Source organism: Magnolia sinica, chromosome 7 (assembly GCF_029962835.1).
Source record: "Magnolia sinica isolate HGM2019 chromosome 7, MsV1, whole genome shotgun sequence".
Lineage (NCBI taxonomy): Eukaryota > Viridiplantae > Streptophyta > Magnoliopsida > Magnoliales > Magnoliaceae > Magnolia > Magnolia sinica.
This window is the reverse complement of record NC_080579.1, coordinates 6,617,914-6,731,966: the sequence shown is the minus strand read 5'-3', so window position 1 is coordinate 6,731,966 and position 114,053 is coordinate 6,617,914. Positions and strand designations below refer to the sequence as shown.

General features: G+C 40.8%; 5 protein-coding genes, 1 long non-coding RNA gene and 1 other non-coding gene across 7 annotated transcripts; 1 reads left to right on the top strand and 6 right to left on the bottom strand.

The window, feature by feature from the left end:
- Nucleotides 1–4,085: 4,085 nt before the first annotated feature.
- Nucleotides 4,086–95,644, bottom strand: LOC131251960 (putative disease resistance RPP13-like protein 1). The gene is made up of 3 exons (XM_058252939.1): nt 95,513–95,644; nt 62,792–64,022; nt 4,086–4,978 (listed from the first exon to the last, which is right to left on the bottom strand). Exons 2-3 carry the CDS (start codon nt 63,492–63,494, stop codon nt 4,086–4,088), a joined length of 1,596 nt encoding a protein of 531 aa, XP_058108922.1. The 5' UTR covers nt 63,495–64,022; nt 95,513–95,644.
- On the top strand, nt 26,521–27,695 carry LOC131250960 (uncharacterized). Its single transcript, XR_009173517.1, has 2 exons — nt 26,521–26,812; nt 27,277–27,695. It is a non-coding gene; the product is annotated as an uncharacterized LOC131250960 (long non-coding RNA).
- On the bottom strand, nt 29,602–48,014 carry LOC131250958 (putative disease resistance protein RGA3). Its single transcript, XM_058251389.1, has 2 exons — nt 47,865–48,014; nt 29,602–33,014 (listed from the first exon to the last, which is right to left on the bottom strand). The coding sequence occupies exons 1-2, from the start codon at nt 47,922–47,924 to the stop codon at nt 30,465–30,467; spliced, it is 2,610 nt and encodes an 869-aa protein (XP_058107372.1). The 5' UTR covers nt 47,925–48,014; the 3' UTR covers nt 29,602–30,464.
- Nucleotides 44,877–47,865, bottom strand: LOC131250959 (putative disease resistance RPP13-like protein 1). The gene is made up of 2 exons (XM_058251390.1): nt 47,616–47,865; nt 44,877–46,866 (listed from the first exon to the last, which is right to left on the bottom strand). The coding sequence occupies exons 1-2, from the start codon at nt 47,690–47,692 to the stop codon at nt 45,309–45,311; spliced, it is 1,635 nt and encodes a 544-aa protein (XP_058107373.1). The 5' UTR covers nt 47,693–47,865; the 3' UTR covers nt 44,877–45,308.
- Nucleotides 67,676–67,782, bottom strand: LOC131252429 (small nucleolar RNA R71). The gene has a single exon (XR_009174450.1). It is a non-coding gene; the product is annotated as a small nucleolar RNA R71 (small nucleolar RNA).
- On the bottom strand, nt 87,300–88,493 carry LOC131251957 (putative disease resistance protein RGA3). Its single transcript, XM_058252938.1, has one exon. The coding sequence runs from the start codon at nt 88,491–88,493 to the stop codon at nt 87,300–87,302; it is 1,194 nt and encodes a 397-aa protein (XP_058108921.1).
- Nucleotides 93,374–96,115, bottom strand: LOC131251956 (putative disease resistance protein RGA3). The gene has a single exon (XM_058252937.1). It carries the CDS (start codon nt 95,981–95,983, stop codon nt 93,374–93,376), a length of 2,610 nt encoding a protein of 869 aa, XP_058108920.1. The 5' UTR covers nt 95,984–96,115.
- Between the last annotated feature and the right edge of the window lie 17,938 nt (nt 96,116–114,053).

The window sequence follows — 114,053 nt, the reverse complement described above, 5'->3', positions numbered from 1 at the left end:
GATCTAAAAGTTAGGTACATCCAAGTTCAAGTGGACCACGCAACATAAAATAATGGGATTTAATGCATATTATTAAAAACTTCATCGGTGCCCGATAAAAAATTATCAAGCTGATATTTGTGCTTATTTTCTTGTGCGTCAAGATGTACCATGGAAACAATTCAAAGGCAGGCATTTTCCTCTCTTCCCATTGTGTCGCTTACTTGAGGTTTTTTTTTTTTTTTTTTTTTTTTAAGGTCTTTCAATTTTGGTTCATGCACTAAAATGAGCTGGGAAGATGGATGGATGGTATAGATAAAACACTTACATCATGGTGACCCCACAGTAACCAGTGCTACGTGGTGTTGGGTCACCATCTAATGGGCTTCCACTTTTTGGTCAATGCAAGCAAATTGCTTCCTGCCCAGCCTAGGCCTTAATCCGTCCAGGCAAGGCTTTGTGGCCCATAGTGATATCTCATTTTCATACACTACATTCATTCATTTTTAAAGATCTTTTTAAGATATTAACTCAAAAATGAGGAAGATCCAATGCTCAAGTGGACCACACGGCAGGTATTGAATTTCCACCATTAAAAACATCATAAGAATTATAGAAGTTTTGGATCAGACAAATATTTGTCTTTTCCCTTCATCCATGATTATGTGGACTTATGAACAGGTTAGATGGTAAATAAATATCATGGTAGCCCCTCGGAATGTTTCAACCATGGGTATCATTATCAACACTGCTTCCAGTAATTTGGTCCACTTGAACTTGTATCTATCAAATTTCTTGCTTATAACATAAATTGATGTGGGAAAAATAGATACACAGCACGGATCATATTCATATATCATGGTGGGTTCCATGGAGCCTATGCTTGGACAGTAATCCATCCATGCAGGGCAGGACGCAATCCGCTTCCGAAAGACATCAGACACATCGAATCTCTTTATTCACGCGGCAGTAAAAAACTACTTCACTCATTCACCTCAGGGCGCATCACTGTATAAGCTCCGACGCGGATTGCCATCTACCCCATAACGTAAGGGAAGCGGATTGGCTGGTGTACAACTGGTGTAGGAACGTTTTGTGCCAAGACCAACGTCAAAAGAGATCAAAGTTATATGGGCTCCACAATGATGTATTTATTATATCCACACCGTTCATCCATTATTTGAGATCATTTTAGAGTATTATTCAAAAACCGAATCATATCCAAAGATCAACTGGACCACACCACAATAGCTACAGAGCTAATGCTTTTCACCGTTAAAAATTTCATAGGGCCCATCATAACGTTTATTTTCCATCCAATCTCTTCATAAAGTTACAAAGACCTAGATGAAGAGGAAAAAAAAATTCATATCGATCCAAAACTCCTATGAACCCCAAAAGGGTTTCAATAGTAGACGTTCAATCCCTCACTACTTTTTTCAGTGCGGTCTACTTAATTGTTATATGTGTCTTATTTTTGGTCTCAAGCTTTATAACGATCTTGTAAATTGTACGGATGATTTGGATATAACACATACCTCATTATGGGACAGATAAAACTTGCTGACATCAATGCTCGGGCTATATAGCTGGCGTGGTGTACACCAGCCAATCCGCTTCCGAACGCAGGAGAAGTGACAAGCAGGAATGTGATCATCACATACTCATTTAATGCAATATTGCATCAGTGATGACATGGTCTAATCACGAATTTACTTGCTTGTGATCTGAATTGGAGAAGTGAAATTCACTTCTTTTATCCATTTTGCATAACGTAGATCCAAAACTTAGGGGGTCATGGAAGATTGTGTTCAGATTGTTGCTCTTTGTTTTTGGCAATTTGAGCTCGACTCGACTCAACTCGGCTCAACTCGGATTGAGTTTTAAATACATCTATAAAGGCTTTTAAAAAAATCATTTTTCACCCGACCCTAACCCAAAGCGTCCAGCTCCCAAATCGCCCGACCCTAACCTATTTCTCCCTCCCTTTCACCCAAATTGGTCATCTGTTCGCTCAATACTCTCGCCGTTCTCCACTGCCCAGCGAATATCCTCCTTCTAGCGTTTGTCCGTACGACCTCTTCTCCCAAAGTGAGTCTTCTCCTCCCATCTCTTTATTTTTTTTACGACGAGTAGCATCCGTCTGAGTAGCAAAACCCATCCGACCAACAACCATTGGTCGGGTGGCTCTGGTTTAGTCGGACAAACCTCTGGTCGACCGGAAATCTCAACTCGAACTCGGCTCGAACTGGACCGAGCGACGGGCCGAGCCAAGCATGAGCTACTATTCCAAGCTCGAAGGTCGAGCCTAGCCGAGCACGAGCTGCGACTCAAGCTATCCGAGTCAAGCACGAGCTGAGCAAAGCTCAGCTCGACTCGACTCATGTACACCTCTAATCGTTGGCTACTCCCGAGCCACCAACCAATGTGGCAAGTTAGTTTCATAAGCATTATTATAAAAGTAACTTATGGGTTAATATCTACTTATCTTTATAAGTAATTTGTTTTAGCTTTTTAATTTTTTACTTCTCTACTTCTTTTTTGGTCCATGTTAAAGGACTTTCTCAAATGGCCCACATCGAAGGAGGCCTCACATGGTCAACTTTTCACATTGAACATAGGGCTCACATGGTGGAAGGTCCACATAAAAGGTGGGCCCCATGTGATGAATGACCCTATATTAATGTGGGCCCACGTGGTCTAATCTAAGGTCAGCCCATAATGATAAAAAGCCCACATCCAAAGTGGACGGGTATGATGGACAACCCACTTCAAAGGTATGGCCTATATGATGGACGGTCCACATCAAAGATGGTCTCCACATGATTGGCGGTGGACATTGAAGCTGGGTCCGACATGATGGATGGCCTATATTGAGGTGGCCACACATGATGGACGGTCCATATCAAAGGTCGGCTCCTAATGACAAATGATCCACATCCAAGGTGAGCCCTACGGAATGGGGAACCCAAATTGAAGGTGGGGCCCACACGATGGACAAATAATAATGTTGGTCCCACATAATGGATGATCCACATCAAGGTAGGCCCCACATGATGGAAAGTCAACATCAAAGGTCGGCCCTAATGATGAGTGACCCTTATCCAAGGCGGGACCTGCATGATGGATTGCCCACGTTAGAGGTGAGGCCCACATGATGGATAGTCCACATCAAAGGTAGGCTCCACATGATGGGTGGTGGATATTGAAGATGGGCCCCACATGATGGACAATAACATTAATGGTGGCCTCCATGGACGACCAACATTTTGGTGGGCCCTGCACAATGAAGGGTGCACATTAAAGTTTGGGGCATAATGATGCGTGGCCCACATCTAAGGTGGGCCTCACATGATGGACGGCCCAAATCACAAGTAAGGCCCACATAATGAATGGTCCATATCAAAGGTTGGCCATACAAGCCTCACATGATGGATGGTAGATGTGAGGGGTAGCAAACTTATTTGAGAAATAATTACTCGTGAAATAGAAAACCAAACATTCTTTTCAACATTTTGATTGGTACGTTATTTACGAAATATATTCATGGGCTGAATAAGTAGAAACAACATTATCTATTCATCGCTTATCCAAAGTAACTTACCATCCAAACGCCCCCAGAGGGTCTAAATATAGCTATGTGTATGTGAAGGCTTTCAAGGAGGCTTTTCCACATAAATATCAAACCGAAAAGGGGCACAGGTGTGTGATATCAGAGCCACTAACAAGAAAGTCGTTGCTGAGTTGACGGTATGTATTAAAAATCAAGTAGATGCTGGGAAACCAGTGTTGGCATAGTGTAGAACATGTATGTATAGCTGTACATGCATGCCTTTCTATGCTAGGGATAAATACATGACAAATACATTTATTTATTGTGAGATCTACGTATCTCTAAAGAGGTCCCACTTTGTCCATATATTTTTCTCGATCTTAAAGAAATACAATACAATACAATTTCCATTACATGTGAAAAGAAAAATATAAACAACACAGCTAATTATTTTTAAAAAAAAAAAAATTAAAAAACATTAAAATAAAAAAAAAAATAAATCAAGTGGCCCCACAGCGCTCATAAAATCATCACAGGTGGTGGTCTCCAGATCTTACCACACATCGAGATCAGAGATATGTGCAATCTTGTGCCTGTCATCTCCTCCCTCTTTGTACCGCTCCTTCAAGAGTGGACAACCGTGGACCCACAATTTACGGAGCATGGGTAGATTCCAGAGAGGTGGTAGCTCTTCGCATTCGGTGCAATTAGACAGTTCCACTCTGATTAGATTGGAGAAAGAAGGATCCCCCATCCAATCGGAAAACTTGGAACCTCTGTAACCCTCTATCACCAATACTTTCAAGTTTGTATGGGGTCGGAGACCTTGAAGCACCACCTCTGCTCTCCTCTGCTCTTCATCTCCCACTACCTCTCCATATGAATAATATAAGGAGAGAGTATGAAGGTGCATCTTCTCATTCAATTCTGCCTGCATGGCTTCCTCCTGACTTGACGCCTTCTGCAATTGGTATATATCAAGACGTCCCCGAAGGAGGTTAAGGTGTTTCAGTTCTCCTAACTCACATCCATCGTTCCCACCCACAATGAAATCTGTTAACGTCTGAAGAGAAGTTAGTCTCCCTATCCCTTTGGGTAAGTACTCCAGCATGACCGTGCCCTCGAGTTCTAGATGTCTGAGGCTAATCAATTTTCTCATTTCTCTAGGCAGTCTTTTTAGGAAACAACAGTAATTGAGTACCAAGCTCTGTAAATTTATGCAATCAATCAACTCCTCAGATGACTCCTCTATCATTGAGTCAGACAAATCGAGATATCTCAATTGCTTCAACTGTCCAACAGTGCGAGGTAATCTCGAAATCTTAGCTCCACTCATCTCCAATGCCCTAAGGCATCGCAAATGATGAAATAATTTGTGGAGGACCCTGCAGCTTCTTACTTTTTCCTTTTCCGACATTTCTGATGAAGAATCAATTGAGCCTGACTCTGGGAGCAATGTTCGCAACTTGTGGGCGTTATAAAAGGTGGATGGACTTGAAGTCAGTTCAAATGAATCTGAATCACTGAAAGTAAAAGAAGAATGGCGGACCTTGTTTAGGTTAAAAATGGCCCCTTGTGTCATCTTCATAATCGAACAGTCATTTCCTGCAACAAATTGTGCTAGGTCATGAACTAAATCATGCATCTTGACACTGAATATATTGCCATCATCATCCATTCTTGCATCTTGGAGTAACGAGCGTTTTAATAAATCATCAAAATACACCCCACCAATTTCCTCCATATCTTTGCTTGTGTCGGAGCCAATGAAGCCTTGTGCCACCCATAACTGAACTATTTTATCCTTCTCTATCTCCCAATCTTTGGGGAAAATAGAGCAATATGCGAAGCACTGCTTCAGAGCAGGAGGCAAGTCGTAGTAGCTGAGTAACAAAGCTGGTAAAATTCTTTCCTTGACATCAGCCAAATTCCAAGCTAATTTCCATGTTTCACTTTTCAAGACAAGCTCCCACTGACTTCTTGTACTTTTCAACTGCATGGCACTCCCTATTGTATTTAGGGCGAGTGGTACACCTCCACATTTTTTTACGATTTCCCGTCCGATCTCTTCTAATTCCGAACGCTCTCTTGCACTTCGATGCTTAAGAGCTTTACTGCTGAATAATAACCAACATTTGTCATCAGATAGGACATCCAATTTGTGCATGTGGATGTTTCCCATCGCCTTTGCAACCTTTTCACTACGAGTGGTTATGATGATTCGACTCCCAACTGCACCAGCTTGGAATGGAAGTCTCAGTTCATCCCACTTCACTATCTTCACTCCAAATGTCATCAAGCACAAGCAAGAATCGCTTTAAATGCAAGATTTCACGTAGATGACTTTGCATCGTTTCCAAGCCTTCAAGATTGCAAGGAGACCCTGTTGCAGATTCTATCATTAATTTCGTAATCTGCTTCACATCAAAATTTTCTGATACGCAGACCCACATTTTCACAGGGAAACGCTCCTCCTTGAGTTTATCATCGTCGTAGACGAGCTTAGCGAGGGATGTCTTGCCCAAACCCCCCATTCCAACGATAGAAATGACAAAGGGCACCTCAGTTACCTCCTGACTACTTCCACTCAGCAGCAAGTCTAGGATTTTATTTTTATCATCTTCTCTACCTACAATCGACAGCCTGTCAACTAGGGAGCTTGTTTCTCGTTTTCTATTTTCATTCTGCCTCACCTGAGTATCCATTCTCACCCTCTCTCCAACACTTATACTAAGACCTAACTGGTTCATGTCTTTGGCGATATCATCTAATCTACCCCTTCCCTCCCTTATCCTACTTCCAATTCTATGCCGTAACATGATATGATTAAAGCAAGTAACAGGGGAGAGGAAGCTTCTTACATTGTTCTTGCTGAAACAGGACACATCACCTTCATCGGCTGCTTGTGATCTGAGAGCTTCCGACGTCGTCCACTCATTTATTATGTCGTCCACATCATAGGCCACATCTTTGATCTTCTCCAACCAAATCGTCACTGCTTTGTTCTTCTTCAATTGCTGAGACTCAGCATCTTCAAGCATAGGTTGAATTAACTCGAATGCACTGGAAAGCTTTTTAATATCGTTGGTGATAAGAGCAGGAACTTGGGGTGGATCAGGAGCTACGCGCGTAACAGCACAGTAGGTGTAATTACCCCTATCATAGGGCCCACCTTTATAATCTATGCCGTCCATCTGTTCCTCCAGCCCATTGTAGGTAGGGGCAATGGGAAGACGAGCACTAACGCTCCTCGAGTTCCAAGTTGTAAGAACGGTTCAAAGGAAATCAAAGTTACATGGCCTCACAATGATGTATTTATTATATCTACACAGGTTCATTTATTTTTAGAAATCATTTTAGACCATTATCCAAAAAATAATCCATACCATGAATAACAACGTAGAATGATTTCTATCGTACGTTTATTTTTCATCCAATCTGTTTATAAGGCTGCAAAGACTTGAAGTAAGAGGAAAAATAAATTTTAGATTAATCCAAAACTTCTATCACCCCCAAAAAAGGCTTCAATGGTATATATTCAATCCCCCACTGCTTTTTGTAGTGTGGTCCACTTGATAGTTAGATCTGTCTTATTTTTCAGCTCAAGCCTTAATACTAGCACACCAAATGGATGAACCATTTGGATATAATACATACTTCATGATCAGACCCACAAAGTTTGCTGACGTCAATACAGCAATATAGCCGGTGTTAGGTACGCTAGCCAATCTGCTTGCCCCGAGGTAAGCGCTGCTGTCTTCGAGCTCCCGAGTTGTACGAATGGTTTCCAAGGTGATCAAAGCTACATGGGCTCCACACTAGGTGGGCCCAAAACAACTCCCGAGACACTTGATGCGACACCGCAGAAATGGTGTTTGTCACGTCTGCTTCTCTCTCCGGACGCGGATTTCCTGATAAATGCTGTTGCAGAAGTCCTGCATGCGGAACTAACGTAGGGCTTACATGATGTTTCTATAAATCCACTAGTAAGGGGGCGTTTGGCACGTGGTATTAGATGGGAGCAGGTGGGATGGAATTGCATCAGGTCCGGTGCCAATTCAACTCAATGTTTGGGAAGAATGGAAAAGCGTGGAATTAGATTTGATGGAATTGCATTGGGTCAGTGCCAATTCCACTCAAGTGTGGGCTATATCCACACTGTTCACCCATTTTTCAAGATCATTTTAGAGCATGGACCAAAAAATCAGGTAAACCTAAAGCTCAAGTGGACCCCACCATAGAAAGTAGCGGGGATTAAATACCTATCGTTGAAAACTTCTTTGGGGCCACATAAGTTTTGGATCTGCCTCATTTTTAGGTCCATGTAATAAAATGAGGTTACAAAACAGTTGAACAATTTGCACATAACACATATATGCTATTCTTAATAGTTTCAAATGATGGTGGGCATATGCATTCAATGTGCCACCGTATTACAAACATAGCGTGGAATTAAGCTTATCCCATGGCAACAGGGGACCATTCCTGTCATACGTGATAATTATGTTTTTTAAATCCCATCCCACCTAATCCTTCCCAATGCCATGCGCCAAACACCCCCTAAGTTCATCATGTTTTTTTTGAGCTTATTCTAGACAAGAGGCTAAAATAAGTTGGATCTTAGACTCAAGTGGGCCTCCGTGAAGAAAAAGGTGGGTAGGGAAATTCTTACGGTTGAAACTTTCCCAGGGTCAACTGTGATACTTACATGCCATCCATACCCTTCATAACGTCATGATTCATATTGGGAAGAACTGTAAAAAAGAAAAAAAAAATTATAATAATAATAAATACCATCCTAATTTAAAACTTTTGTGGCCCCATGAATATTTCAATTGTGGACGTTCAATTCTCTCCTTTTCGGCCCACTTGAGTCTTAGATCCCGATCAATTTTGATCTCTTATTCAAAAATGAGCTCACAAAACAGATGGACGTGGTGAATTTATCAAAACATCATGGTGGGCCCTACATATGTTCCCAGCACAGGAACTTCATGCGAAAGCCTTTGGCAGGAAATCCGCATCCTTCTCTCTTAATTGCAAAGATCACTTTTCCAACCATGAATTGCCACCACCGACTTCCATGGTGTCAGGACTAGAGAGCCACGAATTGCCACCACGACCTCCATGGTGTCGGGACTATGTGCATACATTCATGCATGCATTTCACTTACTATGCTTCCTTCCATTTTGCTAGCTCATTTTAAGTCATGAGTGATGCAGAGAAAGACGTGAGGTCGAGCACCGTCTTCCTCAAGAGGATAACTATTTCGAATCCACGGAACTTCTCTGGACTCCTCACAGAGACTTCTCAAATCCACGAGGAAAGAAAGCAGAAAATAGAAATAAATTCTAATAAATTCGAAATTGATTAATGAAATGAATAAAAACGAGTTCACAACCCTTTAAATAGGGGTACCAACCAATGGGAAAGAAATCAGAATCAAATTACAACTAAAACTCCTAGAATTCGCGACTTACTATAAATAGTAAACTTACTATTTATAGACGGTTGTGATGTCTACTAGTGCGCAAGGTTTTCGGCCAAAAATAGTAAGTGTCCTATTTGGCTTCACCAAACCGTTCTCCTAATTATTCTAAGCTCTTTTCATGTTGGGCGCAACTCCTAAAGTGTAACACCTCGTGTTTTCAGGACCCGAGTATATAACTCGTTTCCCAAAAACTCGAGTGTTAACTTTAAAGGATGGTCAAATTCACTTATATTTTTTTCTCTCCTTATCAGAGTCAACAGATGAGCGTAGAATGGACAAGTAAGCTAAAAGGGAAGTTTAAATTTTCATTTAGAATGTACAAGTGGTTGCCCATAATGACTTATACAAACCAATGTCCTCATTCTTACAAATACAAAATTGACATAATATTACATGTGAAATAAGGTAAACTGCAACAATCTTGAACTGTTAAATCATATAGCAACCCTTAGCAAATAGAATCATGCACCCTTGTCAACCACATAGCCTGCTCCTCACCAATATACGGGGCCATCTGCACTACCTGTACGGTTGTATATTTGATGGATGAGTGGCCAACTCAGTGTGAGTTTCCCTCAAGATTACACACCGCCGCATTAGGTAAGAAATAGTATAAAACATCCAGACAACCAAAACGGAGTAAATGCAATCTTATTAGGTGCATGGATGCATGAATGCAATCATCGACCCGAGTAAATCATCCGGACGGTCGGTGCCCCAGGAAAACATCCAGACAGGCAATGGGGTCATCACCCAAAGATGCAACTGGTCACCAGCGCAACACGCAACGTAATCGTATGGGCATGAGTGATCCAAGTCATCATCGTAAATCGATCGGCTGGTCATTAGCGCAACTCGCAGCGTAATCGCATGGGCATAATGATCCAAGCCATCGTAGTATGCCATGCATGTATGATTAGCCAAGTCATTATTAGTCCATTTACAACCAGCCAATTTAGATAAGCTCAAAGGTCACTACGGGGAGCATATGGCCCAGCGTAGGCCGACAGCTCGGGCATAGTGTCCCATTACCACCATCCCCGGCTCATGAGGCTACCATCTTGGGATGTTTAATGGAAACCCGTCGACTAGTGGCCAATCATATTACAATATATGGGGCTTACCATCGTATGGTTACACAGTATAAAGCATCGAACCCATATAGGAAAAATATCAAAACAAAGCCACATAGGGCGATATCAAACAAGCCACATAGGGCAATTATCAAAATAGGCCTCATAGGGCGAGTGTCAAAACCATGCGATAAAAGACCATCCTTGAAAACCATTTGGACACAATAACCCTGGATGGTAGGCCCACATCAATGATCCATTTAGACCACTACTCAATAACCACTAAGTCGAAGGTTCATTTTAATCACAACCAGTTGGGTTACATCCCAAGTATGGGTGTACATTTATAGGTGGGGGTTTCCCACTAATGTACCAGTTTAAAGTCCATAAGCAATACACGAATAATTCACAAGCATGAACAAATATACAGGATGAACATTAAGCAGGCAATATAGCAATTCAATTTCCACCAGCTAATACATGTGATTATAAGAGAGAGATATCAATTATAATTTTTAATAAAAACTATAACTTAGGCTAATGAGAAGATGGAAAGCTCAAGGGGAAGAATCATCACCTTAAACTTTGAATCGCCACCAGTGTTACTAGAGAGTGCGTGTGTCCTTAGAATCACACCCTATCATGAATCATAAAGTTATACAGTTAGGTCCAAGTTTACACACTATTTAGGTTTAGGGTTTAAACCTAGGGATATTGAGTTATCTATCTTAGGGTTTTAATGTGGAGTTTAGGGTTTTGTCTTAGGGTTTAGTTCTGGGTTTAGATTATAGAATTGAACTCTATTTTGGGTGTCCATTAGTGGTATTATCAAAGAGAGTAACAAATGAACATGATTAATTAAATGAATTGGTTATAAATTTAGGAATATCAATAATGGTTACTATTATATTGAATTACCTAACAATGTCCCACTACGAATAATAATATTAGTAATTCCCAAAACAATTATTAATATTAACAATATCCATAATATTAGCTAACATGACACAAATAATTATTTTAATGAAAATGATTAGTGTGTTCTAACATTAATAACAATATTTTAAGAACGACAAGATATTAATGATAATTTTTATATGTGCTAACTAATATCCGTATGGGTAACTTACTAATTGTTAATCATACCTATCTTTAATAATCCTAAAAATGACATTAATAACAAAAATGATTATTTAAATTAGAACAGAAAATGTGGGCTCACCCAGTCGACTCAGTTCAAGCCGAGTTGACTCGGACTCTCCCTTCACTAGCTTTTCTTCTCCTCCTCCTTCTTCCTTCCTTTCTCTTTTCTTTCCCTTCTTCCTTCTCTTTCTCTTTTCTTTCTCTTCCCTTCTCCCTTACTTGCAACATCCAACAAGGACTGAGCTCGACCCACGGCCAGCCTCAATCCGACTGAGTCGACCCAGCCGGTTGCTGACTCGACGGTGAACCTGGCAGCGTTGCACTAATGCACGCCCACACCCTCATTCTCTCCTCTCTCTCGTTGCCTTCTCTTCATTCTTCTACTTTCTTTGAAGTCCAGCAACACCACTGGACTCGACCCAGTCCAACTCGGACCGAAACAGGCCCGGTAACTCAGAACCCGACCAGCTAATCCGGCTCGGTTCAAGCAGGTGCAGCAACGCACCACTCTCTCTCTCTCTCACCTTCTATTTCCTTCTTCTCCTCTTCTCGTTTTTTTTTTCTTCAATGCTGGAATATCCAGCAACGCCTGGAACAGACCCGAGCCTGAGTTGAGCTCAAGTCGGCTAGGCTGAGCTGGTGTAGCAGCACCCCACATTCTCTCTCTCGCTACTCCCTCTTTCTCTGTCTCTTTTCCTTCTTCTTTCATTTCCTTTCTTCTACTTCTTTTCTGTTTCTCAGGCCAGACGCAACTCCGACCCGTCCAGAATTCCTCATACGTCGGAGTGACTCGGTGAGGCGCTACTTGAACGAGGAAGAAGCTCCGCCGTTAATGGCAGATTCTCTCCCTCATCTTCTTCCTTTAATCCGACAATATGGGGTGGTTCGCATGGACCCTAGGGAGCTTACAGGAGAGTTCTTTCGAAGCTTTAGGATTGTTTGGGTGGTGGGTTCGGGAGGAGAAGAAAATGGCTATTTCCTTGGTTGCGGCTGCGAAAATGGAGGAGTGCCCTATCCCTCGATCCTTGCGCCATTTTATGCATCCCCTAACCCTTCCTAGACCATTGGATCAAAAGCAAACGGTCCGGATCTTCTCTGGCCGAAACCACCTTTGAATACCATGGGTTGGAAAAACCGGTCGTGGTTTTCCTTGCTGAGGTGGAAGCCGAGTTTGGACGGTTGAGATGTCCTCAAATGGACGACCGAGATCATTTGAAGACCCTTCACACGGATCGCCAAGCTGGCGGCAGCAGGGGCAGTTTCCATTTTTGGAAATAATGTGCTTCCAGGCCCTGTTTGTGCCGGTTCCTGTGTGCATGTGGGTGCACGCCATCAGGTGAAACCACCCAGGGTTTTGTCAGGGCTGAGGGACACACCCGATGGACGGTCCCGATCATGAATATGGATTCCCTCTGGTGGGCCACCGATCATCACAAACGGACTCCCGTCCGTCCGCTGTCTCAAACCGAAGAGAGAGAGAGAGAGAGAGAGAGAGAGAGAGAGAGAGAGAGAGAGAGAGAGAGAGAACCTCTCTCTTTTGGAAATTGCGGGTCAGACCCGCTTTGACCGGGCTGCCCAAATTAGTGCACTGCGAGTGCTCTTGCACTGTGTACATGTGCAAGGAAAATGTGGGGTCCACCAATGGATTTGATGAAATCCACACCGTCCATTTGGTTCTAAGGGTCCAGTTAGGTCCATATACCAAACATGGGGCAGATCCAAGGTCCTGGTGGGGCCCACCACTTGATCTATAGTCCTAATGGTGGATTCCCGTTAATATAATGGACGGATCATCCCGAAAATGAATGTCAACGGTTAAAAGAGTCCTAGAGACTACTTAAGCTAGAATTTAGTGGTTGTTTCATGAATCATATGGCCTAATACACACTTATAGCATGAGCTATTTATTGTCAATGCTTTTAATATCATTAATATTATTATTGTTATTATTATTATTATTATTATTATTATTATTATTATTATTATTATTATATTTTTTTTAAAGTTATTTATTATCGATTGTGATTTCGACTATCAATGGTTAAAATATCTTAAGGGATCACTTATGTGTCTAAGCACACCATCATGCGCTTCTTATTCAAATAATATATAAACTTTAATATTAATATATTATCATATATGTGCTATGAATCACATATTTATTAGTATATAATTCACAATATATAATATTAATATATATTTAATCAAAATCATCTTTGTATTCCTCAATATTGTTAAGTCATATAAAATATTATTAAAATATCTAATAAATTTAGTACTCATATTCATAGAAGATATTTAGTACTACATCAATATTTATAATTCATTCATTATTATAATATTATTTTTCGTAATATTTTGTATACGGTAGTTATATACATACGATTTTAACGTGAGACTTTAAATATTTATGAAATATATAAATAACATTTCATAATACATGTATTTAGGTTGTATTTTTTTTTTTTTTTTGTATTTATATTAAATTAAATTAAATGGTAACACCCGAGTACTGGAAAGTACGGGGTGTTACATAAAGCCCGACGGATGAAGAGTTATAATCAAACTAAAACTTACTATTTATAGTAAAAACGAAATTAAAGCAAAGAAACGACCATCGATCCAGGGGTTTTTTGTGATTCCGGGCTGCGCAACCCGGCGTTGGTTGGCTAAAGTAGCTCGTTCTACCCCAAAATCATATATTTTATGTCAGATAACTCATTCCAGATTGCGAGATACACCCAATCTAAGGTCCGATGGTGCGGATCGCTTCTGTCGTTGACTGGGCCTTTTCTGATCCATCTTGGCCATGAAACTGTCCGCGACCCGCTCTACATCAATGAGTCAAAAATTGAATAATATCCAAATTTCAAATGAATCATACTGGAGTAGACAACGAGCATAGTGAAGTATGTATTCATGAGTCCTTACTCATGACTTAGTGGTGGACTTATAAGAATTAGAGTGTATGCATTAAAAATAAAAATAGTATATTTGAAATCTTTCACTGAATTATAATAAAGTTAAACTAGGCTAAGCTAAGATAAGAAAATATAAATATAAAGCAGATAGATATATTTAGCATAGTACCTCGAGTTATTCGATTGCTTCTTTTATAGCTTATTGATACGACGAAACTCTTGCTAAATTTCCTTGTTGATTTTAGATGATTCAAGACTATGCCATATTTGGTTTGTATTGGAAAGAAATGACTCCAGTCAAATCAAAAACTAATGGCTTCTCAAATCCTCTTCTCGTGGAGGATTCTTTGCGAAGATCATCATGACCTACTAAATTTGGTCATCAAACCCGTCAAAATTCCTTTGATAAAGACAACCAAACCAAGATCGAGGTCTTGCCAAAGGAATCAGGAACCGATCTTTAACCTCAAATCGATCATTGCCACTCACTTAGTTGCCCACCTCCTCCACTTCTATTCGAGGTGTTGGACAGTCGGAATCAAACCACCTCCTGCATTTTCATCATTCATTGTAAGATTGTTTGAAGTATTGAATGAATTTGGCACTAGAATGGGCCTAACTAGAATTTTAATTTAATTCTCTCATTCAATTAATCCTAATTAAACCACGACTTGATATCAGATCATCCAGTTTATGTGTTTCTCTATCCTAATTTGCATAATAATCGTGCCCACATGGCATCCTCTGATCCGTCTCTCTAAGAGCAAGTGTATGGCTCATGCTTCTGTGTTAATAATAGAATACGTAATGTTGAATGAAGGTCAAAACAAAAATAGGTATTTTTGCTAGTATTGGTCCCGTAGTGTCAACACGTGGCAATCTTTTTAATGGTCCATGTCGGAGTGCAAAAAATACATATAAACACCATGATAAACCCAATGGATTCTTTATTAGCCCATATAAGAATCAACGAACACTAATAGATGTACCCAACATCACTCACTTTCAATATCTTCTACGTGGTCTCATAAAGTGAGTCAAAACCACATGATCAAGATCCAAGACCCTCGCATGTTTTCAGGTCTAAGAATTGATCAAGTAATGTGCGTAGTCAAGTTCTTAATTTCATGATTAGAGTCTAGGCTAATATGCCTTAAATTGTTGACTTGAACTTCAATCCACTAATGGAAGTGTCGAAGAGGCCATGCTAAGATTCCATATCTATGACAAACTCACACTCACTTTATGTACAGTAAAGGCAAAAAGGCGCAACTGACACCAAGTCAATTTTCGATAGTGATGGCATTCCATCCTAACTCAAGTCAGTGCATTCACACAAGATGATCGTACATCTCTAAGATCAATATCCACAAATGTGTCTTTAGCATTTGTCTCAGTCATGACTTATGTGGATATTGAGATCCATGGAACACAACTTTCGCCGATCAGTAATAGCCATGTCCAATTTTTAGTTTCTCAGGATCAAAAGATGTATCGTGTATTCCTCACATAATCTAAAGAATAATATAACATTAAATATGTCTAAGGCATATGACATAAGGACCCATAATAATTAAAATCAACTATTGAGATAGGCCAAATCCCATCCGCATGATAATAGATTGGAACACATGTTGCTTTTCGAAGGCACAACTCCAACAATTTTATCAACAACATTCGTATGTTTTTCATCTCATGCCTAAAGTTGAAGCACATCAAAGCTCAAGTGGACTACACAATAGAAAAAAGAAAAAAATGAAAATGATGACTTTCACGTTGAAACTTTCTTAAGGTTCATAATAATGTTTATTTGTCATCTAACCTGTTAATAAGGTGCCACAAACTTAGATGAAGGGAAAACACAAATATGCTTGATCCAAAACTTTGTTACTCCTAAGAAGATCTCAACAATAGGTGTTCATGTGTGGTCCACTAGAATTTTATATATACATCAATTTTATTCTCATGCCTTAAAATGAGTTGAAAATGGATTGACAACGTGGATGAAACACAAATGTTACGGTAGGAGTGAATTTTTTTTTCTCACCACGGTGAAGGGTGGGATTAGTAGGGCTAAAAGTCAAGTAGGTTTGACTCGACTGACCTGCGACTGACTCGACGTTGGGTTGGGCTCAGGCAGGATGTATTGGGTTTGGTCTCGAGCATAGGCTATATAAACACTAAACTGATAAAACTTAGGTAGGGCTTGGGTTGAAGTGTTGGGTTGCTCGACCCAACCCGAACCCGGTCGATATATAAGTTATAAATTATAATTGAGTATGGATCACCTATGTTGAAAGCACATGAAATTCCAGTGTTGAGTCTTATTGGTCCACACCATTTCCAATGACCTAAGCTAACAAGATATGCCGAATTTCTCTCTCAAATAAATTGTGCTACACAATATGACTTTTAAAGGAGTAGTTGTCCTATATTTTAACTTGTTTGTTTAGAAAAACTAAAGTTATTTACACTAAATAACTACAAATATAATTAATAAAATTATAGGTAAAAAAATAAAACCTATATTGAAATATGATAGACTAATTTAATAATAAAAATATTAGCATGACCAACCTGAGTGAGCCTGCTTTGGTTATTTTTGGGTTTAGAATTCCCAAAAGTTGAGGTGTGTTGGACTAGAGTTGAGGTATAGGAACCTCAAGTTAGGGTTGAGCACTAACCCGGCCTAATCCGACTTTTAGCCTAGGGATTAGCTGAGAATGGGTAACAGCATAGAGGGTGAGTCCCTAATGTGGTGCCCACGAGATGTGTTGTATATCCATGCCATCTATCTTTTTTTCTAAGTAGAGATACAAATATCAGATAAACGACATTGTCTATTAAAAACTTTTCGTGGGCCATAGACTTTTTTCAGATCAGTTTTATATTTATGTTTTCCCTTCATCCAGGCCATGTGATCTTATCAACAGGTTGGATGGCTAATAAAAGTAACGGTACACCTTAGTAAGTTTTTAACGGTGGCATTCAATGACTTCTGTTTCCTCTAGTGTGGTCCACTTGGGTTTTTTATCTACTTTACTTTTGGGCATATGCACTGGAATGATCTAGCAAAACTGATGTACGGCGTGGATATACAACGCATGTATCGTGGTGGGCCCACGGTCAGGGCTCACCGGCTAATCTATCACCCCGTACTCACCTAATCCGCGCCCCAAACTGCCGACTTTGCTTGTGTGCCTGCGAAGACGGTGACGTTCCTCGAGCTCCTAGTTGTACGAACAGTTCAAAGGATATCAAAATTACATGGCCACATATGATTTATTATCATATCCACGTTCATTCATTTGGCGAGATAATTTTAGATGATAATAGAAAAAATTAATAATATCCAAAGCTCATCTGGACCACACCACAGGTAATAGTGGTATAATAATTTTCACTGTTAAAACACTAGCCGGACTTACTCGTAAGGTTTATTTTCCATCCAATCTCTCCATAATGTCCCCTAGACCTGGATGGATGAAGAGGAAAAACAAATATCATATTGATTCAAAACTTCTGTGACTCCAAAAAGATTTCACCGGTAGACGTTCAATCCTCTCCAAATGGTTGGACGGTTTGGAAATAATACATGCCTCTTGATGAGACCCACGGAACTTAACGACGTCAACCAGCCAACCCGGTCGGTGGTGTGTGGTACACCAGCATATCTGCTTCCGCGGTGAGTGGTACACCAGCAAATTCGCTTCCCACCTAATCGTCCCGCAAGTTAAAACGGGGGCCGCTTCGTGGATACAGGTCCTTGGATCCCTGGTTGTAGGGTCCACCATGAAGTATGTTACTTACATCCATGCCGCACATGCATTTTGAAAGCTTATTTTATGACATGATCCAGAAAATGAAGCAGATCCAAATCTTTTATGGATTACACTGGTGATTTAAATGTTTATTTGCCATTCAACCCGTAGATAAGGTCAAAAACACCTGGACGAAGGGACCACGTAAATAGTAGCTTCATCCATAACTTTGATGGCGCACAGGAAGTTTTTAATGGTCAATCACTACTGTTTCAGGTGGTGTGGTCCACCTGAGATTTTTATCTGCTTCATTTTTTGCTGTATGATCTAAAATGAGATGTCAAAACGGATGGACAGCACGGATGTAAGATGCATGTATCAAGGTGGGGCTCGAAGTCAGCGATCCACCTGCCTTTATAGATCCGGAGATCCACCGAAGTACCGAACCCAAGGCCGGTTTAAACAAGGAGCGGTTTAGGTGCGGCACTTACCGCACGCCCGCATTGTTATATATAATCTACATCCGCTCTGTCTGTCCGTTTTTCCAGGACATTCTACGAATTATACGGAAAATAGAGTATTTCAAAATCTCGAGTGGGCCATACTAAAAAGAAAATAGTGTTGATTATACGCCTCATCGTTAAAAACTTTCTAAGAGTCTATCGTAATGTTTCTCAGATTTTTATTCTCCATCCAACCTCTTCATATAAGGTCGCAGAAATCCAGACGAAGGGAGCATAAAATATCAGAAGGGAGCATAATATATCAGCCAAACCCAAATTTTTTGTGGCTCATAAGAAGTTTTTAATAGTCAGTCACCGATGCTTTGTTAGTATTGCCCACCTGAGATTTGGATTTACTTCATCTGAGAAAATAAATAAACGAAGTGGATTTAAAATACATATATCAAGGTGGTCCCACAGTAAGTTACGCACCATCTTGGCTGAGGCCGGAGCCGCGCCTAATCCGCTCCTGATGAAACGGACGCGGATTTCCTGCCAATGCCTTCCTCTGCAGGGGAAACGGACTGGCTACTCCCCAGTCACCCTCTAATGGTTGGTGGTCGATGCTTTGTTGGCCTATTATGATTTAAGTGTTTCATCCATGCTGTTCATCTAATTTTTCAGATCGTTTTATAGTAGGAGAACAAAAATGAGATATATCCCAATCTCACGTGGACCACATTACAAAAAACAGTGTTGAATGAGTGTCAACCATTAAAAATCTTTTGGGAACCATAAAAGTTTTGGATCAAGCTGATCTTGTTTTTTTCCCTTCATCTGGGCCTGTATGACCTAATCAACCCATTGGATGTCAAATAAATAGTACATTAGGCCTTAGGATGATTTTAATGGTGGATATCCAATCACTATTGTTTTCCCGTGGTATGGTTCACTTGAGATTTATATCCTTACAATTTTTGGTATAAAACCTGAAATAATCTGAAAAAAATAGATGAACGGAATAAATGAGATACATACATCACGGTGGGGCCATAGAGCACCGACCAGCCACCGGGATGGTGTCAGGGGCAGTAGCCAATCCGTCTCCCTCCGCAAGGATGTTGTACGGGGCCTACCTTGATCTTGGTTAGAAATCCACCCAGTTTGTTCGTTCTGAGATATCATTTTATTAAATTATATAAAAATTTAATTGGATGTAAAGTTTAAGTATGTCACACGAGAGGAGAATTTGGAAGAAATAATACCTACGGTTGAAACTTTTCTAGGCTTCACCTTGAGGTTTATATGTCATCCAAACCTTTAATAAGACCATTTCCGTTGCCAAGGGTTGAAACACACAGAAGCCCGATACAAAACTTTTATCGCCGTACGAATATTTCAAATGTGCTCATTGAATTCCCACTGCCTCCTCTTGTGTGGTCCACTTGAGTTTTGGATCCATCAAATATTTGGTAGAATGTCTTATAATGATGTATTAGAACGGATGAAAAGGGTGGATTTCTAGAAACATAACGGTGGATCCCACCCTGCGCACTAACTGCGTGTAAAAGCCTCTGCACGAAAACCGTGTCCCGTTAAAAATGAAGCGGATTGGCTGATGTACCCCACCCCACCAACTTAGCTGAGGTGGGTAGGTGTCGTGCGAAGACGACCGCGGGCGCTCCTCGAGCTCCGAATTGTACGAACGATTCAAAGCAGATCAAAGTTATATAGGCTTAGTAATGATATATTTATTATATCCACAATATCCACACCGTTCATCCATTCAGGGAGATCAATTTAGGTCTTTGTCCAAAAAATTATTCATATCCAAAGTCAAAGTTGACCAAACAATAGATAAAAGGGGGGACACCAATTCTCACCGTTAAAACGTTTAAAGGGCCCACCATAACGTTTATTTAAAATCCAATCTATATATAAGGTCACGTAGGCTTGGATGAAGATGAAAAACAAATATCATACTGATCCAAAATTTCTGTGACCGTAAAATGGTTTCAAATGGTAAACTTTCAATGTCCCACTGATTTTTACACCGCGGCTCACTTGATTTTTTATTCATACCTTATGATGGGACCCACAGAGTGAATGGACGGTTTGATATAATTCATACCTTATAATGGAGCCCACAGAGTTTGGTGGTGTCGACACATTAGCCAGTTCGGTCCTGTGCAGTACACCAAGCACATCACCAAGCCAGCTGATGCGGGCGCCTGTGCGAAGACGACAGCTCCTCAATATCCGAGTTGTACGAACCGTGGCCACGTGTCGTGAGAAGACGAGTGGCTCCTCGAGCGCCGAGTTGTAGTAACCGTAGCCATGTGTCGACGACCGGCTCCTCGAGCTCCGAGTTGTACGAACGATTCAAAGGAAATCAGAGTTACGTGGCTCATAAGGATGTATTTATCATATCCACACGGTTCATCCATTTGGAGGGGATCATATCTTTCTTAAAAAAAAACAAATCATTTCCAAGTCTCAAGTGGACCACACCACCAATGGTACTAGAACGATGATTCTTGCCATTAAAACATTTGTAGGCCAACCTAACATCCGAACGTTTGTAAAGGTTATAAAGTCACCCTCGAAAGGATTTCAATGATATACGTTCAATCCTCCACAACATTTTACGGTGTGGTCCACTTTATTTTTGAATCCATCTTATTTTTCCCAAAAACATTTACCATAAGATCGCTAAGTGAGCTGACAGTTTGGATATAACTAATACCTCATGATGGACCTACAAAAATGGATAACCCCAGCACGAAAGCGGATTGGCTGGTATGCCACGCATCAACTATATAGCTGTGTATTGGCCTAAGCAAGTTCCGTGGGTCTCATCACGAGGCGTGTGTTATATTCACAATGTTTATCAAATTTAAGAGCTCATGTTAAGGCTTGAGAAGAAAAATAAGAGATATGTATAACGATAAAGTGGTCCACGCTGAAAAAAGCAGTGGAGATTTAACGTTTACCATTGAAACCTTTCCAGTGTTAGAGAAGTTTCGGATAATATGAAATTTGCTTTCCCTCGCTGTGTTTTCCAACTTTGATCAGGTCTCGGTGACCTTCTGAAAAGATGGATAGGAAATAAACGTTATGTAGCCCTGCAAAGTTTTTAACGGTGAAAATTATTATCCCTGCTGCTATTTGTAGTGTGGTCAAGTTAATCTTTGAATATGATTATTTTTAGATAATGCTCTAAAATGATCCCTAAAAAAGTACAAACGGTGTGGATATAAGAAATACATCATCGTGGGGCCATGTAAGTTTGATCTCTTTGGTACCGTTCGTACAACTCGGAGCTCGAGGAGCGTCTCCACCAGCGATAGTTAGTGTGTGGTACACGGTACACCAGCCAATCCCCTTCCCCTCAACACATCAGCCAGGTCGAAGGTCGGGTCGGTGGTGTTTGGTACACCAGCCAATCCGCTTCCCTTAAAACAGGCCCGAACGGATCCCTCATAGCTTACTATCCCAGCGATCAAATCTCACCACGTCTCCCCACCACCGCTGAGGTTGATGAGCTCCCCACCACCTAATCCGCTTCCCTCTTCTCTCTCTCTCTCTCTCTCTCTCTCTCTCTCTCTCTCTCTCTCTCCCTCTGCTTCCAGAGAAGGCCAGAGTATCAGAGCGCCTTGCCGGAGCCCGGACCGTCCAAGCCATGTCACCGCAACCCAGCGGCGAATCAGCCGCATTGCAACGGACCTCCAACCACGCCTCAACGGCCATTGATCGAAAAAGCTAGGGTTTTCTATTCCGGAAGGTGTTTTTCTAAATCATCTTATTAAATAAGCATGGATTGGGGTTTAGGGTTTTAATTTCCTTTATATGCTAAAAAAAACAAAAGTTTTCTTTTCTTGAAGCTATAAGCTATTTTTTCTTTTAAATCTTGCTGAGTATTCTCGGACTAGGGATTTGGGTTTTAATTTTCCTTTATGTACTAAAAAAAATAAGGTTTTCTTTTTTTGAAGCTGGAATGGTTTTAGGCCTGGCTTTTGAAATAGTGGCGTGTTCTGGAATGGGGTTTGGGCTATTGAAAATTTGGATCCTACTCAGCTTGGGGATATACCATTGCTAGCCTTGGATGATGAAAATCAATGATTCTGGCCCACTGCTAGTGTAGAACTTGACTGTCTAGGGGTCATTTGGATGACTGTTAGTGTTTTTAAGTGGTAAATGATTTACAGGTGTAAATCACTTTTTTACAGTGTGTCCTGTTTGGCTGTAAGCTGTAAGCTGTAAATGATTCTAAGTGTTTGGATAACCTGTAAATTGTTCAAGTCCTGTAAATAGAGAGCCATTATAGCCACTAGACTGTAAATGGAGAGAGCCATTAAATGAAATCGCAGCTTTTTGCCTGTAAAAATCAAATGGGGCTGAAAGCTGTAAATGATTTACAAGCATTTTCCAGCATCCAAACATAGACTGTAAAGCAGAAAGCAGGAAGTTCCTGCGCAAGGATGCTGGGTGGGGCCCACGGAGATGTTTGTGGCAAATTCATCCCGTCCATCCGTTTTGCGAGCTCATTTTTGGACCTGTGACCAAAACTTAAATGGATCCAAAACTCAAATCAGCCACACGAGAGGAAACAGTGGGGATTCAGTGAGCACCGTTGAAACAGTTTTATGGCCGTAAAAGTCTCGTATAAGGCCAAATATTTTATGCTTTCACTTAATCCCAGTGGGAATGACCTTATAAACGGTTTGGATGGCATATAAACATCAAGATGGAGCCCAGAAAGGTTTCAACGGTAGGCACTTCTTTCCCCAATTTTCCCTCTTATGTGATCCAGTTGAATTTTGGATCGACCATTTTCGTCGTATGTACTAAAATGATCTAGCAAAATGGATGAATGGGATGGATTTTTCACTAATATCTCGATGGCCCTACCCAGCATCTTGCACACGAACTCCCCATGAAAGGCTTTCGCAGGAAATCCGCGTCCTTGTAAACCATTAACCTGTAAGTCATTTAGGGCGTGTTTGGATGGGTAGCGTTCGTTGGAGTAGCCCGTATTAAGTTGGATTGGGTACTCGAATCCCACAGCGTCCGAGCAGTTGTTTGTTTGGACGGGTGGTGGATTTGCGGCTGGATGAAAATCCACTGGATTGTGAGGGATTTGGACGCTGGATTGTGGTGGGTTTTTGGGCATACGGTGCAATCCTGTATGATTGGATGCTGAATAGGGGTTTTTTTGGAAACCATGATGTATGTGTTTCATCCTTTCCGTTCATCCATTTTTACAGATCATTTTATGGCTTGATCCAAAAAATGAGAGGTATACGCATTTCAGTTGGACCACACCACGTGAAAACAATATTGATTGGACATCCATCATTCAAATCCTCGTAAGGCCCACTGTACTGTTTTTTTGACATCCAATAGGTTGATTAGGTCGTACAGCCCCAGATGAAGGGAAAAAACAAAAGTGACCTTGATCCAAAACTTTTATGGGCCCAAATTGTTTTTTCAAGGTCGACGCTCATTCAATAATGTTTCCTGTAATGTGGTCCATTTAAGATTGGGATATAACTTATTTTTGTTGTTTTATGATCTGTTAAATTAGATGGACGGCATGGATGAGACACATACATTGTGGTGGGTCCCACGGAGCACCGACCACCAGCCCATCCAAACACAATCACTGGATAGCCATCCGCTCCTCCAAACACGCCATACCTGGCCGCTGGATACAGCAATCCAGTGGGGATTGCTTGTAATCCACTGACACTGTCTTGAAAGGCATGCAATCCACCCTGATACTACCAATTCCATCCAGTGTGCCTGTCCATTGGACGGGCCCATCCCATGGATTAGATTGTATTAGGGTGGATGGCAGGTAATGATGGCTGCGTCAGTGCATTGCAGGCAATCCCATGGGATCCCTATATCCAGGGAACCGAGTATGTTTGGCCCGCCTGGCCAATCTGGGCACTACGCCCGGGCAATCCCTTCCAATCCGTCCACCCAAACACAGGCAAAATAGATGGGATTAGGAGGGGTTGGGTAGATTTCAAGGTAATGATGGTAATGTCAGTGGATTGCTGGCAATCCCAGTGGATTACTCTAATTCAGGCATAAGTTCAACGTGCCTGTTTGGCATGCCCAGCCAATCCCAGGATTGCTCCTTCCAATCCCTTCCAATACAATCTAATCCCATCCAGTCTGCCCGGCCAAACAGGCACGTTGAACTTCTGCATGGATTGGAGCAAGCCCGTGGGATCGCCAGCAATCCACTGACATCATCATCATTACCTTGAAATCTACCCAATCCCTCCTAATCCCGTCTATTTCGCCTGGGACATGTTTGGGTGGACGGATTGGAAGGGATTGGCCAGGTGAGCCAAACATACTTGGTGGTAGATTCCCTGGATATAGTAATCCACTGACGCAGCCATCATTACCTGCCATCCACCCTAATACAATCTAATCCCATAGGATGGGCCTGTCCAAACACGCCCTTACAGTTTGCCCCATGTACAGGTATCCAAACGACCCTAACTAATCAAGCTGAACACAAAAGTCCATGGCTGTTTGTGTATTAATATAAACCTCCTAACATGGTCTAACTAAAGAGGGTCTGTGCTAGTTGTGCACGCCGGTCTGCAGTTGTCAAATGCAGACCGTAGATGCCCCCACACATGCTAGGATTGATCATGTGTGCAAGATCCAGACTGTTCATCAGATGGTCCCCATAGCTACCGTGCTAATAAGGTTCTGCGCACACGTAAGTTGAATGCCGATTGCCAGTTATTGTCATTTATGAATGAGGCCCACCTGATTAGCAAACCAACCTTCTTTCTCTTCTGGGATAAAGCACATCCAGATTTAGAATAGATATGCCATGTTGGCATGTGTAAGGGCATTTGATTTGACAACGCAAATGTGCATCCGCAAGTGGCATCCTACCTTATAAATGAGAATTGGTGCACCTGTGCACCAAATACATGGCGTGAAGATTAACAACAATGCAACGGTGGGGATGAACTGATGAGATGGCCACAATTGTGAAAGGAGAGATCGACTCGGGGTGGTAGAGCCAGATCCAGCTTTTAGGTTTTTAAAAATAGTAAGGGCCCATTCCACCAAAGGGGTTTTCATGCCTACAAAGGGCCCCTTCTCCAAAAGGGTTTTTTCATGCCTACATTGCAAATATCACTTCAACTATGTTAGATTTTTACTGTTCAAAAAAAATAAAAAAAGGATGAGATTTTTTTCTTTCTTTCTTTCCTTTTGGTGAAATGGTTTCGAGGATTGATGTTTTCTTGGGGCAACTTTCATGATAAAGATGCTTATTAGATTATTTTTTTTGATGATGTTAGCAACAAGTGGATGACTTATAGTGTGTATCGGTTGTGATTCTATAATATGTAATCTTTATTATTGAATAGGCCAAATAGCGGTGTAGATTCCCATTTAGTAATCCATCTACTGTTTAAGAATTTACATAGAATAATACATATTGTTCAATCTTTATAACAAACTCGTGTGACTCAAATAAAAGCATTTTATAAGCCAATTTTGTTCAAGTTATTGAATTAAATATGATTGTTCCATATGGATTCTTAAATTGTCCAAATTTTGGATAATTTGGTACTATATCATGTATATAGGATGTTCTTCACACTATTTACATGTGGTTTGAGATTTGACACACTACCCATTATATTCTCCAAATATATGGTTCTTTACTAATTGAATGCCTTTTCCGTGAATAATGGATTACGTGGAAGGCAACAAATTAGTAGAGAATTGTTTATATATTTGGAGAATCATGGGAAGATGTTACTAAATTCTCAATTCACATGTATTGTGTGAGAACAATATATGATATGTTACTAAATGGGATAAAAAGTGAAACTAAGTCCAAACAAACATTAGATGAATAATCCCCACATGTATATTATATATTCTCAAGGTTTATGGAATGATTTCAATAAAGTAAGTCTTCCATCTTAGCCTTTCATATGGTCCAGTTAGAACCATTGAGACGGATCATCCTTGATAAGTCACCTTCCATAATTTAGAACCGATCCCACTCCGCTCAACCAACCTGAACGCTCTGATACCACTTTGTTGGTGGCCGTTGCACAAAACCTTAGGATCTAGTCTCCTAAATACACCAGAATGGCTAAGATTTTCTGAAGGGAATGCTTTTGCAGCATCGCCATCCATGATGGGGTTACCAATGAACTGTCTGGATCAAACATGGGGCTTACCTGTAATGGGCCGAGCATTGTAGAATACCTCTCTATTTTGGAATCTTTATCTATCATTTGCGGGAGTAGCACATTTTCCCATATTTGCAGATTGTCAATTCAGTTGTGATGAACCATGTCACCATTGAAGATGGGTGTTTGGTCCAGGGTTCTGTTGTTTGCAGTAATGTGCATCTACAAGACCATGTGGTTCTGAAGGACTGTCAGGTAATCTTTCTTGAGCTCTCTCGCTCACCTTTCTTGCTAAGATCCTTGGCTAATTGTATGGGGCTATGGGCTGCATATCAGCATTGACATGATATATTTCACAATATCAGTATTGGCTACTCCTAGGGTTTGTTTGGATGCACTATTGAATGGAATTGCAATTATTTGTCTAAAAAGTGGAAACAATCAAATTATGATATCCATCTTGAGAGTGCTGACTCCAAAATTGCGATTTTGTTACTTTCAAGTTGGACATGAAGGAAAATAAAGCTCAAACCGAGTGCTATTTTCTCGTTGAACATCACTACCATTTGTCATCTTCTCTTTTGCTTGAACTGTGTTCTGTTTTTCACTTTACTTGTGCATCCAAATGCAGACCTATCTGCCGGTGACCAAATAGAATGGTTAGGATTTCTCTTCTAGAAAGGTTCTTGTTGTTGTCTTATGCCCTTTTTTCTTTCCAGGTGGGAGCGGGTTTCGTAGTCACTGCCGGAAGCGACCATAATTCAGAGTCCTTAGCAAGAAAGGAGAAGTCCTCAACTCAGTAAATTATTTCTTTGGTTTGTAGGCTTCTTTCTCTAATGGCATTAAGCCTTTGAAAATGTTGAAAAAGAAGATGAAAAAAAAAATCATCTTTAGATCTTTACCTACTCAGCAATTGCTTGCTTCTGTCATAGATTTCGTGGGCTAGACATCTTTTCATTTATTGCTTGAAAAGCGACTCTTAAATTTTGGTAGGTATGGAAACAGGTTGGAAAGTTTGAAGAAGCCACATTCTTTTTAAGTAGGGGATTGTATCTGTTACTCTGGATTATGTTCACATATTGTTGATTGTAAGACCTTGATTTTCTTTAATCATATTATTGTAGTTGAGTTCTTGTTGTGTACAACCGGTTCATGTGGAATTCATGTGCAATCCAGCTCACTTGCCAACGTGTCATGTTTAGGTCTGGATTACTGCGATCCTAGCCATCAATCTTGGTGTGCCATGTGGTCCCACATTGATTATCCCCCTTTATTTAGTTTCTTAAGTGTGTTAGCAGGACACTGATGAAAAGGCAATGTTTTCCCATCAGGAACATTTTTTCGGGACGGTCCATCCACTGTCCTGCCCATCAGATCATTATAATCATTGCACACATTCACCATTAGGCACTAAATGTGAAATTTCTCTGTATCCCTGACTATCCGGCAGATGTGTCACATGGTAAGAAGTCAAAGCTGTGCAAAAGGTGTGCCCCACTGTGATTGATTATGTACAGTAAAAATCAGGCTGATCTACATGATAGACGAGCCACATCCGTACTTGGTTTTTGAACAGTCATCCACCCACCAAAGGACCCCAAAAATTGGATGGTTTAAATCATCTGTCCAAATAGCCTCGGACCTTTTCTTCTTCTTCTTCTTCTTTCCTTTAAAAAAAAAAAAACAGATACAGAGCTACAGTACTGCTATGGATTGTCGATGTTACAGTGATTGTGTCAATTTCATTGTGCTATCCTTGTGGTTGATCAAGGTGTGGAACACTTGGAATGTGGGATAAAATGGTATTGAATTACATCGAGTGGAATTAACATCATTATTACATAACGGTTATATGTCTGGAATTGATAGGGATATCAATGGGCAGGTTGGCCTGTTGGGCTTCCGGGCCTGGCCTGCCTTGGGCCGAGCTTGGGTTGGATGTCAGGCCCGAGGGCCTGGCCCGGGCCTAAGAGTCGATTCCGTTTAAACAACTGGCAAGCCCGGAAGCCCGACTGGGCCCGTCTCTCTCTCTCTCTCTCTCTCTCTCTCTCTCTCTCTCTCTCTCTCTCAGCAGCAGCAGCAGCTGCAGAGACCAAAAATGAAAAGGATCCAAATCGAATTGAAGGGCCACAAGTGTTTTGTATCAATATAAGATTTTTGTGCTTTCAGTTCATCGATGAGGGAGTGACTCTATGAATGGTTTTGTGCTTTCCATTCATCCAAGTGGGATTGACTTAATAAATGGCTTGAATAGCAGATAAACATCAAGGTGGACCTGGGAAGATTTCAAAGGTAGGCATTTCTTCCCTCACTTTTCCTCTCCAGAGGCTCACTTGAGGTTTGGATCCTTCTCATTTTTTACTAGGTACATTTCTCTTCATCATCACAGTGGGCCCACGTAGCTTCTGAGAGTGAATCCGGGCCATCAACCTGCTAGGACCAGATTCCTCGGATGTGCACTGTGAACTGAGCAAACTCTGTGGGCTCCATGGTGATTTTTATGTGTATTATCCACCCCGTCCATACATTTTAACAGATCTTTTTAGAGCCTTAGCCCAAAATTGGATCATACCCAAAGCTCAGCTGGGCTGCATCACAGGAAACAGTAGGCATAATGACAACCACAGTTGAAACCTTCCCAAGGCCTGTAGTGATATTTATTTGTCATCCAACCTTTTCATAAGGTCACACAGACATGAATGAAGGGAAAACACAAATATCAGCTTGATGTGAAACTTCTGTGGCCCCCAAGAAGTTTTCAATGGTACAAGTTCAAATCACACTGTTTCTTGTGGTGTGGTCCACTTGATCTTTGGATATCTTTCAAGTACGTTCCCTCCATCCAAGCTGTGCTTAAAGATGCTGAAACTAGGCGAGTGAAGAACAAATCGGTGAAGATCTGGTTGGAAAAGCTCAATGACGTGGCCTACAACGTAGATGAGATACTAGATGAGTGGACAATGGAAGCTCTCAGATCACAAGCATCCGATGAAGGTGAACGTACTTGAAAGGATTTCCTACATGTCCGGAGAGGTCCCACCTCTTTTATGTATTTTTCTCGTACTTAATGAAACAGAACACAATACAGTTTCCATGATATGATCTCTCATGAATGACATGATATCAGAAAACTAGGAACAAGTCTTCATTGATTGATATATTATTACATCCATTACACATGAAAATGAAAATAAAAACATGACAGCTAATTCATAAAAAAAAAAGAAAAAGAAAGAAAATAAAAAACCAAATACACAAGCACACAGCTCAATAATTAAGAGAAAATGAAGAAAGAGATTCATGTGGTGCCATTAAATGCCCCCACCAAAACAAATTCATGGAGCGCCACCCGATGCTCACGACACTGGATGCGGATTAGGTGGTGTCGATCGCCACCTCCAGCAGTGGCACAGTGATGTGTTGGGCACTGTCAGGCCCACCTGATGTTTTTGTTTTGTATCCAAGCCATTCATCTGTTTTGCCAGATCATTCAGGCATGAACCAAAAAATGAATCAGATCTGAAGCTCAAGTGGACCACACCATAGGAAACAGTGGTGATTGAGCACCCACCATTAAAAACTTCTTGGGGCCCACAAAAGTTAGGATCAAGATAATGTTTGTATTTTTCCAAAATCCAGGATTGGGTGACCTTTTCAACATGTTGGCATGGATAGAAAATAAACATTACAGTAAGCCCTAGGAATGTTTTAACATTGGGTGTCATTATCCCCACTGTTTCTTGAAGTCTAGTCCACTTGAGCTTTGGATCTGCTTAATTTTTTCGCTCATGTCCTAAAATGAGCTAGAAAAATGGATGGATGCATGGACATAAAACAAATACATCAAGGTGGTCCCCACATCATCAACACATCATCACACCACCTAATCTGGTCCCACATCAGTCAGTTAAAAAATGCGGACAGAAGGGATATGGGCAATCCTGGGCCTGTCTTCTCCTCCCTCTTTGTACTTCTCTGCCAAGAGCGGACACCCAAACATTCCTAAATCTTGGAGCATAGGTAGATTCCACAGAGCCGGTAGCTGTTCGCACTCACTGCAATCATACAGTAGAATCCTGATTAGATTAGAAGAGGGATCCCCCATCCACTCAGGAAACTTGGAACCTCTGTAACTCCATATCTTCAACTCTTTCAAGTTTGTATGAGGCCGGAGTCCTTCGAGCACTCCCTCTGTTCTCCTCTTCTCTTCATCTCCCACTTCCTCTCCGTATGTGGGGTAGTTGAAGTATAAGGAGAGAGTATGAAGGTGCCTTTTCTTATACAATTCTGCTTCCCTAGCTTCCTCCTGGCTTGACACATTTTGCAATTGGGTTATATCAAGGCTTCCCTGAAGGAGGTTAAGGTGTTTCAATTCTCCTAAATCACATCCATCCACACCATGGTTGCCACCCACAATGAATTTTGTTAATGTTTGAAGAGTACTTAGTCTCCCTATCCCTTTGGGTAAGTAGCTTAGATTGTTGATCCTCTCAAGTTCTAGATGTCTGAGGCTAATCATTTTTCTCATTTCTCTAGGCAGTTTTCTTAGCCATTCACAGGCATTGAGTATCAAGGTCTGTAAATTTACGCAATTAATTAACCCAGCAGAGATCTCTTCGATATTTGAGTAAGACAAATCGAGATATCTCAAATGCTTCAACTGTCCTACTGTTCGAGGCAATTTCACAATCTTGGCTCCGGTCATGTCTAACGCCCTAAGGCATTGCAAATGATGAAATAATTTGTGGAGACAAATTGAGATTCTTACTTGTTTCATTAGCGACATTTCCAATTTAGGAGGAAAAACTCTTGATCCATGGGAGACTAGCAATGTTCGCAACTTGTCGGCCTTATGAAAGGTGGATGAACTTGAAGTTACTTCAAACATAGATGAACTGAAGATGAAAGAATGGTGGACCTTGTTTAGGTTCAGATTGGCCTGCTGTGTCATCCCCACAATCAAACAGTCATTTCCTGCAACAGATTGTGCGAGGTCATGAACTAAATCATGCATCTTGCAGCTGAATATGCTGCCATTACTACCCATTTCTGCATCTTGGAGTAACGATCGTCTTAATAGATCATCAAAATACAGCCCACCAATTTCCTCCATATCTTCGCTTGTGTCGGAGCCGATGAAGCCTTGTGCGATCCATAACTTAACTATCGTAGCCTTTTCTAGCTCCCAATCTTTGGGGAAAATAGAGCAATACGCGAAGCACTGCTTCAGAGCAGGAGGCAAGTCGTAGTAGCTGAGTAACAAAGCTGGTAAAATTCCTTCCATGACATCCACTAAATTCCATGTTTCACTTTCCAAGACGAGCTCCCACTGCCTTCTCGTCCTTCTCAACTGCATGGCACTCCCTATTGTCTTTGCTGCGAGTGGTATGCCTCCACATTTCTTTACGATTCCCCGTCCGATCTCTTTCAACTCCAAACGCTCTTCTGCACTCTGATCACCAAATGCACTGCGGCTGAACATTAACCAACAATCCTCATCAGATAAGGCCTCCAATTTGTGCATGTGGATGTTTCCCATCGCCATTGCAACCTTTTCACTACGAGCGGTTATGACGATTCGACTCCCCAATGCACCAGCTTGGAACGGAAGTCTCAGTTCGTCCCACATCCTACGATCCTCACTCCAAATGTCATCAAGCACAAGCAAGAATCGCTTTGAATGCAAGAATTCACGAAGGCGGCTTTGCAACAGGTCCAAGCTTTCAAGATTACAAGCAGACTCTGTCGCAGATTCTATCATTAATTTCGTAATCCGTTTCACATCAAAATCTTCCGAAACACAGACCCACATTTTAATGTCGAAATGCCCCTTGAGTTTCTCATCGTTGTAGACGAGCTTAGCAAGGGATGTCTTGCCCAAACCCCCCATTCCAACGATAGAAATGACGAAGGGCACCTCAGTTACCTCCTGACTACTCTCCCTCAGCAGCAAGTCTATGACTTCATTTTTATCGTCTTCTCTACCGACAATCGACGATCTGTCAACTAGGGAGCTTGTTTCTCGCTTTCTAATTTCGTCCTTCTTCACTTCACTATCCACTCTCTCCCTCTCTCCACTAGCTACACTAAGGCCCAATTGTCTCGTCTCTTTGGAAATATCATCTAATCTACCCCTTGCCTCCTTTATCCTACTTCCAATTCTATGGCGGAACATGACATGATTAAAGCAAGTAAGAGGGGAAAGGAAACAAATAACAATGAAGCTGAAACAGGAGCCATCACCTTCCTCAGCTGCTTGTGATCTTAGATTTTCCGTCATCCACTCATCTAGTATGTCGTCCACATCGTAGGCCACTTCTTTGAGCTTCTCCAACCAGATTTTCACAGCTCTGTCCTTCACTCGCCGAGATTCAGCATCCTCAAGCACAGCTTGGATTGAGGTGAACGTTTCGAAAAGCTTTTCGATCTCGTTCTTGACACCCACCAACAAAGCCACCTCATTTTGGATGATGGTGCTCAACTTCTCCCGTGCTATCGAGACGAGGGAATCGACCATGTTTTCTTTCTCCTCTTTTGGTATGTAGATGGTAGGAAGCGAAGACTGGGAAAGACTTTTAAAGAAACGGAAGAGATAGAACTAAGAAGATATGAGTCGAGAGAGGCAGAGGAACTGCCGAAGGAGCAAGATGGCTGTATGATTGAACAGTGGTGATTGAACGCCTTCAAAAATCAAATCAGATGCATGAGCCCGAGCACCGATCAGGTCCCGGGCAACAGCATTGTGGGTGAGTCCCTGACTTGGATGAAAGTAAAAATAAATATCAGCTTATCCAAAACTTGTGTGGCCATAGAGAGTTTTTAATGGTCAATCACCACTGTTTTTAGATGTGCTTCATTTGTTTTGGGCCCGCTGAAAAATGAGCTGGAAATGCCAGGGATGGTCCGAAAAACTTCTAAAAAGTACTTGTCGGAGTTCATATTTTGAACTTATATTTCCTTTCCAATTTTTTACTGTACTACAAGGCAAATACAGTCAAAATCCCCATGAGCGAGCTGATGATTTGCAATGAGGATTTCACGGTATCAGTTGATTATGGTTCCTCTTCCAAGTAGAACACATCACCAACAATAACATGTGCTCAAGGTAAAAAGAAGATGCTGCTAAAGAATGAGTTCCTTTTCAAGGTTTATACTTGGGTCGGGTAGGAATCCAAACACATATTTCAAAATAATTTTATGAAACTTAAAAATCTAATAATGCTATTGGACTCCCTCCAACCATCCATTCATCAGAGAGATTAATGGTACGTACATGTAGGCAGATATGTGCTGCTTTCAGCCTTGAATGATCTTGCTACACTTCACCTAATACACAACTTGAATGCTCACCTACTTGCCATGACAAGTTGACTTGGACGCAAGGCTAAACAACTCGGTGTCTCGGATTGACTCATTCGACCCGAGTTGAGTTGTGACTCAGCCAAGGCACAGGTGATTCATGGTGTTGAACCAAATCATGTCTCACCTTGAGTTGCACCCAACTTGCATAGAGTGGGGACTTTGAAGTGGGTGACTATGTGGGGCCCACCCATGGTACCTATCCAAGTCCGATTCCGTCTACGGGGTGGACCAACTCAAAGATTGGCTTTTAGCCTCAAATCCCTTTAAATTCAATTGAATTTAGCTACCCAATTCCATTTTTATTGAATGCATTAGTATCTCAAGATTTTAGAACCTCATGTAAGACTCCATTAAGTGGGTCATATATGATCCCTAGTTTAGATATGACAGTTGGATTATTTAGATTGAGCAATTCAGTGGGCCTACTACAGTTATGACCATTGTAAATAGGCTTGATGTGAGACGCTTGAACCATGGTCCTTATAGCAAGGTTATTAAGCTAGATATGGAAACTTACGGTATGTAGATTCTCGAGGAGAGAAGTGTGATGGATAAGTTTCTCTAGCCATTTTTCTTGTAAATATATGTCTTGGTCCCCTCATCTACATAAAAGAGAAAACCCTAGTTTCATTGAGAGTTTCTCCTAAGGGTGTAAGGTTCGGAAGACCAAAATTCATTTTCGATATGTCGTGGCATCGTGAATGTCTTTCCAATCAGATACACCTTTAAGATTATTGTGTTGAATATCCATTATTGATGCATAGACGATTTTTTTGTTACACAATTGATGTAGAACGGGTCGCGGACAGTTTCATGGCCAAGATGGATCAGAAAAGGCCCGGTCGACGACAGAAGTGATCCAGACCATCGGACCTTAGATCGGGCATATCTTGCAATCCGGGATGAGTTATCTGATGTAAAATATATGATTTTGGGGTAGAATGAGCTACTTTAGCCAACCAACCCCGCTATGCCGGGTTGTGCAGCCCGGAATTGCGAAAAACCCCTTGATCGATGGTCGTTTCCCTGTTTTAATTTCATTTTTACTATAAATAGTAAGTTTTAGTTTGATTATAACTCTTCATCCGTTGGGCTTTAGGAGTTGCGCCCAACGTGAAAAGAGCTTAGAATAATTAGGAGAACGGTTTGGTGAAGCCAAATAGGACACTTACTATTTTTGGCCGAAAACCTTGCGCACTAGTAGACATCACGACCGTCTATAAATAGTAAGTCGCGGATTCTAGGAGTTTGAGTTGGAGTTTGATTCTAATTTCTTTTCCATTGTTTGGTACTCTTATTTAAAAGGTTGTGAACTCGTTTTTAGGGATTGATCAATCAATTTCGAATTTATTAGAATTTATTTCTATTTTCTGCTTTCTTTCCTTGTGGATTCGAGAAGTCTCTGTGAGGAGTCCAGAGAAGTTCCGTGGATTCGGAATAGTTATCCTCTTGAGGAAGACGGTGCTCGACCTCACGTCCTCCCCTGCGCCAAATGACCATAATGGTGTGGCCCGCCGTTTGGACGGTTCGGATATTCTATATGCGTGACACGCTGGCAGGAGAGAAATGGTGGCATTGTAAGTTCAAGTACAACAGCTGGATGAGATCTTCTTCCATCGACCGCATAGCGGATCTCTTGGCTGAAAACCTAAGGTAACTCCGTGTTCTTGGTGGCAATCCTCCACTCCCAATTAATCGCCCTGATCGCAGGATAGTACCGACAATGCATCCAAGGGTCCTTCCTGAGGAAGGGGGGCTCCAGTGAGGAGGAAATCGATGACATAATCTTTCAACACCCCAGACATGGCGGCGATCGAGTAGATCGAACGGATCGAGAATTCAAGATGAGGGTTGATATTCCTAGCTTCAATAGCCAACTACACATTGAGGATTTCCTCGATTGGCTTTCTGAAGTTGAACGATTTTTTGACTACATGGACATCCCTGAAGCAAAGAAGGTCAAGCTTGTGGCTTACAAGTTGAAAGGAGGAGCTTCAGCTTGGTGGGAACAACTGCAACTCGTGCGAACCAGGCAGACGAAAGCACCAATCCGCACCTGGCAACGGATGAAGCAGCCACTACGTGCCCGATTCCTCCCTAGCGATTACGATCAGGTATTATTCCAAGAATACCAAAATTGTCGACAGGGTAGTCGGTCGGTGAGAGAATACGCAGAAGAATTTTACCGCCTGGCAGCGCGTAACGATTTGGTCGAGACTGAATCGCAGCAAGTCGTCCGATTCAACGGTGAATTACGTATGGCTATCCAGGATCGGGTCCAGATGCAGTCCGTCTGAACAATGAATGATGCGATCAAGTTGGCTACTCGGGCAGAAGAGCAACTTGAACGTCCTAGCACACGGACCTATCCTACTGTAAGGATCCCTGTGGCAGGTCTGCCCCAGGGAACTGCACAGCCTAAGGGGAAGGAGCCCGTAGGAGCACGCACTCAACCTCCTGCGTTTGAGAACCGAGATCAAGGAAGTGGGCAAGCTAGACCCCAAAGGGGCGTATCGACTGCTGCTGGTCCAAGTAGAATCCCAAACCCCTATGCTCGGCCAAGGCCCGATAACTGCTATCGTTGTGGCCAATCAGGCCACCTATCAAATACTTGTCCCCAGCGAAAAGTGGCAAACCTCGCCACCAATGATAGAAGTGCTGGTAACACTTATGAAGATCCAGATATTGAAGAACAGGAGCATACCACCGAGGACGAGGCAGATGAGTCAGGTTGGATTCAGCAAGACCACGGCGAGTCGCTCGTCGTGAGGCGACTATTATATGCGCCAAGAAAAGAAGTGCATCCACAGCGGCATAACATCTTCCGCACTAGGTGTACGGTGAATTGAAAGGTTTGTGACGTGATCATTGACAGTGGGAGCAGCGAGAACATCGTCTCCAAGGTCATGGTGGAAAAATTGTAATTGAAAACGGAGCGTCATCCCTCTCCATATACAATCGGTTGGATCAAGAAGGTCAGCGAAACAAAGGTAACTGAACGGTGCACCATATCCTTTTCAATTGGCAAACATTATAAGGATGAAGTAGTATGTGATGTGGTTGACATGGAAGCATGTCACATACTACTTGGTCGGCCCTGACAATCTGACCGTAACGCCACTCATAAAGGGCGAGATAATATATATATCTTCATCAAGGACGGCCGGAAGACTATATTGGCCCCTATGGATCCAGAGGGACCACCTGAAACTTCTAAAGTGGAGGGTCATTTTCTCTTAACCATACGGGACTTCGTGGAAGAATCAAAGGAAACAGGACAGACTTATGCGTTAATTGTAAAAGGGGAAGAACTCGAGCCTACCAACATCCCTGAAAGACTAAGGCCCCTGCTACATGAATTCAAAGAAATCTGGCCCGATGACCTTCCCGATGGGTTATCCCCCATCCGGGATATCCAACACCATATCGACTTTGTCCCTGGGTCCAGTTTACCTAATCGTCCCCATTATCGAATGAGTCCGAATGAGTGCAAGATTCTGCAGGGACAAGTAGAGGAATTGATCCGTAAGGGTCTTATTCGAGAGAGCATGAGTTCATGTGCTGTACCAGCTCTATTAACTCCAAAGAAAGATGGGAGTTGGCGCATGTGTGTCGACATTCGAGCCATCAACAAAATCACCATAAAATACAGGTTTCCTATACCACGGTTGGACGACATGCTGGACATGTTAGAGGGTGCAAAAATATTCTCTAAATTGGACCTAAGGAGCGGCTACCATCAGATTCGAATACGGTTGGGTGATGAGTGGAAAACGACCTTTAAGACTAAGGAAGGATTATACGAATGGATGGTCATGCCCTTCGGTCTTTCAAATGCGCCTAACACATTTATGAGATTGATGAACCAAGTTCTGAAACCTTTCATTGGGCGGTTCGTTGTGGTTTACTTCGATGATATTTTGATATACAGTCAAGACGAAGCCACCCATATGGAACACCTCAAGAAGGTCCTTCCAGTGCTCACTAAAAATAAGTTGTACCTCAATTTAAAAAAGTACAGCTTCATGACTGATAGCCTATTGTTCCTGGGTTTTGTCGTCACATCCGCGGGCATTCGGGTGGATGAGGAAAAGGTGAAGGCAATCAGAGAATGGCCGGTTCCTACAAATATTCACGAAGTGCGAAGCTTTCATGGACTGACGACATTCTATGTCGGTTCGTGAAAAATTTCAGTACCATTGTGTCACCAATCACAGATTACATGAAGAAAGGGCAGTTTCAGTGGACTGACGAAGCCGACAGGAGCTTTGCTGAAATCAAGGGCAGATTATCCAGGACCCCGGTTCTTGTACTTCCTAACTTTGACAAACTTTTTGAAGTCGAATGTGATGCCTCATATGTCGGAATTGGGGGAGTTTTGTCTCAAGAAGGTAGGCCGGTAGCCTTCTACAGCGAGAAACTTAGTGATGCACGTAAGAAATGGTCTACATATGAGATCGAGTTATACGCGGTGGTCCAGGCACTGCGGCACTGGCGACATTATTTGATTCAAAGGGAATTCATACTTTACACGGACCATCAAGCTCTCAAATTCATTAATAGTCAAGCTAAAATTAACCGTGTGCATGCTAGATGGATCTTGTTTTTGCAGGAATTCACGTTCGTACTAAAACATAAGTCAGGGCAACAGAACAAAGTAGTTGATGCATTGAGTCGCCGTGCAACTTTGTTAGTCACTATGAGTAATGAGGTTGTCGGGTTCGAGCGCCTCAAAGACATATATGCCGATGACGACGACTTCAAGGAAACATGGGTCAGATGCCAAGAAGGTCACCCTGGCGACTTACATATGTAAGACGGGTTCCTTTTCAAGGGAAATTGACTGTGCATCCCAAACAGTTCGCTAAGGGAACAGATAATCCAAGAGCTACATGGAGGTGGCCTCAGTGGACACCTTGGGCGAGATAAGACACGAGCTCTTGTGGAAGAATGATATTATTGGCCACAATTGGTACGTGATGTGGGAAAGGCAGTCCAACGTTGTTATATTTGTCAGACCTCTAAGGGGCAATCTCATAATACGGGCCTTTACACTCCATTACCTGTGCCTGACGGCCCTTGGGAGGATTTATCTATGGACTTTGTGCTTGGTCTCCTACGAACACAACGCGGCATGGATTCGGTGTACATGGTAGTAGATCGTTTCTCCAAGATGACGCACTTTATTCCATGCAAGAAGACTCTCGATGCAACACACGTGGCGAATCTATTCCTCAGAGAAATTGTGCAGCTACACGGGGTTCCCAAGACTATTACTTCTAACCGTGACACGAAGTTCATAAGCCACTTTTGGCAGACTTTGTGGACTCGATTCGATACACGACTTTAGTTCAGCAGCGCCTACCACCCACAGACTGATGGTCAAATTGAGGTTGTGAATCATACGTTGGGAAACCTCCTTCGATGTATTTCAGGAGAAAAACTGAAGCAGTGGAATTTGGCCTTGTCTCAAGCGGAGTTTGCATTCAACAACATGGTGAACCGCTCGACAGGAAAATCCCCATTCCAGGTTATTTATGGACGAGTACCTTGCCACACACTATACTTGGTCCCTCTGCCCAAGCTCCCAGGCATGAGTATTGCAGCGGAACATATGGCTGACAAGATCGTGGGCATTCATGTGGAAGTACAAACCAAGCTACATGCCTCAAACGAAAAATACAAGGAGCAAGCCAACAAACATCGGTGACAAAAAGTGTTCGAGGTGGGTGACCAAGTAATGACCCATCTGCGCAAAGAACGATTTCCGACCGGAACGTACAACAAGTTGAAGAATAAAAAAATTGGACCGGTACCAATCATCCGAAAGATCAACGACAACGCTTATGTTGTTAATCTTCCAGATGACATGGCAATCTCACGGACTTTCAACATCGCGGACATGACCGAGTATCATGAACCAGCGCAAGATGAGAACTCGAGAACGAGTTCTTTTGAAGTGGAGGGGACTGATGTAGAGTGGGTCGCGGACAGTTTCATGGCCAAGATGGATTAGAAAAGGCCCGGTCGACGACAGAAGTGATCCGGACCATCGGACCTTAGATCGGGCATATCTTGCAATCCGGGATGAGTTATTTGACGTAAAATATATGATTTTGGGGTAGAATGAGCTACTTTAGCCAACCAACCCCGCTATGCCGGGTTGCGCAGCCCAAAATTGCGAAAAACCCCTTGATCGATGGTCGTTTCCCTGTTTTAATTTCATTTTTACTATAAATAGTAAGTTTTAGTTTGATTATAACTCTTCATCTGTCGGGCTTTAGGAGTTGCGCCCAGTGTGAAAAGAGCTTAGAATAATTAGGAGAACGGTTTGGTGAAGCCAAATAGGACACTTACTATTTTTGGCCGAAAACCTTGCGCACTAGTAGACATCACGACCGTCTATAAATAGTAAGTCGCGGATTCTAAGAGTTTGAGTTGTAGTTTGATTCTAATTTCTTTCCCATTGCTTGGTACCCTTATTTAAAGGGTTGTGAACTCGTTTTTAAGCATTGATCAATCAATTTCGAATTTATTAGAATTTATTTCTATTTTCTGCTTTCTTTCCCCGTGGATTTGAGAAGTCTCTGTGAGGAGTCCAGAGAAGTTCCGTGGATTCGGAATAGTTATCCTCTTGAGGAAGACGGTGCTCGACCTCACGTCCTCCCCTGCATCAACAATATATTATACCTCATATATTTCAAAACAATTTTCAGTTTTCAAAATTCATGCCCAACCCATAACACCTGTGTTGGGCCTAGGCTAGCCCAATAAATAAGCATTCCACTTCTCTACTATCCATCTAAAGAATGTCAAAATGGTTAGGCTCGAAGGTGCTGTAATGTATAGGGCTCGTCAAGGTCCCCAGGTCGGGTTCGGGTTGGATAACATCAACCCAATTTGAGAAAAGTTGGGTTGGGCTTGCATTGAGCAAATACGGTTTGGGTTACATCGGATTGGAAACAAGTGAATGTATTTGTCTCGGGTGAGGTCAAGTATAGAGGAATTTAGGTCTAGTTCGGGCTGGGCACCTTGGGTTGGAATTTGAGTTAGGTTGGGTCGTGGGTCACGTCCTCTTAAGGTTGTGCCAGGCTCAAGATGATCACTCAAACTGGCACAAGATCAAATTTGCATCCCTAATGATAGAGAGCCTTTATACATAGCCAACTCAGCTTTGGTGTAACAAGTTCAAAACTCCTGCCTAAGCCAAACATATGGGCCATTAGCCTTAGCAAAAATCCAACCCTATTGGGCTGGACATAGGCTGGACCACTTTCAGCCCCAGCTATGGTGGAGCCTTTTTTGGGTGCCTTGGTGATAGAGTCTATGTGGATCAAGTCAGCGTGATTTAGATGGATCATTTGGAGAACTTGGGTGGCATGGGTTGGGTTGAGGGTCAACATGAGCTCAACCCAATCTTAATTAAGAGGACCCAAAACCGAATTCCAGCATGAGGTGCCTACCTTGAACCTAACCTGAATTTCTTTATACTTGACGGAATCGGAATACATGTGATTGGGTCCTTACTCATGCCTCGGTGGTAGACCCGCAAGAGTTTCAACACGAGGTCATGGGTTTAAGTACCCATTATGGTGAAATCCTACCGTGGTGTGGGTGTTGGGTGTAAAAAACAAAAAGTTCATGTTTTCAACCCAAACCTGACTTGAGGACCTTCATGACCTAATCTAACCTGACTTGAACTTGGGTTGGGTTTTGGTTGACCCAAATTACAGCCCTACTTATGCATTAGGATTGTACAAAGATTTGAATCGTCCATGTTCTCAATACTGCTATAACTATAAGCTATTGTATGCTATTTTTGGAGTTGAATGTGAAAAATATATAATTTTTATTTGCAATGTTGCAAATTAATTGACGCACTATGTTGGTTCAAATAATCCATTCAGCCTATGTTTCTTAATATGGCCCATGCAGGGCCCAATAAAGCAAGAAATTATGGGAGTGGTGACACAGGCCAAAAAAAAAAAAACCTCAGTCAACTAATAACATGCTTCCTTGTATACTTCTATTACACTTGGGCTGTTTGTTTCACTAGTTATCGTGTTAAGGTAAAGGAAATGTACAATGAATATAAATTATTTTATCAGTCTCTAGACAACATCTTTATTTGACTGACTATTCCCATGTTTGAACTATGGATGGTAAAATTGTAATAATAACATTTTTAATAATGTGAAGTGTTTGAATACAAATTCCTTTGCTTTTCTTGGCAAAATTGATAGTGATCCCTTGTGGTTAGTTAAATAGTGGTAAATTTGTAATGATGACACATTTACTTTACGTTATCAGAATTGGTAGCTAGTCTACTAAATTATTCTAGTGTGTTACTTGGTATGTTGCATTTACACGGGCCCATTGGATAAATGCCACCAATTTGCCTTAGCATGTTTAAGTTGGCAGTTCACTAGTGTTTGATGGAGAATTGGATCTTTTTGTCATAAAGGGCTCTTAAATGATTGATCTGGACCATCCATCAGGTTCACAGCACTGTATATAGTTCGCAATGAAGATTCACAACCATCAAAGCAGCCTTTTGTTTTCTGTCCTTGACATGCAAATGGACTATTAGGATCATGCACAGCAAAATAAAGTCCAGCCATCAATATGAATAATCCATTCCATAGAGTCTACTTCAGTTAAAGTAAAATGTGTCAAAGGTAAGGATCCACTAAGTATTATGGTGTGGCCCACTTGATCAAATGCATGTTTTTTTTTTTTTTTTTTGGGAAGATATATATATATATATATATATATATATATATATATATATATATATATATATATATATATATATATTCTTGAATGGTTTTTCCAAATAAAGGAATGGAATGGAATGATATGATCTGGAACCAAGGATATGTGTATGTCCTTACCTTTGATAAGGATGGTCAATGGCTTGGACAATCCTAACCGTTGATCTGATATGTGCCACCGGGTATCAGATTTTGTGAACTCTCTGTTTGGAAGCCAAATGATGGACAGTTAAAGAAAAGGATCACAATGGAGTGGTCCCCATCCACCTCAAGTATTGATAATGATGGGATGACTTGGATCTTCTAATCAGGTACGGGCATGGCCAATTTGCAATAAGAACGGTTTGATCATGGTTGGGATAATAAGTCATGGGCCCCACTTAAACCAACTGATGATTTTCACAGTACACGTTGCTTCAGGTTCCTCTTCCAAGTAGAGCACATCAGAAGATGCCTTTAAGGGAGGAGTTCCTTTTAAAGGTTTATACTTGGGTGGGAATCCCAACACATTTCAAAGTAGATTTTTGAAATTTTAACTAGTCATAAAAATGCTAGTGGACTCCTGACAACCATTCATTGATTATGAGAGATTAATGATACATGTAGTCAGATATATGCTGATTTTAGCATTGAATGATATTGGTACACTTCACCTGTACACGACTTTTTATTTATTTATTTTTATTTTTTTTTACACACGCACACACACCCTACACACTCACGCTAGTGGAATTTCACCACCTATGGATACTCGAACCCTTGACTAGGTGTTGAAACTCCTGAGAGTCTACCACCCGAGCAAGAGTAAGGACTTGAATGTTCACCTACTCACGCATGACAAATTGACTTAGACCCATGGTTAAAAGACTCGGTGACTTGGAGTGACTTGGCCGAGTATGGGGTGACTCTTGGTGTCGATCCAAAACAGGTCTCACCTCAAGGTGCACCCAACTTGGAAGAGTGGAGACTTCAAAGTAGGTGGCTATGTGGGGCCCACCCATGGTACGTATCCAAGACCCATTCCATCCATAAGGTGCACCAACTCAAAGACCGGCTTTTAGCCCTAAATCCCTTCAATTTCGATTGAGGTTAGCTAACCCAAATCTATATTTGTAGAATGTATCCGAAACTCAAGAATTTAGAACCTCATATATTTCAAAATAATTTTCAATTTTCAAAATTCAAGCCCAACCCAAAAGGCTTATAGAGTAGGCAAGGCCTATATTAGGCTTAGCCTAGCCCACTAAATAAGCATTCCTCAACTCTTGTATCCATCCAAAGAATGTCATAGTTAGGCCTGTCATGGTCTTTAGGTTGGGTTCAGGTTGAAAAATACCAACCCAATTTGTGCAAATTTGGGTTGGGTTCAATTGATCAGATACTGGCCAGGCTAGGACGAGTTGAGAACAATTAAACATATTTGGGTTGGGACAAGTAAAGTACTGAGGAATTCAGGTTGGGCACCTTGGGTTGGAATTTGGGTCAGGTCAGGTCCTGTTGTGGTTGGGACAGGCTTGGGTTGACCCCTCAACCCAACCCAACCTACCTGAGTTGCACGTATCCATTTCGGTAGATCCTTTTGAACGTGGGACAGTGGGACCTATCATAATTTTGAGGAATCCACACTGCCGTTCAAATTAAACCCACCACTAGCAGCAGGAAGCAATGACACCTACCATTGCACATGCTCTGATGGCTCACCTCTCTGTATGTGTTTTATAGTGCTCTGGCAAGTTTCTGCTGGAGTCTACCTAAGGATGAGATTTTCGTAGACTAGAAAGTCCAAGCACAGAGATGCTTTTGAGCTGGGTCATGTTGATTAAAATCCATGATGGTTTCTTTGTGTTGGAAACCAGTGATGGTATAGTGTAGAACATTTATATACATCTGTACATGTATGCCTTTATATGCTCTGGATAAATACATGAGAGACATTTATATATGGTGAGGTCTACAAATGTCTTAAAGGCCCCTATTCATCCATATAATTTTCTCATTCTTAATGAATTACAACACTATAATTTCCACCTTATATCTGGAGAATTACATAATATCACACAACAAGGAACAAATCTTCACTGATTGATATCTTATTACATCCATTACAATTGAAAAGATAAATAAACAAGACTGCAAATTAAAATTATTAAAATAAAAATTAGAAAAATAAAATAAAATAAAAAAATAAAAAAAACCAAACACACAACTGCCATTGAATGATATCCATGCCATTTATCCATTTTTCCAACTCGTTTTATGGCATGGTCCCAAAAATGAAACTGAACTGAAGTTCAATTGGACCACACCATGAGAAACCGTGGTAATTGAATGCCCACCATTAAAAACTTCCTGTGGGCTACGAAAGTTTTAGATCAAGCTCATATTTGTATTTCTCCATCAACCAGATCCATGTGACCTTATCAACAGGTTGGATGGTGAATAAGCATTAGAGTGTCATTATCCCTGTTGTTTCTCGCGGTGTTGTCCAGTTGAGCTTTGGATCTTCTTGTGTTTTGAGATCAAGCGCTAAAATGAGCAGGAAAAATGTATGCACCGCATGGAAATAAAAACAAATACATCAAAGTCGCCCCCACAGCGCTCAACAAATCATCACACTACGACATGTCGAGATCAGAGATGTGTGCAATCTTGTGCCTGTCATCTCCTCCCTCTTTGTACCGCTCCGCCAAGACTGGACAACCGAAGACCCACAATTTACGGAGCATGGGTAGATTCCAGAGAGGTGGTAGCTCTTCGCATTCGGTGCAATTATACAGTAAGACAAAGATTAGATTGGAGAAAGAAGGATCCCCCATCCAATCGGGAAACTTGGAACCTCTGTAACCCTCTATCAGCAATACTTTCAAGTTTGTATGGAGTCGGAGTCCTTGAAGCACCACCTCTGCTCTCCTCTGCTCTTCATCTCCCACTACCTCTCCATATTCATAATAATAATGTAAGGAGAGAGTATGAAGGTGCATCTTCTCATTCAATTCTGCTTGCTTGGCTTCCTCCTGACTTGACGCCTTCTGCAATTGGTATATATCAAGACGTCCCCGAAGGAGGTTAAGGTGTTTCAGTTCTCCTAACTCACATCCATCGTTGCCACCCACAATGAATTTTGTTAACGTCTGAAGAGAAGTTAGTCTCCCTATCCCTTTGGGTAAGTACTTCAGCTCCGTGCCTCTGAATTTTAGATGTCTGAGGCTAATCAATTTCCCCATTTCTCTAGGCAGTCTTTTTAGGAAACGACAGTAATTGATTATCAAGCTCTGTAAATTTATGCAATCAATCAACTCCTCGGGTAACTCCTCTATCATTGAGCGAGACAAATCGAGATATCTCAATTGCTTCAACTGTCCTACTGTGCGAGGTAATCTCGAAATCTTAGTTCCACTCATCTCCAATGCCCTAAGGCATCGTAAATGATGAAATAGATTGTGGAGGACCTTGCAGCTTCTTACTTTTTCCATTTCCGACATTTCTATTGAAGAATCAAATAAGCCTGACTCTCGGAAGATAAACAATGTTCGCAACTTATGGACTTTATAAAAGCTGGATGGAATTGAGGTCACTTCAAATGCACCTGGGCCAGTGAATGGTAAAGAAGAATGGCGGACCTTGTTTAGGTTAAAAATGGCCCCTTGTGTCATCTTCAGAATCGAACAGTCATTTCCTGCAACAAATTGTGCTAGGTCATGAACTAAATCATGCATCTTGACACCGAATATATTGCCATCATCATCCATTCTTGCATCCTGGAGTAACGACCGTTTTAATAAATCATCAAAATACACCCCACCAATTTCCTCCATATCTTTGCTTGTGTCGGAGCCGATGAAGCCTTGTGCCACCCATAACTGAACTATTTTATCCTTCTTTATCTCCCAATCTTTGGGGAAAATAGAGCAATATGTGAAGCACTGCTTCAGAGTAGGAGGCAAGTCGTAGTAGCTGAGTAACAAAGCCGGTAAAATTTCTTCCTTGACATCAGCTAAATTCCATATTTCACTTTCCAACACGTGCTCCCACTGTCTTGTCGTCCTTCTCGATTGCATTGCACTCCCTAGTGTCTTTGCAGCAAGTGGCACGCCTCGACACTTGTTTACGATTTTCCGTCCAATCTCTTCTAACTCCAAACGCTCTGTTGTACTCCGATGCTCAAGCGCTTCACTGCTGAACAATAACCAACATTTTTCATCAGATAAGACGTCCAATTTGTGCATGTGGATGTTTCCCATCGCCTCTGCAACCTTTTCACTACGAGTGGTTATGATGATTCGACTCCCAACTGCACCAGCTTGGAATGGAAGTCTCAGTTCATCCCACATCCTACGATCTTCACTCCAAATGTCATCAAGCACAAGCAAGAATCGCTTTAAATGCAAGATTTCACGTAGATGACTTTGCATTGTTTCCAAGCCTTCAAGATTACAAGGAGACCCTGTTGCAGATTCTATCATTAATTTCGTAATCTGTTTCACATCAAAATTTTCTGATACGCAGACCCACATTTTCACGGGGAAACGCTCCTCCTTGAGTTTATCATCGTTGTAGACGAGCTTAGCAAGGGATGTCTTACCCAAACCCCCCATTCCAACGATAGAAATGACAAAGGGCACCTCAGTTACCTCCTGACTACTTTCACTCAGCAGCAAGTCTAGGATTTTATTTTTATCATCTTCTCTACCTACAATCGACAGCCTGTCAACTAGGGAGCTTGTTTCTCGTTTTCTATTTTCATTCTGCCTCACCTGAGTATCCACTCTCTCCCTCTCTCCACTAGCTACACTAAGACCCAATTGGTTCATGTCTTTGGCGATATCATCTAATCTACCCCTCACTTCCTTTATCCTACTTCCAATTCTATGGCGTAACATGACATGATTTAAGCAAGTAACAGGGGAGAGGAAGCTTCTTACATTGTTCTTGCTGAAACAGGACACGTTACCTTCATCGGCTGCTTGTGATCTGAGAGCTTCCGACGTCGTCCACTCATTTATTATGTCGTCCACATCATAGGCCACATCTTTGATCTTCTCCAACCAAATCGTCACTGCTTTGTTCTTCTTCAATCGCTGAGACTCAGCATCTTCAAGCATAGCTTGAATTAACTCGAATGTACTGGATAGCCTTTTAATATCGTTGGTGACTGACGCCACCAAAGCTACCTCATCTTGGAGGATGGTGTTGAACTTCTCCACTGCGATTGAGATGAGTGAATCGACCATGTTTTCTTTCTTCTTTTGTTTGGGATGTAGATGGGAAGAAGAGAGGAGTTTGAGTTCACAGAGGTGTTGAAATTGGGAAAGTGTAGGACTTTGAAGAACAGAGAGAACTTTCAACATATGGAGGTGGACAGAGAGGCAACAGGGTATGCGGGTTTACGAGGTGATCCCTACACCACCTATCTCCCTGGTTACTCAGCGTGAAGGTGTAGATTGGGCCACGTGCCACTTCCTTAAGATCCAAGGCTCAGGTGGACCATACCTCAGATGACTCTGGCATTGAACGCTCATTTAAATTTAATGATTTATGCATTTACTGTAAACCAAACTTATTATTATTTGGTAGGAAGTTTAACCACCTTGTCCATTCATTTTTTCAATTTATTTTAGCGTATGATCTAAAAGTTAGGTACATCCAAAGTTCAAGTGGACCATAAAACATAAAATAATAGAATTTAATAAATATTATTGAAAACTTCATCGGTGCCTATAATTTTTTATCAAGCTGATATTTGTGTTTATCTTCTTGTACGTCAGGATGTGCCATGGAAACAATTCAAAGGCAGGCATTTTCCTCTCTTCCCATTGTGTAGCTTACTTGAGTGTTTTTTTTATGGTCTCTCAATTTTGGTTCATGCAATAAAATGAGCTGGGAAGATAGATGGATGGTACAGATAAAACACTCACATCATGGTGGCCCCACAGTAACCAGTGCTACGTGGTGTTGGGTCACCATCTAATGGGCTTCCACTGTCAAAAGATATGCAAGCAAATTGCGTCCTGCCCAGCCTAGGCCTTAATCCGTCCAGGCAAGGCTTTGTGGCCCATAGTGATATCTCATTTTCATCCACTACGTTCATTCATTTTTAAAGATCTTTTTAAGATATTAACTAAAAAATGAGGAAGATCCAATGCTCAAGTGGACCACACGGAAGGTATTGAATTTCCACCATTAAAGACATCATAAGAGTTATAGAAGTTTTGGATCAGGAAAATATTTGTCTTTTCCCTTCATCCATGTGTACGTGGACTTATCAACAGGTTAGATGGTAAATAAACATCATAATGACCCCTAGGAATGTTTCAACCATGGGTATCATTATCAACACTGCTTCCTGTAGTGTGGTCCACTTGAACTTTGTATCTATCAAAATTTTCTTGATTATAATATAAATTGATGTGGAAAAAATAGATAGACAGCACGGATCATATTCATATATCATGTTGGGTCCCATGGAACCTCTGCGTGGACGGTAATCTATCCATGCAGGGCAGGACGCATTCCGCTTCCGAAAGACATCAGACACAACGAATCTCTTTATTCACGCGGTACTAAAAAACCTACTCCATTCATTCATTGCTTCCGAAAGATATCAGACACATCGAATCTCTTTATTCGTACAGTACTAAAAAACTACTCCATTCATGCACCTCAGGGCCCACCACTGTATAAGCTCCGACGCGGATTGCCATCCACCACAGAACGCAAGGGAAGTGGATTGTCTCTAGTACAGCTGGTGCAGGAACGTTTCGTGCGAAGGCCAGCGCTGACGCTTCAAAGGAAATCAAAGTTACATGGGCTTCACAATTATGTATTTATTATATCCACACCGTTCATCCATTATTTGAGATCATTTTAGAGTATTATTCAAAAACTGAATTATATCCAAAGATCAACTGGACCACACCACAATAGCTATGAAGATAATGATTTTCACCGTTAAAAATTTCATAGGGTCCACCATAACGTTTATTTTCCATCCAATCTTTTCATAAAGTTACAAAGACCTGGTTGAAGAGGAAAAAAAATTTCATATCGATCCAAAACTCCTGTGAACCCTAAAAGGGGTTTTAATGGTATACGTTCAATCCCTCACTACTTTTTTCAGTGCAGTCTACTTAATTGTTATATCTGTCTTACTTTTGGCCTCAAGCTTTATAATGATCTTATAAAATGTGCGGATGATTTGGATATAACACATACCTCATTATGTGACACGGATAGAACTTGCTGACATCAATGCCCCCGGCTATATAGCTGGCGTGGTGTACACCAGCCAATCCGCTTCCGAACGCAGGAGAAGTGACAAGCAAGAATGCGATCATCACACACTCATTTAATGCAACATTGCATTAGTGATGACATGGTCTAATCACGAATTTACTTGCTTGTGATCTGAATTGGAGAAGTGAAATTCACTTATTTTATCCATTTTGGATAAGGTAGATCCAAAACTCAGGGGTCGTGGAAGATTGTGTTTAGATTGTTGCTCATTGTTTTTGGTAATTTGACCTCGACTCGACTCGGCTCAACTCGGATTGAGTTTTAAGTACATCTATAAAGGCTTTTAAAAAAAACCATTTTTCACCCCTAGCCAACCAGCGTCCAACGCCTAAATTGCCCGACCCTAACCTATTTCTCCCTCCTTTTCACCCAAATTAGTCATATGTTCGCTCAATACTCTTGCCGTTCTCCACTGCCCAGCTAATATCCTCCTTCCAGCATTTGTCCGTACGACCTCATCTCCCAAAGTGAGTCCTCTCATCCCATCTCTTTATTTTTTTTTACGACGAGTAGCATCCGTCTGAGTAGTAAAACCCATCCGACCAGCAACCATTGGTCGGGTGGCTCTAGTTTAGTCGGACGAATCTCTGGTCGACCGGAAAACTCAACTCGAACTCGGCTCGAACTGGACCGAGCGGCTAGCCGAGCCGAGCATGAGCTACTGTTCCAAGCTCGAAGGTCGAGCCTAGCCGAGCACGAGCTGCGACTCAAGCTATCCGAGTCAAGCACGAGCTGGGCAAAGCTCAGCTCGGCTCGACTTGTGTACACCTCTAATCGTTGGCTACTCCCCTGCCACCAACCAATAACCGATGGTCAATGCTATGCATGCCCCACCTTAATGTATGTATTTCATTCATGCTGTCCATCTATGTTTCTAGATCATTTTATGGTATGAGACCAAAAATGAGATATATCCCAGTCTTAAGTAGACCACATTACAGGAAAATAGTGTTGAATGAACATCGACCATTAAAAACTTTTTGGGGGCCATAAAAGTTTTGGATCAAGCTGATCTTTGTTTTTTCCATTCATCTGGATCTATATGACCTAATCAATAGAGTAGATGTAAATAAACAGTACATTGGGCCTTAGGAGAATTTTAATGGTTGATATCCAATCACTATTGTTTTCCTGTGGTGTGGTCCACCTGAGATTTATATTCCTCTCATTTTTGGTATCAAGCCCTAAAATAACCTTTACAAGTGGATGAATGGAGTGGATGAAACACATACATCATGGTGGGCTCAGAGAAGCGCCCCATTTTAAAAGTTAGGATGTGTATAACGAAAGGAAGAAAATCTCTCCCGGAAGGAAGGGATTAAAAAATTAATAATGACTAAACATGGAAAATTTTCCAAACTCTGTGTTAAGCACGAAAATTCAGCGTTAACAAATAGGCCCTGAGGTATTACCTGGGTAACACCCATACCAGGACTTAGCCAGAGAGTGACAATCCTAAAAGGGGCTCTCATGTCTGGCCCACCATGATGTATGTGTTTTATCCATGTTGTCCATTTATCTTAACATTTCATTTTAGAGGATGAGCCTAAAAAGGAGTAGATGGAAGGCTCAAGTGGACCTCACCACATGAGATAGTGGGGATTCAATGGATTGAAAACTTCTTGGGGCACAAAAGGTTTGGTTGAACCTGATATTTATGTTTACCATTCTCCTAGGTCTATGTGATCTTATAAACAGGTTGAATGGCAAATAAATATCACTATGGCCGTAGGAAATGATGGGAGTCATTGTCACTGCTTCCTATGGCGTGGTACACTAGCATTCTGCTTCTTTTTTGAACTCATGGCCTGAAATGATCTGTCAAAATGGATAAATGGAGAGGATAAAACACATACATAATGGTGGGCCCCACAGATGGTTAAGCAAACGATGATGGAAATGGTCACTATCCAACTTTGCCATGAAAGTGTCCACATCCCACTCTACATAATATATATGGACTTGTCAAGGTCTTTAGGTGGGGTTCAGGTTGGAAAACACCGACCTTATTTGAGCAAATTTGGGTTAGGTTCAATTGATCAGATACGGTCCAGTTTAGAACAATTAAATGTACTTGGGCTGGGACAATGCAAGTACCGAGGATTTCAGGCCGTACACCCCGGGTTAGAATTTGGGCAAGGTTAGGTCCTCTGGTTGAGACAGGCTTGGGTTGACCCTCAACCCAACTCAACCTACATGAGTTGCACTTGTAGGGCCTGTCTAGATATTACCAAATAAGTAACTTTTTTTAGTTGTTAAATTTAAATGAGTAGCTTTTAAGAAAAAAGTAATTTATTTCAGTCTTCCTTTTAAAAAAATAAAAATAAATAAATAAATAAAATCTTTTTCAAACTACTAAAAGTAACTTATTTCCTTCATTTTTTGTTGGTGACAGTTGCAGGGATACAGACCTGGTCGACATGAACACTAACACCACCTTAATGAATCACCAGTGGGCCACCAGTTTGTGGACCTCACCGACGTATATGATGCTATCCATCCATTTTCGGGCCCACACTGTGATAGATTTAAATCTCAGATATGGGCCCCACCATCTTCCAACGGTGGTGACCGAGCACTTACCGCTGAAACCTCTCTCTAGAATACTACCCTGCCATATGTTTTAGATCATCATTGTTCATCGATTTCGTTAGATCCTTTTAAGTGTGGGCCCTACTACATGGGAGAGTGAGACCTACCATAATTTTGAGGATTCCACACTGTCTATCAAATTAATCCCACCACTAGCAGCAGGAAGCAACGACACCTACCATTGCACATGCCCTGATGGCTCACCTCTCTGTATGTGTTGTATGGTGCTCTCGCAAGTTTCATCTGTAGTCTACCTAAGGATGAGATTTTCATAAGCTAGAAAGTCCATACACGGATATGCTTTTGAGTTGGGTCATGTTGATTAAAATCCATGATGGTTGCTTTTCAAATTTGATTGCAATTCAGATGTTTTCCTTTGAGCAGGGAGAATTCAAGCATCCATCAGCCTGTAGCTCCAAAATTGTCTCATGCACAAGGAGTTTCATCTTGAATGTCAATATCTATCAACTACAAAATAGGGTCCAAATCTTATAAATTTTAACATCACAAGATCCGAATCTAAAATACAAACAACCATTAAACCCCCTAAAATCAAACCATTACCGAGGAGGATAATCTGGGTTCCCAACAGTCAGCTCTCCACATTAGTATGATCAAATTGCGGATGCTGCCAAGCTTAGGTTCTCGATATGCCTTGTGACTGTTCCTTCAAACAAGTTGTCTCATGATCAACCATTCATATTAAATAATAATAATAATAATAATAATAATAAATAAAAAGAAAATATTCAGTGGTCAAAATCCATTAGAGGAAATCGAGTAGTTTAAAAACATCTAATTGATCCAACTATTGGGCCATTATGATCCGTCTTTAGTTGGGCCCATGACTACTCAACTTTTCATTTCTCCCTCCACCTCCATAAAATATGGTATGTGATTATTCCATACCATTGAATATGGGATTACTCCACACCCATAAAATCTAGTAAATGCTCTGGTGACACTTGAAGCGATTAAAATCACCACCGATCACTTGATGTGACTAAACCACCGTTCAAGATATATGCCACTAAAATCAAACACCCATTTAATTCAAATGGTTCACGGAATAACAATGATTGTGTGCAATAAACATAACAAAGGTTATGGAGAAATTTTCAAAACTACAATTACACAAGAACACACGATATACAAGGTTCACCAGCAAGGAAGGATATTTTTTTTTTATTATTTTTTTAATTTAAGGAATAGAGTACCTTCTTCATATATACAACGAAATTTCTTGATTCCAATCTTAAAAAGACAAATCATCTATTATTGCAATACTAATAATAGACCTTCTCACATTGGATACATTGTGAATAAAAAAAAAAAACCCTTAGAACACCTCTTGGAGAACCTTGAAATCTTTAAAAGGTCCACTAACAATTGGGCGGTGTTAGCATGTCAAACATAGGTCACATGGGCCCAAGAAAGTGACTAAATAGGGTAATTTTGGCATTACAATTTTAACAATTTCCAATCATTAAAAGCTACTTGCTGGATGTCCTTAACAGTTAAGTGTTCATGGGCATGGACAATAGCTTTAATGGTTGATGGCTTGACGTGGTGCATGTGTGAGATCTAAGCCATTCATCTAAGTATGTCTTGAATATAAGCAAATATGTCTACTCATGAGGCACCCTTGGATAAAAGAATATAGGGGTTATAACAAAATGGACCAATGATCAATATTCAGAGTACACATGGCCTACCTAATTAGTTGAAGTGGGCCTGACTTTCAGTCTAGGGCATGCCTCTAGGGTTCACCATATGAATGATCCAGATCTTGCACATATATTCTCGGGGTGCATTTGTTGCAAAGTCAGAGACATTTCAGCCCAAGGAAGGGGAGAGAGAAATGTCGATGGTTACCACACGAGTAGCAATTAAGTTATATACTCGAAGGCACACATGCCAGCATAGATCTTAAAAAAAAAAAAAAAAAAAAATCCAAATTCATTGAACGCGTGTGACTCACCTAGTGAATCTTCTACCACAATTTTTAGTGCATGGAATGATGAGAATATGATCTAATTGATGAACGGTCCAGATCTTTTTCATGAATTTCTTATACATTCAGATCTGACATGTGTGCCACTCGACTGTTTCTAACAATGCAATCCGCATAACATGTGGGTCAGCCTGATTTTCAAACCAGAGGATACAAATAGTCAGACCTATCAACTGAACAGCTTGGATCTTTATTATACATGGCACACGTGTAGGAGGTGGCAACCTCGGTAGGAATGCCCTCTTGAAGAAGAGAAACGATCTAGTGGACTTATAAGCATTAAACGTCGACCCTTTGCACCTAGCTATATTTAAACCACCTATCTGGTCCGTCCACTAGGTTTAATTTGCTTTTCTTGATCTCTTACCTAAAAATAGCAGTAATAAAAATTTTCTCAACATCAATTACTTGACCATTCTTTCATGAGTATGATTTTTTTTCTTAGACAAGGTTAAAAATGGGCTGGGCTTATGTACGGTTCACATAAGTAACATAGTTCCAAGGGCCCATTTAGATACAATTAAATAAGTTACTTTTTAACTTATTTCGTAAGTTAGTTTCCTAAGCATTATTATAAAAGTAACTTATGGGCTAAAATCTACTTATCTTAATAAGTAATTTGTTTTAGCTTTTTAATTTTTTACTTTTCTACTTCTCTTTTGGTCCATGTTAAAGGACTTTCTCAAATGGCCCACATCTAAGGAGGCCTCACATGGTCAACTTTTCACATTGAACATAGGGCTCACATGGTCGATGGTCCACATACAAGGTGGGCCCCTGCGATGGATGACCCTATATTAATGTGGACCCACACGGTCTAATCTAAGGTCAGCCCATAATAATAACAAGCCCACATGCAAAGTGGGCTGGTATGATGGACAACCCACTTCAAAGGTATGGCCTATATGATGGACGGTCTGCATCAAAGATGGTCTCCACATGATTGGTGGTGGACATTTGACGCAGGGATGAACGTGATGAGGATAAATACTCCGAATCCACGGAGCTTCTCGGGACTCCTCACAGAGACTTCTCGAATCCACGAGGAAAGAAAGCAGAAAATAGAAATAAATTCTAATAAATTCGAAATTGATTAATTGATCAATAAAAACGAGTTCACAACCCTTTAAATAGGGGTACCAAGCAATGGGAAAGAAATTAGAATCAAACTACAACTCAAACTCTTAGAATCCGCGACTTACTATAAATAGTAAACTTACTATTTATAGACGGTCGTGATGTCTACTAGTGCGCAAGGTTTTCGGCCAAAAATAGTAAGTGTCCTATTTGGCTTCACCAAACCGTTCTCCTAATTATTCTAAGCTCTTTTCACGTTGGGCGCAACTCCTAAAGCCTGACGGATGAAGAGTTATAATCAAACTAAAACTTACTATTTATAGTAAAAACGAAATTAAAACAGGGAAACGACCATCGATCCAGGGGTTTTTCGCAATTCCGGGCTGCGTAACCCGACATAGCGGGGTTGGTTGGCTTCAGTAGCTCGTTCTACCCCAAAATCATATATTTTACGTCAGATAACTCATTCCGGATTGCAAGATACGCCCGATTTAAGGTTCGATGGTCTGGATCACTTCTGTCGTCGACCGGGCCTTTTCTGATCCATCTTGGCCATGTAATTGTTCGCGACCCGCTCTACATCAGTCTCCTCCACTTCAAAAGAACTCGTCCTCGAGTTCTTGTCATGCTCTGGTTCATGATACTCGGTTAGGTCCGTGACATTGAAAGTCCGTGAGATTGCCATGTCATCTGGGAGATCAACAACATAAGCATTGTCATTGATCTTTCGGATGATTGGTACCGGTCCAATCTTCTTATTTTTCAACTTGTTGTACGTCCCGGTCGGAAATCTCTCTTTGCGCAAATGGACCATAACGCGGTCGCCTACCTCGAACACTTTTTGTCGCCGATGCTTGTCCGCTTGTTCCTTGTACTTCTCGTTCAAGGCATGTAGCTTGGTCTGCACTTCTGCATGGATGCCCATGATCTTGTCTGCCATATGTTCTGCTGCAATGCTCGTGCCTGGGTGCTTGGGTAGAGGGACCAAGTCAAGTGTGTGGCGAGGCACTCGTCCGTAAATAATCTGGAACGGTGATCTCCCTGTCGAGCGGTTCACCATATTGTTGAATGCAAACTCTGCTTGAGACAAGGCCAAATTCCATTGCTTCGGTTTTTCCCCTGAAATACAACGAAGGAAGTTTCCCAACGTGCGATTCACAACTTCGGTCTGCCCATTAGTCTGTGGGTGGTAAACACTACTGAATTGAAGTCGTGTATCGAATCGATTCCATAAAGTCCGCCAAAAGTGGCTAATGAACTTCGTGTCACGATCGAAAGTAATGGTCTTGGGGACCCCGTGTAGCCGAACGACCTCCCTGAAAAATAAATTCGCCACGTGTGTTGCATCGAGGGTCTTCTTGCATGGGATAAAGTGAGCCATCTTTGAGAAACGATCTACCACCATGAACACTAAATCCATGCCACGTTGTGTTCGTGAGAGACCAAGTACGAAGTCCATTGATAAATCCTCCCAAGGACCGTTAGGCACAGGTAACGGGGTGTAGAGGCCCGTATTCTGAGATTGCCCCTTGGAGGTCTGACAAACATGACAACGTTGTACGGCTTTTCCCACGTCGCGTATTAATTGCGGCCAGTAATACCGCTCTTCCACAAGAGCTCGCGTCTTGTCTCGCCCCAGGTGTCCACCAAGGCCACCTTCATGTAGCTCCTGAATAATCTGCTCCCTCAGAGAACTTTGTGGGATGCACAATCGATTCCCTTTGAAGAGAAAATCGTCTTGTATATGAAGGTCACTAGGGTGACCTTCTTGACACTTCATCCAAGAATCTTTGAAGTCTTCATCCTCGGCATACAGCTCCTTAAGATAGTCGAAGCCGACTACCTCGTTACTCATTGTAACTAGTAGTGATGCACGACGGCTAAGTGCATCAGCCACCTTGTTCTGCTGCCCTGACTTGTGCTCCAGAACGAACGTGAATTCCTGTAAAAACGCAACCCATCTAGCATGCACACGATTCACGTTAGTCTGACTATTAATAAACTTTAATGCTTGATGGTCAGTATACAAAACAAACTCTCTTTGAATCAGATAATGCCGCCAATGTCGCAGCGCCTGAACAACTGCGTACAACTCAAGCTCATAAGTCGACTACTTCTTTCGGGCTTCGCTGAGCTTCTCGCTGTAGAAGGCTACCGGCCTGCCTTCCCGTGATAATACTCCTCCAATTCCGACGTATGAAGCATCACACTCAACCTCAAACAATTTGTCGAAATTAGGAAGCACCAAGACCGGTGTTGTAGACAAACGATGCTTGATCTCATGAAAGCTCTTATCAGCTTTATCGGTCCACTGGAATGGTCCCTTTTTCATGCAATCTGTTATAGGCGCGACTATGGTGCTAAAATCTCGCACAAATCGACGATAGAAAGTCGGTAACCCGTGAAAACTCCTCACCTCATGAATGTTTGTCGGGATCGGCCATTCCCTAATAGCTCGCACCTTTTCATCATCCACACGAATGCCTGTGGACGTTACAACAAATCCTAGAAACAATAGGCTGTCAATTAAAAAACTACACTTCTTCAAGTTGAGGTACAACTTGTTAAGTTGTAGGACCTGTAGCACCTGCCTGAGATGTTTCTTGTGCTCCGCCTCATCCTGGCTATATATCAATATGTCATCAAAATATACTACCACAAATCGGCCAGTGAACGGTTTTAGAACTTGATTCATCAAACGCATAAAAGTACTTGGTGCGTTCGATAGGCCGAAGGACATGACCAGCCACTCATACAATCCTTCCTTGGTCTTGAATGCCATTTTCCACTCATCACTGGGTCGAATACGAATTTGATGGTACCCGCTCCTTAGATCTAGTTTAGAGAACACCTTGGCCCCTTCTAACATATTGAGCATGTCGTCCAACCGTGGTATTGGGAACCGATATTTGATGGTAATTTTGTTGATTGCTCGGCTGTCGACACACATGCGCCAGCTTCCATCTTTTTTTGGCGTTAATAATGCTGGTACGGCACATGGGCTCATGCTCTCTCTTAAGAGATCCTTATGGATCAATTCTTCCACTTGTCCCTGAAGTATCTCACACTCCTTCGGACTCATCCGATAATAAGGGCGATTGGGCAGGCTAGCCCTAGGGACGAGGTCTATGTGATGTTGGATGTCCCTCATGGGGGGCAATCCATCAGGTAAATCCTCAGGCCAGAGTTTTTTGAATTCGTTTAGCAATAGTCTTAAACTTGAAGGGATATTTGAGGGTTCCTCTTCCTCGCCCTTCACTACTACAGCGTATACCTCGCTGGTTTCCTTGGATTCTTCCATAAAATTCCGAATAGTCAAGAGGGAACTCCCCTCCACTTTAGAGGCTTCAGGGTGGTTCTCTGGTGCCATAGGGGTAAGGATTATTTTTCGACTATCCTTGACAAATACATAAACATTATCTCGTCCCCGATGGGTCACATCACGGTCCGACTGCCAGGGTCGACCGAGTAACATATGACAAGCTTCCATATCGACCACGTCACAAAGTATTTGATTTTTATAATTTTTACCAATTGAAAACGAGATAGTGCATTGTTCAGTTACCTTGGTCTCATTCACCTTTTTTATCCAGCCAATTGAGTACAAGGAATGATGTTTCATCGTTGGTAGCCGCAACTTGTCCACCATCACTCTTGAGATGATGTTCTCGCTACTACCACTGTCTATGATCACATCACAGACCTTTCCATTGACGGTGCACCGAGTACGAAATATATTATGTCGTTGTGGATGTAATTCCTTTCGTGGGGCATACAGCAGTCGCCTCACAACTAGAAATTCTCCACGATCCTCGCCCGTCATTTCATCGCTACCTGCTATTTCTTCAGTGATTTATTCATGTTCATTAAAGCGATGGTCTTTTTCTGCGGCCTCATCTTCAGCGCCCCCTTTGTTTATAGTCAAGTGTGTTGCGGGACGTTGAGGACAAGTGTTTGATAAGTGGCCTGGTTGGCCACAGCGGTAACAATTGTTCGACCTTGGCCGAGCATAAGGATTTGGAATCCTACTCGGACTCGCTGTTGTAGGTGCTGCACGTTGAGGCCTGGATGACCCGCTCCCCGTATCACGGTTTGCGGTTGTAGGAAGTTGAGGTACTGGGTCTTTTCCTCGTGGCAGCACTGGATCCTGCGTGGGACCCGTCATGGGGGGTCGAGTTGAAGGATATGGACGAGCAGGAGCTCTTGCAAGTTGTGTTTCTGCTCTACGAGCCAATTGAACTGCTTCATGAAAATTCTAATTTACCCTTGTAGATACGCATGCAAAACTGAAAACCCCATCTAGTGCATAAGGGAATTAAATATACAAAAATGAAAAGCTATATGTGACGCAGGGATGAACGTGATAAGGATAACTACTCGAATCCACGGAGCTTCTCTGGACTCCTCACAGAGACTTCTCGAATCCACGAGGAAAGAAAGCAGAAAATAGAAATAAATTCTAATAAATTCGAAATTGATTAACTGATCAATAAAAATGAGTTCACAACCCTTTAAATAGGGGTACCAAGCAATGGGAAAGAAATTAGAATCAAACTACAACTCAAACTCTTAGAATCCGCGACTTACTATAAATAGTAAACTTACTATTTATAGACGGTCGTGATGTCTACTAGTGCGCAAGGTTTTCGGCCAAAAATAGTAAGTGTCCTATTTGGCTTCGCCAAACCGTTCTCCTAATTATTCTAAGCTCTTTTCACGTTGGGCGCAACTCCTAAAGCCCGACGGATGAAGAGTTATAATCAAACTAAAACTTACTATTTATAGTAAAAACGAAATTAAAACGGGGAAACGACCATCGATCCAGGGGTTTTTCGCAATTCCGGGCAGCGCAACCCGGCATAACGGGGTTGGTTGGCTTCAGTAGCTCGTTCTACCCCAAAATCATATATTTTACGTCAGATAACTCATTCCGGATTGCAAGATACGCCCGATTTAAGGTTCGATGGTCTGGATCACTTCTGTCGTCGACCGGGCCTTTTCTGATCCATCTTGGCCATGTAACTGTTCGCGACCCGCTCTACATCAACATTGAAGCTGAGTCCCACATGATGGATGGCCCATATTCAGGTGGCCACACATGATGGACGGCCCATATCAAAGGTCAGCTCCTAATGACAAATGACCCACATCCAAGGTGAGCCCTACATAATGGGAACCCAAATTGAAGGTGGGGCCCACATGAAGGACAATTAATAATGTTGGGCCCCACATAATGGATGATCCACATCAAGGTAGGCCCCACATGATGGAAAGTCAACATCAAAGGTTGGCCCTAATGATGAGTGGCCCTTATCCAAGGCGGGACCTGCATGATGGACTGCCCATATTAGAGGTGAGGCCCACATGATGGATAGTCCCCATCAAAGGTAGGCTCCACATGATGGGTGGTGGATATTGAAGATGGGCCCCACATGATGGACAATAACATTGACGGTGGCCTCCATGGATGACCAACATTTTGGTGGGCCCTGCACAATGAAGGATGCACATTAAAGTTTGGGGCATAATGATGCATGGCCCACATCTAAGGTGGGCCTCGCATGATGGACGGCCCAAATCACAAGTGGGGCCCACATAATGAATGGTCCACATCAAAGGTTGGCCATACAAGCCTCACATGATGGATGGTGGATGTGAGGGGTAGCAAACAGATTTGAGGAATAATTACTCGTGAAATAGGAAACCAAACATGCTTTTCAACATTTTGATTGGTATGTTATTTACCAACTATACTCATGGGCTGAATAAGTAGAAACAACATAACCTACTCATGGCTTATCCAAAGTAACTTACTATCCAAACGCCCCCAAAGAGTCTAAATATAGCTATGTGTATGTGAAGGCTTTCAAGAAGGCTTTTCCACATAGATATCAACCAAAAAGGGGCACAGGTGTGTGATATCAGAGCCACTAACAAGAAAATCGTTGCTGAATTGATGGTATGTATTAAAAATCAGGTGGATGCTTGGATACCATTGTTGGTATAGTGTAGAACATGTATGAATAGCTGTACATGTATGCCTTTCTATGCTATGGATAAATACATGACAAATACATTTATTTATTGTGAGATCTACGTATCTCTAAAGAGGTCCCACTTTGTCCATATATTTTTCTCAATCTTAATGAAATACAATACAATACAATTTCCATTACATATGAAAAGAAAAATATAAACAACACAGCTAATTAATTTTATTTAAAAATTAAAAAAAAAAACATCAAGTGGCCCCACAGCGCTCAAAAAATCATCACAGGTGGTGGTCTCCAGATCCTACCACATGCAGAGATCAGAGATATGTGCAATCTTGTGCCTGTCATCTCCTCCCTCTTTGTACCGCTGCTTCAAGAGTGGACACTCGTAGATAGTCAAGGAACGGAGCATGGGTAGATTCCACAGAGGTGGCAGCTCTTCGCATTCGGTGCAATAATACAGTCCCACTCTGGTTAGATTGGAGAAAGAAGGATCCCCTATCCAATCGGGAAACTTGGAACCTCTGTAACCCTCTATCTGCAACACTTTCAAGTTTGTATGGGGTTGGAGTCGTTGAAGCACTACCTCTGCTCTCTTCTTCTCTTCATCTCCCTCTACCTCTTCATATTCATATTCATAGGATAAGGTGAGATAAAAGTTCCGTCTTCTTATACAAATCTGGCTGCATAGCATCGTCCTGGCTCGACATTGCCTTTTGCAATTGGGTTATACGTAGACTTCCCCGAAGGAGGTTAAGGTGTTTCAGTTCTCCTAACTCACATCCATCGTTCCCACCCACAATGATTTCTGTTAACGTCTGCAGAGAAGTTAGTTTCCCTATCCCTTTGGGTAAGTACTTCAGCAATATCGTGTTTTGGAGTTCTAGATGCCTGAGGCTAATCAATTTCCTGATTTCTCTAGGCAGTCTTTTTAGGAAACCACAGGAATTGAGTATCAAGCTCTGTAAATTTATGCAATCAATCAACTCCTCAGGTAACTCCTCTATCATTAAGCCAGTCAAATCGAGATATCTCAATTGCTTCAACTGTCCAACAGTGCGAGGTAATCTCGAAATCTTAGCTCCACGAATCTCCAATGCCCTAAGGCATCGTAAATGATGAAATAAACTGTGGAAGATTAGCAATGTTCGCAACTTGTGGGCTTTATAAAAGCTGGATGGAATTGAGGTCACTTCAAATGCAGCTGGACCAGTGAATGTTAAAGAAGAATGGCGGACCTTGTTTAGCTTAAAAATGGCCCCTTGCGTGATCTTCGTAATCGAACAGTCATTTCCTGCAACAAATTGCGCTAGGTCATGAACTAAATCATGCATCTTGAACCACCCGAATATGTTGCCATCATCTTGGAGTAACGAGCGTTTTAATAAATCATCAAAATACACCCCACCAATTTCCTCCATATCTTTGCTTGTGTCGGAGCCGATGAAGCCTTGTGCAACCCATAACTTAACTATTGTATCCTTCTCTATCTCCCAATCTTTGGGGAAAATAGAGCAATATGCGAAGCACTGCTTCAGAGCAGGAGGCAAGTCGTAGTAGCTGAGTAACAAAGCTGGTAAAATTCCTTCCATGACATCAGCTAAATTCCATGTTTCACTTTCCAAGACAAGCTCCCACTGACTTCTTGTACTTTTCAACTGCATGGCACTCCCTATTGCATTTAGGGCGAGTGGTACACCTCCACATTTTTTTACGATTTCCCGTCCGATCTCTTCTAATTCCGAACACTCTCTTGCACTTCGATGCTTAAGAGCTTTACTGCTGAATAATAACCAACATTTGTCATCAGACAAGACATCCAATTTGTGCATGTGGATGTTTCACATCGCCATTGCAACCTTTTCACTACGAGTGGTTATGATGATTCGACTCCCAACTGCACCAGCTTGGAATGGAAGTCTCAGTTCATCCCACTTCCCACTATCTTCACTCCAAATGTCATCAAGCACAAGCAAGAATCGCTTTAAATGCAAGATTTCACGGTGATGACTTTGCATCGTTTCCAAGCCTTCAAGATTACAAGGAGACCCTGTTGCAGATTCTATCATTAATTTCGTAATCTGTTTCACATCAAAATTTTCTGATACGCAGACCCACATTTTCACAGGGAAACGCTCCTCCTTGAGTTTTTCATCGTCGTAGACGAGCTTAGCAAGGGATGTCTTGCCCAAACCCCCCATTCCAACGATAGAAATGACAAAGGGCACCTCAGTTACCTCCCGACTACTTCCACTCAGCAGCAAGTCTAGGATTTTATTTTTATCATCTTCTCTACCTACAATCGACAGCCTGTCAACTAGGGAGCTTGTTTCTCGTATTCTATTTTCATTCTGCCTCACCTGAGTATCCATTCTCATCCTCTCCAACACTTACACTAAGACCCAACTGGTTCATGTCTTTGGCGATATCATCTAATCTACCCCTTGCCTCCCTTATCCTATGTTGAGGGTCAAATATTACATATTAGACCCCAGTTATTACTTGGATTTACAAGCATAATTCCGTTTAATGGCTGATTTAATCATGTTTGTGATACAGGGCGTATTTACGAGCTCGGACTGGGAAAGGGTACTAAAAGCATGGATTTAACGGTCTGAAGTCACCAAGACAAGCGACGGATCCCAGGAGACCAAGATCGACAGGTTTGCATGCCAGAGGTCCAAGAAACTCGAGAAACTAAAGCTCAAGTGGCCCGAAAGACATCCAGAGTGCAAGAACACAGGGTTCCTACCATCCGTTCAACTCGAAAATTCATACATCGCCTGAGGACCATAAATTAACCATACACGTCGAATTTCATCCATTCAAACCCTGTGCAAGTGTCCCAACGGACAGATCAGCCCATAAACCCTTGATTTGGGGCCCACCTGAGCTCTGGATACGTTTCAATTTCGGACTCAACATCTTAAATTAGATGGGGAAAAGGATGGACGGTACGGATTTCTTGAGAACATCATAGTGGACCGCACCTGCACTTGAGTGTGCACAGTGCTTAGGTGCGCTGGATGCTCACCGAACGGTCAGCCCGGTTAAAGACTGGCTGACCCGTCTCCTTCTTGCAAAGTAATAGCGGACGGACGCTGTTCGTTCGTTTTTCAGTAATACGGCCCACTCATCATCCAAATGGATGATCCAGACCGTCCATTGAATCTCTTGGGTAGACGTAACCGTCACCTAGGTGTCCTTTTCGACTCATGAACGTACGGACAGGTAGATTACCGTTCAAACACAAGATGGACGGCGGAGTAGATAATCTCATGGGCCACACCGAATTCGATCAAAAAACAGTGATTCCCACCTGGTTTTTCGAGAATATTGCAATTAACGGAGTGGATTTCTCTGTCGAGTCCGATAAATGGGCCCACCATCGTCACAGCATCAATTGCGATGCTCTGTTTCGCAGGCAAAAATACCGGAGGTTCCAAGTCGTCCTGGCCCACTAGTGATGATCGGAGGTCCGATCTGAACCGTCCATCATATAGAGGCGCCCTTTCTTGTCAGAACCATTCTGACTGTTTTCAGCTGTACACGCATACATGTCCGCTACAGTGATCTTAAGGGGACCATTCAAATGCCGTTACAGCAGTAGTTCCCTCTTGGGCCACATCAACGGACAATCAAAGTAGACCATCTCCAGACGAAATTCCGAGGAGAAGATGATGAACAGTATGGATCTATCAAATGACAGCTAAAGTGGGCCCCACCAAACATCCAGCGTAAGTCTATTACACACTTTCTGTTTCGCAGTGCGTAAAACTTCCGCACCTGTTTCTTCTGTGCGTAAAGGCTACACACGCAAGTGGCCCATGACGTATATAATATAAACAGAAAAGGAAGGAAGGGAAAAAACGTGGGGGGACGAGGGCTTGGACGATTGCAAGGGGAACGGAAGAAAAGAAGAAGAAAAGAAGAAAAAGCTGAGGAACGGAGAGAGAGAAGTGAAGCAGTATGGTTTTTCTTCTTCTTTTCCTTTATATTTCTTTTATTTTTTAAGACTTAACCCATTCATGTGTGGCTAAACCTCTTAGCTTGGGCTAAGAGGTGAAGCCTGTAGCGAGATGGGAGATCCTACTTTGTGCCTTTAATTTAAATTTCTGAACTGAATTTGATTTTAAGTTGATTGTTAAAGGAATATTTTCTTAGTCTTTAATGGTCTGTTGTGACTGAAATTACAATGGGTTTGCAATGGCTTTGAATATTTCTTTTTCTCTTTTGATGTTTATGACGTCAGGAGGCCCTGTTGTTCACCATCATCTCCTGGGCATGGTTGGATGATGGTACCCTTCTTGACCTTCATGGCATGTTGATTGGTTGGTAATTAGTTTAATTCTTTTGTTAACTTTGTCTCCTGGGCATGTATGGTGATGGAATCCATTCTAATTCATATACCGTTCATCTCTTTAAAATTATATCAGAAGAAGTTCAGTTTAATTTTCATGATTTTTGAAGCAGGCATAAGATCTCCCTGATCTCTACAAGTGGATCCTCTGAATCCCTAGTTTCCTTCCTCTGAATTCCTTAAAGTTTTAGATAATTATTCCACAATTATTCCTTAAATTCTATTTGGTTTAGATTACATCTTAGTCTAGTTCTAGTTCTACTTGGTTTCAGATAACGTACAGGTATCAGTCCCTGTGGATTCGACCTCGGTCTTACCAAGTTTATTACTACATCACAACCCTATACTTGGGGAGTGAACAAGTTTTGAGGCCTGATGATCGGTTGCGATTTTCTGAAATTAATTAGGTTTAGAATTAATTTAAGATTAAAATTTGACTAGCTTTAGTTGTAGACTTTTTGAACTAACTTGTTTCCCTGTTTTATAGGATCCTGACATAAGTTTCTCAATTGGTAATTCCTTCCTAATCTCTCTACTTTTTCTACTTTTTAGAATTAGGGTTTAAATTTTGAAAATTTTTAATTCTAGTATTTTTCTATTTTTAGGAAGTAGTTTATTTTTGGAAACTTTCCTCTTTTGTTTTTTTATTTTCTAATTTTAATTCTTTTAGAATCTAACTTTGTTTCCTAATTCACTTTTAGAAATTTTCTACTTGTAGAATTTTTGTTTGTTTAAAAACTAACCTTCCTATTTTGTAGGCTTTTAAGATAGAAATTTCTAATTCGGTAAGCTCCTTCCCTACTTTCTATTTTTTAGTTCTCTTTTAGTAATTTACTTTCCAGTTTAGGTCTTTCCTAATTTATTTTAGAAATTTTCACTTTCTTTTAGGAATTCCTTCTTTTAGAAATCAATTTACTGCTATTTTTCTTTTAAAGGATTGTTCTTCTCTTTTTAAAATCTAACTTATTTTGTTTTATTTTGCAGGTTTTAACTTAAGACTCCAATTTGGTAATTTCTTTCCAACTCTCTCTTTCTTTCTAGATTTTCTTTTCCTTTCTTAGGATTAGGTTTTTAATTGAGGGTTGCGAGTGTTTCATGCCCAAGTGGGCCCGTGACGACACTAGTCGTCTCTTGACTGAAGGAGGATTGGTTGAGGGGTTGACTATCCATCGCAGAACTAGACACCGCTCGAAATCTTCTGAGTTAACTGAAGTTATGGCTGAAGACCAACCTCCTCTACTTCCACCAAGGGTGGATGATACCCAAGATGAGAACGAGGTGTATCAGGCACCCCCGCCTCGTACTTTACGAGATTATCTACAACCGGCGGGAGTGAGTATGCCCTCATGCATGATTTTCCCTGAAAACACAGGACAAATGGACATCAAGCCGGGAGTTATCCAACTCCTTCCCAAATTTCATGGACTTGAATCAGAGAGTCCATATTTACATTTGAAAGAGTTCGATGAGATTATAGCTACATTATATTTTCCTAATGTATCTGAGGATACAATTAGGCTGAAACTCTTTCCTTTTTCCTTAAAAGAGAAAGCTAAGATGTGGTTACATTCACTGCGTCCTAGATCCATTGGCACTTGGAACGACATGTAGAGGGAATTCATAAAAAAATTCTTCCCACATCATAAAACGATTATCCTCATAAAAGCAATAATGAACTTTGCCCAAAAGGAAGATGAAACATTCTTCCAATGTTGGGAAATGTTCAAAGATTTGGTCAGTTCATGCCCACAACACAGATTTGAAACGTGGCGTATTACAAATTTTTTCTATGATGGACTGATATCTTCCATGCGCCAAATGGTCGAAACAATGTGTAATGGAGAGTTCATTAATAAAGATGTCGACGAGGTATAGGTCTACCTCTACAGTCTGGCTGAAAAAACACAATCTTGGGACTATTACCCAAAATCAAACACCACGTCTAGGCCGACTCAATTAAAGGAGAAAGGTGGATTATATCTCTTGAAAGAAGAGGATGATCTCAAGTGTAAAGTGACTACGCTCATAAGGAAAGTTGAGGCCATGAAAGGAAAGAAGGATAAGGTTAATGAAATTGTTTGCGGCATCTGTGATTGCAACATTCATACAACTGAAAATTGTCCTACAATACCCGCCTTTCGAGGAGTGTTGAATGAACAAGCCAATGCCGTAAACAACTATCAAAGACCTTTTACTGAACCTAACTCCAATACGTACAATCCTGGTTGGAAAAATCATCCAAACTTTAGTTGGAGGAATGGACAAACGGCTACTCCTCAAGGTTTCTTCAATCAAAATCCAAATCAACTGAAACCTCAAGAGGAACCGGTTCAAAATTCCATACAAGAGCTGGCTCAGGCAATGCGGGGAATTACAGATTTTATGCAAAAGATAGATTCTCGTATGACGGTTATAGAAAAGGGGATGCTTCCTGCATAACCTCTCCCCAATCCTAAACCGCAGTACGAGATTAATGATTCCAGCTCTTCAAATCAGATGGGGCACGCTAAATTCATCACCACTCTTAGGAGTGAGAAGATCATTGATAAAACTCTTCCGGTTAGACCCGAAAAACCTCAAGAATCAGAAGAGGACAATAATGATGGATCCAGTGATGCCCCACAAAAATTAGAACCGAAACTTCTAGAGAAGCCAGTTGCTCCGTTCCCCCAACGGTTGGTTTCACCAAAACCTCTCTCTAACTCTCAGGATATTCTAGAGGTGTTGAAACAAGTGAAAGTCAACATTCCTCTACTTGATGTCGTGAAACAGATTCCTTCATATGCCAAATTTCTGAAAGACTTATGCACGACCAAAAGACGGTAAAGTATTCAAAAGAAAATTTTCTTGACTGAGAAAGTGAGTGCTATCCTAAAGCAAGAAAATTCAAAGATCCTGGTAGCCTAACCATATCATGTGTAATCTGGAACCATCGAATTGATCACGCACTTCTTGACTTAGGAGTGAGCGTCAATCTGATTCCCTACTCGGTATACAAACAGTTAGGTTTGGGTGAATTAAAACCCACCCTAACCACACTACAACTTGCTGATTGCTCTGTTCATGTACCAAGAGGGATAATCGAGGATGTGTTGGTCCAAGTTGATAGATTTTACTACCCTGTAGATTTTATCATCCTGGACACTGAACCCATCAATAACATAAGCACTCAGATCCCCGTCATTCTTGGCCGCCCATTCCTTACTACTTCAAATGCAATTATCAATTGCAGGAATGGTGTCATAACTATGTCTTTTGGGAATATGACACTGGAGTCAAACATTTTTTTTAATAACGGCAGAAACTTAGAGGAGGATGACGATTTCCACGACATTAACATGATTGACTCTTTCGTGGAAGATACGACACCTCTAACATTATCCTCCGACCATCTAGAGACGTGCCTGGCCCACTCCCATGATTTTGATGATGACATGATTAGGGAGACGTGCGCCTTGCTTGATACTGCACCGGTACTTGAAGTTAACCGGTGGAGGCCACAATTTGAAGAATTGCCACAAACCGATGTAGTGCCTCTACCGTCTAACCTCAAGCCGCCTAAGCTTGACCTAAAACCTTTGCCCTCTGATTTGAAATATGCCTATTTAGGTCAAGATGAGACATACCCAGTGGCGATCTCTACCCACCTGGAGAAAGAACAGGAGAGTATGCTCATATCCACTCTCATTGAGCATAAAGGAGCCCTGGGATGGACGATAGCGGACCTCAAGGGAATCGATCCCTCGATTTGTACTCACCGCATATATCTTGAGGATAATGCAAAACCGCTCGGTAACCACAACGTAGACTAAATCCAAACATGAAGGAAGTAGTTAAGGCCGAGGTTCTTAAACTATTGGACGTGGGTATTATATACCCTATATCTGATAGTCAATGGGTGAGCCCAACTCAAGTGGTCCCTAAGAAGTCCGGAATCACCATCGTAGCCAATGCTAATAATGAACTTGTGCCAACTAGAGTCACTACTGATTGGAGAATGTGCATTGACTACAGGAAGTTGAATACCGTCACGAGGAAAGACCACTTTCCTTTACCATTCATTGATCAGATCCTGGAAAGGTTAGCTGGTCATTCCTATTACAGTTTCCTTGACGGGTATTCGGGCTACAACCAGATAGAGATAGCCCCTGAAGACCAGGAAAAGACCACCTTTACATGTCCCTACGGCACCTTTGCCTACCGAAGGATGCCATCGGACTATGTAATGCCCCTGCCACCTTTCAGTGATGTATGCTTAGTATCTTTTCTGACATGGTGGGGCAATATCTAGAGGTCTTCATGGACGATTTCTCTGTTTACGGTCCATCTTTCAGCAAGTGCTTGGAAAGTCTTAAATGTGTGCTGAAAAGATGTGAAGAAAAGAACTTGGTACTTAATTGGGAGAAGTGTCATTTCATGGTTCAGAAGGGAATTGTCCTTGAGCATATCATCTCGTCCAAGGGAATCGAGGTAGATAAGGCAAAAATCGATCTTATCTCTAACCTACCTCCACCCAAGAACATCAGAGACGTGCGATCCTTCTTAGGACATGCAGGATTTTACTGGCGATTCATAAATGACTTTAGTCTTCTCTCGTCCTTTATGTAATCTTCTTCAAAAGGATGCTCCCTACGAGTGGACTGAGCAATGCCAGGAAGCTTTCACCAAGCTTAAGGGCACGTTAACCACTGCACCTATCATGCAGCCACCCGACTGGAGCCTTCCTTTTGAGCTTATGTGCGACGCTTCTGATTATGCTCTTGGGGCAGTCCTAGGCCAGAAAAAAGATAAGAGGCCCTACGTCATTCATTACGCAAGTAGAACTTTAAATTCTGCCCAGGTGAACTACTCGACTACGGAAAAGGAACTCTTAGCTGTAGTGTTCGCCTTGGACAAATTTAGGTCCTACTTGATCGGATCCAAGATCATTATTTACACAGATCATGCGGCACTTAAGTATCTTCTTTCTAAGAATGATTCTAAGCCCTATTTGATACGATGAATCTTTCTACTCCAAGAATTTGATTTGGAAATTAAAGATAAAAAGGGAGTAGAGAACGTAGTGGCCGATCACCTTTCTCGCCTTAATACCTCTAATTCCTTTGAGGCGACCCATATCAATGATATGTTCCCTGATGAACAACTGTTCAGAGTCTCCCATTCTCCTTGGTTCACTGATATTGCTAATTATCTTGCCACTGGTTCCATATCGACACAGTGGACTGCGCAAGATAAGAAGAAATTCTTCACCAAGGTGCGCAAATTTTTCTGGGATGATCCTTACTTATTTAAATATTGCTCAGACCAAATTCTAAGGAGATGTGTACCAGACGATGAGCATCAGAGCGTCATCTCCTTCTGTCATTCACAGGCCTGTGGTGGTCACTTTTCTGCTAAAAAGACCACGACCAAGATTCTGCAGTGTGGCTTTTACTGGCCCACTATGTTTAGGGACACTCATGAGTTTTGCAAAGCTTGTGAGCATTGTCAGAAATTGGGAGCATTGTCCCGTCGAAATATGATGCCTTTGAATCCCATCCTTATCATTGAAGCATTTGATTGCTGGGGCATCGATTTTATGGAACCATTCCCCCAATCGTTTGGAAATCTGTACATTTTGCTCGCTGTGGATTATGTCACTAAATGGGTCGAAGCGATTCCGTGTCAAACTAATGACCATCGCACGGTCATTAAATTCCTAAAAGAAAACATCCTTTCTCGATTCGGAACGCCTCGAGCCATTATTAGTGATGGGGGCTCACACTTTTGCAATAAACCATTTGAGAGCTTAATGAAGAAATACGGTATCTCTCATAAGGTGAGTACCCCGTACCACCCACAGACAAGTGGGCAAGCTGAGATTTCTAATAGAGAAATTAAACACATTTTGGAGAAAACGGTTAACCCTGATTGTAAGGATTGGTCAATCCGATTGACCGATGCCTTATGGGCATACCGTACTGCCTTTAAAACCCCTATTGGAATGTCTCCCTTTAGACTTATCTATGGAAAAGCTTGTCACTTGCCTGTGGAGCTGGAACATAAAGCGTACTGGGCGATCAAAAATCTTAATTTCAATCTGGACAACGCTGGCTCGCTATGCAAACTTCAATTGAATGAACTGGAGGAAATCCGGAATGATGCGTACGATAATTCGAGAATTTACAAGGACAAGATGAAAGCATTTCATGACCAACACATTTTGCGAAAATCATTCACGCCTGGTCAGAAGGTCCTTTTGTACAATTCTCGATTACATCTCTTTCTGGGTAAGCTTCGATCTCGTTGGACCGGCCCTTACATTATTGTTACTGTTTTTCCTCATGGGGCCGTTAAAATTAGAGATCCCAACAATAGCAAGGAATTTAAAGTCAATGGACATCGATTGAAACCATTTGTCGAGAAATTTGATTCAGAGGACATGTCCATACCTCTGACTGATCCTGTTTACCAGGATTGATCTCCTAGTCTGATGGAGGTATAGGTGGGTTTATCGCTTTCATAGGACTAGGGAAGTTGCTTTATTTGTCTGGCTGAAGATGGTAAACTTAACGCTCCTGGGAGGTAACCCAGCTCTTCATTTCATTTCGTTTTTATCATTAGTTAGTTCAATGTTTGTGGGTAACATTGCTGCAAACCCTCACGAGACTACAACTCGTCCACTAGGGGTAACCTAGGGGTTTAAAGGCTTGTTACATATGCTAAATGCAATCGAGAGCACCTATGAAAGTGGTATAGGTAGGATTTTATTTTTATTTTTGTGTTGCCTTCTCCCTCGTGCTGACTGACACCCATACAGCGATCTCTTGGAAAGTGTCTCTCAATTCATCATCCAGGTACTATCTTCCCATCACTTCATATTTACTTTTGGTTGTCCCAAGGGCATTGCATGCTCATATCATTTACATTGAGGACAATGTAGATTCTAGGTTGGGGGTGGGAGATTAGGTTTCCTAATCAGTGTTTTCTTAGTCTTGAGCAGAAATTGTGTAAATTTTTCTAGAATGTCGTATGAATTCGAAGAGAGTTTGACAGCCATCTTGGATTTAGAATTACGAGATAAGTGATGTTGGAATTTATGACTCTTGGATGTAACTATTTGTTAGATTTCACAGTTAACTTAGAACTCTTAATCCATGATCAGCAGTTTTAAACATTGATTGGATCATAATTTTACATGTCACATCTCGCTTACACATTAAGGTTTCATTCGATATTGAAGGATTAGTTTGGTGATCACTAAGCTTAAAAGGAACTAACCTGAGAATTAAATGGATTGGGCGAACAGTCTTTACCATAGGTTTGCTCCCTATAGGTGAGGATTCGATTCCCCATGGATGATATTTAATAAAGAGTGGGTGTGAAGTCTTTACCATAAGTTTGCTCCCTATAGGTGAGGATTTGATTCCCCTGATTGGCATTACTTTTAATGAAAGAAAAAAAAAAATAAAAAATAAAAAAGAAGATAATGTCTGAGACAAGTTTGGGTTATTGTGAATTCTCTTATTGGTTAACAATGATATCCTTAAATAGATAGGTGAATCTTAATGTTGATAAGTCGAGATTAGACTATGCATCCATGGAATTCAATGTTTAGAATTGCTCGAATTAAGGGATTAATATTTGAACTTGATTATGAAGTTTACTGTGAGCTTGATTTCAGGAGAAAGTAATGCCAACAATCATGAATCATAGACTTCTATTTCTGGATTATTTTCAAAAATCACTTGAGTTTATAAAATGTGTTCTGCAATTTTCAACTTATCTTCCGCATACTTTGCTCGGGACTAGCAAAATGCTAGTTGGGGGTTGTGTTGAGGGTCAAATATTGCATATTAGACCCCAGTTATTACTTAGATTTACAAGTATAATTCCGTTTAATGGCTGATTTAATCATGTTTGTGATACGGGGCGTATTTACGAGCCCGGACTGGGAAAGGGTACTAAAAGTATGGATTTAACGGTCTGAAGTCACTAAGACAAGCGACGGATCCCAGGAGACCAAGATCGACATGTTTGCACGCCAGGGATCCAAGAAAATCGAGAAACTAAAGCTCAAGTGGCCCGAAAGACATCCAGAGTGCAAGAACACAGGGTTCCCACCATCCGTTCAGCTCGAAAATTCATACATCGCCTGAGGACCATAAATTAACCGTACACGTCGAATTTCATCCATTCAAACCCTGTGCAAGTGTCCCAACAGACAGATCAACCCATAAACCCTTGATTTGGGGCCCACCTGAGCTCTGGATACGTTTCAATTTCGGACTCAACATCTTAAATTAGATGGGGAAAAGGATGGACGGTACAGATTTCTTGAGAACATCATAGTGGACCGCACCTGCACTTGAGTGTGCACAGTGCTTAGGTGCGCTGGACGCTCACCGGACGGTCAGCCCGGTCAAAGACTGGCTGATCCGTCTCCTTCTTGCAAAGTAACAGCGGACGGACGCTGTTCGTCCGTTTTTCAGTAATACGGCCCACTCATCATCCAAATGGATGATCCAGACTGTCCATTGAATCTCTTGGGTAGACGTAACCGTCACCTAGGTGTCCTTTTCGACCCATGAACGTACGGACAGGCAGATTACCGTTCAAACACAAGATGGACGGCGGAGTAGATAATCTCATGGGCCACACCGAATTCGATCAAAAAATAGTGATTCCCACCTGGTTTTTCGAGAATATTGCAATTAACGGAGTGGATTTCTCTGTCGAGTTCGATAAATGGGCCCACCATCGTCATAGCATCAATTGCGATGCTCTGTTTCGCAGGCGAAAATACCGGAGGTTCCAAGTCGTCCTGGCCCACTAGTGATGATCGGAGGTCCGATCTGAACCGTCCATCATATAGAGGCGCCCTTTCTTGTCAGAACCATTTTGACTGTTTTCAGCTGTACACGCATACATGTCCGCTACAGTGATCTTAAGGGGACCATTCAAATGCCGTTACAACAGTAGTTCCCTCTTGGGCCACATCAACGGACAATCAAAGTAGACCATCTCTAGACGAAATTCCGAGGAGAAGATGATGAACAGTATGGATCTATCAAATGACAGCTAAAGTGGGCCCCACCAAACATCCAGCGTAAGTCTATTACGCACTTTCTGTTTCGCAGTGCGTAAAACTTCCGCACCTGTTTCTTCTGTGCGTAAAGGCTACGCACGCAAGTGGCCCATGACGTATATAATATAAACAGAAAAGGAAGGAAGGGAAAAAACGTGGGGGGACGAGGGCTTGGACGATTGCAAGGGGAACGGAAGAAAAGAAGAAGAAAAGAAGAAAAAGCTGAGGAACGGAGAGAGAGAAGTGAAGCAGTATGGTTTTTCTTCTTCTTTTTCTTTATATTTCTTTTATTTTTTAAGACTTAGCCCATTCATGTGTGGCTAAACCTCTTAGCTAGGGCTAAGAGGTGAAGCCTGTAGCGAGATGGGAGATACTGTTTCATGCGTTTAATTTAAATTTCTGAACTGAATTTGATTTTAAGTTGATTATTAAAGGAATATTTTCTTAGTCTTTAATGGTCTGTTGTGACTGAAATTACAATAAGTTTGCAATGGCTTTGAATATTTCTTTTTCTCTTTTGATGTTTATGACGTCAGGAGGCCCTGTTGTTCACCATCGTCTCCTGGGCATGGTTGGATGATGGTACCCTTCTTGACCTTCATGGCATGTTGATTGGTTGGTAATTAGTTTAATTCTTTTGTTAACTTTGTCTCCTGGGCATGGTGTGGTGATGGAATCCATTCTAATTCATATACCTTTCATCTCTTTAAAATTATATCAGAAGAAGTTCAGTTTAATTTTCATGATTTTTGAAGCAGGCATAAGATCTCCCTGATCTCTACAAGTTGATCCTCTGAATCCCTAGTTTCCTTCCTCTGAATTCCTTAAAGTTTTAGATAATTATTCCACAATTATTCCTTAAATTCTATTTGGTTTAGATCACATCTTAGTCTAGTTCTAGTTCTACTTGGTTTCAGATAACGTACAGGTATCAGTCCCTGTGGATTCGACCTCGGTCTTACCGAGTTTATTACTACATCACAACCCTATACTTGGGGAGTGAACATCCTACTTCCAATTCTATGTCATAACATAACATGATTAAAGCAAGTAATAGGGGAGAGGAAGCTTCTTACATTGTTCTTGCTAAAACAGGACACATCACCTTCATCGGCTGCTTGTGATCTGAGAGCTTCCGACGTCATCCACTCATCTATTATGTCGTCCACATCATAGGCCACATCTTTGATCTTCTCCAACCAAATATTCACTGCTTTGCTCTTTAATCGCTGAGACTCAGCATCTTCAAGCATAGCTTGAATTGACTTGAATGTACTGGAAAGCTTTTCAATATCGTTGGTGACGCACACTGACAAAGCCACCTCATCTACAAGAACATTGCCCAAATTCTCTATTGCAAATGAGACCAGTGCATCAACCATGTTGTTTGTTTTTGGTATTGATGGGAAGAAGGGAGGAATTTGAGTTGAAGGAGGTGTAGATATAGGAAAAGTTAAGGACTTTTTAAGATATGGAATTGAGAAGGGGGAAGGGGGGGTTAAGGGTATGGAAAGATATAAATGCTGTTTTGCTGTTGTTGGTATAACTTAAATTCAAATGCATTTTATAGGAAGTGTTTGATTCAATGTAAGTTGTTTCATCTACTCTTTACTCAATGATTGATCCAAAACCTTCCCTCCACTTCAAGTTTAGATAGTTATTCTAAATAAAGGAATGGAATAATAATATGATCTGGACCCAAGGATTTGCATATGTGCTTAGCTTTCACAAGAATGGCCCATGGCTTGGGCAATCTGGACTGTTGATCTGATGTGTTCCATGATCAGATTTTCCAAACTCTTTGTTTGAAAGGTTAAGAAAAGACAATGGAAATTGTCCCCATCCAACTCAAGTATTGCTAATGATTGGATGATTTTGATGTTCTAATCTGGGCAGGGACCTGGTCAATCAGCAATAAGAGCCATTTGATCAATAGCTGGATTAATCACCCATGGGCCCCATTTGAACCAACTGATGCTTTGCAATGAGGTTTCCATGGTATCAGCTGGTTGAGTTTCCTATTCCAAGAATAACGTGCGATTAAGGTAAGAGAAGATGCGGCAAGGAAGGAATTCATTTTAACCAGAATAAGAAAGATCCATTCCTCAATCAACCAGAAACGGTTTATACTTGGGGTGAGAATCCCAACATATATTTCATAATAGAATTTTAAAACTTTAAATCTTTCACCAGAAAGATTCTTGGCAAGGTTTAAAGTATTGGCCAAAAACCGGTACATGTAGCTCGTTATGTGCCATTTTCGGCCTAATGGGACCAGAATCACTTCGATTTTAATTGAGTTTAGTTACCCAAATCTATTTTTATAAACTGTGTCAATAACTCAAGAATTTAGAACCTCATATATTTTAAAATAATATTCAATTTTCAAAATTCAGGCACAGCCCATAACACCTGTGTTAGTCCTAGCATAGCCCAATAAATAAGAAATCCACTACTCTACTATCCATCCGAAGAATGTCAATATAATTAGGCTAGAAGGTGGTGTGATGTATAGGGCTTGTAAGACCCTGACCTGATTTGAGCAAATATGGATCGGGTTTGGAACAATTACATGTATTTGGGCCAGGTCTGGTTTGAGTACAGAGGAATTCGGGTCAGGCACCTCAGGTTGGAATTTCGGTTGGATCAGGTTGTGAGTCAGGTCCTCTTGAGGTCGGGTCAGGTTTGTGTTGGGTTGACCCCTCAACCCAACCCAACTTGCCCAAGTTGCACCTCTAATGATTTTTTATTTTATTTATTTTCATTTATGCCGACAGGGTGTCTCCATTCCTTTTTAAGATGAGACTAATTCCCGTGGATGCATGTAATCACTTGAAAACTTCTCCATTCCTTTTTAAGATGAGACTAATTCCTGCGGATGCATGTAATCACTTGAAAACCACATGCATTGGGTAAAACATGGAGAAAGGAATCAAACTCGCACAGGCAAACCACATGCACCCCCAATGATATAAAGCCTTTTATACATGAACAATTAAGTCTTGTTCTAATTAACTCATCAGGGTTCAAAACTCATGTCTAACCCCAACCTATGGCCCATTAGCCTTAGCAAAAGTCCAACCTAAGTGGACTTGGACATAGGCCGGACCCACTTTGACCCCTACCTACGGTGGAACTTTTTTTGGGCGCCCTTGTAAGGGAGTCTGCCTTAGTTCAAGTTGCATGATGCAGATAAATCATTTGGTTTGCCTCATTTTAACTAGGTGATAAGTTGTAAATTACTCCAATTTGTCAACGATTCTAGTCATGTATCGAACATGTTTACTAGATCAAAATGAGGAGAACATTAGGGAATGTGAATCGCTTTTAAATTATTTGAGGATGTGCTTAGAGTTTTATTTTTTTTCTAAAGTTGGCATTTCAAATTTAAAAATCTAACATGAAAAATCATCAACCAAGAATAGATTCTATGACCACAACTAAGAATCACAGCAGCAAAGTCAATCACTCATTCTCTCTCTCAATTAAAAGTGTCTCTACCAACCAGCTAAGTGATTTATTTTTTAATGAACTCCTTACTAATGATAAGATTGTGGAGCCAGTGCTTTCAATATCCCTTTTACCTGCGTTGCTACTTTGGATCGGCATGAGTGTTGCGTGGTTGGGACCTGAGCTTGACCCAACAAAAGGATTAACCTGAGCTTGACCCAACCAAATTCCAACATGAGGTGCCAGCCCTGAACCCAACCTGAATTCCTCTCTGCCTGACCCAACCCAAATACATATGGTTATTCCCAATCTAACCTGAATTCTGCCAATCAGATTTGAAATCGGGTTGGCCTTTTCCAACCTAATCAACCTGACTTGAACTTGGGTTGGTGAATTAGGTTTGGGTTGACCTAAGCCCAAGTTGCAGTCCTACCTACATGCTAGGACTGTAAAGAGAGATTTGAACTGCCCCATGTTCTGAGTACTGCCCTAACTAAGCTTTGGTCCACTAACCACACTTCCCCAAGCATCTGATCTTTGATTTTTGGAGTTTGAATGTGAAAAATACAAAATTCTCTTTGCAATGTTGAAAATCAATGGACACACAGCCTAAGTTTTTTTTTTTAAAGATGGCCTATGTAACATAAGCATCTGGAAGATCATCTGACCACTTAACATGTAGGCCTTGATAGAGCAAGAAATGACAATAGGCTAACAAAGTGGGGCAACCAATAACATGCCTCCACATCATCCTCTATTACATGTATTTGGGCATGTGCATGTAAAGAAACTGGATGCCTACTCATGAGATTATCTAGTGAAACTGATCGATAGATGGTTACAACTTGATCATTTTACTATATTTGTTACACATTGATTCCCTCCAAATCTTCCACGGGTCATCATTTAAATGGGGGCCACTTGATGGGTGGCTTGAAACTCACAAACCAGTGGTCCCATGACTTTTGTAGGAGGTGGATAGACTTGAGCAAGTGTCCACTTGCAGATGTTAGATGAATTGAATTCCATGGTAAAAGAAATTAATATTGCAATGGTTATATGACGCAGGACGAGAAACAAGCACGTGCACAAATGAACTAGAAGAAGTTCAAGAAGGAAATCAATCAAATTCAGCATAGTTTGATCCAGCAGATCAATCGATTTCGATTGGTTGGATTGATCAATTGATGGAAATTTAAATTTGGATGAAAGTTTGCTTGACACTTTTTTGCTTAGTTTGATCGATGGATGGGTTGAATCGATTGATTAAAATAAATTTGATTTTTTGGATTTAGTCTCTTAACGTTTTTGCACCCTCCCGAGTGGATAGACTGATATACGGATGAAATGCAAAAATTTAAGCATTTTTTCAGTTTTAGTTTCCTAATTTATTTGAATTTGGGAAGGTGAGGCAATTAGGACGCGGATTGCGTCCAAACCCCGCCCGAACGGTAATCCGTCCAGGCAGGGCTCTGTGGGGCCCACTGTGATGTAAGTGTTTTATCTACGCTGTTCATCGCTTTTCTCAGATCATTTTAAGATATGTATATAAAATTGAAGCAGGTATACAGCTCCAGTGGACCACACCGGAGGAAGCTACAGTGATAATGACACCCACCGTTGAAACCTTTCTAAGGGCCACTGTGATGTTTTTTAATCATCCAACCTATTAATATGGTCATGTAGACGTGGATGAAGTGAAAAAACAAATATTATCTTGATCTGAAACTTATCCAGCTCCCAAGAAGTTTTTAATGGTGGAGATTAAATCCCTACTTTGTGGTCCACTTAAGCCCTGTACCTTGGTCAGTGTCAGATCGTACTTTAAAATAACCTGAGAAAAGTGATTAACGGCTTGGATAAAATACTTACATCACGGTGGGCCCCACAGAGACCCGCCCACACGGACTGCGGGGGTAGGACGCAATCTGCGTCCAGGCAATTAGTACATTAGTAGCACAGGGAAAGTGGACGCAGATTTCCTGCGAAAGCCTTGGCATCAAGTTCCTGTACAATGATGTAAAGTGGGGTCCACTGTAATGTTGATTAGAAATCCAACCCATCCATCCATTTTTCGAGCTCATTTTAAGAAACTCTAACAAAAATGAAGAGAATCCAAAACTCAAGCGGGCCATACGAGATAAAATAGTGAGGAAGGGAATGCCTACCGTTGAAACCTCCCTGGGCTCCACCTTGACGTTTATATGCCATCCAAACCGTTTATAAGGTCATTTTCACTGGGATTAATTGAAAACAGTAAAACTTAGACGGATTCAAAACTTTTGTGGCCATAGAAATGTTTCATGGGTGGTCATTAAATGCCCATTGTTTCCTCTGGTGTGGCCCATTGGAATTTTGTATCAATCTTATTTTTGGTCGAATTACCTAAAATGAGCTCAAAACACAGATGGACATGTTGGATTTCTTACAAACATCGTAGTGGCCCACTCAAAATCCTTGCGCAGGAACTTCCTGCTAAAGGCTTTCGAGCGAAAGTGGCTAGGTAGGGAAACGGATGGGCTACTCCCCTGTGGCCAGGTGTCAGTGCTATGCGGGCCCCACTATGAAGTACGTATTTTATTCATGCCGTTCATCAATTGTTACGGATCATTTTAGGGTTTTATTCCAAAAATGAGAGGGATATAAATGGCAGGTGGATCACACCACAGGAAAACAATAGTGATTGGATATCCATCATTAAAATCCTCCTAAGGCCCACTGTACTGTTTATTTGACATCAAATATGTTGATTAGGTAATACTGAAATAGATGAAGGAAAAAAATAAATATCAACTTGATACAAAACTTTTATGGCCCTCAAAAAGTTTGTAATGGTTGACGTTCATTCAACACTGTTTCTTGTAATGTGGTCCACTTGAGATTGGGATGTACCTTATTATTGGGCTCAAACCATAAAATGATCTAAAAAAATAGATAAAGGGCATAGATGAAACACATACATCAAGCTGAGTAACCGACCTGGCTAGTGGCAGGGGAGTATCCAATCCGTTTCCGGTTGGCAGGGACTTGGATTGGGTGCTGAACCCGGAAGCGGTTTGCGCACTGAGTAACTCAGTACGCTTAGCGTGCTTAGTAAATTCTATGTGATTTACCATGATTTATGTATTTTATCCACTCCGTCCATTCATTTTATCGGATAATTTTAGAGCTCATACAAAAAAAATGAAGTATATCCAACGCTCAAATGGACCACACCACAGGAAAAAGTGAATTGAACATCTACTGTTGAAAAAATTTCTTGGGGGCTACAGAAGTTTTGGATCAAGATTATTTTAATTTTTTCCCTTCATTCATGCCTTTATGATCTTATGAACAGGTTGGATGATAAATAAACATCATTGTGGGCTACAGAAGTTTTGGATCAAGATTATTTTAATTTTTTCCCTTCATTCATGCCTTTATGATCTTATGAACAGGTTGGATGATAAATAAACATCATTGTGGGCCTAGAAAGGTTTCAACGGTGGAAATCATTATTCCCACTGTTTCCTGTGGTATGATCCTCTTAATATTTGGATATGCTTCAATTTTGGGCTTAACCATTTAAATTATATGGAAAAACGGATGGACGGCGTGGATAAACTACAGACATTCAAGGTGGGTCCAACTGAGTTTACTCAGTACGATAAGAGCATACTGAGTAACTCAGTACGCAATCCGATTTCGCTGAACCCACACCCACACCGCAGCTTGTTGGTGGTTTCGCAACGTTGAAGGGGGATTTGACCACCCATGGGTTTCGAACCCAAGACCTCGTGTCGAAACTCCTCGGAGTCTACTCGGGCGAGGACTGAAAACATTAAAAACTTATCTTGGTACGAAACTATTACGATGATACAAATGTTTCATTGATGGTCACTGAATCCCCACTGTTTCCTCGGGTGGCCCAAGTGAGTTCTATATCCTCCTCAATTTCAGTTGGATTTCCTGAGATGACCGGATAGATGAGAGCAGGAACTCGGGGGTGGATTACATGTTACCCGCATAACAGCTCAATAGGTGTTACGCCTACCATAGGGCCACCTTTATAATCTATGCTGTTCATCTGTTCCTCCAGCCCATTATAGGTAGGAGTACCAAAAATTATGCAGATCCAAATCTCAGTTGGACCACACCATAGGAAACAATGGTAATCAAGTGCCTCACCATTGAAATTTTCAAAGATTCCGTCATAAAGTTTATATAATGTTTATTTACAATCCAACCTATTGATAGTGTTAATAAGATATGGATAAAGAAAAGGCAAAACGATCGAGTTGATCAAGAACTTTTGTGGCCCACATTTTTTTAAAAAATAATTATTAATCATTGTTTTTATTGGTATGGTCCACCGGAGAGTTGGATCTTGTTATGATTTGGGATCGCATCTTAAAATAAAATTAAAAAAATATATATATCGACAGTGTGGATATACAAAAGATACATCGAGGTGGGCCCACACGGTTAGGGTAACACCCGCTTCTGTTAGCTGGGTAACAGCTAATCTGCCACAAAAGTGGGCCCACACGGTTAGGGTAACACACGGTGAAAGGACGCTGGGTGGGGCCTCAAGATATTTGTGAGAAATATACACCCTCTCCATCTGTTTTTTTGAGCTCATTTTAAGACATGCAATAAAAAAATGAGGTGAATACTTATCATTGAAGCATTCATGGGCTTCACCTTAATGTTTATATGTCATCCAAGCCATTTAGAAATGGAATCACAAAAAAGAAAATATACACACACGCATATGATACAATACTTTCATAGTCATTAGAATATTTCAAGAGTGCTCACTGAATCCCACTCTTTCCTCTCGTGTGTACTGCTTGAGTTTTTTATCCAACTCATTTTTAATTGCATGTCTTAAAATGAGCTTTAAAATCAGATAGATGGAATGGATTTCTTACAAACATCTTGGCAGGCCCATTCTTGTGCAGTACCTTCACCCACACGTCCCAGCTTGGTGGTGGTGGAAGGGGATTGGCTGGCGTACCACACACCACCAACCTAGCTGATGTGGTCACATGTCGTGCCGAGACGAACGCGGATTATATACCGAGAGGTTGAGTAGCCAGACTCGCTACTGAAGTGAGGTCACTCAAAATGATGTATGTGTTGTATCTACACCATTCATCCACTTGGAAAAATCATGTTAGGGCATGTTTGGCTGAGAGAATCCCATGGGATTAGGAGGGATGGGATGGGTTTTAAGGTAATGATGGTGGTGTCAGTGGATTGGTTTAAGATCCATGGGATTGCTATATCCCGGGACAAGTTAAATGGGTCTGTTTGGCACGCCAGGCATATCCCGGGATTTTACCTTCCAATCCGTCCAACCAAGGGATGTAATCAATTTTAAGGTAATGATGGTGATGTCAGTGGATTGTTTTAAGATCCATGGGATTGCTTATATCCCGAGACAAGTTCACCGGGTCTATTGGGCTCGTCATGCATATCCCGAAATATCACAATCCCATCCCTCCTAATACCGTGGGATTGGTCTGGCCAAACATGCCCTTAAGGCATTAGACAAATAATGAGTCAGATCCAAATCTAGAGTGGACCCTGCCACCAAAAAACAGTGGGGAGAGTGACACCGTTGAAACCTTCTTAAGATCCACTATGATGTTTATATGAGATCCAACTCGTTTATAAGTTAAGACAGACATAGAATAAGGGAAAAACAAATTTCAGCTTGATCAAAAACTTTTGTGGCCATTATAAAATTTTATTGGTTTTGTGTTAGGGTCCACTCAAGTTTTTGATTTAACTCATTCTGTCTCGTAACTTATGAAATCTACAAATGGATGGACGGTGTGGAAACAATCAAATTATTATATCCATCTTGACAGTGCTGATTTTGTTACTTTCAAGTTGGACATGAAGGAAAATAAAGCTCAAACTGAGTGCTATTTTCTCGTTGAACATCGCTACCATTTGTCATCTTCTCTTTTGCTTGAGCTGTGTTCTGTTTTTCACTTGTGCATCCAAATGCAGACCTATCTGCCGGTGACCAAATAGAATGGTTAGGATTTCTCTTCTAGAATCTTGTTGTTGTCTTATGCCCTTTTTTCTTTCCAGGTGGGAGCGGGTTTCGTGGTCACTGCCGGAAGCGACCATAAGTCAGAGTCCTTAGCAAGAAAGGAGAAGTCCTCATCTCAGTAAATTATTTCTTTGGTTTGTATTCTTCTTTCTCTAATGGTGTGAATTAAGCCTTTGAAAATGTTGAAAACGAAGATGAAAAAAAAAATCATCTTTGGACCGTTCCCTACTCAGCAATTGCTTGCTTCTGTCATAGATTTCGTGGGCTAGAACATGACATCTTTTCATTTATTGCTTGAAAAGCGACTCTTCAATTTTGGTAGGAATGGAAGCGGGTCAGAAAGTTTGAAGAAGCCACATTCTTTGTAAGTAGGGGATTGTATCTGTTACTCTGGATTACGTTCACATATTGTTGATTGTAAAACCTTGATTTTCTTTAATCATATTATTGTAGTTGAGTTCTCGTTGTGTACAACCGGTGTTTTTGAACAGTCATCCATCCACCAAAGGACCCCAAAAATTCGATGGTTTAAATCATCTGGCCAAATAGCCACACACCTTTTCTTCTTCTTCTTTTTCCTTTTTTATTTTTAAAAAATAAAAATTTATTTAACAGATACAGACCTACAGTACTGCTATGGATTGTTGCTATCCTTGTGGTTGATCAATATGTGGAACACTTGGAATGTGGGATAAAATGGTATTGAATTACATCAAGTGGAATTAACATCATTATTACATAATGGTTATATGTCTGGAATTGACAGGGATGTCAATGGGCTGGTTGGCCCGTTGGGCTTCAGGGCCCGACGGGCCCCTCTCTCTCTCTCTCTCTCAGCAGCAGAAGTAGAGACCAAAAATGAAAAGGATCCAAATCTTAATCAAGCCACACGAATTGAACGACCACCACCGTTGAAACATTCATAGGGCCACGAGTGTTTTGTATCAATATAAGATTTTTATGCTTTCAGTTCATCGAAGTGGGAGTGACTCTATGAATGGTTTTGTGCTTTCCATTTATCCAAGTGGGATTGACTTAATAAATGGCTTGAATAGCAGATAAACATCAAGGTGGACCCGGGAAGATTTCAACGGTAGGCATTTCTTCCCTCACTTTTCCTCTCCAAAAGCCCAATTGAGTTTTGGATCCTCCTCATTTTTGATGATGTAGATTTCTCTTCAACATCACGGTGGGCCCACGTAGCTTCTGAGAGTGAATTCGGGCCATCAACCAGCTAGGACTAGATTCCTCGGATGTGCACTGTGAACTGAGTGAACTCTGTTGATTTTTACGTGTATTATCCACCCGTCCATACATTTTAACAGATTTTTTTAAGAGCCTTAGCCCAAAATTAGATCATATCCAAAGCTCAGCTGGGCTGCATCACAGGAAACAGCAGGCATAATGACAACCACCGGTGAAACCTTCCCAAGGCCTGTAGTGATATTTATTTGTCATCCAACCTTTTCATAAAGTCACACATACATGGATAAAGGGAAACCACAAATATCAGCTTGATGTAAAACTTCTGTGGCCCCCAAGAAGTTTTCAACTGTACAAGTTCAATTCACACTGTTTCTTGTGGTGTGGTCCACTTGATCTTTGGATATCTTTCAAGTACGTTCCCTCCATCCAAGCTGTGCTTAAAGATGCTGAAACTAGGCGAGTGAAGAATGAATAGGTGAAGATCTGGTTGGAAAAGCTCAAGGACGTGGCCTACAATGTAGATGACATACTAGATGAGTGGACAATGGAAGCTCTCAGATCACAAGCATCCGATGAAGGTGAACGTACTTGAAAGGATTTCCTACATCTCTGGAGAGGTCCCACCTCTTCTATGCATTTTTCTAATTCTTGATGAAATAGAACACTACAGTTTCCATGATATGATCTCTCATGAATGACATGATATCAGAAAACAAGGAACAAGTCTTCATTGATCGATATATTAAATTATTATTACATCCATTACACATGAAAATGAAAATAAAAACAGGACAGCTAATTCATTAAAAAAAAAAAAAGAAAAGAAAAGAAAGAAAGAAAATAAATAACCAAATACACAAGCACACAGCTCAATAATTAAGAGAAAATGAAGAAAGAGATTCACGTGGTGCCATCAAATGCCCCCACCAAAACAAATTCATGGAGTGCCACCCGATGCTTGCGACACTGGATGCGGATTAGGTGGCGTCGATCGCCACCTCCAGCAGTGGCACAGTGATGTGTTGGGCACTGTCAGGCCCACCTGATGTTTTCGTTTTGTATCTAAGCCATTCATCTGTTTTGCCAGATCATTCAGGCATGAATCCAAAAATGAATCAGATCTGAAGCTCAAGTGGACCACACCATAGGAAACAGTGGTGATTGAACACCCACCATTAAAAACTTCTTGGGGCCCACAAAAGTTAGGATCAAGATAATGTTTGTATTTTTCCAAAATCCAGGACTGGGTGACCTTTTCAACATGTTGGCATGGATAGGAAATAAACATTACAGTAAGCCCTAGGAATGTTTTAACATTGGGTGTCATTATCCCCACTGTTTCTTGAAGTCTAGTCCACTTGAGCTTTGGATCTGCTTAATTTTTTCTCGCATGTCCTAAAATGAGCTAGAAAAATGGATGGATGCATGGACATAAAACAAATACATCAAGGTGGGCCCCACATCATCAACAAATCATCACACCACCTAATCTGGTCGCACATCAGTCAGTTAAAAAATGCGGACAGAAGGGATATGGGCAATCCTGGGCCTGTCTTCTTCTCCCTCTTCTCTTCATCTCCCACTTCCTCTCCGTATGTGGGGTAGTTGAAGTATAAGGAGAGAGTATGAAGGTGCCTCTTCTTATACAATTCTGCTTCCCTAGCTTCCTCCTGGCTTGACACATTTTGCAATTGGGTTATATCAAGGCTTCCCTGAAGGAGGTTAAGGTGTTTCAATTCTCCTAAATCACATCCATCCACACCATGGTTGCCACCCAGAATGAATTTTGTTAATGTTTGAAGAGTACTTAGTCTCCCTATCCCTTTGGGTAAGTAGCTTAGATTGTTGGTCCTCTCAAGTTCTAGATGTCTGAGGCTAATCATTTTTCTCATTTCTCTAGGCAGTTTTCTTAGCCATTCACAGGCATTGAGTATCAAGGTCTGTAAATTTAAGCAATTAATTAACCGAGCAGAGATCTCTTCGATATTTGAGTAAGACAAATCGAGATATCTCAAATGCTTCAACTGTCCTACTGTTCGAGGCAATTTCACAATCTTAGCTCCGGTCATGTCTAATGCCCTAAGGCATTGCAAATGATGAAATAATTTGTGGAGACGAATTGAGATTCTTACTTGTTTCATTAGCGACATTTCCAATTTAGGAGGAAAAACTCTTGATCCATGGGAGACTAGCAATGTTCGCAACTTGTCGGCCTTATGAAAGGTGGATGAAATTGAAGTTACTTCAAACATAGATGAACTGAAGATGAAAGAATGGTGGACCTTGTTTAGGTTCAGATTGGCCTGCTGTGTCATCCCCACAATCAAACAGTCATTTCCTGCAACAGATTGTGCGAGGTCATGAACTAAATCATGCATCTTGCAGCTGAATATGCTGCCATTACTACCCATTTCTGCATCTTGGAGTAATGATCGTCTTAATAGATCATCAAAATACAGCCCACCAATTTCCTCCATATCTTCACTTGTGTCGGAGCCGATGAAGCCTTGTGCGATCCATAACTTAACTATCGTATCCTTTTCTAGCTCCCAATCTTTGGGGAAAATAGAGCAATACGCGAAGCACTGCTTCAGAGCAAGAGGCAAGTCATAGTAGCTGAGTAACAAAGCTAGATATGGAAACTTACGGTATATAGATTCTCGAGGAGAGAAGTGTGATGGATAAGTTTCTCTAGCCATTTTTTCTTGTAAATACATGTCTTGGTCCCCTCATCTACATAAAAGAGAAAACCCTAGTTTCATTGAGAGTTTCTCCTAAGGGTGTAAGGTCTGGAAGACCAAAATTCATTTTTGATATGTCGTGACATCGTGAATGTCTTCCCAATCAGATACACCTTTAAGATGATTGTGTTGAATCTCCATTATTGATGCATAGACGATTTTTTTGTTACACAATATATTACACCTCATATATTTCAAAACAATTTTCAGTTTTCAAAATTCATGCCCAACCCATAACACCCCTGTTGGGCCTAGGCTAGCCCAATAAATAAGCATTCCACTTCTCTACTATCCATCTAAAGAATGTCAAAATGGTTAGGCCTGAAGGTGGTGTAATGTATGGGGCTCGTCAAGGTCCCCAGGTCGGGTTTGGGTTGGATAACATCAACCCAAATTGAGAAAAGTTGGGTTGGGCTTGCATTGAGCAAATATGGTTTGGGTTACATCGGATTGGAAACAAGTGAATGTATTTGTCTCGGGTGAGGTCAAGTATAGAGGAATTTAGGTCTAGTTCGGGCTGGGCACCTTAGGTTGGAATTTGAGTTAGGTTGGGTTGTGGGTCACGTCCTCTTAAGGTTGTGCCAGGCTCAAGATGATCACTCAAACTGGCACAAGATCAAATTTGCATCCCTAACGATAGAGAACCTTTATACATAGCCAACTCAGCTTTGGTGTAACAAGTTCAAAACTCATGCCTAAGCCAAACGTATGGGCCATTAGCCTTAGCAAAAATCCAACCCTATTGGGCTGGACATAGGCTGGACCACTTTCAGCCGCAGCTATGGTGGAACCTTTTTTGGGTGCCTTGTTGATAGAGTCTATGTGGATCAAGTCAGCGTGATTTAGATTGATCATTTGGAGAACTTGGGTGGCATGGGTTGGGTTGAGGGTCAACATGAGCTCAACCCAATCTCAATTAAGAGGACCCAAAACCGAATTCCAGCGTGAGGTGCCTACCTTGAACCTAACCTGAATTTCTTTATTCTTGACGGAATCGGAATACATGTGATTGGGTCCTTACTCATGCCTTGGTGGTAGACTCGCAAGAGTTTCAACATGAGGTCATGGGTTTAAGTACCCATTATGGTGAAATCCTACTGTGGTGTGGGTGTTGGGTGTAAAAAAAAAAAGTTCTTGTTTTCAACCCAAACCTGACTTGAGGACCTTGACGGCCTAATCTAACCTGACTTGAACTTGGGTTGGGTTTGGGTTGACCCAAATTACAGCCCTACTTATGTATTAGGATTGTACAAAGATTTGAATCGTCCATGTTCTCAATACTGCTATAACTATAAGCTATTGTATGCTAAAAATATATAATTTTTATTTGCAATGTTGCAAATTAATTGACACACTATGTTGGTTCAAATAATCCATTCATCCTATGTTTCTTAATATGGCCCATGCAGGGCCCAATGAAGCAAGAAATTATGTGAGTGGTGACATAGGGCCAAAAAAAAAAAAAAAACCTTAGTCAACTAATAACATGCTTCCATGTCTACCTCTATTACACTTGGGCTGTTTGTTTCACTAGTTATTGTGTTAAGGTAAAGGAAATGTACAATGAATATAAATTATTTTATCAAACTCTAGACAACATCTTTATTTGACAGACTATTCCCATGTTTGAATTATGGATGGTAAAATTGTAATAAAAACATTTTTACATTATTTTAATGTGAAGTGTTTGAATACAAATTCCTTTGCTTTTCTAAAACACATTGGCAAAATTGGTCAGTGATTTCTCGTGGTTGGTTAAATAGTGGTAAATTCGTAATGATGACACATTTACTTTACATTAACAGAATTGGTAGTTGGTCCACTAGATTATTCTAGTGTGTTACTTGGTATGTTGCATTTACATGGGCCCATTAGATAAATGCCACCAATTTGCCTTAGCATGTTTAAGTTGGCAGTTCACTAGTGTTAGATGGAGAATTGGATCTTTTTGTCATAAAGGGCTCTTAAATGATTGATCTGGACCATCCATCAGGTTCACAGCACTGTATATAGTTCGCGATGAAGATTCACAACCATCAAAGCAGCCTTTTGTTTTCTGTCCTTGACATGCAAATGGACTATTAGGATCATGCACAGCAAAATAAAGTCCAGCCATCAATATGAATAATCCATTCGATAGAGTCTACTTCAATTAAAGTAAAAAGTGTCAAAGGTAAGGATCCACTAAGTATTATGGTGTGGCCCACTTGATCAAATGGATGTTTTTTTTTTCCTTTCTTTTTGGAAGATACATATATATTTTTTTCTTGAATGGTTTTTCCAAATAAAGGAATGGAATGGAATGATATGATCTGGAACCAAGGATATGTGTATGTCCTTACCTTTGACAAGGATGGTCAATGGCTTGGACAATCCTAACCGTTGATCTGATATGTGCCACCGGGTATCAGATTTTGTGAACTCTCTGTTTGGAAGCCAAATGATGGACAGTTAAAGAAAAGGATCACAATGGAGTGGTCCCCATCCACCTCAAGTATTGATAATGATGGGATGACTTGGATCTTCTAATCAGGTACGGGCATGGCCAATTTGCAATAAGAACGGTTTGATCATGGTTGGGATAATAAGTCATGGGCCCCACTTAAACCAACTGATGATTTTCACGGTACTCGTTGCTTCAGGTTCCTCTTCCAAGTAGAGCACATCAGAAGATGCCTTCGAGGGAGGAGTTCCTTTTAAAGGTTTATAATTGGGTGGGAATCCCAACACATTTCAAAGTAGATTTTTGAAATTTTAACTAGTCATAAAAATGCTAGTGGACTCCTGACAACCATTCATTGATTATGAGAGATTAATGATACATGTAGTCCGATATATGCTGATTTTAGCATTGAATGATATTGGTACACTTCACCTGTACACGACTTTTTTATTCTTTTATTTTTATTTTTTTTTACACACGCGCACACACCCCGCACACTCACGCTAGTGGAATTTCAACACCTATGGATACTCGAATCCTTGACTAGGTGTTGAAACTCCTGAGAGTCTGCCACCCGAGCAAGAGTAAGGACTTGAATGTTCACCTACTCACCCATGACAAATTGACTTAGACCCATGGTTAAAAGACTCGGTGACTTGGATTGACTTGGCCGAGTATGGGGTGACTCTTGGTGTCGATCCAAAACAGGTCTCACCTCAAGATGCACCCAACTTGGATGAGTGGAGAATTCAAAGTAGGTGGCTATGTGGGGCCCACCCATGGTACGTATCCAAGACCCATTCCATCCATAAGGTGCACCAACTCAAAGACTGGCTTTTAGCCCTAAATCCCTTCAATTTCGATTAAGGTTAGCTACCCCAAATCTATATTTGTAGAATGTTTCCGAAACTCAAGAATTTAGAACCTCATATATTTCAAAATAATTTTCAATTTTCAAAATTCAAGCCCAACCCAAAAGGCCTATAGAGTAGGCAAGGCCTATATGAGGCTTAGCCTAGCCCACTAAATAAGCATTCCTAGACTCTTGTATCCATCCAAAGGATGTCATAGTTAGGCTTGTCATGGTCTTTAGGTTGGGTTCAGGTTGAAAAATACCAACCCAATTTGTGCAAATTTGGGTTGGGTTCAATTGATCAGATACTGGCCAGGCTAGGACGAGTTGAGAACAATTAAACATATTTGGGTTGGGACAAGTAAAGTACTGAGGAATTCAGGTTGGGCACCTTGGGTTGGAATTTGGGTCAGGTCAGGTCCTGTTGTGGTTGGGACAGGCTTGGGTTGACCCCTCAACCCAACCCAACCTACCTGAGTTGCACGTATCCATTTCGGTAGATCCTTTTGAACGTGGGACAGTGGGACCTATCATAATTTTGAGGAATCCACACTGCCGTTCAAATTAAACCCACCACTAGCAGCAGGAAGCAATGACACCTACCATTGCACATGCTCTGATGGCTCACCTCTCTGTATGTGTTTTATAGTGCTCTGGCAAGTTTCTGCTGGAGTCTACCTAAGGATGAGATTTTCGTAGACTAGAAAGTCCAAGCACAGAGATGCTTTTGAGCTGGGTCATGTTGATTAAAATCCATGATGGTTTCTTTGTGTTGGAAACCAGTGATGGTATAGTGTAGAACATTTATATACATCTGTACATGTATGCCTTTATATCCTCTGGATAAATACATGAGAGACATTTATATATGGTGAGGTCTACAAATGTCTTAAAGGCCCCTATTCATCCATATAATTTTCTCATTCTTAATGAATTACAACACTATAATTTCCACCTTATATCTGGAGAATTACATAATATCACACAACAAGGAACAAATCTTCACTGATTGATATCTTATTACATCCATTACAATTGAAAAGATAAATAAACAAGACTGCAAATTAAAATTATTAAAATAAAAATTAGAAAAATAAAATAAAATAAAAAAATAAAAAAAACCAAACACACAACTGCCATTGAATGATATCCATGCCATTTATCCATTTTTCCAACTCGTTTTATGGCATGGTCCCAAAAATGAAACTGAACTGAAGTTCAACTGGACCACACCATGAGAAACCGTGGTAATTGAATGCCCACCATTAAAAACTTCCTGTGGGCCACGAAAGTTTTGGATCAAGCTCATATTTGTATTTCTCCTTCAACCAGATCCACGTGACCTTATCAACAGGTTGGATGGTGAATAAGCATTAGAGTGTCATTATCCCTGTTGTTTCTCGCGGTGTTGTCCAGTTGAGCTTTGGATCTTCTTGAGTTTTGTGATCAAGCGCTAAAATGAGCAGGAAAAATGTATGCACCGCATGGATCTAAAAATAAATACATCAAAGTCGCCCCCACGGCGCTCAACAAATCATCACACTACGACATGCGGAGATCAGAGATATGTGCAATCTTGTGCCTGTCATCTCCACCCATTTTGTACCGCTGCTTCAAGAGTGGACAACCGACGATCTGCAATTCACGGAGCATGGGGAGATTCCAGAGAGGTGGTAGCTCTTCGCATTCGGTGCAATCAGACAGTTCGACGCTGATTAGATTGGAGAAAGAAGGATCCCCCATCCAATCGGGAAACTTGGAACCTCTGTAATGCCATATCTTCAACACTTTCAAGTTTGTATGGGGTTGGAGTCCTTGAAGCACCACCTCTGCTCTCCTCTTCTCTTCATCTCCCACTACCTCTCCATATGAATAGGATAAGATAAGAGTATGAAGATGCATCTTCTCATTCAATTCTGCCTGCTTTGCTTCCTCCTGACTTGACGCCTTTTGCAATTGGGATATATAAAGAAGTCCCCGAAGGAGTTTAAGGTGTTTCAGTTCTCCTAACTCACATCCATCGTTACCACCCACAATGAAATCTGTTAACGTCTGAAGAGAAGTTAGTCTCCCTATCCCTTTGGGTAAGTACCCCAGCTCCGTACCTCTGAGTTCTAGATGTCTGAGGCTAATCAATTTCCTCATTTCTCTAGGCAGTCTTTTTAGGAAACGACAGAAATTGAGTATCAAGCTCTGTAAATTTTTGCAAGCAATCAACTCCTCGGGTAACTCCTCTATCATTGAGTCAGACAAATCGAGATATCTCAATTGCTTCAACTGTCTTACTGTGCGAGGTAATCTTGAAATCTTAGTTCCACTCATCTCCAATGCCCTAAGGCATCGTAAATGATGAAATAAATTGTGGAGGACACTGCAGCTTCTTACTTTTTCCATTTCCGACATTTTCAACAATCGCAAAGCAAAATAGATCGAAAGCTCTGACTCTGGGAAGATTAGCAATGTTCGCAACTTGTGGACTTTATAAAAGCTGGATGGAATTGAGGTCACTTCAAATGCACCTGGGCCAGGGAATGGTAAAGAAGAATGGCGGACCTTGTTTAGGTTAAAAATGGCCCTTTGTGTGATCTTCATAATCGAACAGTCATTTCCTGCAACAAATTGCGCTAGGTCATGAACTAAATCATGCATCTTGCACTCGAATATTTTATCATCAACCATTACTGCATCTTGGAGTAACGAACGTTTTAATAAATCATCAAAATACCCCCCACCAATTTCTTCCATATCTTTGCTTGTGTCGGAGCCGATGAAGCCTTGTGCCACCCATAACTTAACTATTTTATCCTTCTCTATCTCCCAATCTTTGGGGAAAATAGAGCAGTATGTGAAGCACTGCTTCAGAGCAGGAGGCAAGTCGTAGTAGCTGAGTAACAAAGCTGGTAAAATTCCTTCCATGACATCAACTAAATTCCATATTTCGCTTTCCAACACGAGCTCCCACTGGCTTCTCGTCGTTCTCGACTGCATGGCACTTCCTAGTGTCTTTGCTGCAAGTGGTACGCCTCCACACTTTTTTACGATTTTCCATCCAATCTCTTCTAACTCCGAACGCTCTGTTGTACTCCGATGCTCAAGCGCTTCACTGCTGAACAATAACCAACATTCGTCATCTGATAAGGCCTCCAATTTGCACATGTGGGTGTTTCTCATCGCCCTTGCAACATTTTCACTTCGAGTGGTTATGACAATTCGACTCCCTAATGCACCAGCTTGGAAGGGAAGTCTCAATCCATCCCATGTCCTACGATCTTCACTCCAAATGTCATCAAGGACAAGCAAGAATCTCTTTGAATGCAAGATGTCGCGAAGGTGACTTTGCAACAGGTCCAACCCTTCAAGATTACAAGGAGACCCTGTTGCGGATTCTATCATTAATTTCGTAATCCTTTTCACATCAAAATCTTCTGAAACACACACCCAAATTTTCACGTCAAAATGCCTCTTGACTTCCTCATCGTTGTAAGCGAGCTGAGCAAGAGTGGTCTTGCCCAAACCCCCCATTCCAACGATAGAAATGACGACAGGGACATCAGTTACCTCCTGACTACTCTCCCTCAACAGAAAGTCGAGGACCTTTTTTTTATCGTCTTCTCTACCGACAATCGACGATCTGTCAACTTGAGAACTTGTTTCTCGCTTTCTAATTTCATGCTGCCTCACTACAGTATCCACTCTCTCCCTCTCTCCACTAGCTACACTAAGACCCAATTGTCTCGCCTCTTTGGAAATATCATCTAATCTACCCCTTGCCTCCTTTATCCTACTTCCAATTCTATGGCGTAACATTACATGTTTAAAGCAAGTAACAGGGGAGAGGAAGCTTCTTACATTGTTCTTGCTGAAACAGGACACATCACCTTCATCGGCTGCTTGTGATCTGAGAGTTTCCGTCGTCCACTCATCTATTATGTCGTCCACATCATAGGCCACATCTTTGATCTTCTCCAACCAAATCTTCACTGCTTTGTTCTTCAATCGCTGAGACTCAGCATCTTCAAGCATTGCTTGAATTGACTTGAATGTACTGGAAAGCTTTTCAATATCGTTGGTGACACGCACAGACATAGCCACCTCATCTACAAGAACATTGCCCAATTTCTCTATTGCAAATGAGACCAGTGCATCAACCATGTTGTTTGTTTTTGGTATTGATGGGAAGAAGGGAGGAATTTGAGTTGAAGGAGGTGTAAATATAGGAAAAGGAAAGGACTTTTTAAGATATGGAATGGAGGAGGAGGAAGGGGGTTAAGGGTAGTGAAAGATACAAATGCTGTTTGCAGTTGTTGGTATAACTCAAATTCAAATGCATTTTATATGAAGTGTTTGATTGAATGTATGTTATTTCATCTACTCTTTACTCAATGATTGATCCAAAACCTTCCCTCCACTTCAAGTTTAAATAGTTATTCTAAATAAAGGAATGGAATGATAATATGATCTGGACCCAAGGATTTGCATATGTGCTTAGCTTTCACAAGAATGGCCCATGACTTGGGCAATCTGGACTGTTGATCTGATGTGTTCCATGATCAGATTTTCAAAACTCTTGTTTGAAAGGTAAAGAAAAGACAATGGGAATGGTACCCATCCAACTCAAGTATTGCTAATGATTGGATGACTTTGATGTTCTAATCTGGGTAGGGGCCTGGTCAATCTTAAATAAGAGCCATTTGATCAATAGCTGGAGTAATCACCCATGGGCCCCATTTGAACCAACTGATGCTTTGCAATGAGGTTTCCATGGTATCAGCTGGTTGAGTTTCCTATTCCAAGAATAACGTGTGATCAAGGTAAGAGAAGATACGGCAAGGAAAGAATTCATTTTAACCAGAATAAGAAAGATCCATTCCTGAATCAACCAGAAAAGGTTTTATACTTGGGGTGGGAATCCCAACATATATTTCATAACAGAATTTTAAATTTTTAAATCTTTCACCAGAAAGATTCTTGGCAAGGTTTATAGTATTGGCCGAAACTGTTACATGTAGCTCGCTCTGTGCCATTTTCAGACTAATGGGAGTAGAATCACTTTGATTTCAATTGAGTTTAGTTACCCAAATCTATTTTTATACTGTATCAATAAGAATTTAGAACCTCATATATTTCAAAATAATTTTTAATTTTCAAATTTCAGGCACGGCCCATAATACCTGTGTTAGTACTAGCCTAGCCCAATAAATAAGAAATCCACTACTCTATTATCCATCCAAAGAATGTCAATATAGTTAGGCCAGAAGGTGGTGTGATGTATAGGGCTTGTAAGACACTGACCTGATTTGAGCAAATATGGATCGGATTTGGAACAATTACATGTATTTGGGCCAGGTCTGGTTTGAGAACAGAGGAATTCGGGTCAGGCACCTCAGGTTGGAATTTCGGTTGGATCAGGTTGTGAGTCAGGTCCTCTTGAGGTCGGGTCAGGTTTGTGTTGGGTTGACCCCTTAACCCAACCCAACTTGCCCAAGTTGCACCTCTAATGATTTTTTATTTTATTTATTTATTTATGACGACAGGGTGTCTCCATTCCTTTTTAAGATGAGACTAATTCCTGTGGATGCATGTAATCACTTGAAAACCACATGCCTCGGGTAAAACATGGAGAAAGGAATCGAACTTGCACAGGCAAACCACATGCACCCCAATGATATAAAGCCTTTTATACATGAACAACTAAGTCTTGGTCTAATAACTTGTCAGGGTTCAAAACTCATGTCTATCCCCAACCTATGGGCCATTAGCCTTAGCAAAAGTCCAACCCAAGTGGGCTTGGACATGGGCTGGACCCACTTTCACCCCTACCTAGGGTCAAACTTTTTTCGGGCACCATTGTAAGGGAGTCTGCCTAGATCAAGTCAGCTTGATTCAGATAAATCATTTAGCGTGCCTCATTTTAAATAGGTGATATGTTGTAAATTGCTCCAATTTGTCAACGATTCTACTCATGTATCAAACATGTTTACTAGATTAAAATGAGGAGAACATTAGGGAATGTGAAACGGTTTTAAATTATTTGAGGGGAGTAGCCAATCCGTTTCCGCTTGGCAGTGACTTGGATTGGGTGCTGAACCCACACCCACACCACAGCTTGTTGGTTTGGCAACGTTGAAGGGGGAACGGATTGCACACCGACATGACATTGGTGGTGTGTTGACGTCAAGTTCTGTGGGCCCCATTATGATGTATTTTTTATATCCACGCCGTCTATCTATTTTAAGAGATGGTTTTAGGGCATGTGCCAAAAAATGAGGTTGATGCAAAGCTCAAGTAGGCCACACCACATAAAGCAATAGGTACAATGACACCCCCTCTTGAAACTTTCCTAGGGCCCACTGTGATATTTATTTGTCATCCAACCTTTTCATAAAGTCACATGCAAATGGATGAAGGGAAAACACAAATATCAGTTTGATCCGGAACTTTCGTTGGCCCCGAGAAGTTTTCAATGGTTGGCATTCAATCACATTGATCTTACAGTGTGGCCACTTGAGCTTTAGATCTGCTTATTTTTTAGCCCATACACTAAAACAATATTGCAAAATGGATGGATAGGGTGAATATAACTAATACATAATGGTAGCCTATGGAACTTAGTGACATCTTCACACCAACAAGGTCGTTGACACTTGGAAAGCCTTCCAAGCTCCTGAGCTGGGATGCTAGGTGGGGCCACCGTGATGTTTGTAGAAATTCATCCATCCGTTTTAAAAGGTCATTTTAGGAGATCTAAAATTCAAGTAAACTCAAGTGTGGCTACACCATATTGAAATTTAGGAAAAGAATGTAAACATTGGGACTCCGAACTTAATGTTGATATGCCATCCAAACCCTTTATGAGGTTATTATCACTGGGATGAAGTGAAAACACTAAAATTTTGCGATGATACAAATGTTTTATCGATGGTCACTGAATCCCCACCGTTCCTCTTGTGTGGCCCAATTGAGTTTTGTATCCTCTTCAATTTCAGTTGCATGTTCTAAAATGAACGGATTGATAAGAGCAGGAACTTGGGGGTGGATTAGGTGTTACCTGCGTAATAGCTCACCAGGTGTTACCCCTACCATAGGGCCCACCTTTATAATCTATGTGGTCCATCTGTTCCTCCAGCCCATTGTAAGTAGGGATACCAAAAATTATGCAGATTCAAAACTTAGTTGGACCACACCATAGGAAACAATGGTAATTGAGTACCTCATCATTGAAAATTTCAAACATTCCGTTGTAAAGTTTTCATAATGTTTATTTACAATCCAACCTATTGATAATGCTAATAAGATGTAAAGTTTTCATAATGTTTATTTACAATCCAACCTATCGATAATGCTAATAAGATATTGATAAAGAAAATGTAAAACAATCAAATTGATTAAAAACTTTTATAGCCCACAAATGTTTTTAAATAATTATTCATTATTGTTTTTATTGGTATGGTCCACTGAAGACCTGGATCTTGTTATGATCTACTCTCACATCTTAAAATAAAAAAATATATAAACAGTGTAGATATACAAAAAATACATCAAAGTAGGCCCACGTGATTAGGGTAACACCCGCATCTGTTAGCTGGGTAACAGCTAATCCGCCTCTGGTGAAAGGATGTTGGGTGGGGCGCATCAAGATATTTGTGAGAAATCCATTCTCTTCATTGTTTGTTTTTTTTTTTTTTTTTCTTTCATTTCAAGACTTGCCACCAAAAATGAAGTGAATTCTTACCATTGAAACATTCATGAGCTTCATCTTGATGTTTAGGACCCGTTTGGTTTTAAGAATTACATGTAAATGAATGCAAATAAGTCATAATTACTTTTACCTCGTGTTTGAAAAAGGGAGAAATACTTCTCTTAAATGTGTCTCGAAAATCAGCGTATACATGTGTGAAATCGGACGGAAATGCATGGTGGTAAAATTTGTGGGTCCCACAATCATATATATGTTTGATCCGCGCCATCCAAATGTTTTACCATCTCATTTTAGGGCATTGACAAAAAACTGAGGCAAATTATAATCTTAATTGGACCACACCAGAGGAAGCAAGGGAATAATGACTTGCACCATTCAAAACTGAAACCTTCCTAGGGCCCATAGGGTTGTGGGGCTGTCATCCAACCTATTCATAACGTCACATATACATGGATGAAGGATAAACATAAATATCAGCGTGGTCCAAAATTTTCATGGCCCACGATAAGTTTTCAATGGTAATCGTTCAATTCTCATTGTTTCCTCTGTGTGGTCAACTTTAACTTCACACTTGCCTCACCCTTGAGGTTATACTATAAAATGAGCAAGTAAAATAGATGGACGGCATGGATTAGAGATATACATATCACTTAGCCCCACAATTTTTAATACATTCATTGTAGCTTTTTTCCATCTTGGAGCTACACTCTCCAAACATGAACAGCCAATGTCGCTGCAATGGAGAGCAGAAGACGGGAATTACCAATGTAAATAATAAATAAAAATGAAAAAGGCATGTCATGAAAACCATTTAGAAATAAAATCACATAAAAGGAATATATATATAATGTGATACAAAACTTTTATAGTAATGAGAATGTTTCAAGAGTGCTCACTGATTCCACTCGTACGTACCACTTGAGTTTTTTATCAAATTTATTTTTAGTTGCATGTCTTAGAATGAGCTCTAAAAACAGATAAATAGAATGGATTTCTTACCAACATCTCGGTAGGCTCATTCTTGCGCAGTAACTTCATCCACGTCCCCAGCTTGGTGGGGGAAGAGGATTGGCTGGCGTACCACACACCACCCTAGCTGATGTGGTCACCTGTCGTGCCGAGACGAGCGCTGGCGGTCCTCGAGCTCCGAGTTGTACGAATGGTTCAAAGGAGATCAAAGCAACATGGGCTCCACACTGATTTAGGCGGGCCCAAACCAACTCCCGAGACACTTGATGCGACAGCGCAGAAACGGTGTTTGGCTCGTCTGCTTCTCTCTCGCACACGGATTTCCTGCTAAATGCATTTGCAGGAAGTTCTGAGCTGGGAACCAATGTGGGGCTCATTACGATGTTTTTGATAAATCCACTATGTCCATTTTTTTTTAGCTTATTTTAAGACAAGAGGCCAAAAATAAGTCGGATCCAAAACTCAAGTGGGCCTCAATAGAAAACAAAAAAAGTATGTAGGGAAATTCATACCGTTGAAACCTTTCTAAGGTCAACAGTGATGCTTACATGCCATCCATACCGTTCATCACGTCATTCATACTGGGATGAACTGAAAACAAAAATACTACCCTGATTCAAAACTTATGTGGCCTCGAATATTTCAACTGAGGACATTCAATTCTCCTTTTCAACCCACTTGTGTCTTAGATCTGATTATTTTTGGCCTCTTGTCCTAAAATGAGCTCACAAAGCGGATGGATGTAGTGGATTTATTAAAAACATTATGGCAGTCCCTACATATGTTCCCAGCGAAGGAATTTCCTGTCAAAGCCTCTTGCAAAGATCGCTCTTCCAACCATGAATTGCCACCACCGACTTCCATGGTGTCAGGACTAGAGAGCTACGAATTGCCACCACGACCTCCATGGTGTCAGGACCGTCTGCCTACCGTCATACATGCATTTCAATTATGCTTTATATCTATTTTGCTAGGTCATTTTAAGTCATCAGTCAAAAATTGAATAATATCCAAAGTTCAAATGAATCATACTGCAGGAGACAACGAGGATAGTGAAGTATAGATTCATGAGTCCTCACGCATGACCTAGTGGTGGACTTATAAGAGTGAGAGTGTCTGCATTAAAAATAAAAATAGTACATGTTAAAACTTTTCACTGAACTATGATAAAGCTAAGATAGGCTAGGCTAAAATAAAATAAAATATAAATATAATGCACGCGTGCACACACACATATATATCATAGGACATGGAATTCTTCTTCAATTACTTCTTTTATAGCTTATCGACGCGTTGAAACTCTTGTTGGATTTTCTTGTTGATTTTAGATCATTCACGACTATGCTATATTTGGTTTGTATTGGAAAGAAATGATTCTAGTCAAATCGAAAATTGTTGGCTTCTTGAATCCTCTTTTCGTGGCTGATCCTTTGCAGAGATCATCAAGACCTACTAAATCTAGTCATCGGACCCGTCAAATTCCTATGATGAAGACAATGAAACAAAGATTGAGGTCTTGCCAAAGTAATTAGGATCCGATCTTCAACCTTAAATCGATCATTGCCACTTACTTAGTGGCCCACTTCCTCCACTTCTATTCAAGGTGTTGGATGGTCGGAATCAAACCAGCTCTTGCATTTTCATCACTGCTAGATGGTTTGAAGTATTGGAGGAATTTGGCACTAGAATGAGCTCAACTAGAATTTTCATTTAATTCTCTCATTCAATTAATCCTAATTAAACCACGACTTGAGATCAGATCACCTAGTTTATGTGTCGTTCTATCCTAATTTGGTATCAATCTAAACCCAAATTTGTTTGGATATCAGTTTAATCTATTGATATTCGGAACCTACTCGTATGCTACAGAGTCTCTGAACGTCTCTAGGAAAATCTCCCATTTTGGAAAGGTTGTAAGAGACAACCTCACCAGAAGTATCATTGCTAGATACCTGATAAGATCAATCCTCTTTATGGGTCTTTTATAGCGTGTTCAGTACGTTGCTTCATTAATTAACATGATAATCGTGGCCACATGGCATCCTCTGATTCGTCCCCCTAAAAACAAGTGTATGGCTCTATGCTTCTGCATTAATAATAGAATACGTAACGCTGAAGGAAGATCATAACGAAAATAGGTATTTTTGCTAGTATTGGTCCCGTAGTGTCAACACGTGGCAACCTTTTAATGGTCAATGTCGGAGTGCCAAAAATACGTATAAACACCATGATAAACCTATAGATTCTTTATTAGCCCATATAAGAATCAACAAACCCTAATAGATGTACCCAGCATCACCCGCTTTCAATATCTTTTGCATGGTCTCATATAGTTAGTCGAAACCACACAATCAAGATCCAAGACCCTCACATGTCTTCAAGTCTAAGAATTGATCAAGTAATGTGCATAGTCAAGATTTTCATGATTATAGTCTATGCTAATATGCCTTAAATTGTTGACTTGAACTTCAATCCACCAATGGAAGTGTTTAAGAGTCTATGCTAAGATTCCATATCTATGACAAACTCACACTCACTCTATGTACAGAAAAGGCAAAAAGGCACAACTGACACCAAGTCAATTTTCAATAGCGATGGCATTCCATCCCGACTAAAGTCAGTACATTCACACAAGATGATCATACTTCTTTAAGATCAATATTCATAAATGTGTCTTAAGCATTTGTCCCAGTCATGACTTATATGGGTACTAAGATCCATGGAACACAACTTTCACCGATCAGTAACAATCGTATCCAATTTTTATTTAGTTTCTCAAGATCAAAAGATGTATCGTGTATTCCTCACACAATCTAAAGAATAATGTAACATTAAATATGTCTAAGGCATATCACATAAGGACCTATAATAATTAAAATCAACTGTTGACATTAGCCAAATCATATCCGCATGATACTAGATTAGGGCACATGTTGCTTTTCCAAGGCACAACAACATCCGTATGTTTTTCATCTCATGCCTAAAGTTGAAGCACATCAAAGCTCAAGTGGACTACACAATAGGAAAAAAAAAATGAAAATGATGACTTCCATCATTGAAACTTTCTTAAGGCTCACAATAATGTTTATTTGACATCTAACTTGTTAATAAGGTGTCACAAACTTAGATAAAGGGAAGACATAAATATGCTTGATCTAAAACTTTGTTACTCTTAAGAAAATTTTGACAATAGGTGTTCATGTGTGGTCCACTAGAATTTTATATATACACCAATTTTAGTCTTATGCCTTGAAATGAGTTGAAAAATGGTTTGACAACGTGGGTGAAACACATATGTCACATTAGGCGCGATTTTTTTTTTCTCACCACGATGAAGGGTGGTAAGCTAGGTGGGATTAGTAGGGCTAAAAGTCAGGTGGGTTCAACTCAACTGACCTATGACTGACCCGACATTGGGTTGGGCTCGAGCAAGATGTTGATTACTTGCCTCCAAGTGCGGAGGTTCGTAAGTAGTATCCCGTGAATATAGAGTCGATCCCACAGGGAGATGAATTGCGAGAAAGAGAAAATCAAACGTAAAACCAACTAAGTAATAAAAACTAAATTGATGATTTGATTTTGAGATTTTTGAATGGATATAATTCAACTGAATTAAAATAACACCCAAGTTTCAAAGTTCCATATATAGGTTAATGTTCCAAAATCATAATGACTTGGATAACACAACTAGGATCTGAGCACTATGCTCAGCCTAATCGGAAAATAAAACAGTTTAAATATTTTAATAAATGATATAAAAGATTTGAAAATCATGGATTTACACCATTGATATATATTCTCAAGCGCCGGTGATTTTAAAAATTCAATATCATGAGAGAATGAAAATCAAAGAAATATAACAAGTTGAGAACATCTCCTATCTAGGAAATCTGATTGATTTAGGGTAAGCCTATCCATCAATGTGGATCTCATATGATGAAAACATATGGATCTCACAAGAGGATCAAAAACAAAATCTAAACAATAGATAACATGCATATATCATTCTTCTCATCATTAAAACAATCAATCATCATAACTTAAAGAATTATTAAACCCATGTGCTTCCCTTCTAGCTTGGGCTAGAGGAAACTAGAAAAACATAATTAAATTTGAGAAATAAAAAGCAACAAGAAAGAAATAAATATAAATAGAAAAAATTTAAAGGGAAAAAACAACTTATAAAACTTTAATAAAATTAAACTCTTTAAAAATCTTAAATCTTACTCTTGAATGCTTTTAATGATGCTTAGGAATGCCCTAGGAAGTCCTATTTATAAGTGAGAAACTCTGATTTTCGTACAATGTTAAAAAATTCTAAAAACCGCCTTAAATTTACGCAATTTTTCAAAATAGACTTCAGAGCTTTAGAATACATTTTTCAGGACGATTTTAAGATTCTTCATTTCAAATATTCGATTCTCTTCATCCATCACTTGGTTTTCTTGGATCTTTGACATGTGAATTCTTCAATCTTAGTCTCCTAGGATCCATCCTTTGCCTTGATGATTTTTAAGTATCAAATCTATGCTTTTTAGCATCAATTTTCAATCCAAGCTCTTAAATTCACCTTGCAACACATACATGAATAAAATAGAACATTAAGCAGATTCATATTTATAAAACCAAGATGTAAATGGAGAAAATTATGCAATATTTGAGTCTCAACAGATGTATTGGGTTTGGTCTCGAGCTTGGGCTATATAAACACCAACTCGATAAACCTTAGGTTGAGGCATTAGGTTGCTCGACCCAAACCGAACCCGAACCCAATCGATATATAAGTTAAAATTATAATTGAGTGCAGATGATCTGTGTAGAAGGCACGTGAACTCATTGGTCCACACCATTTCTAATGACTTAAGCTAGCAAGATAAGTCGAATTTCTCCCTCTCAAATAAATTGTGTTTTACACAACACACAACAGGACTTTTAAAGGAGTAGTTGTCCTACTTGTTTGTTTAGAAAAACTAAAGTTATTTACACTAAATTACTACAAATATAATTAATAAAATTATAGGTAAAAAATAAGTCGTGTATTGAAATATAATAGACTAATTTAATAATAAAAATATTAGCATGTATTCATCCGACCAACCCGACTGAGCCCGCTTGGGTTAATCTTGGATTCAGAATTCCCAATCCGAGGTTGGGTTGAATTAAAGTTGAGGTATGGGAATCCTTAAGTTAGGGTTGAGCACTAACCCGGCCCAATCCAACTTTCAACCTAGGGATTAGCTGAGTCGGTGCCAGCTTAGTGGGTGAGCCCCTAATGTGGTGCCCACCTGGATGTGTTGTATATCCATGCCATTCATCCTTTTTTCCAGTTCATTTGACTGCATTGGCCATAAATGAAAGAGAGATACAAATCTCAGGTAGACCACATTGACCATTAAAAACTTTTTTGTGGGCCACAAACCTTTTCAGATCAGTCTGATTTTTATGTTTTCCCTTCATCTAGGCCTGTGTTACCTTATCAACAACAGGTAGGATGGCAAATAAAAGTACCGTACACCTGAGGAAGTTTTTAACGGTGGCATTCAATGACTTCTGTTTCATCTAGTGTGGTCCACTTGAGTTTTTTATCTAATAAATTTTTGGGCAAATGCCCTGGAATGATCTAGTAAAACTGATGTACGGCATGGATATACAACACATGTATCGTGGTGGGCCCACGGTCAGTGACTCACCCACTAAGCTATAACCCCGTACTCACCTAATCTGCGCCCCATGCCACTGACTTTGCTTGTGTGGGAACGTGTCCTGCGAAGACGAGCGGTGACGCTCCTCAATCTCCCAGTTGTACGAACGGTTCAAAAGATATCAAAATTACATGGCCCCACATGATTTATCATTATATCCACACCGTTCATCCATTTGGCAAGATAATTTTAGAGGATAAAAGAAAAATTAATAATATCCGACGCTCATCTGGACCACACTACAGATAGAAGTGGGATATTAATTTTCACTGTTAAAACACAAGCAGGGCGCACAGTAACAATTATTTCCATCCAATCTATTCATAAGTTCACATAGACATGGATGGATGAAGAGGAAAAACAAATATCATATTGATTCAAAACTTCTGTGACCTAAAAAGGTTTCAATTATAGACGATTCAATGCCCCACTGCCATTTGATGTGTGGTGCACTTGATCTTTAGATCTGTTTTATTTTTCTTCTCAAGTGTTAAGATGAGCTCTCCAAATGGATGGACGGTTTGGAAATAACACATACCTCTTGATGAGACCCACATAACTTGGTGGCGTCAACAGGCCAACCAAGTTGGTGGTGTGTGGTACACCAGCCTATCCGCTTCCGAGGTGTGTGGTGCACCAGCCAATTCGCTTCCCACCTAATCCTTACCCCGAGTTAAAACGGGGGCTGCTTCGTTGATCTAAGAAAGTGGATCCTTGGTTGTAGGGCCCACTATGATGTATGTAACTTACATCCACGCTGTCCATGCATTTTGAAAGCTTATTTTACCCATGATCCAAAAAATGAAGCAGATCCAAATCTTTTATAGATTACACTGGTGATTTAAATGTTTATTTTCCATTGAACCGTAGATAAGGTTAAAAAACATCTGAACAAAGGGACCACATAAATATTAGCAACTTTGATGGTCACAAGAAGTTTGTAATGGTCAATCACTACTGTTTTAGGTGGTGTGGTCCACCTGATATTTTCATCTGCTTCATTTATTATTATTATTATTATTATTTTTTTGTATGCTCTAAAATGAGATGTCAAAACTAGGCCTGAAAGTCCGGCGGGTTGGGTCGGGTTGGTGCTCAACCCTATTCCAACCCAAGGTTCTTGTACTTCAACCCTAACCCAACTCAACTCAACTTTGAGTTGGGAATTCTCAACCCAAGCCTAACCCAAGCGGGTTCGGTTGGGTTGGTCGAGTGAATACATACTAATTTTTTAATGATTGCATTAGTCTATTATATTTTAATATACATCTTATTTTTTATATTTATGATTTCATTAATTATATATGTAATTATTTATCGTAAAAAATTTCATTTATTCTAAACAAACAAAGTAAAATATAAGACAACTACTCATCTAACAGTCGTGTTATGTAGCACATAATCTATTTGGGAGAGAGAAATCCAACATTTCTTGTTAGCTTGAGTCATTGGAAATGATGTGAACCAATGAGACCCGACAACACCAGAATTTCTTATGTTTTCAACACATACGATCCACACTCAATTATAATTTATAAGTTACTTATATATTAATCGGGTTCGAGTTGGGTCGGGCAACCCAAGACCTCAACTCGAGCCCAACCCAAGATTTATTGGGTTGGTGTTTGTATAACTCAAGCCTGAGATCGGACTCGATACATCTTGCCCAAGCCCAACCCAATGTCGAGTTGGTCACAGGTTGGTTGCGTTCAACCCACCCAACTTTCAACCCTAGCCAAAATGGATGGACAACATGGATGTAAGATGCATATATCAAGGTAGGCCTCGAAGTCAGCGATCCACCCACCTTTATAGATCCGGGAATCCACCGAACCCGAGCCTGGTTTAAACGGAAATGGATTGGCTACTCCCCCTACACCAGCCCACCGGCTGGTGGTCGGTGCTCTGTGGGCCCCACCATGATGTATGTGTTTCATCAATCCCGTTCATCCATTTTTACATATCACTTTAGGTCTTGATCCTAAAAATTATAGTTATATAAAGCTCATGTGGACCACACCACATGAAAACAATATTGATTGGATATCCACCATTAAAATTCCTCCTAAGGCCCACTGTACTGCTTATTCGACATCCAATCTGTTGATTAAGTCATACTAGCCCAGATGAAGGGAAAAACCAAAAATCAGCTTGATCCAAAACTTCTATGGCCCGTAGAATATTTATAATGGTCGAAGCTCGTTCAACACTGATTCCTGTAATGTGGTCCATTTGATATTGGAATATACTCATTTTTGGTCTTATACTGTAAAATGATCTATGAAAACAGATGAACGGCATGGATGAAACGCATACATCATGGTGGGTCCCACAGAGCACCGACCACCAGCCATTGGCTGGTGTAATGGCAGTAGCCAATCCGTTTCCGTTTAAACAAGGAGCAGTTTAGGTGCGGCACTCACCGCGCCCACATTGATATATTTAATCTACATCTGCTCTGCCATCCGTTTTTTCAGGTAATTCTACGAATGATATGGAAAATAAAGCATATCAAAATCTCGAATGGACCATACTAAAGAAAGCAGTGTCGATTAAACACCTCATCCTTAAAAACTTTCCAGAGTCTATCCTAATGTTTCTCTGATTTTTATTCTCCATCCAACCTCTTGATATAAGGTCGCAGAAATCTGGATGAAGTTTTTAATAGTCAATCACCAGTGTTTCGTTAGTATGGCCTACCTGAGATTTGGATTTACTTCATTCGAAAAATTAAATGGATGGAGTAGATTTAAAATACATATATCAAGGTGGGCCCCACGGTAAGTACCGCACCATGCCGGAGCCGCACCTAATCAAACGGACGCGGATTACGCGGATTTCCTGCCACTGCCTTCCTCCGCAAGGATGTTGTGTGGGGGCCATCTTGATGTTGGTTAGAAATCCACCCGTTTCATTCGTTCTGGGATATCATTTTATTAAATAATATCAAAAATTAATTGGATGTAAAGTTTAAGTATGACACACGAGAGAGAATTTAGGAAAAAAAAATACTCACCGTTGAAACCTTTCTAGGCTTCACCTTGATGTTTATATGCCATCCAAACCTTTAACCAGGTCATTTCCATTGCCAAGGGTGAAAACACACACACAAGCCTGATGCAAAACTTTTATGGCCGTACGAATATTTCAACGGTGCTCATTGAATTCCTACTGCCTCCTCTTGTGTGATCCACTTGAGTTTTTGGATCCATAAAATATTTGATAGAATGTCTTATAATGATGTATTAGGACGGATGAACGGGGTGGATTTCTACAAACATCACGGTGGATCCCACACTGCGCAATAACTTCCTGTAAAAGCCTTTGCACGAAAACCCTTACCCCTTAAAAATGAAGCGGATTAGCTGGTGTACCACACCCCACCAACTGAGATGGGGTGGGTAGGTGTCGTGCGAAGACGAGCGCGGGCGCTCCTCGAGCTCCGAATTGTACGAACGGTTCAAAGTAGATCAAAGTTATACAGGCTTCGTAATGATGTATTTATCAAATCCACACCGTTCATCTATTTGGGGAGATCAGTTTAGGTCTTGGTCCAAAATATTATTCATATCGAAAGTTTAAGTAGACCAAACAACAAATAAAAGTATGGACAAGGATTCTCACCGTTAAAATATTTGTAAGGCCTACTGTAACGTATATTTTCCATCCAATCAGTTTATAAGGCCACGCAGGCTTGGATAAAGATGAAAAACAAATATCATATTGATCTAAAATTCTAATAACCCTAAAATGGTTTCAAATGATAGACGTTCAATCTCCCACTGATTTTTACACCGCTGCGTACTTTGATTTTTGATATGTATTATTTTTTTGACAGCCTTAAGAAGATCTTGCCAAGTGAACGGACGGTTTGGATATAATTCATACATTATGATGGGACCCACAGAGTTTGGTGATGTCGACACATTAGCCAGTTCGGTGCTGTGCAGTACACCGGGCACATCGCCAACCAAGCTGATGCGGGTGCCTGTCGCTGGTGCGAAGACGACAGCTCCTCGAGCTCCGAATTGTACGAACCGTGGCCACGTGTCGTAAGAAGACGAGCGGCTCCTCGAGCTCCGAGTTGTACTAACGGTAGCCACGTGTCGTGCGAAGACGACCGGCTCCTCAAGCTCCGAGTTGTACGAACGATTCTAAGTAGATCAGAGTTACGTGGCCCTAATGATTTATTTATCGTATCCACACCGTCCATCCATTTGGAGAGATCAGACCGTTCTTCAGGAGAAAAAACCCGAATCATTTCAAAGTCTGAAGTAAATCACACCACAAATAATACTGGAACGATGATTCCCTCCATTAAAACATTCGTAGGCCCACCATAACATATATTTTCCATCCCACCTGTTCTACAGGTCTTCGTAAGGTCGTAAGGTCACGCTCAAAAGGATTTCAATGGTAGACATTCCATCCTCAGCTACGTTTTGCAGTGTTGCTTTATTTTTTAATACGTCTTATTTTTCCCTGAAACACTTACTACAAGATCCCCAAGTGGACTGACGGTTTGGATATAACTAATAGCTTATGATGGGACCCACAAAACTTGGTGACCTTAACACGGAAGCGGATTAGCTGGTGTACCACACATTAGCCATAGTTGTGTATTAACGTCAGCAAGTTTTATGGGTCTCGTAACGGGTACGTGTTATATTCAAACTGTCCATCAATTTTATCAGCTGGTATTAAAGCTTGAGAAGAAAAATAAGACATACATAAAGATGAAATGGACCACACACGAAAAAGCAGTGGACATTGAAGAGATTGGATTGGAAATAAACGTTACGTAAGCCTACAAATTTTTTAACCCCAAAAATCATTATCTCAGTTTCTATTTGTGGGGGTGGTTAAGTTGATCTTTGGATATGATTCATTTTTATTTTTACTAATGCTCTAAAATGATACGGAAAAAAGTACAAACGGTGTGGATATATTAAATACATCATCTTAGGCCATGTAACTTCGATCTCCTTGGAACCGTTCGTACAACTCGAAGCTCGAGGAGCGTGTGTGGTACACCAGCCAATCCACTTCCTCTCAACACATCAGCCAGGTCGAAGGTCGGTGGTGTTTGGTACACCAGCCAATCCGCTTCCCATTAAAACAGGCCCGAACGGATCTCTCACAGCTTACCATCCCAGCAATCAAATCTCACCACGTCACCGCACCACCGCTACGGTTGGTGAGCTCCCCACCACCTAATCCGTTTCCCTCCTCTCTCTCTCTCTCTCTCTCTCTCTCTCTCTCTGCTTCCAGAAGGCCAGAGTATCAGAGCGTCTTGCCGGAACCCGGACCTTCCAAGCCATGTCACCGCAACCCAGCGGCGAATCAGCCGCATCGCAACGGAGCTCCAACCACGCCTCAGCGGCCATTGATCGAAAAAACTAGGGTTTTCTATTCCGGAAGGTGTTTTTCTAAATCATCTTGTTAAATGAGCATGGATTGGGGTTTAGGGTTTTAATTTCCTTTATATGCTAAAAAAAAAAAACTAAAGTTTACTTTTCTTGAAGCTATAAGCTAATTTTTCTTTTATAATCTTGCTGAGTATTCTCGGATTAGGGATTTGGGTTTTAATTTTCCTTTATGTACTTAAAAAAAATAGGGTTTTCTTTTTTTGAAGCTGGAATGGTTTTAGGCCTGGCTTTTGAAATAGTGGCGTGTTCTGGAATGGGGTTTGGGCTATTGAAAATTTGGATCCTACTCAGCTTGGGGATATACCATTGCTAGCCTTGGATGATGAAAATCAACGATTCTGGCCCACTGCTAGTGTAGAACTTGACTGTCTAGGGGTCATTTGGATGACTGTAAATGTTTTTAAGTGGTAAATGATTTACAGGTGTAAATCACTTTTTTACAGTGTGTCCTGTTTGGCTGTAAGCTGTAAGCTGTAAATGATTCTCAGTGTTTGGATAACCTGTAAATTGTTCAAGTCCTGTAAATAGAGAGCCATTATAGCCACTAGACTGTAAATGGAGAGAGCCATTAAATGAAATCACAGCTTTTTGCCTGTAAAAATCAAATGGGGCTGAAAGCTGTAAATGATTTACAAGCATTTTCCAGCATCCAAACATAGACTGTAAACCAGAATGCGGATTTCCTGCTAAAGGTTTTCCCAGGAAGTTCCTGCGCATGGATGCTGGGTGGGGCCCACAGAGATGTTTGTGGCAAATCCACCCCGTCCATACGTTTTGCGAGCTCATTTTAGGACATGTGACCAAAACTTAAATGGATCCAAAACTTAAATCAGCCACACGAGAGGAAACAGTGGGATTCAGTGAGCACCGTTGAAACATTTTTATGGCCGTAAAAGTCTTGTATCAGACTAAAATTTTGTGCTTTCACTTAATCCCAGTGGGAATGACCTTATAAATGGTTTGGATGGCATATAAACATCAAGATAGAGCCCAGAAAGGTTTCAACGGTAGGCACTTCTTTACCCAATTTTCCCTTTCATGTGACCCAGTTAAGTTTTGGATCCACCTTTTTCATCGCATGTCCTAAAATGATCTAACAAAACGGATGAATGGGATGGATTTTTCACTGACATCTCGATGGCCCCACCCAGCGTCCTTGTGCAGGAACTCCCTGTGAAAGGCATTTGCAGGAAATCCGCGTCCTTGTAAACCATTAACCTGTAAGTTATTTACAGTTTGCCCCATTTACAGGTATCCAAACGACCCTAACTAATCAAGCCGAACACAAAAATCCATTGCTGTTTATGTATTAATATAAACCTCCTAACATGGTCTAACTAAAGAGGGTCTGTGCTAGTCGTGCACGCGGGTCTGCAGTTGTCAAATGCAGACTGCAGATGCCCCCACACATGCTAGGATTGTTCACGTAAGTTCAATGCCGATTGCCAGTGTTTGTCATTTATGAATGAGGCCCACCTGATTAGCAAACCAACCTTCTTTCTTTTCTGGGATAAAGCACATCCAGATTTAGAATAGATATGCCATGTTGGCATGTGTAATGGCATTTGATTTGACAACGCAAATGTGCGTCCGCAAGTGGCATCCTACCTTATAAATGAAAATTGGTGCACCTGTGCACCAAATACATGGCATGAAGATTAACAACAATGCAACGGTGGGGATGAACTGATGAGATGGCCACAATTGTGAAAGGAGAGATTGACTCGGGGTGGTAGACCTATAAGCCAGATCCAGCTTTTAGGTTTTTAACAATAGTAAGGGCCCATTCCACAAAAGGGGTTTTCATGCCTACTAAGTGCCCCTTCTCCAAAAGGGTTTTTCATGCCTACATTGCAACTATCACTTCAACTATGTTGATCTTTACTGTTCAAAAAAAAAAAAAAATGATGAGATTTTTTTTTTTCTTTCTTTTTGGTGAAATGGTTTCGAGGATTGATGTTTTCTTGGGGCAACTTTCATGATGAAGTTGCTTATTAGATTTTATTTTATTTTATTTTATTATTATTATTATTATTTTTTTAATGATGTTAGCAACAAGTGGATGGCTTATAGTGTGTATTGGTTGTGATTCTATAATATGTAATCATTAATATTAAATAGGCCAAATAGTGGTGTAGATTCCCATTTAGTAATCCATCTACTGTTTAAGAATTTACAAAGAATAATACATATTGTTCAATCTTTATAACGAACTTGTGTGACTCAAATAAAAGTGTTTTATAAGCCAATTTTGTTCTAGTTATTGAATTAAATATGATTGTTCCATATGGATTCTTAAATTGTCCAAATTTTGGATAATTCGGTACTATATCATGTATATAGGATGTTCTTTACACTATTTACATGTGGTTTGAGATTTGACACACTACCCATTATATTCTCCAAATACATGGTTCTTTACT

What these genes read in the sequence shown, in the direction of transcription:
- LOC131250959 (XM_058251390.1), bottom strand. Translation starts at nt 47,692, where the DNA reads ATGAGTGGACGACGTCGGAAGCTCTCAGATCACAAGCAGCCGATGAAG. An exon ending in CCTGTTTCAGCAAGAACAAT is followed by an intron (nt 46,867 to 47,615) that starts GTAAGAAGCTTC and finishes ATTGTTCAGCAG; the next exon opens with TGAAGCGCTTGAGCATCGGA.
- LOC131250958 (XM_058251389.1), bottom strand. Translation starts at nt 47,924, where the DNA reads ATGGTCGATTCACTCATCTCAATCGCAGTGGAGAAGTTCAACACCATC. An exon ending in ACACCATCCTCCAAGATGAG is followed by an intron (nt 33,015 to 47,864) that starts GTAGCTTTGGTG and finishes ATCCAAAATGAG; the next exon opens with GTGGCTTTGTTGGTGGGTGT.
- LOC131251960 (XM_058252939.1), bottom strand. Translation starts at nt 63,494, where the DNA reads ATGCACAAATTGGATGTCTTGTCTGATGACAAATGTTGGTTATTATTC. An exon ending in AACATTGCTAATCTTCCACA is followed by an intron (nt 4,979 to 62,791) that starts GTTTATTTCATC and finishes CATTGCTCCCAG; the next exon opens with AGTCAGGCTCAATTGATTCT.
- LOC131251957 (XM_058252938.1), bottom strand. Translation starts at nt 88,493, where the DNA reads ATGGCTAGAGAAACTTATCCATCACACTTCTCTCCTCGAGAATCTATA.
- LOC131251956 (XM_058252937.1), bottom strand. Translation starts at nt 95,983, where the DNA reads ATGGTTGATGCACTGGTCTCATTTGCAATAGAGAAATTGGGCAATGTT.